Raw genomic sequence first — 101591 nt, 5'->3', positions numbered from 1 at the left:
AAGTTGAGCAGGAAATTGAAGGCATTGTGACAAGGGGTCATGGACACACACCACTTGCACTATATGGAGCACGCATTTTAATGGGTTTATTGGGGAAAACTTTCAAGGGAATTAATGGAGCACATGTGATCTCCTGCTCTCACAGCTGAGACCAATTGTAGGCTGCATGTGTGATGGCCGGCATTCCTGTTGAAAGTTTCTGAATCTGCAACTCTACAAACTTGAAGGGTCAGAGGAATAAAGGCCATGCTGGTGACTCTACAATGGGCAAGAAAATGACATTATTAGGAAAGGGTAACTCTGAAGCCCAGCAACTGGTACTGTCCACATTTTCCAAGCAAATCAACACCTGCTAAGTCAACTTTCTGCTAATTTATTAAAAAGGGAGGAAGTGAGGCTGTGGGCTCATCAAGATCTGATCTTCCTTGAATGGATGAGAGGGAAATTTAAAGGTGCTCAAGAGCATTCAGATAGAGGAAAGAGTGCAGAACTGGAGGGAAACTAGAGATCATGGTGTGAAGAGAATTGTGAATATGTTGTTATGATACTGCGTGAGGTCAGGAGGGATGGGTTCCAAAAATTTCACCTGGCAGAAGCATATGGAGAAGGCTCATGTGCCAATCCAGTCCTACATGAGATCAGTGAGTGAGGGTGCTGTGTGGGAACTGCAGCTCAAGGCTTTCCAGGTCTGCAGGAAGTAGGTGGTATTCTGCTCCATACTGTTGCTATGTGGCAATTTGTGTCCACTGTTACCAAACCTTTTAATTTTTCAAGTGAACTAGAAATGTAGGTTTGTAAACCAAATATTCCTTCTTTAAGTGCTGTCAAAATTCAAATTTACTTAATAAATGTATAGGCCAAACTAAACGTAGGCTGCTTGATCTTTTCCCAACAGGGACCGTGTGAGATCTTGATAGGGTGACTGATGGGATTGGTTTTGCTTTTTGGAAGGATTATTCTAGGAACAATGAGCAAGGTAGATTAAAGGAGTTAGCAAAGGGTGAAGAAAAGTAATTAGGAAGCTAGTGCTGGGTATTGAACCCAAGGCCTCACACATTCTTGCAAGTGTTCTACCATTGAGCCCCATCCCAAGCCCAATTATGAAGCTTCCTGAAATAAAAATTGAGACACTGAAGTAAGGCAAAGGTAGCAGGGTTTAAGCTTAAGTTCATTTAGGAAGAGAGTTGGCAAGATTTGTTGACTAATGAGATATAAAGTTGTACAGGGTAAAGTGATAGGGGTTTAATTTCATTTTGCTACATATGGATTTCCAGTTTTCCCAGCATCATTTTATTGAAGAGGCTATATTTTCTCCAAAGTATGGTCTTTGTCTAGTATGAGATAACTGTATTTATGTGGGTTTATCTCTGTGTCTTCTATTATGTACCATTGGTCTACATGTTTGTTTTGGTGCCAATACCATGCTGTTTTGTAGTATAATTTAAGATCTAGTATTGTGATGCCTTCTGCTTCACTTGAGATATAGATACTGCAGGAAAAAGAAATTAGGATGATTTTCAGATTTCTAATTTGAATGGCCAGTGATCTTTGAAGGGACTGAAATAGGAAATGAGTAGGCAATGCTGGCTTACAAAGCAATATCAAAAGTTCTTTTTGCATACACAAGTTGAACATCCCTAATCTAGAAATCCAAAATCTAAAATATACCAACATGATGCTGAAGAAGTTTTGGTTTTGGATATGGACTTAGAGATGATCGACTAGTAAAGTCTATGCAAATATTTCCAAATTCAGAACACTAAACCTAAAACACTCTGGTCCCAGGTATCTTGGGTAAGGGATACTCAAACTATATTGAGTTGGGACAATTTGATAAATTCTGAAAGAAATTCTGAAAGAAATTAGATTGGGGTTACATAATGGAGCATCATCAGTGAATGGCTTATATTTCTTATTTTGACTGAAACATTTCCCTTCAATATGTCAGGCTTTGAGCTTGTCACTGGGATTTGGAGGGTTAATGACCAGCTGGTCTCAGCTCATGAAACTTGCCTATTAGTGAAGCAGGCAGATAATTAATGAGAAGGCATGTCGCTGCCCGCGGCAACAATTGCGCAGGTATTTATCGGAGGGGCCAGGAAATAAACTATTTTTCCTATATTCACTAATTTATAGAGGAAGAGAGACTTTGAGAGAAAGATAGGCTTTGCTTAGAGGAAGAGAAACTTTTTGCTTATCAGGAAGAGAGACTTTGCTTAGAGAAAGAGAAACTTTGCTTAGAGCAAGAGAATTGCTTAGAGGAAGAGAAATTTTGCTTAGAGAGAAAGTTTTAGAGAAAGAGAGGCTTCTACGCTTATCAGAGATCTATTTCTTCTTAGTTCTGCTGCTTTTTCTTAAAGGTGCGTCCTGCATCCTGTGAACTAAGGGTGCGTCTATCTGAGGTGCTTTCTATTTGCTTACTGCTTCTTTTTCTTCCTTTCTGCTAGTGGCTTCTACTCCGCTTCTTTCTGCTAGCTGCTGCTTTTACTGTCACGCCCCCGCCCACTGCCCGCTTATATTCCCTCCAGGAGGCGGAGGGCGGCCCTGCCAGTTGCGATCAGGCGAGGAGCCAGCTGCCCTATCACGGCAAGGGTCAAAACGAGCAGGCCCAAGCAGGCGCGCTTGGGAACACCTGTGCACGCGTTGTGCACCGTGGACTTAACTGAATTCGGTCAGTGATAAATCACCTGGGTGTGCTTTTGTTAATTAACCTCCTCACTGCCAATGTGATCAGGCGCTGTTCTGGCTGGCACAGCCCCCAACAAAGGCATATGAACAATAAATAAAATTATGTTAAATGCTGTAGAAGAAATATGGTAACTGGGAACAAGATGAAGTGAAAGACAGGATCAATGGCTCTTTGTCCAGAAGAACTGAAACCTTGGGCCTGGGTGAGAGGAGAGTTGGGAAAGAACCTAGGGTCACTGCAGTGTACTGGACTGAAGGAGAAGCAGAACTTCAAACACTGGAGTGTCCCAGAATCCAGTCCTCTGAGCTCTTCTCTACTTATCTTCATTCCCTTTGTGATGATCCAGTTCATAACTTGAAATTCTATGCATCTTATGATTTCTAAATGTATGTTTTTAGCTCAGACTTCTTCCCTTGAATTTCAGAATCAGGGACCCAGCTGCCTCTTAAATAGCTTTACATGAGTGTCTGAGAACATCTCATAGTAAATATGTCCCAAAGCAAGCTTCTGACATTTTTTCATTCTCTCTCCTTAATCCTACTTTGTGTGTGGTTGTTCACATTTCAGCAATGGCAATTCCATTCTTCTAGCTGCTTAGGCTCCAAATTCGGTAAATCCTATGAGCTCTACCTAGAAAACATTCAGTAGATCTCTTTATCACCTTCATTATTACCTTCTTGAAAATACTTCTCATTTGCAATATTGCAATTGCCTCTTATTTGGTTTTCTTGCTTCAACCCATGAAGTCCTTTCTGTTCCAATTGAGTAACTAGACTTATCCTCTTAAAACGTCTTATTATCTCTCTTCTCTACTAAAACCCTAATGGGTCTTACTTTAGTCAAGACCCTTCTGATGACCATACGGTGTCCTATGGGATGTGTCCCTAATAACTTCTCCTTCCTCAATTCCTTGTTCTCTTTACCATGCACATTTGGTTCCAGTCACACCCATCATTTGATGATCTTCTAGTGTGCCTGGGGTGTTCCTGACTCAGGGTCTTTGCACCCACTGTTCTCTCAACCCAGTTGATCTTCCTGCAGAAGCTCACCTGTTTTATCCCTAGGTTTCTTCATGTATTTAATCAGTATCCAATATTACCTTTTCTGACCAACTTACCTAGAATTACAATCCCAAACTTAAACATTTCATCCCACCTCTGTTTCATTTTTGTTCTTCTAGAAGGTATCATTTTTAGTACACTAAATATCTTACTTATTTCTCTCTACCCCCTGTTATAATGTAAATTCCAAGAAATCAAAGAATTTTCTCTGTTTCATCTTCTTGTGTACATGGAGCTGATAAGAGTGCTTGATATACATAGTATGCCCTTAAAAAACTGTTTTCCAAGTGGGCATAGTGGTGCCTATCTGTACTTCCAGCTACCTGGAAAGCTGAGGCAGGAGGATCACAAGTTCAAGGCTAAATGGAGAAACTTAGCAAACTCCTGTCTCAAAATAAAATTTGAAAAAAGGGCTGGGGATGACAAAATGTTCAGCTTCGTGGTTGAGTGCTTGGCTAGCATGCATGAGATTCTGGATTCAACCCCAGTACGGTAAAACAAAAACGAAACAAAACATGCAAATGAATAGAAACGCCATGAAAAAGGACTGAAATCCGGACTTTGGATTTGGCCAGTAAGGGGCTACTGAAATAGCCTTATTGAGAAAGGAGGAGGTAGTGAGACTGGCACGATGAACTGACCCCGCTTGTGAATCAAGCTGAGGAACTTGGGCGATAGAGGGGGAAGAGTAGAACAGAACCTGGAGAGGAGGCTTCAGTGTTTCCTACACATTACTGAGTTGGGTTTTGTCCTCATTCTCATTCTTCCACTTTTAAGGTATGCCGTGTACAGGGCCCATCTCTCTCCATCTCTTGCTGAATATTTCAGAAATATGTTCAAATATCCCAGGCATTTTGAGGATTGTGTTCAATTTAGTATTTTGGTTTTTGATTGTGCTCCAACTTTGTCAGCATGCAAGCATTGCCTTCTGAATAACATTGCCAGTCCTTCGACTCTTCCTCATGCTCCTCTGGTGTTTTCCTTGGTCAAGGATCAAGTGATTTTTTTTCTTTGTTGTGTTGAAGGACTTGCCTTGGATTGATTAAAACACTATTTTGAAAAATCTGTTATTTACTGACAATTGCTCTTTTCAATTGATCATGCCAGAGTATACCTTTTCTTTTCTTTTGCCTTGATTGGTCATTAAATGTCATTGTCTAACCCTGACATATCAAGGTACATACTAAAATGAAATTAGAATGCATTCATGATCTGTAGTATTTTCATTGCAGAGTTTAATTGACTGTTATCTTTCCTGTTTGTTCTTTTTTAAAAACATCTGATATCCCATCTGTGTGTATTGTGCTGTACTGCTTAATAATACGGTTCTAGATAATAGAAATCCATTACATCTCTCAAAGGAAATTTTTAAAAAATGCTCTCTAAGGAGTATAAGGCAACACAAGTAGGAATTCAATCTCTGACTAAGAATCAGCATGTGCTTTTCTTTTTTTCTGAAGAAAGAAGAAAATAAATAAAAGGTAGAACACTAGACCTCAGAATTGTCGCTTCGTGCTGCTGCATAAAAATAAAACCCATATGGTAGAAGAAAGGCTGTCAATAATCCTGTGGAGCAGACGAATTTTGTTCCTTCAAGTGAAGAAGGAGCCTGCATCTTTACTCCTAAAATATCTTGAAGTTGAAGTAAGCACCACCATTTTCTATTTCAGACGAATATTTCTAACAATCACTAGAAATCAGCAGGAAATTCTCCAAAAAAATTAGCATTAAAATAAAAAGCTCTGTATCATCCACCCTGCAGGAAACACCGATATTTTTCAAGTGCATTTATTCTTGATTTGCTCTTTTTATTTCCTCAATTCAATTTCACTGTTTTAAAGATTTAAAAAAATTTTAATTCTTAATTTCTTATATAATGAAAAGCTACAAACTCTCATCTGTCTCTGCCTTTTCTCTACACATATACTTTAGAGATAAACTTTTTATTATACTTATTAATGCATAGTAATTGTCCAAATTAATAGGTTTCACTGTGACTTTTCCATGTGAGCATTTGCTGTGCTTTGACCATATCCCCCTTCCCTCCTACCCCATCCTCATTCCTGTCCCCTTTCCCTACCCTAAACATTCTCTTATAGAGGAAAACTCTTGGTAATTTCTGTGTTCATCTTTTGGTGGTTTCTGCAATGAATCAGAAAACATGATCATATCTTTGTTTTCACATTTATTAATAGCTTACTGTCATATGAGACAAAGGATGAAACAGAGGATATCCACTGGGTTCCTATCATGGAGGGTGAGGCTTTGACTTTACTAACCCCATTTCCTTCTATCTGGCCTCCAGCTTATGTCAGATAGTTATATAAGTTTCTCAATTTGTAACTTTACATAGTAACCTTAACTCCCTATTTCTTGCTCTGTTGTCTTGCAGTAGTGTCTTGACTGCCTACTACATGAGATAAAAAAAAAAAAAACAGCATCCCCCTCCTCTTGTCTGATTTTCTACCTTCTCTGTGACCACCTTATATCAATTAGGATTTTGCTTTTATGCTATGTTTTGCATTCTGTTCAGAAATCACACCACATTATTAAGCAGTACAGCACAATACACACAGATGAGGTGTGATACTTTGTCCATATGTTAAATATAATGCTGAAAATGAATCTGAAAATGATATTCTTTTAAAAATATAGCCAGGTACAGTGGCATACACCTGTAATCCCAGCAGCTCAGGAGGCTGAACCAGAGGGATTGCAAGTTTAAAGCTAGCCTCAGCAAATAATGAGTTCCTAAGTAACTTATCCATGCCTTAAGCAACTTAGCAGGAACTTATTTCAAAATTAAAAAATAAAAAAAAAGGGTTGGAGATGTGGCTCAGTGGTTAAGTGCCCCTGGTACCAGTAAATAAATAAAAACGAATTTATGATTAGGGGATGCTAAGGTTACATTTCTTCTCTTACGTTGCACATATATTGTATTAGAGTTCTCATGAGAAAGAACAAGATGGGAATGTGTATGTGTGTGTAACACAGACACATATGTAACTATAAAGACATAATGAACTGGATTGCATGATTATGAATGCTGACAACACCAAGATCTGCCGTCAGCAAGTGGGAGGCCCAGGGGAAAGAGTGGTTTAGCTTGCAGTTTGAAAATTTAGCTGTCTTGAGACTCAAGAATCATTTTGAGTCTGAAGGCAGGAAAAGACAGATGTCTGGGTCATGCAACCAGGCAGGAGCATTTGCTCTCTTTTATGGGAAGATAAGTCTTCTTATTCTATTCAGGCCTTCAACTGATTGGATGACCACCCACATTAGGGAAGGCAATATGCTTCACTTAGTCTACTTCATTGAGCTAGACAAGTAAGAACAAACCAAACCCAGATTATTTCTCAGTAGACAAAAAGACATAAAAACTAAAAAGACACAAAAGTTAATTAAATGAAGAGTTGGTGTTTTGAAAAGATGAACAAACTTGACAAATATTTTAATATAAATACACCACAAAACAAAACAAAAACCCTGGGAATAAATTTAACTAAGAAAATGAAGTATTCCTACAACAAAAAAATTTTAAAATATTGGTGAAAGAAATTTAAGAGAACATACACAAAAAATGTAAAGACATATTCCATCTTTGTATATAGGAAAAGTTATCTGAATTTTGTGAATCAATCCACAAATTCAATGAAATTCCTATATTGTACATTGATTGCACAATTATGTTCTAAACAGAACCAGAAAAAACACTCCTAAAATGTGTACAGAAGCACAAAAGACCTGAAATGCCAAAGCATTCCTGACAAAAAACAGTGTTGGAGGCACTAAAATACTTGGCTTCAAACCACACTACAAAACTACAGTAATCAAACGAGCGTAGCGCTGGCATAGAAACAGGCACAAGGACCCATGGAACAGAATAGAGAATCCAGAAATAAATCCTTATATTTACAGCCAACTAATTTTTGACACAGACAATAAGAACATACATGGAAAAAGTGAAGTCTCTTCAATAAATGGTGCTGGTAAAACTTATCTATATGGACAGAGAGATTGAAAAAAATAAACTAGCTTCCTGTCTCTTACCATATATAAAAATGAACTCAAAATGGATTAAAGACTTAAACTTAAGACCTGAAACTCTGAAACTACTGGAAGGAAACAAGGGAGAAAGGAATCAGGATGTTGGTCTTGGCAAGAATTTTTTAAAAATATATATGTCAAAAGCACAGGCAACAAAAGCAAAAGCTGACAAATGGAATTATATCAAACCAAGACAGCAAAGGAAACAATCAACAGAGTGAAGAGACAACCTGTAGAACCTGAGAAAGTGTTTTACAAACTATTTGTCTAAGAAGAGATTACTACTCAGAATATATAAGAAAATCAACACAAAAACCATCTGATTTAAAAATGACCAAATTGGGTTAGGGCTATAACTCAGTTGGTAGAGTGCTTGCCTCGCATGCACAATGCCCTGGGTTGAATCCCAGAACGACACACACACACACACACACACACACACACACACACACACAAAGACAAAATTACCTTAATAGATATAGACATTTCTCAAAAGAGGATTTCCAAATGACCAAAAAGTATATGAAAAAATAGTCAATATCATGAATCATCAGGGAAATGAAAATCGAAACAATGAGATATTATCTTACTCTAGTTAAGAATGGTTATTATCAAAAAGACAAAAAAAAAATGCTGAAGAGGATGTGGAGAAATAGAAATGTAAATTAGTACATTCACTATGGAAATAAGTACAGAAATTCCATAAAAACTAGAACTGGAGTCACCATATTACCCAGGAATCCCAGGGGTATATCCATAGGAATTGATATCAGTATTTCAAAGAGACATCTGCCTTTGCATGTTTATTATAATATGATTCACAATAACCAAGATATGGAATCAACCTAAGGGCTTGTTGACAGATAAATGGATAAAGAAAATGGTATATATAAAAATGGAATATATCCAGCCATAAAAAATGAAATTCTGTCATTTGTAGTAACATAAATGGAACTGAAGGATATTATGTTAAGTAATGTAAGTCAGACCCAGAAAGACAAATACTGCACTTTCTCACTTATATGTGGAAGCTAAAAGACTGATCTCACACAAGTAGAGAATAGAGTAGGGGTTACCAGAGTCTGGAAAGTGGAGAGGGATGGTTAGTAGAAACTGGTAAATGGGTACGGAGGTGCATTTGGATAGGAGGAATAACTTCTCATGTTACATGTTACATGATAACTATGGTTGACATCAATTAATTGAACATTCTAAAATAGCTCTTAGAGAGTATTTTGAATGTTCTCAGCACAAAGAAATGATAAATATTTGAAATGGAGACAAGTATTGAATCCAGGCAGTCTGTCACCAACTGCTGTTATGGTACTTGTACTATTTAATGGCTCTAAGGCTATCTATTCCTATTCATAATCTGATCTAATATAAAATATGTATATTTTTATAAAACAGTATTTATATTTTTCTTTTTCTTTTTAAAATTTTAAAAATTCGTTCTAATTACTTATACATGACAGTAGAATGCACTTTGAAACATCATATATAACAGAGTATAATTTCTCATTCTTCTGGTTGTACTGGTCCTATAGTTATATATGTACATGGGATAATAATGTCTGATTCATTCTACTGTCCTTCCTATCCCCATACCCCCTCCCTCCCTTCACTCCCCTCTACCTAATCTAAAGTAACTCTATTCTTTCCAACGCCACCCCCCCCATTGTGAATTAGCATCCACATAAAAGAGAAAACATTCAGCTTTTGGTTTTTGAAGATTGGCTTATTTTGCTTATTATGATATTCTCCAGCTCCATCCATTTACTGTCAAATGCCATAATTTCATTCTTCTTTAAGGCTGAATAATATTCCATCATATATATATATATATATATATATATACACCACATTTTTTAATCCATTCATCTGTTGAAGGGCACCTAGGTTAGTTCCATAGTTTACCTATTGTGAATTGAGCTGCTATAAACATTGATGTGGCTGCATCACTGTAATATGCTGATTTTTAAGTCCTTTAGGTATAAACAGAGGAGTGGGATAACTGGCTTAAATGGTGGTTCCATTCCAAGTTTTCTGCGGAATCTCCATACTGCTTTCCAAAGTGGTTGCACCAGTCTGCAGTCCCACCAACAATGTATAAGTGTACCTTTTTTCTCACATCCTTGCCAACATTTATTGTTGCTTGAATTCTTGATAATTGCCATTCTGACTGGAGTGAGATGAAATCTTAGAATAGGTTTGATTTGCATTTCTCTAATTGCTATAGATGTTGAACTTTTTAAATATATTTGTTGATTGATTATATTTCTTCCTCTGTGAAGTGTCTGTTCAGTTCCTTAGCCCATTTGTTGATTGGGTTATTTGTTTTTTTGGTGACTTAGTTTTTTGAGTTCTTTATGTATCCTGGAGATTAGTGCTGTATCCGAGGTGCATGTGGTAAAGATTTCCTCCCATTACGTAGGCTCTCTCTTCATGTGATCGATAGTTTCCTTTGCTGACAAGAAGCTTTTGAGATTGAATCCATCCCATTTATTGATTCTTGACTTTACTTCTTGTACTTTAGGAGTCTTGTTAAGGTAGTCAGATCCTAGGCCACCATGATGAAGGTTTGGGCCTATTTTTCTTCTATTAGGTGCAGGGTTCTAGGGCCTGTCTTTGATACACTTTGAGTTGATTTTTGTGCGGGGTGAGAGAGAGGGGTTTAAATTTCATTTTGTTACATATGAATTTCCAGTTTTCCCAGAACTATTTGTCAAATAGGTTATCTTTTACCCAGTGAATGTTTTTGGCACCTTTTTCTAGTATGAGATAACTGTATTTATGTGGATTTCTCTCTCTGTCTTCTATTTTGAACCATTGGTCTACGTATCTATTTTGGTGCCAATACCATGCTGTTTTTGTTACTGTGGCTCTGTACTATAGTCAAGGTCTGGTATTGTGATACTTCCTGTTTCACTCTTTTTCTTCTAAGGATTGCTTTGGCTATTCTAGGTTTTTAATTTTTCCAAATGAATTTCATAATTGCTTTTTCTAGTTCTATGAAGAATGTCATTGGGATTATAATTGGAATTGCATTAAATCCATATAACTCTTTTGGTAGTATGGCCATTTTGATAATATTAATTCATGGGAGATCTTTCCATTGTCTAAGGTTTTCTTCAATTTCTTTCTTTAGTCTTCTGTAGTTTTCATTGTAGAGGACTTTCACCTCTTTTCTTAGATTGATTCCCACATATTTTATTTTATTAAAAGAACATTGTAAATGGGGTAGTTTTCTAATTTCTGTTTCAGTAGATTCATCTCTGATTGGAATGTATTTAATTTATGGGTGTTGATTTTATAACCTGTTACTTTGCTGAATTCAGTTATAAGTTTTAGAAACTTTCTGGTGGAATTTTTTTGGCTCTTCTAAATATACAATTATGTCATCAACAAATAATGATAGTTTGAGTTCTTCTTTTTCTATTTGTATCCCTTTAATTTCTTTCTCCTGTCTAATAGCTCTGGTTAGAGTTTCAAAGACTCAAATGTTGAATAGAAGTGGTGAAAGAGGGACATCCTTGTCTTTTTCCAGTTTTTATAGGGAAAGTTTTCCATTTTTCTCCATTTAGAATGATGTTGGGCTCGGGTTTAGCATATATAGCTTTTATGAGATGTTGAGGTATGTTCCTACTATCCCTAGTTTTTCTAATGTTTTAAACATGAAGGGGTGCTATATTTTGTCAAATACCTTTTCTGCATCTATTGAGATGGTTATATGATTCTTGTCTTTAAGTCTATTGATGTGATTAATTATGTTTATTGATTTCCATATGTTGAACCAAGCTTACATCCCTGGGAAGAACCACACTTGATCATAGTGTACTATCTTTTTAATATGTTTTGTATGCAATTTGCCAGAATTTCATTGAGAATTTTTTACATCTATGTTCATCAGGGATATTGGTCTTGAAGTTTTCTTTTTGATGGGTCATTTTCTGGTTTGGTATCAGGGTTATACTGATCTCATAGAATGAGTTTGGAAGCACTCCTTCTTTTTCTATTTCATGGAAAAATTTGAGGAGTATTGGTGTTAATTCTTCTTTGAAGATTTTGTAGAATTCAGCTAAGAATCTGTCTGATCCTGGGCTTTTCTTGATTGGTAGGCTTTTGATGACGTTTTTTATTTCATAACTTGTAATTGATCTATTTAAATTGTTATGTCTTCCTGATTCAGTTTGGGTAGGTCATATGTCTCTAGAAATTTGTTGATGTCTTCAAGGTTTTCTATTTTATTAGTATAAATTTTCAAAATAGTTTCTAATTATCTTCTGTATTTCACTAATGTCTGTTGTGGTATTTCTTTTTCATCACATATTTTAGTAATTTGAGTTTTCTTTCTTTTTCTCTTCATCAGAGTGGCTCAGAGTTTATCAATTTTATTTATTTTTTTCAAAGAACCAACTTTTGCTTTGTCAATTTTTTTCAATTGTTTCTTTTATTTCAATTTCATTGATTTCAGCTCTGATTTTAATTATTTCATTCTTCTACTTTTTTGTGTTTATTTGTTCTTTTTGTAGGGCTTTGAGTTGTAGTGTTAGCTCATTTATCGGTTGACTTGTTATTCTTCTAGTGAATTAATTCAATGCAATGAACTTGCCTCTTAGCATTTCCTTCATTGTGACCCAGAGATTTTGATATGTTGTATCACTATTCTCATTTACTTCAAGTAGTTTTTTTCTTTCATCTCTGATTTCTTCTGTTATCCATTCAGCATTTAATAGCATATTATTTAGTCTCCAAGTGTTACATTTGCTTCTGTTTTTTATTCTATCTTTGATTTCTAATTTTATTCCATTGTGCTCTGATACTGATAGGATGCAGGGTATTATCTCTGTTTTTTTTTTTTTTTTTTTTTTTTTCTAAGAGTTGCTTTATGGTTTAAGATATAGTCTATTTTAGAGAAGGACCCATGTGCTTTTGAGAAGAAACTGTGTATTAGCTCATTTATGGATGAATTATTCTAAATATGTCTGTTAAGTCTAAATTATTTATTATAATAGTTAGATCTAGAGTCTTTGTTTAGTTTTTGTTTGAAAGATCTATCCAGTAGTGAGAGAGGTGTGTTAAAGTCACCCAGTATTATTGTGTTGTGGTCTATTTGATTCTTGAAGTTGAGATGTTTTTTTTTTGATGTATATAGATGCTCCATTTTGGGGGGCATAAATATTTATGATTGTTATGTCTTGTTGATGTATAATTCCTTTAAGCAGTATGAAACGTCTTTCTTTGTCCCTTCTGAGTGCTTTGGCTTGAAGTCCACTTTATCTGATATGAGGATGGAAACCCCAGCTTGTTTAGGCAATCCCTGTGAGTGGTATGTTTTTTCCCATCCTTTCACCTTCAGTCTGTGGATATCTTTGCCTATGAGGTGAGTCTCTTTGAGACAGCATATTGTTAGGTCTTGTGATTTAATTCAATTTGCCAATCTGTCTTTTGACTGATGAGTTTAGGCTGTTAACATTCAAGATTTTTATTGAGATATGATTTGTGTTCCCAGTCATTTTGGTTTATTTCTGTTATTAATTTGACTTAGTTTCTCTTTTGATTGACTATCCTTTAGTGTTGTTCCTCTCCTTGCTGGTTTTCTCTTTTGATTCTCATTTCATCCTCATGGAATATTTTGTTGAGAATATTCTGTAGTGCAGTTTTTGTAGTTGTGAATTCTTTTAACTTTTGTTTATCATGAAAGGTTTTTATTTCATCTTCATATCCGAAACTTAATTTTTCTGGATATGAAATTCTTGGTTGGCATCCATTTTCCTTCAGAGCTTGAAATATATTATTCCAGGATCTCCTAGCCTTAAGGGTCTGGGTTGAGAAATCAGTTGAGATTCGAATTGGTTTCCCCTTATACATAATTTGTTTTTTTTTTTCTCATGCTCTTTAAGATTTTATCTTTATTCTGTTATTCCTACTCATAATGTGATCTAATATAAAATATATGTTTAAAATAACTATAAAATATACTTTATAATTGTGATACAATACCACCTTATTTCACAAGGGATATTTTTTTCAAGATTTTATATTTAACTGCAAGCAAATTAAAAAGAACAGCAAAGCTGAATGCCTTCTATTTGTTACTTTCTGTAACTGTGGTATCTAGGAAGTATAGTCAGAAGAATTATAAAGAGAATGGAGGACTTGAGACCATACTTTCATCTTCCTCCTTTCACAACCAAGCTGTTAAATCTTTCCTCAACCAAGATGCCATTTGAGAGGGATATACTCTGAGACAGAAGAAAATTTTGAGAGAAAATTTGATCTTTGATATTTTTGACTACTTATTCAGCAGAGGAAGTACTTCTCCCAAAAGAGGTTCTTTAAAGCCAGAGGAAACAGAAATGACTTTGTTAAATTCAAATACAAAAATAAATTCAGCAAGTTGAACTCAGGTTTAGAAACAAAACTACCTGACTCTGCAAATTCAAGATTTAGTAAACTTTGACACCAGTGATAATGAGCTTAAATTATTTTATGAATTTTTAAAATTTAAGATGAGAGTAAGACTCTCTGGGGATGAGCCCCAACATCAGTGATTTATTTATAAAGCTCCCAAATGATTGCAGTGTGCAGCCTCCATTGAGTGAGTTAGAATTATGATACATGAGGGATCTATAATGTTAGTAGTGAAGTATTAACTAGATATAGTTTTGTTTTTTAGAGCTCTTAAAACATTTTTGTAGGCCAGAAAATATACTTTGATCTTAAAAAGCTTTTCCAGACTCCCCACTGAATTTTTATTGGTAGTCTAGTGAGTTAGATCTGTGATGGTAAGCATTTGTAACAAGTTGGTTGAAGAGCAGTCAGGTTAATAATGGGGGAAAGTGGAATAAAGGTCTGCTAAATATTTCCTGGAGGTTCTATGAAACAAGACTTTATATCTTTGCTTTGGAAAGTAAAGTTGCAGAAAATTTAATGTGACAGCAGCATGAAGTAGCAGCAAATAGTATTTAGAAACAATGTATTCAAAATGACATCAATGAGTCAGGCAAAGAGTTGAAATAAAGGAAGTTTAGTATTTATAGGGCAGGGATTATGGAAGCCAGCTCTTGGTGCCAATATATAACTAATGAGCATTTTTTTTCTATCTTTCTATCACCTGTCTACTGAGCATCTTAATGTATATTGACCAGTAGGGTCTAAATAACCTTATCTTTGATTGTGAAAAAATATGCACAAAACACTTTAGGAATTAAGAACTATGCCACATTAAAATAGGTATTTTAAAAGTGATACTGAGATATCCTGCATCTATCCCACCTAGCTTTATTTTTTATTACAAAAGTAGCATATACTCACCATAACAAGAAAACAGCCAAGGACATATGAGACCACACTCCCTCATCTTTAGTCTCCAGTCTCACATTTCTTTATGTTCTTTGTATATTATGGATAATTATACACTGTTATTTTTTTTTTATTCTAGTTTTTAGCTTTCAAGATCCTGGAATGTATACCTCTAAAATGTTTGTTTTATGTAATCAGATATGTTCATGTTTTTCCTATGGTTTTCCTTATGGTCTGCAAAAAGATTTTATTGATAATTTTTAATGGTCAAGAATTTACTTGACCAAAAAAAGAAAGAAAATTAATTAACCAAAAGAGTATTGTCGGTTACTTTCTGAAGTTGTCTGCAATACTCCAAATTGATTATTCTTCCTATATTAATTTTAACAGCAAAGTAGCATAAGGGATATTGTTTTTAAATAGTGAAGTGATCCTTAACAACTTGACCATACCAACACCCCAGTCTTGGACGTTCAGCCTCTAGAACTGTGAGAAATTGATTTCTATTATTTAAGTCACTCAATCTATGGCAGTTTATTATAGCAACTTGAACTAAGACAAAAATCAGTTGATATTATTGGTGGTTTGAACTTTTTATTATTTGTCAGTGACTGGAAAACACAGGGAACAACCCCAGCTGCCAGTTTCAGTATGCATACTTTACATTCATTTCCAACCTCAGTTCAGGGTTTGAGCAGGTGATTTAGGCTCTTAGAGCATCCCATTTCCCTGGCCAACTTGGCCATTTTTCACTATCTGTTGAATTAGGGACATGGCGCAATAGAGTTCATGAAATAATAAAGATTAACAAGAGTTCACAAGGCTTGACATTTTCCAAACTGGTAAGCTCTGTATAGTACAAAATTGAGAGGTACCACAGCTAATCGAGAATGGATACAATGAACGTTTATATTCATCTCTTTCTCTACTGTTCTATACTGTTTCTCTGAATTTAATAAACAGAAACTTTAAAAAACCACACAAATGAGGTCAGAAAATTTATGTTCTTATATACTATAGTAACATATATGCATAGGTTATTTCCCTTTACTGAATATAATTGTATTAACTGAGCTGGTAAGAAGAACTAAGAACAAATATTTTCAGAATCCTGAGAATATGGCTGCAGCTCACCACCAGATCCTGTTGTTCAAGACATTGCCTCTGAGCTGTCAGTATCCAACTTAGGGAGACTACCTTCCTCTGCAGTCTTGTGTTCTTATAGAATTAATTTAAAAATGTTTTAATTTAAAAACATTGTCAATAAAAATAATAAAGGATTCATTAAATTAATTCAGTTGGGTACATTTGTGGCAAATATGTTTGTTCACTCAACTCTTGTTTTTCTGTAAACATAGGCTTCCTGCCCCCTGTCCTTCAAATTGCTGGGTCCCCACTGTTGGCAATGGGAACCTCATTTTCACCTGCTTCTACAGGGGTCAACAGTAAGGAAACTAATTTATGCCAACCACTGTCTATAAATGCTACTTTTTTTTTTAAGTCCAGATATGAGTTACTAGGTTTCTGATTCTGTGAGAAAATATTTTTAGGGGTACGGAAAGGTATCTACATTTGTCCATTAATAAATGTGTTATTTCTCTGGAAGCCTTCAGACCATATACCATAACTATCCATTTCAAATTAACTTTTCCACAGTCAACAAACAAAATAGGCACTTCCAATTTCTCTGTCCCATCCTTTGTTAGATTGATGGTATACATTTTACTTTTACATATAATTGAAACATATAGTGTATCACTACTTGTTTGCTTTACATTATATTATAGAGTGTTATAGCACAAAGAATTTTATATTTAGCTCATCTATGCCTTTCAGCACTCCATATTTTATTGTATAAATCCAATATTTCTTTCTGGTATTATAGTCCTTTTTTATGTAAGAACATTCTTCAATAGTTTTTGAAGTGCAGCTCAGCTGGTAATAAATACACGTAATTTTTGTATAAAAAGTCTTTGTTTTCCTCTGGACATAAAATTCTGAGTTGATGCTTTTCTTTCTGTCCTTTTAATATGTGCCATCATTGCTTTCTAATTTTCATTGTTTTATCTTAGAGATCTGCTATATTTCTTATCTCTGTTCCTCTACATGTAATATGTCTTTATTTTTTTTCTGGCTGCTTCAAGATTTTCTTTTTGTCTGCTTTTTTTTTTAAGCAGTTTAAATATAACATGTCTAGATTTTTTCTTGTATTTTTTAAAATTAGAACTGTTTGAGCATGTAGCGCCTGAACAAAAATACCTTTTTTCTTGCTAATTGCATACCCTGTGAATTAACAATATAAAACTGTATCAAGATGTTTAGTATACAATTCAGAAGAGTGTCCTCTCTAAAAGCAGAAATAGCTTTGTCTTTTGGAAATAGCTGATAGAAGAAGATGCCGAGGACCTGGGGTGAGGGCAGATGTTAGACATTGAATTATACAGAAAAAAGGATAGATGATTAAATTTGCCAAGTTTCTACTTGGAAAGACATGAAGATAACATCAATATTATATAGAAAAATGAAGGCGATCCAAGATGGCAGCCTAGAGGGAGACTGCACCCCTGTCGCTCCAGAACCCAGCAGTTAAGAAGGGGAGGCATTGAGAGACTCGGACTGAAATAGAGCCACGGGTGAGTCTGCCCACTGGGTAAAGCGCGGCCCGGGTGGCAGGCCCAGATAGAGGTGGCTTATCAGAGCCGGGCAGGGCAGCTAGAGTCTTCCACAGGCAGCCCTGCGCACTCCGGCGGTGGGCCCCGCCCACACAGCCAGCTTCTCCAGGTTCTCGGAACGGAACTGGCCCGCTAGTGAGAGCCTTTCTGACCAGAACAAGCTCCGAGTCCCGGAGCCAGCGCATCGCAGCGTACTCCGCCGGCACGCAAGCAGATTCAGGGACCAGATAGGGCAGCCAGAGACTTCCCCAAGTAGTCTGGACCCCTGCGGTGGGAGGTGCCATTCAAGGCTAGTTTCTCGGAGCTGACTGCCCAGTGAGAGACTTTCTACATAGAACCAGCCACAAGCCCCCGAACCAACGGAGAGCCTCGATCCGCAAGCAGCCTCTGGGATCAGGACAGGGCAGTCAGAGACCTCTTCAGGCGGCTCTGCCCACTCCAGCTGTAGGCTCTCTTCACAGGGCGATCCAAGATGGCGGCCTAGAGGGAGACTGCACCCCCAGTCGCTCCAGAACCCAGGAGTTAAGAAGGGGAGGCATTGAGAGACTCGGACTGAAATAGAGCCACGGGTGAGTCTGCCCACTGGGTAAAGCTCGGCCCGGGTGGCAGGCCCAGATAGAGGTGGCTTATCGGAGCCGGGCAGGGCAGCTAGAGTCTTCCCAAGGTAGCCTTCCACACTCCGGCAGTGGGCTCCTCCCACACGGCCAGCTGCACAGTGCAGGACCACAGTGAGAGCATTTCAGCACAGAGCCAGTTCCAAATCGTGGAACCAGTAGGGGGCTAGGGGCAGTTTTCTTCGGATGCACTGCTTTATCAGATTCCTCCAAGACATCAGGCTACTGAAGGCTGGGAGGTGATACACTGGAAATCTACCGGGACACTATAAGCCAATAGCGGAAAACTGCAATATAATATCTCAGGGTCCCACTGACAACTGACCAATATGAGAAAACAAGGGAAGAAAATGTCCCAAACAAACCTAGATACTACATCAATAAAACCCAATGACAGCACAGCAGAAGAAACGTCAGAAAGGGAGTTCAGAATGTACGTAATTAAAACGATCAGGGAAGCTAATGAGGAGATGAAAGAGCAAATGCAGGCATTGAAGGAGGAGATGAAAGAGCAAATGCAGGCATTACATGATCGCACCAATCAACAGTTAAAAGACCAAATACGGGACGCAAGAGATCATTTCAATAAAGAGTTAGAGATACTGAAAAAAAAACAAACTGAAATACTTGAAATGAAGGAAACAATAAACCAAGTTAAAAACTCCATAGAAAGCATAACCAATAGGATAGAACACCTGGAAGAGAGAACCTCAGACATTGAAGACAAATTATTTAATCTTGAAAGCAAAGTTGGCCAAACAGAAAACATGGTAAGAAATCATGAACAGAATCTACAAGAATTATGGGATATCATGAAAAGGCCAAATTTAAGAATTATTGGGATTGAGGAAGGCTTAGAGAAAAAAAACAAAGGAATGAACAATCTATTCAATGAAATAATAACAGAAAATTTCCCAAATCTGAAGAATGAAATGGAAAACCAAGTACAAGAGGCTTATAGAACTCCAAACATACAAAATTACAACAGACTCACACCAAGGCACATTATTATGAAAATACCTAACATACAAAATAAAGACAGAATTTTAAAGGCTGCGAGAGAAAAGAATCAAATTACATTCAGAGGGAAACCAATAAGAATATCAGCAGATTTTTCAATCCAGACCCTAAAAGCCAGAAGGGCCTGGAACAACATATACCAAGCCCTGAAAGAAAACGGATGCCAACCAAGAATCTTATACCCAGCAAAACTTACCTTCAAATTTGACGATGAAATAAGATCCTTCCATGATAAACAAAAGCTAAAGGAATTTACAAAAAGAAAGCCAGCATTACAGAACATTCTCAGCAAAATATTCCATGAGGAAGAGATGAAAAACAACGATGCAAATCAGCAACAGGAGGCGCTAGCCTAAAGGAATAGCCAAATAAAGGAGAAACAAAATCATGTCAAAAACAAATATGAGTCAATATTACATAGAAAAATGAAGATAGGAAAAAGGAATAAAAGTCATTTTGTTCTTCTGAGAATTTAGAATTCTCCTGGTTGACACAAATTCTCAAGTCAATTTTCTTCAATTCAAATATAGAATGAACAAAGAATACAACCGAATTAGCTTGTATTATTTGACTTAATTTTTTCTTTATTTAGGACTTAAAATTGATGTAAATTTTCTTGTGCTTTATTCAGGGACCATTCAAATGCATTAAAAGTAAATTACTATCTTCTGTAAAAAGGATTAGAGAGAATAAGCAGTAGAATTGAATGTGAAATAAGAGATACCTAAATTAAATTAGAATCATACTGTAATAGTTAGGGTCCTCCAGATAAACTGACCCAATAGAATGAATTATATACATAGAAGGATATATTATGGGAGGAAGCTCAAATGAGGATAAAGTCTGTCAAGTCTAAAGTGCTCTGGGTGGACTGGCAGGTTGGAAACCCAGGTAAAAGCATTAATGCTGCAGCTCAAATCTAAGGACTACCTGCTGACAGAATTACTTCTTGCTTGGGGAAGTCCTTTATCAACTGATTGATGAGGCTTACTCACCTTATGAAGTGCAATGTGCTTTACTCAAAGTCTACTGATTTCAATATTACTCTCATCCAAACACATTGTTAGTTTCAATATTAGGTATGCCTCAAAAGCTCATGTATGAGGCAATGCAAGAGGGTTTAGGGGTCAAATGATTGGGTTATGAAAACTTTAACCTAATCAGTGCATTCATACTTAATAGTTAATAAGGATTAACTAGGTGGTAATTGTAGGCCAATAGGGTGTGACTGAAGGAGGTGGGTCATTGGGGGCATACCTTCCGGGTATATATTTTGTCCTGGTTGAGCAGAGTTCTTTCTGCTTCCTGGTGCCATGTTCCCAGCTGCTTTCCTCTCCCACACATTTCTGCCATGATGCTTTGTTTGGCCTCAGGTCGTAAAGAATGGAGTTGGCTGTATGGACTGAGACCTCTGAAATTCTGAGCCCCCAAATAAACTTTTCTACTTCTAATTGTTCTTGTCAGGTATTTTGGTCATAGGAAAAACTGACTAAAACATACATACTCATGGAACATTATGTTAAGTGAAACAAGCCCAAATCAGAAAGTCAAGGGTCATGTTTCCTGTCATATATGGAATCTAGAGAGAAACATGCAAAGAAGAGTGTGTGGGGTGGGTGGTACCTCATGAAAACTGAAGGGAGATCAGTAGAATAGTGGAAAGGGAACAGAGGAGGGAAGGGTGAAGGAAGGGGGAAATACTGGAGAATGATATTTGTCAAATTTTACTGTTACATTTTTCACATGTTTGAATATGTAACAATAAATCCCACAATTATGTACAATTATAATGCACCAATAAAAAATATGGAACAAAAACTAAACACTCACAGAAATATCCAAAATAATGTTTGACTAAAATCTAGATGCTATAGTTCAGCTGAATTCGCACATAAAATTAACTATCACAAGACTACCTCTTGTCAACATGGCACTAATACCTCCCTCCTCGAGCCATACTTAATCTCCACTTACATACAACAACAAGATCATACTTCTACATAACATGATAGAACTGTTTTTCATACAACACAAACAACTCTACGCCTTTCCGCAGAAGAGAATGCAAAATACCTGGGTGACATTTACTGTGACTAAAATATTTACATTCTGTGACTAAAATACTATGATATTAAGTTAATACACATAAATGATATGACATTAAAAAAGAAAGTAAATATATCTTATGTTACATAAAAAGAGGTTGAAAGAAGGCAGGAAACAAAGATATTTGCTATACACAGAAAAATAACAAAATGAGGATAATATTTTCATGATAATTACAGTCCTTATTTCTGTTACTGGTCACATGGTGACAGCTGGTATTTTTGAATACCTTTTTCTATTCCCATTCTGTGTTGCCTTTGCTGTCAGCAAGTATCTCAGCTACTTGTGGTTCTTTACCTAGTGTATGACCCAGACCTTCATTCCTGAAGGGTCTGGGCCATTAGAACTCTTATCTGGATTGTGTTGTTGTAGTTTTCCATCAATGTCAATCACAAGGCTAGGTAATAATAATAATAGATGTTCTTAGAAGTCCCTTGTGTTCTAGACATACTTTTTCTTACCTCCATTGTGGAGTAGTTGTCTAATTGTTTCTTGGTAGTCAGAATTAATCATTTCATCTAGCATAGCAACATCCATTCTTTGGACTACTCATGTCTCTAAAACAAAGACAAAGAACTTGCAGTTCAGTGAAATTATTGTTGTGTCTCCTGGTAGAAGCACTCCTCCCTTTGGAACTAAGACCTCTGGGCCAGCAAACCAAAAAGATGTGGGAACAGGAAGAAAAAGTTTTACTAACTCACCACAAGGTATAATAGTGAGTGGGGCCAATCCCATTATTTTTTTTCCCAATCCCATTTTTACCCATTGCTTCCTGGACCTACCCATGAATCCTGGATAGCATAACATATTAAGTGCTGATTTGGAGATTAAATGGTATTCTGGAGAACCTTGTTCCAGTTCTACAAGGTATTATCACTAAATTAAAACTGTAACTGTGTCTTCGAAAGGTCATTCCATTGTTCCACCAACCAGCTACTGCAGGATGGTTTAGAATATGGTAAGACCAATGAATTTCAGGAGCGTGGTCCTATTGCTGTACTTCATTTGCTATGTAGTGAGTTCCTTGATCAGAAGTAATGCTTTCTGGAATATCATGATAATGGATAAGGCATTCAGTCAAGGTCGTTTTGGCAAAAACCATTGCATAATGGGAAGGCAAAACTATACCCAGATTAAGCATCTGTTCCAGTAAAAATGCTGCCACTTGCATGATGGATACAATCTAGTGTACTTGAACTTGTCACTAGTTAGTGCATTGATCAGCCTCATGAGTGGCATCATACTAGAGACTCAGTGTTGGTCTCTGACGCTGTTTGATTGGCATTCAGCAGTAACTGCAGCCAGGTCAGCCTTCATGACTGGAGTCCATATCATTAGGTTCATGTATAATGTCTTTTCTTGCCACAATGAGTCCATTAGGTGCTGACAGGGGTGGCTGGGGAAAGGGGCACACTGATGTCCACAGAACAGATCATTCTATCCATTTGATTATTAAAATCCTCCTCTGCTGAGGTCACCATTTGGTGAGCATTCACATAAGACAGATATGTTCACATTTTTTGCCCATTCAGAGAGGTATATCCATATACCTTTTCCCCAGACTATCTTGTTATTAATTTTCCAGTCAAGTAGCTTTGAAATCTCTGACCATCCAGCTAGAATGCTGGTCACAGCCCATGAATTGGTATGTAATAGCATGTCTTGTCTTGCCAAGCAAAGTGAACAATCAGGTGTACTACTTGAAGTTCTGCCCACTGGGAGGACTTCCTTTTGCCACTGTCCTTGAGGAATGTCCTAGAAAGGGACTATAATGCCACAGGTGCTTTTGGGTAGTACCTGTCTATCATGCAGAACCATCTGTAAGCAAAACCTGATCTTCCTGTGTCAGCTGATCATAGGAAATTCCCGATGTAGTCATAGGTGCAGGCTTGGAGAGAGAAGGCAGTGTAGCCAGAGGGGACTATGGGCATTTGGGCCACATCTTCTTATAACTGACTTGTGCCTCCAGGGCCTTCTTTGGACTAATATCCTATACTCCACTTCAATTTGATGACAAAGCACTACTGTACATACTGTACATACTCAATTTTATGTTCTTGTGGGTCTTATAACACTCAATCAAGGTAGAACACTTGGGTCTCATGGTAACTTGGTAACACTTGTTTAAATATTCAGTCTCTTTTCTGAGGCCCAGGGGTAGGCCCAGTGGTAGACCAAAAGCTGTTTGTCCAAAGAAGAGTGGCTCTCTGCAAAAGACATCAGGGATTTATTCTAAAAATTTAAGGATCAATTAATTCTGTGAGTGACATTGATGTAGCATCAAAGGACTCCCACCTGTCTTCCCCAGTGATTCAGGATTCCTTCTGTAATTGTCCCCTTTTTACTTTGCTTGACTATTACAGATAATTGGAAAGATAGATTTAAGCATTCTTAGACTCTACAGCTCCCAGAGGGGCAGATTAGTGTCAACTTTATGGACTTTGTCTTCCTTTCTTCACCACTGAATTTATAAAATAATTTTTTAAAGAAAAACATTCTTCTCAACAGGGATGAACAGTTGCTGATTTGGTCTTTGTGTCCTTTGGTCTCTTGGCAGCCAGGGCTCCGATGTAAAACCCATGGTTATCAAAACTGTCATTTATAGCAGAAGCATTTTAAAACTGAAGAACTAGAATCTTTTCCAAAATAACTCAATATTTCAGTAGAATCATGACTTTAAAATAGAGCTATGAAGTTATCTAACTACAATACAGATATAAATTATAAGTAGTATTACTTTTTTTCTCCACATAGTGTTGAATTTCAAGATTATTCTTTTTGTAGAACATTCTAGAATTGGAGAATGAGACAAAAGCTCTCTTACCTACCATTTGGTAACTTGATGTCAGAATTACAGGACACACTAAAGTTAGAAGTCTGTGTTGTTTAGCTATACATGTCAGAGCTTTAAAATTATAAAGAACTGGGGGGAGATCCAGGATGGTGGACTAGAGGGAGGCTGTGTTCCTTGAGGCTCTGTAACTCTGGTTCAAGCAGAGGATATCTGTTTCTTGGTGAGGCAGTTTTTGCTGCTTATCGATCCCCTGCTGTTTACCCCATTTGTCTGCTGTGATCACCTGCAGTCTGCCAGCATATTGACGCCTTTTTTGAGTGCAGATTGCTCACTGTCAGGTGTCTATCATCCGCCATTTGCCTCCCTCTCTCCTGTCCATCACCTGCCTTACACCTATCCATCACCCAACGCACGAGGTTCACCTCCTGATCGCCGACAACAGTCAGCAAACTGACCGCAGACAGCCAGTGGAGCACCAGCTGCCTGCTGTTGCCTGAAAGTTCACTGTCACAGTACCTGCAGGTTTGATTACATGTGGCTGCCGCCATTTTGAGACAACCCCCAGGCCCTGTAGGACCCCTGACCAGACTGACTGAGCCCTGTCTCCAGGATCCCTCAGCCCGACCGATCACTCCCTGTCTCTGGGGCTGTCACATCAACTGATTGCTCCCTGACACCAGGACCCCCAGACCAACTGACTGGACCCTATCGTCGGGACCCCAGACTGACTGATTGTACCAAGCCTCCAGGATCCCACAACCACACCAAACACACCCAACCTCCAGGACCCCTACCTGACCAACCGCATCCCGCCTCCAGGACCTTCTGCTGACCACAGCCACACCCTGAGCTTCAGCTCCCCATTTGCCAACACATTTCGAAGCCATTGCGGCCATCTTGGATAATCCTGGAAGTCATAGCTCTGATCTTTAGGTGGGGTAAATCCCATCCTGAGATGCCTGCTGGACACCTGAAGCTCATTGTCAGGTACCTCTCATGCATCAGGTTACTGAACACTGGGAGTTTTCATTACTATATGACTGTTATACTATAGATTTTCTTTTTTCTCCTTATTAAAAAAAATTAAGTTTTTATTTCTTACTTTTCTTGTTCAGTTTTCCTTTTGTTTACCTGTTCCCTCAGAGTCTCTTTCTCCATTTTTTGCATGCTAACATCCAATTCCTTTTGATTACACTCTCACACTTTCTATTATCTAGAACTTCTGTATATTCTTTTCTTATCCCATTAACAGCCACATTCTACATCCCTCTGCATCCTCTTTGTCCTCCATTTGAAACTGCAGACCTTCTTGCAAATCTGTTTGTTTTACTGAAGATAATATTTGAACTCATTCTGTTTATTATGACAATTTTGTTATTGTCCTCATTGGGGCTATTTGGTCTAGGATTGGAAAGTGTCTGAACTGGGCACTGCTAATATTGATCTTCCCTTAAAGAAAGGGTTTTGGAAACCTATAGGACCACTATAAGCCTATAGGGTGAAATCTGCAATACCCCAGATCTGCACTGCTAGAGGGGAAGATACATGAACAACATGAAAACGAGGGAAGAAAATGATCCAAACAAATCTAGATTCTATATTAATAGAATCCAATAAGAGTATGGTAGAAGAAATGTCAGAAAAGGACCTCAGATTATACATGATTAAGATGATTCACAAAGCAAAGGATGAGATAAGAGAGCAAATGCAGGCAATGAATGATAATACCAATAAGCTGAAAGAGCAACTGCAGGAAGCAAAAAATCATTTCAAAAAACAGATAGAGATTCTCAAAAAAACAAAAACAAAACAAAAAAAAAAACGGAAATCCTCTAAATGAAGGAAACAATAAACCAAATAAAAACTCAATGGAAAGCATCACCAAAAGACTAGACCACTTGGAAGACAGAACCTCAGGCAATGAAGACAAAATTTTTAATCTTGAAAATAAAGTTGCCCAAACAGAGAAGATGGTAAGAAATCATGAACAGAATCTCCAAGAACTATGGGACATCATGAAAAGACCAAATTTAAGAATTATTGGGATTGAGGAAGGCACAGAGATACAAACCAAAGGAATGAACAACCTAGTCAATGAAATAATATCAGAAAATTTCCAAAACCTAAAGAATGAAATGGAAAATCAACTATAAGAGGCTTACAGAACACCAAATGCACAAAATCACAACAGATCCACACCAAGGCACATTATAATGAAAATGCCTAATACTCAAAATAAAGATAGGATTTTGAAGTCTGCGAGAGAAAAGGATCAGATTACATATAGGGTGAGATCAATACGGATAGCAGCCGACTTCTCAACACAGAATCTAAAAGCTAGAAGGGCCTGGAATGACATATTTCAAGCTCTGAAAGAACATGGTTGCCAACCAAGAATCCTATACCCAGCAAAACTAACCTTCAGATTTGAAGATGAAATAAAATCCTTCCATGATAAACAAAAGTTAAAGGAATTTACAAATAGAAAGCCTGCACTACAGAATGTTCTCAACAAAATATTCTATGAGGAGGAAATGAAAAACAACAATGTAGGTCAGCAAAGGGAGGAACTACCTTAGAGAAAAACCACTCAAAGGAGAAACCAAGCCAACTAAAAACCAAAAATAAGCCAAATGACTAGGAATACAAATCATATCTCAATAATAACCCTGAACGTTAATGGCCTAAACTCATCAATCAAAAGACATAGACGGGCAGAATGGATAAAAAGAAAGACCCAACAATATGTTGCATGCAAGACTCATCTCATGGAAAAAGACATTCACAGAATAAAGGTGAAACGATGGGAAAAAATCTACCATGCACATGGACTCAGTAAAAAGTGGGGTTTCCATCCTTATATCAGATAAAGTGGACTTCAAGCCAAAGTTAGTCAGAAGGGATAAAGAAGGACATTTCATACTGCTTAAGGGAACCATAAATCAGGAAGACATAGCGATAGTAAATATTTATGCCCCAAACAATGGTGCATCCCTGTACATCAAATGAATCCTTCTCAATTTCAGGAATCACATAGACCACAACACAATAATTCTGGGTTACTTTAATGCACCACTGTCACCACTAGATAGATCTTCCAAACAAAAACCAACCAAAGAAGCCACAGAACTCAATAACACAATCAATAACCTAGACTTAATAGACATATATAGAATATTCCATCCATCAATGAGCGGATTCACTTTTATCTCAGTAGCACATGGAACCTTCTCGAAAATGGACCATATGTTATGCCACAAAGCAGCCCTTAGGAAATGCAAAAAAATAGAGATACTGCCTTGTGTTCTGTCAGATCATAATGGAATGAGAGTAGAAATCAATGACAAAATAAAAAACAGAAATTACTCCAACACCTGGAGACTAAATAATATGCTATTGAATGAAACATGGATAACAGAAAACATCAGGGAGGAGATAAAAAATTCTGAGAGGTCAATGAGAATGACGATACAACATATCAAAATCTCTAGGACACTGTGAAAGTGATACTAAGAGGAAAATTCATTACATGGAGTGCATTCCAGAAAAGAATGAAAAGTCAACAACTAATGACCTAACATTACAGCTCAAAGCCCTAGAAAAAGAAGAACAGAATAACAGCAAAAGTAGTAGAAGACAGGAAATAATTAAAATTAGAGCTGAAATCAATGAAATTGAAACAAAAGAAACAATTCAAAAAATTGACAAAACAAAGAGTTGGTTCTTTGAGAAAGTAAACAAAATAGACAAACCCTTAGCCACACTAACAAAGAGAAGAAGAGAGAAAACTCAAATTACTAAAATTCATGATGAAAAAGGAAATATCACAGAAGACACCACTGAGACACAGAACATAAAGAGAAGCACTTTGAAAATCTGTATTCCAACAAATAGAAACTACCGAAGACATTGACAAATTTCTAGAGACATATGCATCTCCCAAACTGAACCAGGAGGACATACACAATTTAAACAGATAAATATCAAGCAATGAAATAGAAGAAGCCATTAAAAACCTACCATCCAAGAAAAGCCCAGTACCAGATGGATTCTCAGCTGAATTCTACAAGACCTTCAAAGAAGAACTCATTCCAATACTTCTCAAAGTATTCCAGGAAATAGAAAAGGAGGGTACCCTACCGAACTCATTCTATGAAGCTAATATCACCCTCATACTCAAACCAGGCAAAGACACATCAAAGAAAGAAAATTTTAGACCAATATCCTTGATGAATATAGATGCAAAGATGCTTAACAAAATATTGGCAAACTGTATCCAAAAACATATTAAGAAAATCGTGCACCACAATGAAGTGGGGTTCATCCCTGGAATGCAAGGATGGTTTAACATCTGTAAAGCAGTAAACGTAATCCATCATGTCAATAGACTTAAGGTTAAGAATCATATGGTTATTTCAATTGATGCAGAAAAAGCATTCGACAAAATACATCACCCCTTCATGCTCAAAAAACTAGAAAAAATAGGGATAGTAGGAATATACCTGAACATTTTAAAGGCTATTTATGCTAAGTCCATGGCCAAAATCATTCTTTTTTTTTTTTATTGTAAACAAATGGGATACATGTTGTTTCTCTGTTTGTACATGGCGTAAAGGCATACCATTTGTGTAATCATAAATTTACATAGGGTAATGTTGTTTGATACATTCTGTTATTTTTTCCCTTCCCCCCCACCTCTCCCACCCCTCCCACCCCTCTTTTCCCTCTATACAGTCCTTCGTTGCTCCATTCTTATCCCCGTCCCTAACCCTAACTCTAACCCTAGCACTAACCCCTCCCACCCCCTATTATGTGTCATCATCCACTTATTAGCGATATCATTCGTCCTTTGGTTTTTTGAGATTGGCTTATCTCACTTAGCATGATATGCTCCAATTTCATCCATTTGCCTGCAAGTGCCATAATTTTATCATTCTTTATGGCTGTGTAATATTCCATTGTATATATATACCACAGTTTCTTTATCCATTCATCAATTGAAGGACATCTAGGTTGGTTCCAAAATCTGGCTATTGTGAATTGAGCAGCTATGAACATTGATGTGGCTGTATCTCTGTAATATGCTGATTTTAAGTCCTTTGGGTATAGGCCGAGGAGTGGGATAACTGGGTCAAATGGTGGTTCCATTCCAAGTTTTCTAAGGAATGCTTTCCAGAGTGGCTGCACTAATTTGCAGCCCCACCAGCAATGTATGAATGTACCTTTCTCCCACATCCTCGCCAACACCTGTTGTTGCTTATATTCTTGATAATCGCCATTCTAATTGGGGTGAGATGGAATCTTAGGGTGGTTTTGATTTGCATTTCTCTTATTACTAGAGATGTTGAACATTTTTCCATATGTTTGTTGATTGTTTGTAGATCTTCTTCTGTGAAGTATCTATTCATTTCCTTAGCCCATTTGTCAATTGGATTATTTGCATTCTTGGTGTAGAGTTTTTTGAGTTCTTTATAGGTTCTGGAGATTAGTGCTCTATCTGAAGTATGATTGGCAAAGATTTTCTCCCACTCTGTAGGCTCTTTCTTCGCATTGCTGATAGTTTCCTTTGCTGAGAGAAAGCTTTTTACTTTGAATCTATCCCAGTTATTGATACTCGTTTTTATTTCTTGTGCTATGGGAGTCCTGTTGAGGAAGTCTGGTCCTAAGCTGACATGTTGAAGCTTTGGACCTACTTTTTCTTCTATAAGATGCAAGGTCTCTGGTCTGATTCTGAGGTCCTTAATCCATTTTGAGTTGAGTTTCATGCATGGTGAGAGATATGGGTTTAGTTTCATTCTGTTGCATATGGATTTCCAATTCTTGCAGCACGATTTGTTGAAGAGGCTATCTTTTCTCCATTGTATATTTTGTCCCCTTTGTCTAGTATGAGAAAATTGTATTTATTTGGGTTTGTGTCCGTGTCCTCTATTCTGTTCCATTGATCCACCTTTCTATTTTGGTACCAATACCATGCCATTTTTGTTACTATTGCTTTGTAGTAGAGTTGAAGATCTGGTATTGTGATACCCCCTGCTTCACTCTTTCTCCCAAGAATTGCTTTGGCTATTCTGAGTTTATTATTCTTCCAGATGAATTTCATGATTGCTTGCTCTATTTCTGTAAGGTACATCATTGGGATTTTAATTGGAATTGCATTGAATCTGTATAGCACTTTTGGTAGTATAGCCATTTTGCTTTCAGTTTTTCACCATTTAGAATGATATTAGCCATGGGCTTAGCATAGATGGCCTTTACAATGTTAAGGAATGTTCCCACTATCCCTATTTTTTCTAGTGTTTTGAGCATGAAGGGGTGCTGTATTTTATCAAATGCTTTTTCTGCATCTATCGAAATAATCATGTGATTCTTGGCTTTAAGTCTATTGATATGGTGAATTACATTTATTGATTTCCTGATGTTGAACCAACCTTGAATCCCTGGGATGAAACCCACTTGATCATGGTGCACTATCTTTTTAATATGTTTTTGTTTGCAATTTGCTAAAATTTGGTTTAGAATTTTTGCATCGATGTTCATTAAGGATATTGGTCTGAAATTTTCTTTCCTCGATGTGTCTCTGTCTGGTTTAGGTATCAGGGTAATATTGGCTTCATAGAATGAGTTTGGGAGGGTTCCCTCCTCTTCTATTTTATGGAATACTTTGGGAAGTACTGGAATGAGCTCTTCTTTAAAGGTTTTGTAGAACTCGGCGGAGAACCCATCTGGTCCTGGACTTTTCTTTGTTGGTAGGCTTTTGATGACTTCTTCTATTTCATTACTTGAAATTGGTCTATTTGAATTGTGTATGTCCTCCTCATTCAGTTTAGGCAATTCATATGTCTCTAGAAACCTGTTGATGTCTTCGAAATTTTCTATTTTGTTGGAGTATAGATTTTCAAAATAGCTTCTAATTATGTTTTGTATTTCAGTCGTGTCTGCTGTGATATTTCCTTGTTCATTCCGAATTTTGATGATTTGGGTTTTCTCTCATCTTCTCTTTGTTAGTGTGGCTAAAGGTTTATCAATTTTGTTTATTTTTTCGAAGAACCAACTATTTATTTTGTCCATTTTTTGTATTGTTTCTTTTGTTTCAATTTCATTGATTTCAGTTCTGAGTTAAACTATTTACTGTCTTCTACTACTTTTGATGTTGGTCTGTTCTTCTTTTTCTAGGGCTTTGAGCTGTAGTGTTAGGTCGTTTATTTGTTGCGTTTTACTTCTTTTATTCAATGTGCTCCATGAAATAAATTTTCCTCTGAGAACTGCTTTCATAGGGTCCCAGAGATTTTGATATGATGTTTCTTTGTTCTCACTGACCTCTAAGAATTTTTTAATTTCCTTCCTAATATCTTCTGTTATCCATTCATCATATAATAGCATATTGTTTAATCTCCAGGTGTTGGAGTAGTTTCTGTTTTTTACTCTTTCATTTATTTCTAACTTCAATCCATTATGATCTGATAGAATACAAGGTAGTGTCTCTATCTTCTTGTATTTGCTATCATTAGCTTTGTGGCATAATATATGGTCTATTTTAGAGAATGATCCATGTGCTGCTGAGAGAAAGTGTATTCGCTCTTGGTTGGATGGTATATTCTGTAAATGTCTGTTAAGTCTAAATTATTGATTGTGTTATTGAGATCTATGGTTTCTTTGTTCAATTTTTGTTTGGAAGATCTGTCCAGTGGTGAGAGAGGCATGTTAAAATCACCTAGTATTACTGTGTTATGGTCTATTTGGTTTCTAAAACTGAGAAGGATTTGTTTGACATACATGGATGAGCCACTGTTTGGGGCATAAATATTTATGATTGTTATATCTTGCTGATTTATGCTTCCCTTAAGCAGTATGAAATGTCCTTCTTTATCCCTTCTGAGTAACTTTGGTTTGAAGTCCACATTATCTGAAATGAGGATGGATACTCCAGCTTTTTTGCTGAGTCCATGTGAATGGTATGTTTTTCCCCCATCCTTTCACCTTTAGTCTATGGGTATCTCTTTCTATGAGATGAGTCTCTTGCAGGCAACATATTGTTGGATCTTTCTTTTTAATCCAATCTGCCAGTCTATGTCTTTTGATTGATGAATTCAGGCCATTAACATTCAGGGTTATTATTGAGATATGATTTGTATTCCTGGTGATTTGGTTCATATTTAAAATTTTATTTATTTATTATTTCTCTTTTGACACATCTTGGTTCCTCCTTTATTTGACAGTTCCTTTAGGATAATTCCTCCCTTTGCTGATTTGCTTCTTTGCTTTTTATCTCTTCCTCATGAAATATTTTGCTCAGAATGTTCTGTAATGCTGGCTTTCTTTTTGTAAATTCTTTTAGCTTTTGTTTATCATGGAATGATTTTATTTCATCATCAAATTTGAAGGTAAGTTTTGCTGGGTATAAGATTCTTGGTTGGCATCCATTTTCTTTCAGAGCTTGAAAAATGTTGTTCCAGGCTCTTCTAGCTTTTAGGCTCTGGATTGAAAAATCTGCTGATATCCGTATTGGTTTCCCCCTGAATGTAATTTGGTTCTTTTCTCTCACAGCCTTTAAAATTCTGTCTTTATTTGTATGTTAGGTATTTTCATTATAATGTGCCTTGGTGTGGGTCTGTTGTATTTTGTGTATTTGGAGTCCTATAAGCCTCTTGGACTTGATTTTCCATTTCATTCTTCAGATTTGGGAAATTTTCTGATATTATTTCATTGAATAGATTGTTCATTCCTTTGGTTTGTTTCTCTAAGCCTTCCTCAATCCCAATAATTCTCAAATTTGGCCTTTTCATGATATCCCATAGTTCTTGGAGATTCTGTTCATGATTTCTTACCATCTTCTCTGTTTGTTCGACTTTGTTTTCAAGGTTAAATATTTTGTCTTCAGTATCTGAGGTTCTGTCTTCCAGGTGTTCTATCCTATTGGTTATGCTTTCTATGGAGTTCTTAATTTGGTTTATTGTTTCCTTCATTTTAAGGATTTCTGTTTGGTTTTTTTTTCAATATCTCTAACTCTTTATTGAAATGATCTTTTGCTTCCTGTATTTGCTCTTTTAACTGTCAATTGGTGCGATCATTCAATGCCTGCATTTGCTCTTTCATCTCATCATTCAATGCCTGCATTTGCTCTTTCATCTCATCGTTTGATTCTCTGATCATTTTAATTATGTACATTCTGAACTCCCTTTCTGTCATTTCTTCTGCCATGCTGTCATTGGATTTTATTGATGTAACATCTAGATTTGTTTGGGGCATTTTCTTCCCTTGTTTTCTCATATTGTTCAGAAATCAGTGGATCATTAAGATATTGCGAATTTCCTCTATTGACTTATAATGTCCCTGAAGATTGCTAGTATATCCCCTCTTATCCTTCAGTAGCCTGAAGTCTTGGAGGAAGTTGATAATGTGGTGCTCCACAAGGAAGTTCCCTCTCTAGGGGTGGTGACCCTCAGGTGTGTATATTCCCTGCTAGTGGGCAGAGGTGCCTCCACTTGTTGACCAATGGTCATCCAAAGGGGAACTAGGCTGCGGGCTGAGGCAAGGCCTGTTTGTGCCTGTGTCTCTGGTTTTACCGACCTTGTGGGAAAACCTCACCCAGCGGGGAGGACTTACCCGGAGGGGAGGTCTCGCTGGTCAGTTCCCCTCCTAGAGGTTCCCCTCAATCTACAACTACTGCCTTGGCTGGGCTCCCTTCCTCTGCAAAGTCCCAGGGGCCCAGACCTGCCTCCTGGTCCAGGGAGCCTCACCCTTCACAGACGAGTCTTCTTAGGCTGCCTCTCCTCAGAGAATCTGCCCCGCAGTCCTGGAAACTTCGCTCAGCCCCTAGGCGTGTCTCTGTGCAGCTCTTCCACCAAGAAGTCGCCTAGGTCCTGGGACTTGCTCTGCACCTAATCACCTGGCTATGCGGCCCCTCCTCTGAGCCGCCACCTGGAGTTCCATACAATAGCTCCGAGACCCAGAGACCCGCCACACACCTCTTCCTCCGGACAGCCGCCCGGTGTTCCGACGCAGTCACTAGGAGTCCAAACAACTCACTCCGCGTCTCCTCTTCCCGCCAACCACCCGTAGCCCTAGGCAGTCAATCAGAGTACAAGTGACCCGCCCTGTTCCTCCTCCTCCTCAGGTTAGCCCCCCGGGTGTTCAGGAGCTGTTGCTCGGAGACCAAGCGACCCACTGCGCTCCTCCTCCAGGCAGGCCACCAGTGTTCAGGAGCGGTTGCTTTGAGTCCAAACAACTCACCACTCGCCTCCTCCTCTGGCAACCGCCTGTAGCTCTGATGCAGTCACTCCTAGACTAAGTGACCCGCCGCATTCCTCCTCTTCCTTCGGGCAGCCCCCCGGTGTTCAGAAGCGGTCGCTCTGAGTCCAAACAGCTCGCCATGCAGCTCCTCCTCAGGCAGCTACCCGGAGCCCCAGTGGTTGCTCCGAGTCCAAGCGCTGTGCTGAGCCGCCTCCTCTACGATGATCCCAGTTGTCCATGTTACTGCTCCAGTGGGGGGAGGGGCGTCTTGCCAGGCAACTCTACTTCACAAAGTTCCCTGCTTTCCGGGGCTACTGCCCCATCTGGGACGCCTCCCCAATGGGAGAGACTCACCCGGAGGCTTTAAGTTGGTCCCAAGTCTCTCACTATCTCCTCTTTTGAATCCTGCATCCTGGAGCAACATGAAATGCAGTTGCCCTCTAGTCCACCATCTTGAAACCTCCCAAAATCATTCTTAATGGAGAAAAACTGAAACCATTTCCTTTAAAATCAGGAACAAGACAGGGATGTCCTCTTTCACCTCTTCTATTCAACATTGTCCTTGAAACTCTAGCCAGAGTAATTTGGCAGACTAAAGAAATTAAAGGGATAGGAATAGGAAAAGAGGAACTTAAGCTGTCCCTATTTGCTGATGACATGATTCTATATTTAGAGGATCCAAAAAACACCTCCAGAAAACTTCTAAACCTCATCAATGAATTCAGCAAAATAGCAGGCTATAAAATCAACACGCATATATCTAAAGCATTTTTATACGCAAGCGACAAAACATCTGAAAATTAAATGAGGAAAACAACTCTATTTGTAATAGCCTCAAAAAAAAAAATACTTGGAAATCAATCTAACCAAAGAGGTAAAAGATCTCTACAATGAAAACTTCGAAGGATTAAAGAAAGAAATTGAGGAAGACCTTAGAAGATGGAAAGATCTCCCATGTTCTTGGATAGGCAGAATTAATATTGTCAAAATGGCCATACTACCAAAAGTGTTATGCAGAGTAAATGCAATTCCAATTAAAATCCCAATGATGTACCTTACAGAAATAGAGCAAGCAATCATGAAATTCATCTGGAAGAATAAAAAACCCAGAATAGCTAAAACAATCCTTAGCAGGAAGAGTGAAACAGGGAGTATCGCAATACCAGAACTTCAACTATACTACAAAGCAATGGTAACAAAAATGGCATGGTACTGGCACAAAAATAGACAGGAAGATCAATGGTACAGAATAGAGGACACAGACACAAACCCAAATAAATACAATTTTCTCATACTAGACAAAGGTGCCAAAAATATGCAATGGAGAAAGGATAGCGTCTTCAACAAATGGTGCTGGGAGAATTGGAAATCCATATGCAACAGGATGATACTAAACCCCTATCTCTCACCCTGCACAAAAATCAACTCACAATGGATCAATGACCTTGAAATCAGACCAGAGACCCTGCATCTTATAGAAGAAAAAGTAGGTCCAAATCTTCAACTTGTTGGCTTAGGATCAGACTTCCTTAACAGTACTCCCATAGCACAAGAAATAAAAGCAAGAATCAATAAGCAGGATAGATTTAAACTAAATAGCTTTCTCTCAGCAAAGGAAACTATCAGCAATGCAAAGAGAGAGCCTACAGAGTGGGAGAATATTTTTGTCACTCATTCTTCAGATAGAGCATTAATCTCCAGAATCTATAAAGAATTCAAAAAACTCTACACCAAGAATACAAATAATCCAATCAACAGATGGGCTAAGGATATGAACAGACACTTCACCGAAGAATATCTACAAGCAATCAGCAAACATATGAAGAAATGTTCACCATCTATAGTAATAAGAGAAATGCAAATCAAAACTACACAAAGATTCCATCTCACCCCAATTAGAATGACGATTATCAAGAATACAATCAACAACAGGTGTTGGTGAGGATGTGGGGAGAAAGGTACACTCATACATTGCTGGTGGGACTGCAAATTAGTGCAGCCACTCTGGAAAGCAGTGTGGAGATTCCTTAGAAAACTTGGAATGGACCCACCATTTGACCCAGTTATCCCACTCCTCGGCCTATACCCAAAGGACTTAAAATCAGCATATTACAGAGATACAGCCACATCAATGTTCATAGCTGCTCAATTCACAATAGCCAGATTTTGGAACCAACCTAGATGTCCTTCAGTTGATGAATGGATAAAGAAACTGTGGTATATATATATATATATATATATACAATGGAATATTACTCAGCTATAAAGAATAATAAAATTATGGCATTTGCAGGCAAATGGATGATATTGGAGAATATCATGATGAGTGAGATAAGCCAATCTCAAAAAACCAAAGGATGAATGATCTCTCTGTTAAGTGGATGATGACACATAATGGGTGGTGGAGGGGGACAAGAATGGAGGAAGGAAGGACTGTGTAGAGGGAAAAGAGGGGTGGGGGGGAAGGAAAAAATAACAGAATAAATCAAACATCATTTCCCTATGTAAACATATGATTACGCAAATGGTATGCTGTTACTCCATGTACAAACAGAAACAAAATGCATCCCATTTGTTTACAATAAAAATAAATTAAAAATAAATAAATAAAGTTAAAAAAAATTGTAAAGAACTGGGGCTGGAGAATTTCCCATTAAGGTGATATCTTGTAGCCATGTCAGTTTACAGACATAAAGAACAAGCCTCAGAAGTTCTGAGAGACTTTGTATAATCAGTGCTTGGTTGAAATAAAACTAGGATTTAAGCCTCCTCACTTCCAATATTGGAAGAATTGGAACTTTGGTCTAAGTTGCTATATGACCTTATAGAGAGCATCTGAACTGAGCATGTGTGTTTTTTTTTTTAGCCACGGGTTCTATTCAGCTTCCTTTGGTTAAGGGAAGTCTGAGTCTTGTTTGGTTTGGGTTCATTGTTCACGCACCATCAGGTTCAGGAGCATATGTCAGTGACATTTTGTAATGCAATTCCCTTCCAAAAGATAAAACTTTGGAGGCATCCTCATATATTTATGGATATCCACTTTACAAAATCATGGAGGAAAATGTGGTACTTCTGATATATTTCCTGTAGATTTATCCTCATTAAAGTTATCTCATTAGTATGTTTTGCAGCTATGTTTTCATCCAGGGATAGACAATAATTAGAATCCATGACATGCACTGAGTGCCTACTATGAAGAACAAGTCTGGAAGGCTACAATACCTGCTTTCAAAAGTCCTAACTCTCATGTGCGGTAGAATTAAGAGAGTTATCGGTAGAGGATGTATAATGTTCTTTGGTGGTTAAATGACATGTTTTAGTTAACTATCAAAAAGTGACAAGTTTGAGCTTTGAAAATCTGAAACAGAAAAGTCACAAGAATCTAACAGAGGGGAAAAGAACAAGTCTTGACAACTACTTACATTAAAGAAGTTAAAAATCCAAGGTGGGGGAGAATATCAATAAGATAAAACCCTTGCAAAATCACCTGTCTCCGAGTTTAAACATTTTTCAACTGGGATTTGAGGGAAAGCTTCAGTGTGGGAAGTAAGTAGAATCGTATATGCTAGTAGTACTTAGCATGGACACTTTGCCTATAGAAGAGGCTTCCTCTGACACAGCTCCCTTGGGGCTATGCTGGAATACAGGTCTTTTTCTATCCTAAGACATATCTCTGTTTGATTCCGAAGAAGGCTGAGACCTCTGAGAATGAAGGCACTTTTTCTTATTCATGGAGGCATGCTTAGTTAATGTTAAAGGATAGAAAGATGAATAAATAGTTTTAGAGAATTTATTCACCCTACTAAGAGAAAGTTATTAATCCACATAGCTTGACTTGCATTCCATGTTCAATCTTCCTAGATACAACTTTGACTCAGTGTAAAATAGTTCTTTTAAATGGGTAAAGTTCTATAGCATGTACACTAGGACTGTGGCTTCTCCCAAGTTAGAAGGTTGGGCTTTGTAAAGTAACAGAAGCTATGGTAGCAGTGGCAACTCAGTACTTACAGCTAATAGGCAGCTGTCTTCACTCCCATCACTTTGGATTTTTCTTTTAAGTAATCTTATAAAACCATGGGTCTCAAAGTGTGGTTCTGGGACCAATAGCAATAGCTTCATCTGAGATTATCCAAAATGAAAATTCTTAGGCTTTGAGTTGGACCCACTGAATTAAAAACTCTGGAGATAGGGCTCAGCAATTTCTGTTTTAACAAGCAGGTGATTATGATGCACACTAAGGTTGATCTACTTTACATCATGGTGCCATGGACTAAAATGAATACCATGAATAAGTCAGTTTGAGTAATGCTACAAATGTGTACATTCCATTGAAAAAAATTACAAGATTTATTGTCAAATTAAAGGCCAAGTATTCTGTAGCAGGAAGCTTGAGAAACTAAGCATTGCTATTTCTTAACATTGTTTGATCATGGAAACTTTGAGAGAATCAATATCTCCTATCCTGATCCTGGTAAGAGGTATGCTCATTTAGTTAAGTGTTGGTGGGAGTGTTATGTACTGTTCATATCTCTGGGAAGTCTAATACCCTGGAAAATTTTGGAAGTCACAGATTGAAGATAATATAGTCTCTGTCAGTCTGAGTTCCTGAACAACATTGTGCCACCATCCAATTGCCTCATTGGAAATCACCTTGGATGGTTTGACAAATGAACTGCCATTGTGTTATAAAAGGAAAAATTTCCACCTGTAACAGGACATGCTTAAGGTACAAAAAACTAACTGCTGTGTGTCAAGCAAAGTGATAAAAGATCAAGAACTTGTCTGGTGGCCTGAGAGCAGTCAAAAGTTGCAAGGGTGGGAGATGTGGGAGAAAAGGCATTTAGAAAGTTTCTCTAGTTCTTTGACCAAGTGTGGGTTGGAAGAAGTGCAGCCTTAACTGTAATCAAAGGCAGCATTATGCTTCCACAAGAATCCCAAGAAAAGTATAATTATGTGAGAATAGAAACTGTGGGATCAATCTCAAAAGGAAATGGTGGAGAGATTCAACCAGTTAGAGTAAAATTTGCAGGTAAAATTCTCTCTGAATGTGGAGACACCAAAGTAGCTCTGGATGACAAGATGGCAAGGATTATTTCTTATTTAGAGATGATGACATTCTTGGAAAGCATGCAGACTGAAATAAATCACCATGGAAATGGTATCATATAAAGCTGCCCATTCTCCTAAAGTTCTGAACTCTTTCATTGTATAAGTAATTTCCATGTTTCTCTTTCACAGTAAACTAATATCTAAGCTAATGGCATCTATTGGTTATAAAATTTAGTTTCACTTTATTGGTATAAACATTTCCAAGTAAAATATTTAAATGAGGAAGACAAATTATGAGAGAACATGAATTCTTGAAGGAAAACACACTTTACTGGACATGATGGAAGACTCTCTTGACCCATTAACATGGACCTTGTTTTAAAGAACCGTATGCAGCCAGTAGGAATCATCCCCTCATGTAGGGTGCTGGATTTCCTGCTTCATGACCACTGCTACCATGAAAGCCCCTTTCTAGGATTCAAAACCCTTTGACTTCTCTCCCTGAATAGACCAAATTTATTCACTGGTGTGTGACTGCTTGACTGGTAAGTGAACAGACACAGCTTCAAGTATTTATAAGTGAGTTAGTTGATCTATTTATTGGTAGTTCTAGTGATCTTTTATTCTCAGACAGAACCCATCATGCAGTTTTGGGTTAGTTTGTTACAAAAATCTGTTTTCATCTCACCAAGATATTTGGGGAAACACTGGTCTAGTTATTGTTACTTTTACAAATGCAATGGGGTAAGTGGGGGTCGCCAGAATCCTAGGTTTGAATCTTCTTTTTTTTTTTTTTTCTTGGTACCAGCAATTGAATCTAGGGGTTGCTTAACTACATCCCCAGCCTTTATTTTTTTTATTTTGAGATAGGGTCTTGTTAAGTTGTGAAAACTGACTTTGAACTTGTGATCCTCCTGCCTCAGCCTTCTGAGTTGCTAGAATTACAGGTGTGCATCCAACCTGGTTTGAATCTTTCCTTCAATATTATTAACAATCTTGAACTGGTTACTTCATGTTTATAAACCTTAGTTTTTTTTGGTTTTTTGTTTTTTTTTTTTGTAAAGACATAATATTTCATTGGTTTACGGTTGGGTTTCGAATAGTAAAACAGATTAACGAGAACTAGTGGTGTTCAAAAAGATTTTTTGTGAGCCCAATCTGGTCTTTTTAAAGGTTAAGATTCATGTAGATACTTTATTGCTCTGGAGTTTGTGGATTAAAGAAAATTCATTTCTGAGAGTCACATTATCAGTTTTTTGTTGACTTAGGACACAGTGCATTCACTAGATCGGCTTTTTTTTAAAGGCATCCTTTACAAATGGTGAATCTTGTACCATTTAGCCCATATCATTGATTTGAAGAACATGAACAATCATCATTTAAGCAAGTCATAGATTTTATTAGATGTAGGATTTTTTAGAGCTCAGTTGCCAGTGGTCATGCATTCAGTAGGAGGATTTCTGATGGAACTCTCCTTTTTAGATTTTGTTCCCAGTAAGAAACATGCACTGCAGGTTACCCACCCAGCGGTTTTCTCCTTCCTTCCTTGTGAAGATACCCTCACTTTGTTTGAGGGCAGTGTGTCAATCTCAGGTCTTTATGTCAATGACCATTTGAGGGGAGGGCATGTGACACCGTTTTGGGCAGTGCTCTGTAAGAGGAAGCCCTCTAAGTGCTACTGAGAAAAAAATTTCTTCCTTCAAAAAGGGCATCAACTGTGTAAGGAAAAGTCCTTCTGCCCTTTCCTAGTCCTTCCTGCCTGAGATGCTGTTATCTCAGGATGTTTTATATGTAAATTCAGTAGCCATTATGACATCAAAGGACAACATATTTGACAATATGAAAGGCAGGAGAGTAGAAAGATGGAAAGAGTCAGAGTTCTTTGAGCCACAGAATCACCTCCAGAACTGACAATCTCCATATTTCTTATGAAGTAGATAATAAAAGGTGCTTGTAATTCCTGCCATCTTTAGTCAATTTTCTCTCTCTTGATACTCATAGAACACAAACTATCTGATACAGCATGAATGATAAAAATGTGTTTAAAGAAGTTTCCAGAAATTTAATGCCAGTGTATTGGTATGAATTAAATGTATTGGTATCTAATCAGCCAAGGTAAAAAGTTTGAAAAGCCTGCTAAAATTTTCCACTAGTTTGCCATTTACCCTAGCTAAACACTTATGTTCACATTCTACTGATACTGATTCAAATAGACACTTTTTAGTTTTTTGGAAATGCTATTGGACATTATCTGAAAGATTGTTTAAAAGAGAATAAACCCTCATATAATATCTTACATAGCTGTTGCAAACATTTGGTAAGTCTCCTATTTTATATGTGCATGAGATATTTTCATACCTGTGTCATTCTCTTGAATGGCAACACTGAATGATATGATTATCTTGCAAAAATGTTAAGAAAGCAAATTTATATGTTAATTTTGCCTTTTCCCATCTATAATTTGTATTAATTAGAACAAATAAATTGATAATTATTTAAGAGTTCATATTTCATTTTGAAAAGAAGACCTTTTCAGTAAAACATCTGAGTGAAAGTGACGATAAAATTTTAAAAGTTAATATTTTTTCTTTAAAAGTTACATGTAAGTGACTTGAGAGACTGAGGCAGAAGACTTGCAAGTTCAAGGTCAGTCTCTGTAGCTTAGGGAGACCACTCTGTCTCAAAATAAGAAAAAACTAAAAATGACTGGGGTTGTAGTTCAGTGTTATGCCTGTGGGTTAAATCTCCAGTACAAAAAAAAAAAAAAAAAAAAAGTCACATATAAACCTCTAGCCAGGCAAATCAAGAAAAAAGAAGGGCACAAATAATAATATCAGAAATGGAAGAGGCTCATAACTACAGATTCACCTGACATTAAAAATATAGTAAAAATTTATGAAAAACTTTATGCCTGAAAATTTGATAACTTTGATAAAATGGACGAATTCCTTAAAAATAACACAAGATTAGTGAAAATGGAAGTCACTTGAATATGCATAACTCTTTTGAAGCACATGGAACTGCTATAGTTTGTTTTTACTTTGATATTCCATGCCTAGCCAGCAAAGGTTGCCACGGTGACATGTTTGTGTCAAAAGTGCCTTTTAGTTTTTAAAGTGAATTGAACAGTCTTCATGTAATTTATTTACTTTTGTAGCTTTTCTCACCTGTGCTTGACAGTATTTTGCATGTTTAGGCATATGTCATTGTATAAACGCATAAGATGATTATAATTTTATAGGCTATTTACAGGTGACTCAGTGAATCCTTTAGGGGAAACATTGTCAAGCTGACACACAGACTCAGTTGAAGACAACTGTAAAGAAATTTCAGTAATTATCTCTTAACCGTTTTTCACTAACTTGAGTTCAATCTCTAGCCATATTATAAGATAATTGAATTTGTTATACACTGAGACTGTTTTAGTCATATTACACAGGAAAATATTTACTTAAAATTAATGTTTTTATAGATATGTATACAATATTAACATTCTGAATTATTTCAAATGAGGTCATTGGCATTTTCTACTGTTATTTCTGTCAGTGCTTCTCAATTCATTTTATGAGTCACCTGGAGATATTTAAATGAAGTTCCTGAATTTCTAATAAATTTTCATGTGATCCTGAAGTTGCTAGGTTATGGACTACACTTGGAATAGAAAATCTTCAGATAAAATATACTGATTAAATGGAGATACATTAATTTCACAGAATGTTTTGAAGTCTTCAAAAAGAATGAAGGCAAAGATGGTAGAATGAATGGGACATTATGACCCTAAGTGCATATATGATTACAAAACCAGTGTAACTCTACATCATATACAACCAGAAGAATGAGAAGTTATACTCCATTTATGTATGATGTATCAAAATGCATTCTACTATCATGTATAACTAATTAGAACAAATTAAAAAATTATTAAAAAAATTTAAATGAGGGCTAAAATGAAAAACCTATAAGATGTGCTGTTTAAATATTTAAAAAAGCAGAATGAAAAACTATATATATATATATTATGACTGTTAGTATGTTTTCATATAATTTCTAACAGCTCAGTTATAAAATCTTTTAATATGTATTTCTTTGTCCTCATTTTACAATTGTCTAAGACCCTGACCTCTCATTAAGATTCTAGGAAACCAACCCTGAACGTAACATTCTTGCCACTTGCATGTTGTGTTGGTATCAAGTTCAGTAGATATTGGCTGAAGATCTATCTCTAAGTTGATTTCTGTCAGGTGATAATCAGTGTGTTAGTTACTGTCACCAAAATACCTAACAAGAACAACATAGAGAAGGGAAAGTTTATTTTGTCTCATGATTTTGGAGGTTAAGATCATGGTTGACCTACTCCATTGCTCTGGGCCCAAGATGAAGCAGAATATCATGGCAGAAGGCCATGGCAGAGGAAAGCTCCTCAGATCATGTTGGCTGGGAAGCAGAGAGAGAGAGGGGGAAGGCAGAAGGGGCCACAGTGAAGATGAACCTTCCAGGGTATACCTGCAATGACCCATCTCCTCCAGCCATGCCCCAACTGCCTATAGATGCCACCTAGTTAGTCTGTGCAAACTAAGATGAACTGATTAGGTGACAGCACTCATCATCATTTTACCTCTGAATGTTCCTGCATTAAAACTGGTGATTTGGGAGGGATACCACATGTCCAAACCATAACACTTCCATCCCTATCCCCCAAACACTTATGTCTGTCTCACAATGCACAATTCATTAGTTCATTTCCAAGAGACTCATAGTCTTAACAGGTCCATAATTGCCCCAAAGTACAAATCATCTCACATGAGACTCATGGCAAACTCTTGACCATGAGACCCTATAAAGATCAAAAGCAAGTTACACATATTCAATATATAGTGGCACAGAGTAAAAATTCTCATTCCAAAGGGGAGGAATGGGGGCATAGAAAGAAGGGCTGAGACCAAAACAAGATGAAAACTGAGCTGGGTGAACAGGTCATGTAGTTCCGTGGAGAGTGTCTAGGACACATGACGGTGGTATGTTCTCTCCAAAGGGCTTGGGTAGTGCTGCCCCTTTCTCATTGCTGGTTGTGGTGCACACCAGCTGTCTTTACCCTGGCTCTCTCTGCAGTTAACAGCTCTTCTCCATGGGCAGTCCACACTACTGGCATCTCTTAATTCCTCAGGTTGCCATTCTACTTTTGATTTCACCTTCACATATCACACTCTCAGGGGCTGCCCACAGGGCTTTCCACCCAGCTAAACTTTTACTGGCCTCCTAGGCCTTCCTTTGAAGCCTAGATGGAAGGCTCCCTGATGTCCTAACTCCAGCATCCTGCATTCCTGCAGAACCAGCACCAGGTGAATGATGCCAAGTTTGTCACCAGCTTGTGCAGTAGCAAAGTCCCCTGGAAACATGGCTGCAGTTGCCTTTGAGTGCCTGCTGAATACAAGGGAAAGACTTCTTAGGTCCCCCTATACGCAAGTTGCAACCAAGATCTCTTCTCAAAGAAATTTCCGCTTCTGTACCCTACAGTCTGCAATGGGTGTGGTCTTGCAAATTTCTAAGATGCCCACACACCATCTCCCCCTTGGCCTTTGTGCAAAATATTAGCTTCTCTTTAATGGCTATACTGTCTTCAACAACCACATGTTATTTGGTCCCAGTTTTACATGCACTGCACTGGGCAAATTATAAATTTAAATTCCTGCAATTCTGCTTTCCACTCCTGATTCTCACAGTAAATCTAGCTAAAAGTTGCCAACAAAATCCATGCCACTGACTGAATGCTGTGCTGACTTGAAATTTCCTCCACCAGATTAATTAGTTCATCACTTTTAAATTGAGTCTTCATACAAAGTCTCAGGACATGGACAAAATGTAGACAACTTCTTTGTCAGAATGCAACGTGAATGTCCTCTAGTCCTTATTCCCCTGTGCAATCCCATGAGCACACTGTGCATTCTGGTCTTTTGAACACCTACCAGAATCACCCATTTAAGTTCTGTTAACAACATTCTAAAGCTTCCCCAGCCTGCATTTCTAACCGTTTCCAAATTCTTCCCACAAACCAGTTCCAAAGACTTCTGAACCCTATGGTCTTTAAGTCCAGCAATGACCCCACTTCCTGGTTCCAATTTCTATGTTAGTCAGCTTGTTGTCCTTGTGACCAATATGACCAGCAAGGATAACTTAGAGAAGGCAAAGTTTATTTTGGATCATCATATCAGAGGTTTAGCCTATGGCAGGCTGAAAATCATTACTTTGGGCCCAAGGTGAGGCATGACCTCATGGCAGAAGGGTATGGTAGAAGAGTACTTCTCATTTTGTGGTGGCCAGGAAGTAGAGTGAGAGAAGAGGAGGGAGGGGGAGGAGATGATTCCTTTTAGGGCACACCCCCAGTAACCCACTCCTCCAGCCACACCTCACCTGCCTATAATTACCACCTAGTTAGTTCATTGAAGCCAGGAAGAACTGATTCAATTGCAGTTCTCACAATCCACTCATTTTACTTGGTAACATTCCTGCACTAACACAGGAGCTTTTGGGAGACATCTGATATCCAAGCCATAACAGATAGCAAGGAAGAAAGGGGTCAAATGACAGTGACAATGTACGTGACAACAGTGCATGGACCACATCTTCTAGTTTATACTCTTGTATTTACTACTCATGGATGTAGGGTTTTTTTTTTTTTTTTTCTTTTAAATTTTTCAGATTGAGCTGTGACAGATTTCAGTAGTGGTGATGGGTACTTTGGTTTCACTTACTTTCACTCACTTTAATGTCATCACTGTCACCTTAAGCATTTCCTTGGCTTAAATATGTTGAGGGTGGGAGAATACAGAGATGCATCTTCTCCCACCATCAACATATTTAAGATAGATGCATCATCTCTATCTTTCTCTGATTGAGGAAGCCTGATGCAGGCCTTGGTTGGAAAGGAGAGAAGAGAGAGTAAAGTCTTAGCTCTGACTTTCCCCTTATTGTCAACATTCATTTCAAAGGGGGAAAACTGAGAAATGTACAAAGGCAAGATTATGAAATCAGTAATGGAGTTTAATGTTTTTTTTGGAGGGAAGCTTGAGATTTTTGGAAAGGATCGATGGAATTATTACTTTATAAAGTGCAGATCTTTTAGTAGTTGTATAGAATATCAGCTACAAAAGAGAGGGTATTTTATAATGTTTTTGCCAGGAAGAATCATGCATATTTTGGCTTCCATTCAAAATGAGTGAGACTTACATGCCCTTCATTTTATTAGGTGAAAGATGTAATAATAGTACCCGCTTTCATAGCTACAAGTCTATAAAAATCGGTCAACTTCCTTGAAACATAAATGTCAATTTAATGATGCCAGTCACTTTTCCTTCTCTTGCTTTGATAGAAAGGAAATAAAATAATTGAATTCATAATTTATTGCTGTGAAACCCAATTACCTACAAACTTAGCTGCTTAAAAAAAAAACAAACATGCTATTTCTGAAAATGAGGAATTTGGGAGATGTATGTGGGTGGTTTGTCTCCACACTTCTCGCATAGTTAGAAGACTGCTGCAGTCATCTCAGACTTAACTGGGACAGGAAGGTTCTTTTCCCAGATGGCACACTCGTGGACCTACTAGCAGAGAGCATCAGTTGCTTGGTCACTGTTAACAAGAGGACTCAGTTCCTCACCAAATGGATCTTTCTGAAGGACTGCTGAAATGCTTTCATGAGATGGCAGCAGGTTTCCCAGAGCAAGGGAGAGAGAGGGCAAGGAGGATGCCACAGTGCCTTTTGTGATTTAGTCCTACATATCCCTAATTGTCACTTCTGCCCTCTATCCATAAAAAACAGTCAATAATAAAGCCAACACTCACAGGAAGAGAATTAGCTTTGCCTTTTGGAAGCAGAACTATCAAAGAACTTACAGACACATTTTAAAATTATCATAATAGTGAAATTAATTGAAGAAATCTCAGGATTAATATAAATTACAAAATTGCAAAAGGCATAACTTTATTAAGTCCTTCAATTTATATTATTTTCCAAAGAAAATCACTAATAACTAATAGTGGTTTAGTACTACATGTATCAGGTTTCACTTCATCTATTTTATCCTTATTACAATTCTGGGAGGTAAATCCTCTTATGACCATGTTTCATCAAAATTAAAATACCATGAATTGCAACATGCATCCTGATTTTATGTACAATTAAGAAATAAAAATGGCAAATGCTCCATTTCTCAATGGCTCCTCATTTATTTGAATTTGTACTTTTTACTTATTTAAAGTATAATTCCTAGGCTTATTTAGCTCTTCTTTTTGGGTTCACATAAAGAGAAAAATATAAATGAAATAGATTGGTATTCCTAAAACATTTTTTATATTCAGAGTCCAATTCTTCTGAATCATTAGCAATTCAAAATTATAATGTCCTCTTTTTTCACACAGTATTGCCAAAAGCATTGAAGAGTGTCCTGTTGTTTCCTTCAGGAACTTTTCCTAAGTTAAAAATTAGCTAGGTAGGCAACTAAAATACTGCTTCACAGGATGTATAATGAGAAGACATTTTTAAATTCTAATAATTTCTTATTTACCCTTTATATTGTTTTCTCCCATGTTCTGAACTAAAATGTGGTACAGAAAAGATACTTTGTTTCTGCAAGTTATTTTGCTTTCTTTTTATAGTTACAGTGTTTCTTCATCTCCTTGCACCTGGGGAAAGATTCTAAAAGAGAGTAGGTTGGTTTGGGGAATATTTGACATATTTTCCCCTTTATGGATACTGAAATACCATTAAATTTTATTTCCCACCTTAGAGGAAACCTTTATTTTGTATTTTGAAGTTCAGACATGGGAGGGATGCCAAACAAACTTTGAAATACCTGAAAATAAAATTAAAAGAACCCTTCTTCGTTGGAGTGTTTAGATTGTCATCAAATGTTATTGATGTTTTTATGAAATGAAGAGGAAAAAGTTGAATGCATATAATCTGAAGATATTTATTTTGTCTTTGTTCTTTACTTATATTATGAGTTATGTTTCTATTTCAGGAGTCTCAGGATTTCAGTGAACTCACATCTGTTAAGATTTAATCTTAAAATAGAATTTAAGTGAAACGAGATATAAAAAAAGCATTATGGTGCTTAAACATTTTAACATGTCTTATATCTCTCTGGTCCATATTCTAAAATCTTCCCAACTCATATATTAGGAGTTTAATCTCCCTTTGTTTTGTTGCCAAAATAAGTAAAATATGTAGGGATTTTTCTGATGATGGAGTTATTTTGTAGGAAAAGTTTACCTGCTTTTGAGTCAGAGACCTTGGTTCCCCTTCTGGCTCCATTGTCTGCTAGGTACATGTCTTTGATCCTCATTTATAAGTCAGTAATGGTGTGAGTTCTGGAGAAGGCAACCAACCACCTACTCTGGGTGTCTATGCATTCTTGGTGGGTATGCCATTAGTACAGGGCCCTGCCTGCCCTTTAGCTAGGCCATTGTGCAGGTTGGTTTTTCAGTAAACAACCTTGAGAGGTGAGGTGACTCTCCACTCAGGCAAAAGGCAAGCTTACTCATCACTCACTGGCATGCTGGATTTCCCATGTTCAGAGTTCCTCTCCATTTAGACCCACCTGTGTGTATCACCCCCAAGGAACTTGAGGAACCATCAGTAATTGACACAAAATGATATTCATGCTGTTTTATCTGCTCTGAGTAGTTAAGTGTTTGACACGTAGTCAGCTCTTGATAAATGTTTGTTGCATCAATAAAGGGATACCTCAACCTATGCAAGCCAATGTGTCAGGGTATGCTCAATGCTGTAACATATACCACCCCCCCAATCTTAAGGGCTTAGCATCATAACTGCTTATTTATTACTCGGATTGAGGTCTAACATGTGTTTTGGGGTATACTTTCCTCCATATGTCATTGAGGAATCTACTCTTTTCTGTGGAGTGGTTATTCCATCCTCTAGAGCCAATAGCTTTGTGTAGCTATTTAAAATTAAAAATTTAAAAATTAAGCTCTAGTTTCTTGGTCCTCATGGTCACATTTCCAATTTCATATGGCTGGCTACTGTGGGGGCAAAGCAGGTGTAGAGCATTTCCATCATCACAGGAAGTTTTACAGGGCAGCAGTACCGTGGTTGCCCTGTAGCCTTGGGCCTCCACCAGAGCCTCTGGATTTAGAGGCAAAAGAGGAGAGCCAGATGTGTGGAGGAATGTTTAAGAAACTCCTCTTAAAATCCTCAGCCTGGGGAAGCACACATATCTTCTGCACCCATTTCATTGGCTAGATCCACCTAAAGGAAAGGGAAGCTGGAAATGCTATGCTAGTCAGGAAGACAAGAACTGAGGTTTGTAGAGCAGTAGCAATGCCAACCCACAAGTCTTAGCCCTTAACTATGATCCAAATATTATACATTATTCTTGAATTTTAACATTATCTTTCAGTCAGTAAGGTGATGCTATTAACGAGGACTCCATAGTTTTATAAATCATGGCTCTCAAAATAATATTGCCATTAATATAATTTTACTTCAGTTGACACCCATAATTCCTTGATCCAATTTTAAAGTTGTCCCACCTTTTATTCTACACTCAAGGAGTGGTTTCAAATGATACTTTCTTTTATTATTTATTTCAATCTATGGGCTACCTTTTGCTGCTACTGAAATTGCACTGTTGAAGTCATCTGTAACTGACTGCACTCACACAGAGCCAAGTCTCCTCCCACAGGTATTCTCAAAGTATGTGGTTGGGCATTTTCCATGATTTCAGTTAATTTATAGTGTTATTTAGACTCCACCACAGGGCCCCCAATTATTTAACCCAATGCTATCCTGGGTGTTTCTGTGGGGCAATGTTTTGGATGAAATTGACATAAGAGTTGGTAGACTGAGTCAAGTATCTTGCCCCTGTTCATGTGAGTTGCTCATCAAACAAGTCAAAAAGCCTGAACAGAACCAAAGAAGTTGATCCTTCCCAAAAGAATTTTTTTTCTGCACTTCTGTCTTCATACTGTATAATAACTTTTTCCTTGTTTTCAAACTCATACTGAAATATTGGTTTTCTCTGGACCTTGTGTCTCCTCATTTTTGGAATGGAATGTACTATTGGCTTTCCTGATTCTCAGGCCTTTGGACTCAAATTGGAACTACACCATCAGTTTTCTTGGGTGTCTAGCTTTTTGACTTACCTGTAGAATTTGGGATTTTTACTCTTCATAACTGTGTGAAAATTCTTTATAATAAGTCTCTCTCTCTCTCTCTCTCTCTCTCTCTCTCTCTCTCTCTCTCTGTGTGTGTGTGTGTGTGTGTGAGAGAGAGAGAGAGAGAGAGAGAGAGAGAGAGAGAGAGAGAGAGAGGATATACATCCTATTACATTCTCTTGGTTTTATTTCTTGGACAAACCCTGAATAGTACATCATATATGTCCAAACCTGGCATAAATGGAGATGTACATATCTTTCTCTTAGATACTTGCACCAAAGGGAGGAGATAAATTTTGAATTTATTGCTTCCCACAGAGGATCCAGGCTTCATTTCAGATACCACACATGCAGGTAGTTAGTATAATTTAGAAGTGCTCACAACTCCAGCCTTGAACCGTTGATAGCCATCCTTTGTGGTTGTGGGATTTGGGGAATTATGCTGGAAAAAGAAAACATTAACTAAAGAAAATTTTATTTCAAATAAGTTCAGGGTCTTAAATTGTATTTCACATGTCCCATTCATATTTATATTCAGTTTTCCCAGTCTCTCAACTATGTCTGTCTTGAGTTTTAGGTCCTATGTAATTACTCCAAACATTGCTCCACATTGGATAAGCAATGTTTTATTTAATCTATTCTGATATATTCAGTGGATTGTCATCAAGTCATTCCCTAAAATTTTATCAATAAATGTATAAGAAAATTTTATTTTCATATTATATGCTTGTTTTTCTAATACATGGATTTTTTCCCCCTCTTAATCAGTGAGATTTTCTTTGCTCCAAATAACAAATAGCAACATAGTTTCACTTCCACTTCAGCTAATTTTACTTTAACAAGGGAAAGTTCTAAAGACCTTGTTTGTATTTAATTTGGCATTTTCATGATAAGCATCCTTCAATACATCCCTCTTGACTAAAAAATTACATTATTTTCAGAGAAGAGGATAGAGCAGGAAACTAACATTTCCAAAGGTTATACTGCAGATGACTCTTCAATGACTAAGACTATCTGGAGGCCATTAGGCCTGATAAGTTATTTTATTTCTCCAATTTTTTTCATTTTTCACAACTAGTCAAATTCAGTGATAGTTAATTGTTCATATGATATAAAAAGTTGAGGTCATTACAGATATCAAAATTCTCATTCAAATAGAGAGGTTTCTCCTCATAAAATTGGTTTTCACCATTTAGTTTGAGTGATTATAGCTCTTTATTTACATTTCCTAAGCAATTACAGCCATTTGCATGTGCAGTGATTCAGTTCCCACTGAATCATGATGAAAGGGGAAGCAAAAACTAAACTAAACTAAAATTCTAAAAATGGTAGGCTGCCATGTTCCTATCAGACTTCTGAAGGTCCAGGGATGCTCATCTCTTCTCACTAGATGCACACCGTGCAGCAGGAAATGGGGTGAAAGCCGCTTGTGCCTTTCCAAAGGATGGAGGCTTACACACAGCAGGTGAGGGCCAGTAGAGATGCAAAGTCAATTCAGATGGATAAAGCAAGGTTCTCAAAGCACCTGGGAACCAATGGAGACTTACCAGGTACGCAGGCACACTTCTAAGAAGCTCATCCTGGGAGGCAGGCATGCTGACATCATCAAGTTGTTTCTTTAAGCAGTTTGGCCCCAGGGATGTGGGGGGTGGGGAGCACAGGTTTTGGAGACAGACATGCCTGGGTTTGGTTTTGTCTTAGTCAATTACAAGGTGTTTAAGTAGCATAGCCTTCTCAGAATTAAAAGGCATCACCTGGGGTTCTTGTTAAACTGTGGGTGCTAGCTCAATAGTTTTGTGGTGGGTCCCAAGATTAGTTTTTTATGAAATCTTATTCCCAAAAAGCTCCTAAAAATACCAATGCTGCTAATATGTAAGACACCTGTTGAGAAACAAGCGCTGGAGTGAGCACTTGACCTCTGAGTTTCAGTTCTGTTCTCTGAAATATAGGGAAATAGTATCTAATCACAGATTGTGGCTTCAGTTATAAGATAAAATGTCTACTACTGTGACACACAGTAGGCATTCACGTAATGGAACCATTGTTGAACTTTTCCACATTTACTCAGCTTCACATATTTTGCCTGTTAAAACCAGCAAACAATTATACCAGGGATGTTCCTATCAGGTGTGAAAACAAGATTTGGCCAGCTAAGGAAGCTTGCATTTTTTTATATACATAATTTTTTAAATGAAGATAATATTTTAATGTAATATTTTTAAAATTTATTTTTATTGTAAACAAATGGGGTACATCTTGTTTCTCTGTACATGAAGTAGAGGCATACCATTTGTGTAATCATACATTTGTAAGGGGAAAAATGCAGCTCAGGTTGGGATCTGAAGCGGCGATTGTGGCTGCCGCTGAGCGCTCCCAAGATGTAAGGCAGCCGCCACTGCGCGATCCTGCTGAACTGCCGCTTGCTCGCTTGGCTCAGTTGTGGCTCACCAATAGCTCCCAGAAAAAAATGCTCTGCAGACACGAGATCTCACGCAAGAGACTTTATTTATGCGGACGATTAACATGACTGCTCAGGGCAAAAAGAAGGGGCAAAAGAGAGAGATGGCGTGTGGCTTCTCCCAGACATTGGAATCTCACGGGCTGGAAGGAACCAATAGTGGAGGAGAATTCTTGCAAGCTGACTGATGAACCAATAGCATGTTAGGACGTAAGGTGGGAAGCAGGAAAATGGCAACTGAGTAAGCCGGAAATTCCTATAATGGAAGAGGCCCTTGGAGCGCAGATTGACAAGTGGTTGGGAGGCCAGAAATTCCTGTAACTGTGAGAGGCAGGCAGAGCGCAGATTGACAAGTGGTTGGGAGGCGGGCAAAATGGCTGTACCTGAGGGGAGGGGGGCAGATTTATACATTACACATTTACATAGGGAAATGGTGTTTGATTCATTCTGTTGTTTTTTCCTCCCTCCCACCCCTCCCACCCCTCTCTTCCCTCTACACAGTCCCTCCTTCCCCAATTCTTGCCTCCCTCCCACCCCCCATTATGTATTATCATCTGGTTATCAGCAAGATCATTTGTCCTTTGGTTTTTTGAGATTGGCTTATCTCACTTAACATGATATTCTCCAATTTCAAAGTTCATTTTTAAATGAATGACTTGAGATAGAATGAAGATTTATGGTTTTCTTTTTTATTTTCCTTGACTAATACAGTACGAAGTAGAATGGGAGAAAAAGAAAGTACCAAATAAAAGGTAGAATTGTAACAATACTACCTTCAGGAAATTTTTAAAGGAAGAAATAAGACTGGTTAAGATTTTAGATATATTCATCAAATAAATTGAACTACAACAAAGCTGACCTACAGCCAGCTGAATGGTGCCACATGCTGAGAAGCACCAGCAGAGTCTCTAGATCTTCTATCTTTCCGTGTTACAAAAATTCTGTGCAAGTCTTTCACATCTCAATAGTTTAAGGTTTTACCACATTGTGTAATTTCTTGGGTAACTCTTTCTGCTTTTATAAATTTGGGCTTTTGAGATAATTAGGAGGTTAATTCCGGTTGATATATAGGAGTCCTGTAATTACCCACTGCTTCCTACAGTACTTTTTATACTGGTGCAGTTTTTCCTGTGGCCAAGCAGGACTGCCTTATTATGATGTGGGGCGCACTTCAAAACATACCCTGGGGAGGAAATGACTGATACCGCCTGCTCCCTTTCTCTGCCTGGGGTAACAAGATTAATACAAAATGTCCAGATCACTCTGCCATTGTTTCCCCTTCTTGCGTACTTCTTGCAAGTGGCTTTAATTTGAGTAGAAGGTTTTGTGAGCAGATGAAAATTTTAGTCATAAAAGATGCCCATGGCAAAGGAATAAGATATTTCTTTTTTAATTTATTTATTTTTTAATTTTTTACAGACTGCATTTTGATTCATTGTACACAAATGGGGTACATCATTTCATTTCTATGGTTGTGTACAATGTAGATTCATACCATTCATGTAATCATACATGTACATAGGTTAATGATGTCTATCTCGTTCCAACATTTTTCATACCCCCCCATTTCACTCTACATAATCTAAAGTTCCTCCATTCTTCTCTCACCCCACCCCACCCCCATTGTATATCATCATCCACTTATCAAGGAAAACATTTGGCCTTTTTTGGGGGGGATTGGCTTATTTCACTTAGCATGACATTCTCCAATTCCATCCATTTATCTGCATATACCATAATACTATTCTTCTTTATGGCTGAATAATATTCCATTGTGTATATATCCCTCACAGAAATAGAGAAAGCAATCCTGAATTTCATCTGGAAGAATAAGAGACCTCAAATAACCAAACCAATCCTGAGCAGGAAAATAAAGCAGAAGATATCACAATACCAGACCTTAAACTATACTACAGAGCAATAGTAACAAAAACTGCATGATATTGGCACCAAAATAGACAGGCAGACTAACGGTACAGAATAGAAGAAATAGACAAACCCACATAAATACAGTTACCTCATACTAGATAAAGGAGTCAAAAACATATAATGGAGAAAAGATGTGTCATACATAAAAAAATTAGAGTCATATTTCATTTTGTTTCCTTGAGAGGATAGTTTTGAAAACAAAAGGAAAATTGGTTAAACTTAAGTTTTTCAGGAACAACCTCTCAAAAATCTAGTTAGAGCAGCTTGTTTTTTTCCTGTTGCAGATAATCTTAAAGAACAATCAATAACATTTTTAATTAATATGACCCAGCATTACTCTGTCAACAAATTCAACGTGGTTTTGTATAAATGGGATGATTTACCTTCAAATATATTTGGAATACAACTATTATATAAGTTTTTGATATGTTGAAGAGTGAGATGAAGTTCTCTCTGGCAGATTCCAGGAATAAATGCAGGAGATCAGATGCATTTGTACCCTGAATTGCTATACTTGCTTTATTGTGTTGTCAATGAAGAATGCTAGTACTGCTAAAAATGATTTCTAAAGAAATTAACTCCCTCAATCCTACAAGGCAGTCCCCCAATTAGTTAACCAACAAATATTTAATAAACATCTATGTACCAGATGTTGTGTTTGGGAGTTGGAATAAAATGGGCAAGCAACAAATCAACACAATTCTCATCCTCGTAGAAAGTGTGCTCTAGCAGGGTGATAAAGAAGCCAAGTAATCACAGATTTCTTGAAGGTGGAATTTGTAATTTTGGCAGTTTTCTTTAAGCGTTAGGAGGATGAGTTAGTGTCACAGGTTCCCAACATCAGCACTTGTTATGGTTGTGAAGTTAGCACTAGGCACTTGTGAACTTTGATTAGTGTCAAGATAGCCCCAGAAAGACACTGCTATACTTGAAAGCTCCTGCCCTTTCTTCTACAACAAGAAGATGTCTGGATCTGGACCTGTTGATCATAACACCTTTCACCTGGTGTGCTTCCTCCTTCTTTATATTTCAGATTTTATACCTACCCAAAAAGATCTTAGTAGTGTATAAAATTTCAGGATTAATAACTGTCGTTACCTATGAGCAAAATCCACAGCAGGACAAAATTTGTGTCTGCATTTAAAGAACTCCAAGTTCAACTCAATAAGTGTCTTCTATTCTGTTTACCACTGTAATCAATTTAGGAAGTGGAGAGAGAAAGGAGGGAAAGACTGTCTTCCATTCTCAAAAATCTTGCAGCACTGATTAGATACCACAGAAGTGCTGCCTGTCACAGAACAGTGTTAGCAGTTATAACGTGTGTGAAGGGGCATTTTCTCTGTGCTGTGGACATAGCTCAACTCAGAAAGGCAGAGATGGCATGTTTCCTTTTTCTTTTGGGCATAATGGAAGATGCAAGGCCTCCTCTCATCTCATCTGCTTTTATGGTTTGGATTTATGGAGTCCCCCAAAAGCTCATTTGTGAGACAATGTAAGAAAGTTCAGATGTAAAATGATCAGATTATGAGAGCTTTAACCTAATTGGTGGATTAATTTGCTGATATGGATTAACTGGGTGGTAACTATAGGAGGTAGGGTATGACTGGAGATGATTGGGGGAGTGCCTTAGGGGTTGATACTTTGTCCCTGGGGAGCAGAGTTCTCTCTCTGCTTCCTGATTTCCATGTCCTGAGTTGCTTTCCTTCTCCATGCCCTTCTACCATGATGCTCTGCTTCACCTTGGGCCCAGAGCCGTGGAGTCAGCTGACCATGGATTAAACCTCTAAAACTATGCACCAAAATAAACTTTTCTTCCTCTTCGTTGTTCTTGTCAGGCCCTTTGGCCATGGTGATGCAAAGCTGACTAAAACATCTGCCTTCCTTTCCTCCTCTGTGGACCTGCTTTGCTTAATCTGATAACGAAGGGAAATCCGAATATTGCCTTCTACATGCCATCATTTTGATGAAGCTTCTCTTCAAACCCTTCCTTCCAAGACAGAATGATTTTCTTACTTGGGATTCCTCTTCCCTGAAGTCCCAGACTTCATGTAAATCCATCTAGAATTTACTCATTCTTTTAAGTTGACCTTTCTCCTTTGACCTTTCTCATTTTGAGATGTGAGTTCTCACACTCTGTTATCAGCAAAGTGAAGGCAGGGCCAGATCCCTAGTAGATGAGTAGAGCTGGCGTCCATAGTGCGTCTTGGCCAACAGAGTCTGGTTAAAGTTGTATTCCTTCATCCCCACTTTACTAGGCACAAAGCTAAGTGCTTTATATACATTGTATCATCAAATTCTCCCATCATCACTATGAACAAATTTTCAAGTTTTAAAAAACATATATACCACTTTAAACATAAGCAAAATAAAGATCACAAAGCCAACTTCCCATAATATAAAGGAAAAATGACAGGAGTCTGATGTTGAAATTGGGTATGGGAAACAGTATCTGTGACTGGGATTTGTTGCAAAATTCAGTAGAGGTGGGCAGGTAACTCTATACAATTAAAGCATGTCTAATTTCTACTTATAAATTTTCTTTCTTTTCCCTTTATACATTGAGAGATATTATATAATATTTATATTATATTAATTATATTTTATATTTTTGGCACTGGGGATTGAACCAAGGGCATTTAACCACTGAGTCATATCCCCAGTCCTTTTCAGAAATATTTTATTTCAAGACAGGGTCTCGCTGAGTTGCTTAGGGCCTCTCTAAATTGTGCAGGCTGGCTTTGAATTCCCAGTCCTCCTGCCTCAGCCTCCTTAGCTGCTGAGATTACAGTGCGCCACTGCACCCAGCTGAGAGCTTTTCTTTCTTTCCTTTTTTTAAAAATATTTTTTTAGTTGTTGATGGACCTTTATTTTATTTATTTACATATGGTGCTGAGAATTGAACCCAATGCCTCACACATGCTAGGAAGTTCTCTACTACTGAGCTACAACTCCAGCCCCTGAGAGTTTCTTTTTAATATTAACATTTCACCCAAATATTGCAGTAGAAAAGCAGGACAAATACATACATCCCAATCACATAGCACTTGGTAAACATGGTATTTTGGGCTTTGTAGCTTAAAGCACAGAAAAAGGGTGAGTAAAAATGACACTTGTCTCTAAATTTAAATAAAGAATGATAAAGGGATTTTCCTAAATCTATGATTACTTTGAAGACCTCATTCTTAGGAAGTTTGCCTTTGCAATAATCACTCTATATTTTCTCTCTCTTCAAATTTTGAACATTTCTGTTAAAATTTTTGCTTGTAAAACTTACTTCAAACCCTAAACTAAATATAAATATATTCTCTGGTGATAGCTAGAATACACTGTTATCAAGAAATACATCTACTTGTGTTGCAAAAGTGCTGGGGAAAATTTGGTATGTGTGATATAAACAAATGATTTTTGTCCTATCCACCTTCATAGCTCTGTCCCCAGTTAGTGAGATATGTATTGAACCATATGAAAATGTCCTTTAGAATATATTGTATCCTTATATGGCATTCTATCCTCAAGAGGTTCACAGTTAGTTTATTACATTGTGTCTATATCTAATGTAATTTCTTACCTGTATATTATACATCAGCATTCAATGCTTGCTTGGACATCCTAAAGGTTTATTATGGGGAAATGCATAAAATAAACAGTCATTGGTTATTTTTCTCTGGTGTGATCCAGTTGTAAACCATTATAGCTTATTGATTCTTTTAGACCATTGCACTGTGTTTTCTAACATTCAGGAACTCCCCGAAGATTTTTATTTTATTGACAAACCACAGAAGCACCTATATATTGCTTTTATCTATTATATGAGTTGGAATTCTAGAGTAAGATTTTATTTGACAAAAACAAAACAAAACAAAACCAAATAGTAAGCAAATGGGAATGGCTGGTATTTGTCCTCAGTCTGCAGATAGTCAATTCTTATTCTACAGGGTCAATGTTAATGAATACATATAGGGAAGAACAGAAACAGGGTCTATATTTAATAACAGCATTTCCCCCCCAAAATACTAGAAGATAGACATGCTAGAAGATTTCGATGATTTTGCCCAGAATTTTAAATAGCTTAATGTTACATTTGGTTATTTTGTGATTTAGCTTATTTGCCTTTAATATTCAATGATTTTTTTCCATGTCTGTTATGGTTTGGATGTGAGGTGTCCCCCAAATGCTAGAAGTTTCAGAGATGAAATGGGGTTGTGAGAGTCTTATCCTAATTAGTGAATTAAGTCCTGATGGGATTAACTGAGTTACTGGAGGCAGGTGGGGTGTGGCTGGAGGAAGTGGTTAATTGGGGGCGTGGCTATGGGGTATATATTTTGTATCTGGAACGTGGAGTCCCTCTGCTCCCTGATCACCACATAAGCAGCTTCTCTCTGACACACTCCTCTGTCATGTTGTTGCTGTATCACCTGGAGCCCTGAGGAATGGAGCCGGCTGTCTTTGGATTGAGGCCTCTGAAACCGTGAGTCCTCAAACTTTTCCTCCTCTTTGGTTGTTCTGGTCAGATCCTTTAGTCACAGCATCAAAAAAACTGACTAAAAGAATGTCTATATGATACTTTGCATATTAATTATACCTTTTGAGATTTAAAAATTATTTTTAGAGTGGGTATGCACTTTCATTTCATCATTAACTCTCACTGGTAATTATCTGTCTGCACTAACATCATGTCTGGGGCTTACTTGGTAGATTCTGTATTTTTTTTCTTGTCTTACACAAAACTTTCTAGAAAGTAGGCCATATAGTTTGACTTAAGTATACTTTCTTTAATCTCTCTAATTCACTTAAGATGATGAACAAAGAAGTGGTCATTTATTGCTTTTACATAAGTTACAGTTTCCCCATTTTTATGAGGTCAAGGGAAAAATGTTTTTACTCTCAAATGTTTTATTTTCTGTTATTATATGTATAGCCTGTTTTCAAGTATTTTCAACAACTTGTTGCAACATCTCAAAAATACATTACCATGACATTAGTAGAGGACTTACATACAAGTTTATTGATGATTACAAAAGCCAAAATATTGTTTTCCAGTAAATGTCAGAATTGTAAGGAAAAATTATATCAAGAAGCAAAGCTAACAGTGAACTCTTAATTTATTAAGTCATTAAATAGTGCTTAGAATAATTAAGAATGTATGCATTCATGACATTTTAAAAATTATCCTATGTCTCTTTCTTTAATACCATAAACTTTAAATACAACTATTTTCTTGCACCAATGAATAGCACATGTATAACCCTTCTAATTGGATAGTATGACAAAGGCATGATGATTTTTTTTTATTAAGTGGCATAAATAGCAAGACTGTGGATATAATCTCATCTTGAGAAATGTTAACATTCTAAGACCCTGTTACCTGGAAAACTGTGGGCTACATATAGATGAAAGATGGACTTCTTTTGGCTTATATAATGTTTTGTGCAATTTGTTAGGATTTAAATTTAGATAATTTGAAAATCAGGTGATATAGAAAATAGGCAAATCTGGTACAAAAGGCTTGTGTGTATTTCTGCATGCTACATGGGACACAGCTGAGAGAATTTCAGTTCCTTTTAGCTGTCCATATATTTTGTGGTCCCTGTCATTCACCCATGGTATGCCCTCATTCTAACATCCCTCCCTCTTAACTGATACAGGCTTTCAACTTCTCATTCACATCCCAGAGATAACCTGGTTAAGTCTGCATCAGTCACTTACTCAGCTCTAGTAGCCTTCATTGATCCATTTGTTGTTTTCTTTCCTATCTGCCAGCACTTTATAGAAATCTTCACACCAACCCCATACAATAAGGATTGCCATTGACCTCATCGACAGAAGTAAATTGAGACTCAGAAGTGAAGCAATTTTCCCAAGGTCATCCAGAGAATGTGTGGGTTGCCAGTTCAGGCCTAAGGCCACTGTAGTAATAGTCTTAGCCACAGTGGAAAATGGTGTTTGTTTTTCAGTCATTTGCCTCCAGGGCACCATCTCTACAAGATCTAACTACCTAAAACTATGCGATTTTACTTTCTGTTAACACTGATTTCATGTAACATGTTTTTATAGATTTCATGTAACATGTTTTTATTTTAATCAAAGTATTGTAAATGTTTCATTTAAAAATAAAATTCCCAGTCATACTATTCTGGGTAAGTTGCCTCTGCCATTTACCTGTGAATTTCTCAATAATATCTTTCTATTTCTTTATGAATTTTGATCACTGATTTTCCTTTCTGGTAGTTGAGAATTTAACTTCTCACCACACGTCATCCTCATTTCCTTCTTTCCAATTTCTTAATATAATTAGATCATATTTTAAATGATAAAATTTATGTTTTATGGCAACAAGCATCACTAAAAACTTAGTACTGTACTGTGTTCACATATTCATTCCCTTACCATCTTTTCTATACCCCACTTGCCCCTCCCACCACATCCCCAGAGGTAATAGTACCTGTTGTTAATTTCCTTTCTATTTAATTTTCCATATGTTTGTTCCATTTTTCAAGCTCTGCCAAATCTTTAATCATTTGTGAACTTTTTCTCAAATACTTACTTGGAGCAGCCTCTCATTCCCACTCCCTCTTTTCTGTAGCCCTCTGTTGGCTGCTCAGATCTTGTCTGGTTGCCCTGCAGCCCAGGGCAGAGTTTGCAAACTCAGCACTTCACATGCTCCTGTTTTGAATCTTTGAGCTGATCCTGTTACCGTGTCTTTCCTAGTTTATTCTCTCATTTTCCAAAGCATTTATCTTTGTAGCTAGTTAGACAAGTGTCCATGGTATTTTTTTGTTGTTGTTGTTTTAGTTCTTTCCTGTTTTGAAAACACATTGATTGTATCATCATTTTTATTTTTTAGTCTTGGTGGAGTTTTGTGTTGGAAAGTGTGCTCTTCGGATTTTAAAATTATTATCCCCACTGTCTTCTTGTATTCACTGTTGCTGCTAGATATCTAATGCCATTATAATTTCTGCTTCTTTGTCCATAATTCCCACTTCTTCCATCCCCACTTAATAACCTTTTAAGTACTTTTTTAAATGTGTGCTGAAATTTTGCAGTGTGTGTCCTATGGGTTTTCTATCAATTCAAGAGGTGGACACTCAGTGGGATTTTCAATAGGAGGCCTTGTAGCTTTAATACTACAAATTTTCCCATTTTTTGATCATTTTTTTCTCCTTTATTTTCCTATTCTGAAACTCTTATTTAGTTTTTTTTCCTTCTCCATATAATATTCTAGTTCTCAAGACTATTCTTTATTGTTTTTCACAGTTTATTTTGGTACTGGGGATTGAACTCAGGGTTACTCAAACACTGAGCCACATCCCCAGCTCTATTTTGTATTTTATTTAGAAACAGGGTCTCACTAAACTGCTTAGCACCTTGCTTTTGCTGAGACTGGCTTTGAACTTGCTCAGCCTCCCGAGCCACTGGGATTACAGGCATGTGCTACCGCACCCAGTTTTAGTAGTTATTTTGATCATATATTTCAAGACTATTAAAATACTTTTACCATCTTTTAAAAATCACTATTGCATAGCTTGCTTATTTCCATTCACTCTTGCTTCTCCAAGGATAGAATTCCAGATTTTTCTCTATTTGAATTTTCTTCTCCTCTATTCATTTTCATTATGTCCCTCCGGTCCCCCAGCCCCACTTTTTTTTCTTTTTCTCTTTGGTCTTTGTTTTGGTTCTTCTCCCTCAAATATGGAGTCTCTCCAAAAATGTCTTGTGTCTCCTTAGCCGTCCACTCACATTTAATAGTGAAGTACTAAAAAGCATGTTGGAATATCTGCAGCTGGAGGTGGGGCTGTTGCCTGGTGGGCTTCACTACAGAGGGATCAAGTACCTTGCCAAGTTTGGGGGCCACCTTATAGCTAAAGTAGTTCAGTTATTCCAGAAAAGAAAAATCTAGTCTCCTGCAAGCAGTCACAGTTCTTCTGAAAGCAGGTCTGGGGAAGGAGGCTGGGATACCCACTCTTCTATGAATAAGCTATCTCTAGTTTCACACTTTTGTGGAAATATTCTCACTTGTCTTATTTTTAGCTTGCTACCTCTTTCCAGTCCTGACCTACCTGAAGACTCTGGGAACAAGGAATGAACTTCTGATCTCCTGGGAGACAGTGGGGATCAGATGAGGAAGCGGGGAGCTTTTCTCAGACCAGTTGCATTAACATGGCTGAATATGTACCAATAGATTCAGATATTTATATTTTCTTAGGCGTGAACCTCAAGTACTGATTGTGGTGCTATATTAGTGAATTATGGTAATTAAGATAGAGCTGATTTTTGAGCATTCAAATTAGAATTCATTGTTATTTAATCATGACTTTCGTATAAGAACTGTTCAACTAGAACTGTGTGTCTGAAGAACTTAAATTCATCATTTATAATCAACACAAAAGTGAAGTACAGCTGACGATCATGGAAATGGATTGCCATACTTACTACTAAATTCCTGAATAGCTTTACATTTTCCTGTGTTTCATTTATTTGACTTTGAATTACCTGAAGATGGAATGATTATAAACTGACTAAACACTAACCTGAATAGAAAAAACAAACAAAAAATGCTCCATATTGAAATCGACCTGTCAACTGTATTTTGGTGTGGAAAATGGTTTTATGTTTGAAAGATTCACCCCATAGAAATAAATCAACATTTTACGCTACTCACATAAAGCACAAAAAAAGTTATCTCCCATATTTATTTCAAGTTTTTTTTTTGCTTTTTGTTTTTCCTGTTAAGCAGCCATGTCTAGTTTCATAATAAGAATGTAAGAATTCCATTCCTAGTTCCTACTTGGCACTGGAAGTCTTGCTCTAGAAAACACCACCCACATTGATGCTCCCCCAGAACTCGATAGTTGAGCCTGAATTGTGTTGCCAGGTGGAGTTCTTAAATGAGAATAAAAGTTCCTTTGCATATGTATTTTCTCAAAGAGTGATAATCCTAAGTCTTTTCACAACTTAGGGTAAGAATAACATTACTTTCAAAATGAATTAAAATTAATGAAATTAAAGCTATGAAAGTTGCTAACCAGAAAGCATTAAATGTTGCCTTCTGTACAAGTGTTAGCATGATCCACCTTCACAAGGCAAAAAAGTGTTTTGTGAGTGCATTAATTTGCCAGGGGCATCATCACAAAGCATCAGAGTCTGGATGGCTTAAGCAACAGAAATTTATTTTCTCATAATTCTGGAGGCTGGAAGTCCCCAAGAACAAGATGTTGTCAGGGTTGTGACTTTCTTTGATTTTCAGGTGGCTAGCTCCTCCATGTATCTTCATAGCATTTTTTCTCTATATGTGTTTGTGTCCAAATTTTTTTTCTCTTTTTTCAAGGTCACCAGTCAGATTGGGGTCTACTCTAATGCTTTATCTAAATTTAATTTCCTTCTAAATTTATGTACAAATTAGGTTATAATCTGAAGTACCTCCTGCTGGGGGTTAGGTCCTCAACATATGAGTGTTTTTTGGGAGGGTCGGGGAGACATAATTCAGTCCATAATACTGAGATTATAAATAGAATTATTGACCTTCAGTTTAATATACTTGTCAATTTTTTTTCCTCAAAGGTAAACAGATATTTGTATTTTATCAACCAGTTCAACAACAGGTCCATAAATGGTGTGTAATAATAATATCGTTAGGTTTAGATAAAGGCTACATAGCAAGGTTTAAACTGGATGGAACCAACAGCATTTGCTCACACAACATTAGAGTGAATGGGAAGGACAGGGGTTAGGTGGGTTTCCACTGCATGCTAAATGCAGCACTTCCACAAATACACACATTATCTCTCTGATTACTCAGTAATCCTATGATGAGCACTTCACAGAAGAGTGAACTAGGAGTTGGGATGCTAAGTGATGTTCCCAAATTAGCACCACTAGTAGATAGTGGACTTGGATTTGCATCTCTTATCTGTTTGATTCTAAATGTCATATTCTTTCTATTATTTTGTGATGCTACTTTTGACTCATTTCCTTTGATAATCATTCTGATCACATGGAGGAACTTTATACTGACTTTAATTTTTATAAAAGCAAGACATATAGGAGAAAGTTGTGTGGCAGTAGTTTCTTTCCTTCCTTTATTTCTTCTCCCTTTTTGTCTTTTTCTCTTTTCTGACTTTCTCTCCCTTCCCTTCCCGTTCGTTTTTCCTCACACTATGTTGCCCAGCCTGGAGTTGAACTCATGATCCTCTCACCTTAGCCTCCCAAATAGTTGGAATTTCAGATATGCACCACTGAGCCCAGCTCTATAAGGCTATGGTTCTATGGAGGTTATGAAATCTCTAATGACATTCTAAACACTATGCTACAATATTGTAATTTATAAGATAAAGTAAATAAGAAATGTAATTTAAGTGCTTAAATATGGCTTTAAAAACCTTTTTGTAAAATTTGTGCAATAATTTATATTCTCAAGAACTTACCACATAATTATATTGTTAGTTTTGTACTACTTTCTTTAATGTCTTCATTTTCATGAATTAGTGATCATATTTCTGATTTGTTCAATGTCTTAAAATGCATGATCAAAAAGAATTGGGCAAGAATTTTGTGCTTTTACCAAAGCTGTATAAGAGAACTAGCATTTGTTCTGAGTAGTTTTATAACTCTTTGGAGAATGAAATACCCTACCGAGTAGGCCAACTCTACTGTGATGTAGAAGAAATGTATGTGTCAAACACTGGATTTCATGTGTAAGCTTTCTTACAGGTTTCACAATGCATACCACTTTTGGTGCCAATTTTTTATATCAAGAAGACAAATAATAATTTTAATAAGAACACTAGAAGATCTATTATATGTATGGAAATAATGTATTTCATGAAATTCTAGCAAATAGCAATCTTCTTATGATTTCTTTTATTTCTTTAGAAAGGTCTTTGGTCTATAGAGGTCACAAAAGTACTATGCTTATGTTGAAATTCATTAACTCTTTACAATGAAGTGAAACAATTGATCATGGTAAGTTAGGATCTGGAGAAAAGGTGAAACAGATTATTTCCTCTGCCTGCAACTTGCCACAACCTTGAAGCCTTAGAATTTAAGGTGACAGTAATAAAAGAAAGAAAAAGGAAAGAAAAGGACACATTTTGGATGTGGAAGGTAAAATTTAACATTTAGAGTTAGATAGACATTACAGAGTTGAAATCTGATATGTTCTTAGATTCAACTAGAAAAAAATATGTTTGGATTTCTCAATTATCTGATATTAATTATTACCTGAGTTTGCAGAAAATGGTAAAAATACTAAAAATAAGTATTAGAGAAAGATGCTTTTTGTGTGTGGATATGTTTCATGAAATACCTAAATAAGGAGTTAACCTATAAACCCATGATCAAAGTATATGGCAGCAGCAAACTTTATTATATTTAATAATAATCCCTGATCTGTTAAATTCTGAATTTAATTGAGTTGTTAAATTCTGCTAAGAGTCAGTTTAGAATATGACCCAGTTAGAAAATTATCTTTCTCTTGATTGAAGGCAAAGCTAGTTATAATGTGAAAGATCAGTTCATTTAGACTTTGGTACCTAACCCTCTTTGGGAAGGAGACAAAAGTTTGTGGAAATGATCTGTAATCTTGAAATAATCTGAATAATCTTGAATAATGTTTCTGTGTTTCCTAGACACAAATCCTCCATGATGATTCACTTTATGAGCCTTACTTAAATGAGGGGAGTAATTTATAGTCTTGTAGTGTTGCAAAAGAATTGTTAGTAGTTTCATTATTGCCATCTAATAATTTTGCGATGATCCATAATTGTGTCAATATTTAAAATGTATATAGAAAAAATATTCAACAAACATTTATTTCAGGAAAAAAAAAAAACAGGAAAAGAGTTGAAACTTAATCAATTTGCACTGTAGGTAACCAAAATCTTCCTATTCATGTAATTCAGAAATTCTTCCTTTCAGTGGGAACAAGAGTGCTGCATTATGGCATTAAATATTAAAGATTATATACCCATTAATACTTCATCTGACTATTTTTATGATAGTAGAAATCCAAGAACTCATTCATGTCTCAATGAGTATTCTGTCAGTTTGATTCTATTTTTTGTCTTTTTATAAAATATATCTGGATGACCTTGCTTAGTTGTGTAGTCATTTGGGAATGGTGCAGAACCCAATCGATCAGAAGACATTTATTAGTGAAAGTAACTAAATGTAATTCAAAACCAATGAGGACTTATTAAGTAATTATGCTACATCTAACAAATACGGTAAGTGTCTGGAATAGTAGGTCTAAAATAAGCAGAATGAAGGAGTTAAAATTAACTAATATCAAATAATTGGAGAACAATATAGTACAGTGTACTTAAAGCATAAACCATAACAACATAGATTACAAATAGTGCAGAAATTCTCAGAGAAAGATCATTATGGTCTGAAATAGGAAACATTTTATGAAGAAGATCAGGGCTAGAACTGAATTCTAAAGTCCATTTAGAATTCATTTTGGTAGATGTGTCAGTCAACTTTCTGTTACTATAACAAATACCTAAGACAATCAACTTATCAGGAGAAAACGTTTGTTTTGGCTCACAGTTCTGGAGGTTTCAGTCCATGGTTGGTTGGCCTTATTGCTTTTAGGCCTATGGTGGGAGGGTGTGATGGAGCAAAGTGGTTTATCTTATGGCCAGGACAAGAAAAGAGAGCAAAGGGTTCCATAATCCCCCAGTGACCCCCAATGACTAATTTCCTTCAAATAGGCCCTACCTCTTCAAGGTGCCACCACATACCAATAGTGCCACAGTGGAGAGCAAGCCTTTGACTCTTGAATCTTTGGGGGATATTGCAGATTCAAACTCTAGCAGTGGAAGAAAAAAAAAAAAAAAAAAAGACATTTATTCAACCTTGTTTTTTTTAATTATTTATTTATTTTAAATTTTTTACAGACTGCATTTTGATTCATTGTACACAAATGGGGTACATCATTTCATTTCTATGGTTGTATACAATGTAGATTCATACCATTCATATAATCATACATGTACATAGGGTAATGATGTCTGTCTCATTCCACCATTTTTCATACTCCACTTCCCTCTCATTTCCTTCTACATAATCTAAAGTTCCCCCATTCTTCTCTCACTCTCCACCCTACCACCCTATTATATATCATTCTCCACTTATCAGAGAAAACATTTGGACTTTGGTTTTTGGGGATTGACTTATTTCACTTAGCATGATAATCTCCAATTCCATCCATTTATTTGCAAATTCCATAATATTATTCTTCCCTATGTCTGAATAATATTCCATTGTGTATATATACCACAGTTTCTATATCCATTCATCTGTTGAAGGGCATCTAGGTTGGTTCCACAATCTAGCTATTGTGAACTGAGCTACTATAAACATTGATGTGGCTGCATCACTGTAGTATGCTAATTTTAAGTCCTTTGGGTATAAACCGAGGAGTGGGATAACTGGGTCAAAAGGTGGGTCCATTCCAAGTTTTCTGAGGATTCTCCACACTGCTTTCCAGAGTGGCTGCACCAATTTGCAACTCCACCATCAATGTAAAAGTGTGCCTTTTCCCCCACATCCATGCCAACATCTATTATTGTGTTCTTGATAATAGTCATTCTAATTGGAGTAAGATGAAATCTTAGAGTTGTTTTAATTTGCATTTCTCTAATTACTAGAGATGTTGAACACTTTTTCATATATTTATTAATTGCCTGTATGTCTTCTTCTATAAAGTGTCTATCCAGTTCCTTGGCCCATTTACTGATTGGGTTCTTTGTATTTTGGTGTATAGTTTTGTAAGTTCTTTATGAATTTTGGAGATTAATGCTCTAACTGAAGTGCGTGTGGAAAAGATTTTCTCCCACTTTGTAGGCTCTCTCTTCATATTTCAACCTTGTTTTGAACAGACATAAAAATACAAATTTAAATGCTATCAAGGAACTTATATTTATTATAACAGTTTTTATCATATAGGAAGTTACTTATTGCATATGTCCAAATAATGATTTTTTTGGCAACATCATTGCTTGGAAATTGTGTTTTATATTCACACCTTTGTAGAGTTTCTCACTATAGGAACTGTTTCAAATACTTTTGTGAAAAAATAAGTACTGTTGGAGAAAAATACAGTATCCTAAAATAACCTCAACCAGAGTTTATTATCAGAAGTTACTTGATAAAATATGTAGATATAGAAGCGAAAATATTGTCACATAATTAGCAATTATTCCTGAAGGTAAGGGTCAGAAACGTAAATGTTACATGTCTCCAAAAATAGAAGCATTGTAGAAATTATGGGTAGCAACCTATAGGACTAATTTATTTATAAAGTCTCAGTGTTATGCAAAAAATAAAACTACCCTAACTTGAGATAGACTTTCCAACTGATAGAACTATAAACCAATTTCAAAATGGCTTTATCTCTAACAACTTTGGTAGAAATTAAAATATATTATGAGAAACTGTGTTAGATGTCTTATAACAGTTTAATGGGAATGAAAAAAGCACTGATATCAAACATGTTGGTTTGAATAAAATTCTTTCATAACATATCAAGATGGAAAAAAGTGATCAAATATTACATTAAATGTTTAGATTAATAAATTTTAACATTTATTGTTTTCACTTAATTCATTATGGGAAACATGATTTTTTGAAGTGACTCTTCTATTTGGGAAAATTTATACGATCTTATCCTCAGCATAGATTTCTGTTAGGGGTTATCTATCATTCTATAAGTGACCCCAGTAAATGTTACTAGATTACGTCAAGGATAAAATCAATCCCTATGTAATGAGCTCTTATTTTTAATGACTTTTTAAAATTAACAAATAGATCATTATTACTGAAACATTTATTGTACCTAATAAAGTTCCACCTTTTTGTTCACTTGGTCCCAGTCCTTGTTGAATAGCATGAATAATTTGCTCAAGAAGAGCTGATGTATGTATGTTATGTCTATATTTTGCCAAAACCAATGCTTTCTCCTGTTTAAAACTAGATTATTTCAGGTCCTTAGATTTATGGAATAAATAAAATATTCATTTGGGGTACAACAAAAAGCACAAGAACAGAAAAATTCTATAATTTTTTACTGCTATGATATGGCTCTTTTAAAAAAGAGCTGTTAAAACTTATTTTTTAATTATTTTATTTTTATACACTGCATTTTGAGTCATCGTACACAAATGGGGTACAACTTTTCATTTCTATGTTTGTGCATGATGCAGATTCATACCATTCATGTAATCATATATGTACCTAAGGTAATGATGTCTGTCTCATTCCATCATCTTTCATATCCCTGCCTCCTCCTTCCTCTCATTTCCCTCTATGAAATCTGAAGTTCCTCCATTCTTCTCTCAGCCCCCCACCCACCACCCACTTATCAGGCAAAACATTTGGACTTTGGTTTTTGGGGATTGACTTATTTCACTTAGCATGATATTCTCTAATTCCATTCGTTTATCTGCAAATGCCATAATATTATTCTTCTTTATGTCCAAATAACATTCCATTGTATATATATATATATATATATATATATATATATATATATATATGCCACAGTTTCTTTATCCATTCATCTGTTGAAGGGCATCTAGGTTGGTTCAACAAACTAGCTATTGTGAATTGAACTGCTATAAACCTTGATGTGGCTGCATCACTGTAGTATGCTAATTTTAAGTCCTTTGGGTATAAACCGAGGAGTGGGATAACTGGGTCAAAAGGTGGGTCCATTCCAAGTTTTCTGAGAAATCTCCATACTGCTTTCCAGAGTGGCTGCACCAATTTGCAACTCCACCATCAATGTAAAAGTGTGCCTTTTCCCCCACATCCATGTCAACATCTATTATTGTTTGTGTTCTTAATAATAACCATTCTAATTGGAGTAAGATGAAATCTTAGTTGTTTTAATTTGCATTTCTCTAATTACTAGAAATGTTGAACACTTTTTCATATATTTACTAATCACTTGTATATCTTCTATAAAGTGTCCAGTTCCTTGGCCCATTTATTGATTCTGTTCTTTGTATTTTTGGATAAAGTTTGGAAATCTTTATAAATTTTGGAGATTAGTGCTCTAACTAAAGTGCATGCGGAAAAGATTTTCTCCCACTCTGTAGGCTTTCTTCACATTATTGATTGTATCCTTTGCTGAGAAAAAGCTTTGTAGTTTGAACCCATCCCATTTATTGATTCTTGCTTTGATTTCTTGTATTGACCAAATAAATTAAAGGGATACAAATAAGAAAAGAAGTACTCAAGCTATCACTATTTGCCAATGACATGATTCTATATTTAGAGGATCCAGAAAAAAAAATGCACCAGCAAACTTCTAGAATCAATAAATGAATTCAGCAAAGTAACAGGATATAAATCAAAACACATAAATGTAATGCATTTTTATTCATAAGTGATGAATCCTCTGAAAGAGAAATTGGGAAAACCACTCCATTCACAATAACCTCAAAAAAATTTTTTTTTGGGAATCAACCTAACAAAAAAGAGGTGAAAGACCTCTACAATGTGAACTACAGAACACTAAAGAAAGAGATTAACAAAAATCTTGGAACATGGAAATACCTCTCATGTTCTTGGATTGGCAGAATTAATATTGTCAAAATGGCCATTCTATCAAAGGCACTATATAGATTCAATGCAATTCCAATTAAAATCCCAATGATGTACCTCATAGAAATAGAGAAAGCAATCATGAACTTCATCTGGAAGAATAAGAGACCTCGTATAGCCAAAGCAATCCTGAGCAGGAAGAGTGAAACTGGAGGTATCACAATACCAGACCTTAAACTATACTACAGAGCCATAGTAACATAAATGGCATGCCAATGGTACAGATTAGAAGTCACAGAGACAAATCCACAAAAATACAGTTACCTCACACTAGATAAAGGAGCCAAAAGCATACAATGGAGAAAAGATAGCCTGTTCAACAAATGGTGCTGGCAAAACTGGAAATCCCTATGCAGTAAAATGAAACTAAACCCCTATCTCTCACCCTGCACAAAACTCAACTCAAAATGGATCAAGGACTTAGGAATTAGACCAGAAACCCTGCCCCAAATAGAAGAAAAAGTAGGCCCAAATCTTCATCATGTTGGCTTAGGACCAAACTTCCTTAACAAGACACCCAAAGCATAAGAAGTTAAAACTTATTTAAATAAAGTATTAAGTAAGTATTTACAACTAGTCCAGATGTGCCATAACTACATCTGTTTATTTTTTGATACTTACTTTTAAAGAGATCATATTTCTACAATTTAACTCGATTTTTTACTTGTCTAATATGCAGTCATCCTTTGGTGTTCCCTGAAAATTGGTTCTAAGAGTTCCCCACTCCCCTATAACAGATACCAAAATCCACAAATGCTCAAGTCCCTCATATAAAATGATGTAGTATTTGTGTTTAACTTACATAATCCTCTCATAGACTTTAAATCCTTTCTACATTAATTATAATGCTTAATACAATGTAAATGCTGTGTAAATAGTTTTCATGCTATTTTGTTTATGGCAAATAGGACAAGAAAAAGTCTGTATGTGTTCAGTACAGACACAATTTTTTTAAATCCATAGTTGGTTGAATATGAAGATATGAAACCCATGGAAATGGAGGTCTGACTGTATCCAAGCAGGCCCAAAACATTTTTTAAGTTCTAAAATACCACAAAGAGAATTTTAAAGAAATAATCTTTTTGTTTGAAGGAATGAATACCTTAAGCATGCATTGAGAGTATATTATGTAATAAGAATTTTACAGCTCCTGGAGACAGGACAGGAAAGAAAACAGGCAAAATTCTGCTCTTATGGAACTTTCACGTTATTAGATAGAATTGTCTTGCTTGGAGGTTAAAAGATAGTTGAATATCATGTGTTTGAACTTATTAATGACCCTGTAAGCATTTTACTTGCTATGCATAAATTTCTTTATGGTAGAACCTAAAAGGCATTTTAATTACAAAGTAGGCTTATTTTGATGAGATAGATTATAGAAAGACATGTTCAAACTAAGTCAAGGAAGATTTATTAGAAGGAGACATAGAGATTGACAAAGGGGTTCTCAAGAAATCTCTAAATAACAACCTCATAAAAACTAGTGCTAGAAAATGGTTTTGAATTCATAATGGCTACAGGGAAATCAGTAATAATAGTTTATGGATCTTCATCCTAGTAACCTGTAGTAACTTAACTTGGCTTATACATAGTCTGCATTGTTTGAAAAGATAATGATTGAGATTTTTTCAAGATTTATGAAAGTTGCCAAATCCATAGATGAAAGAATGCCAGTCATTCCAGACAGAATAAAGAAAAGAAAAATCCACAAGATCCATACCTAGACACATTATAGTGAATCTGGGGAATGCCAAAAACGTAGAGAAAAATTGCAAAGCAACCAGGGAGAGAGAGAGAGGTTAGGGAGATAATGCTTCAAAATGTAAGACTAGATTTACAACTGGCTTTTCATTGACCACAGTGGGAGTCAGAAAACAGTGAGGTAATCATTACAATGAGTAAGAGAAAAGAACTCTCTAGAATTGTATTCCCACTGAAAATATATTACAAAAGTTAGGCAACAACAAACACTGAGGGCATTTGTCAGAATAATATCTTCAGGCACACAAAAATTCTGTATGTTTATTTCAGGCAGAGGTAAAGTGATGCTACAGGAAAGATTTGAGTAGAGAAGAAATGATAAAAGAAAAATGTGAATAATTCTAAGCAATGTTTGTATAACATAATAGCAATCATGTTCTTTTTAATTAGAAGACATGAGTTAAAACTAAAATTATGACAATATGTTGGAGGGGGACATCAGAATGAAAGATTCTTGTTCCGATGACCCTTGCTGATGAATCACGTTTGCTTATTTAATTTTTTAGAGTAAGCACTGAAAGAAAAGAAGTGGGGTTAAAACCTGACAAGATTGTTCTTTTATTGTCCACTTCAGTACCTTAGGCTGGCAAGATTCTCTTTTTCAGATCTGAATTTCCTAGCACAGAATCTAACATTTACAAAAAAAAATTTTTTTTAGTTGTAGATGGACACAGTGCCTTTAATTTGTTGTTTTATTTTCATGTGGTGCTGAGGATCGAACCCAGAGCCTCACATGTACTAGGTAAGCACTCTGCCATTGAGCCACAACCCCAGCCCAGAATCTAACATTGTAAAAGAAAAAAAATTCTGGGTTAGGTTTTGACTGTCATTGACTAGAGCAGTTGAAGTGGTAGTCATCACTACTGCCTTTCCCACAGGCCGATGTCTGCAGGATCAGTTCCTACAACATTTGATGGGAGATGACGGGAGTAGCATATCCCCTATGAGAGCACACTAGTTTCTGTTACCTCCTTGTGTGAGGAAATGTTGGTGCTTGTTCATATTCTAATAACAAAACCTTGGGTTTACAAGTGCTGGATTTTCTGTAAGGGATTTTTTGAATATTTAAATTTTTTTTTCTCTACATGTTTTATTGATAAAAATAACCATAATCATACATAATGATGTCACATATTCATACAAGCACATAATATAGCAATATAATTTGGGCAATATCATTCCCCAGTATTTCCCCTTGCCCTTCCCTCTTCCCTCTTCCTGGTCCCTTTCCTCTATTCCACTGATCTCCCTGTATCATATGATCACCCCCCCCCAACACACACCTTTCTTTTCATTTTTCCTCTCTGGCTTCCACATAGGACCCTTGACCTTCTGAGTTTAGCTTATTTCACTTAATGTAGTAATCTCTAGTTCTATCCATTCCCTGCAAATGATATTTCATTTTCTTTAGGGCTGAATAAGTCTCTGTTGTGTATATGTACCACATTTACTTTATCCATTTATCTGGGTAGGGGCACATTGGCTGGTTCCATAGTCTGGATGTTGTGAATGGCACTGTTATTAACATGGGTATGCTTGCATTGCTTTAATTCTTCAGGATATATACCGAGAAAGGTATTAGTTGGGTCATGTAGTGGTTCCATGTCTAGTTTCAAGAGGAGCCTGCATGATGAATTCCGTAGTGGTTGGACCAATTTACAATCCCACTAACAATGTAAAAGCGTTTCTTTTTCTCTACATTCTCTTTAGAATCAAATGATTGCTTTAATTGATGCTAAGCAAAGACCAGTGCTAATTATTTCTTCCTTCTATTTATTTTTAAATGATCTCTTATTTGTTGGAAAAGCAAATGTGTAAGTTCTTAGATAAAATAACATTCATAATGCAATTTTCATGACATTTTATTATCAAAGCACTTTGGGAAAAATCATTTAATTTAATTTGCTCCTGATGAGAATTTCAGGAGGTAGAAAGGACAGTATTAAACTTATTTTCATAGACTGTAACTGAAGCTTAGAAAGGTTAAGTGATTTATGCAAGTTCTCAAGACTAGTGATTGACAGGAGTGAAGAACCCTCCTGACTTCCAGCCTGGTGACTTTCCCACCACTCAACACTCTTATAAACAAACAGCATTTGATCATGTAAGAACACTGAAGTTGTATTCAAGTTTGTATTCAAAAAGTTTATATTTGCATTTAAGTACTGCAGATTCAGAATAAGAAAAAAATATTTTATGCATATTGTAGGAAACAAAAATCTTCTTTTAGTTAAATCTTTTAAAAAGAAAAACACTTGTAATTGTTAATTTGAATTGTCAACTTGATTGGATTAAGAAATGCTGATGATTAAGAGGCTTCTGGGTGTGTCAATGAGGGCATGTCTAAGAATGCTTGGAATGTGGGATAGTGAACTGAAATGGAGACCCTCCCTCATTGGGAGGGAGGTAGCACTGGGTAGCACTGTCCCATAGGATGGTGGCTTGGGTGGAGTAAAAGTCGGAAGAACAAAGAAGCAAATGGAAGCTTGACTCTTCTTGAACAGGTTCTTGATTGCTGCTTCAATGGTCTGAGGATATTGGACTCTCACTTCTTTACTCTTCCAAAGCAGACTGTGCCAGTGATTCTCCAGGTGTTTCCAGAAACCTTGGTCATGGACTAGTAGTAGCGCTCTTGATTCCTCTTGTTTTGGGGTTTCTGCCTCTTGGACTGCACACAGAGTGCCTTGTGGACTATCCAGCTTCTAGTTGTGTAAGCCAATCTAATAAATCCCCTTTTTATAATCATACTTCCTTTTGATTCTGTTCCTCTACACCTGCTGCTGCTGCTGACTAATACAACATTTAATGGGAAAGTTTCAGGTTTTCCAAATCTTAATCTAACAAGATTAGGTTGTGTGTACTATGTAATATATACACATAAAAATTTCTATTTTGGAAATATAATTTCTGTGGTAGTACTATAAGTAAAATAAGCATGGTTTTGACATGAAATTTCATTCAAAACTATATACTTACAGGTGGAGTTACTTTCATTCCTTTCTAATCTGTCACAGAAATATTTTAAACCTCAGTCATGAACAAGAATTCACACATACTCAAGCATTCATCTCAATTTGGTATCTTTTTACTTGAATTCTGTTCTTTTTATGACTTTATTAAGATTGACCCAAAGCCCACTCTCCAAGTGGACTGATGCCTCTTAAAACTGATAAGTATAATCATGTCTTAATTTGCAAAACCAGAGTAGAAAAAGCCTACTCCATGCATTTTGTAGCACTCAAAAAAGCAAATTAGATCTTGGACAACGAGAAATCTTTAGAAACCAATCAATGTGGGATCAATTTCCTATTTAAGAAATATCTATATATCATAAAATTCTATCATTACATCAGAATAGTTTTAAAGTTGGGAACTCATCTGTGATTTTAATTCCAGATTCTCTAAATTTAAAAAAAATAAGCATTGTGAAAATGAGTGGTTCAGAGACTATGGTACTAAATTACTATCTCCTGACTATTCTGCCTCCATCTCCATTCCCTTCCCTCCAATCAATATTTTAAAAAAGCTTCTTTTTTTTAAGTTTCTGGTTATTACCTCTATAACTTTAAGTGCCTCTATTGTTGGATTCTAGTGTCCACCTTAGGAAATGTCAATTAATTACCCCACTATAAAAAAATAAAGCTGCAGATCACTTAAATTCCATTCCCAGTCTGTCTTAGCTTCTGCTCAGTGTAGGGGTTAGCTCCTTTTCAGTTCTTATATTGGCTATCTTTGTTCACTTTAAATAGCATACTTTTACTTATTTTTCCATTTAGCTTTATCTTTATTCCCTGCCCAATGAGGCATACAAATTCAGTACACCTGCCTTCTTTTTTCTTTCCTCTTCTCTCCCCTTTGAACAACCTCTTCCTAGCAGCTATAATTCTAGTATTTTGTTGGATAAAGAAAATGATGTGATATAATATATACATATATACACATATTTATACATATATACATATATGTATACAAATACACACACACACACACACACGCACATGCACACACATACATATACCACATGGATTTTTACTCAGCCACAAAGAAGAATAAAATTGTGTCATTTCTGATAAATGGATGGAACTGGAGAGATCATGCTAAGTGAAATAAATCAAACTCAGAAAGTCAAGGGTTGAATGATTTCTTTCATATATGGGAACTAGAGAAAGAGTGAGAAAAAAGGAAAAACTAAAAAACAGAAAATAGGGGATCACAAGAAAGTAGAAGGAAAAGCAATAGAATGGAGGAAGGGGCTTGAGAGAGAGGGAGGAGGGGAAGGCATGAGGCAGTGCTGGGGAACAAAATTGAAACCAACATTATGTTATGTCCATGTACAAATAGACTACAATGAATAAACTTCTATATATAATTATAATGTACTAATTAAAAGAAGAAGGAGAGTAGATGGGAGATCAGTAGAGCAAGAAGCAGATAGGGAAAGGACAGGGAGGGTACAGGAGAATCAGATTGATTGGAGCATGTCATGTGCATGTACAAGAATGGCATCAATGAATCCCACTATTCTGTAAAGTTAGAATGCCTGACATTATAATGTCAACTCATTTATTATGAGTAACCTATCATTCCAGACCAATCTGCAGCAATGACCCAGCTGTACTTACTGCTGCACAGTATTTTAGGATTTAGGGCTATTTTCCTTAACTGAATTTTTATCTTCTTTTAAAATGATCTTTGTTAAGAAAGCTTTTTATTTTTTCTTCTGTCAGAATTGAGTTTTGACTTTTTTGAATTGCTAATTTATCTTGGTTTTATGATAAGATTCTTTTTTTTACTTTTTAAAATTCTCCTTATTTATTTATTTATTTTATTATAAACAAATGGGATACATGTTGTTTCTCTGTCTGTACATGGCGTAAAGGCATATCATTGTGTAATCATACATTTACATAGGGTAATGTTGTTTGATTCATTCTGTTATTTTTTCCCTCTCCCCACCCCTCCCACCCCTCTTTTCCCTCTATCAGTCCTTCCTTCCTCCATTCTTGCCCCACTTCCCTAACCCTAACTCTAACCCTGACACTAACCCCTCCCACCCCCATTATGTGTCATCATCCACTTATTAGCGAGATCATTCGTCCTTTGTTTTTTGAGATTGTTTATCTCACTTAGCACGATATTCTCCAATTTCATCCATTTGCTTGCAAATGCCATAATTTATCATTCTTTATGGCTGAGTAATATTCCATTGTTTATTATATATAGATATATATATCACAGTTTCTTTATCCATTCATCAATTGAAGGACATCTAGGTTGGTTCCACAATCTGGCTATTGTGAATTGAGCAGCTATGAACATTGATGTGGCTGTATCTCTGTAGTATGCTGATTGTAAGTCCTTTGGGTATAGGCCAAGGAGTGGGATAGCTGGGTCAAATGGTGGTTCCATTCCAAGTTTTCTAAGGAATGTCCACACTGCTTTCCAGAGTGGCTGCACTAATTTGCAACACCACCAGCAATGTATGAGTGTACTTTTTCCCCACATCCTCGCCAACACCTGTTGTTGCTTGTATTCTTGATAATCACCATTCTAATTGGAGTCAGATGGAATCTTAGGGTGGTTTTGATTTGCATTTCTCTTATTACTAGAGATGTTGAACATTTTTCCATATGTTTGTTGATTGCTTGTAGATCTTCTGTGAATTGTCTGTTCATTTCCTTGGCCCATTTGTTGATTGGATTATTTATATTTTTGGTGTAGAGTTTTTTGAGTTCTTTATAGATTCTGGAGATTAGTGCTCTATCTGAAGTATGATTGGCAAAGATTTTCTCCCACTCTGTAGGCTCTTTCTTCGCATTGCTGATAGTTTCCTTTGCTGAGAAAAAGCTTTTAGTTTGAATTATGATAAGATTGTTAAAAACAAAAAAGAAAAGGTAAACGTGGTACTAAATACTAAAATACTAGTGAGTAGTGAGGTGTGGTTCTTTGAGTTTTGGAGAAACTGTGGTGGCCTTTGCCACTCATACTCCCTGAGAGTGAGATGTGTCTATTCACTTTTCCTTGATTAGAAAATTCATTGCTTACTTCATTCAGACAATTACAAAATGAACCATCAATTAATAGCTAATAAAACTTTTCAGGAGCTGTCATGAACTACACTTCTGCTTGCAAGGGTTCATTATTTCACTTAAGATCTTTTAATGTATTCTTTTTCTATTCCTGTCTATAACCCTGTAGAGGATGTTCCATCTCTATTTCATACTTGAAGAAATAGACTCAGAAGGTGTATATAAATAACCTAGGTGTTCAGAAAGTGGCCAGGCTGAGATAAAACCATGTCTGACATGCTCTTCCTGGTAGGAAAGACTGCTTCTGTCAGAGTAGCTTTGCTGGAGATTGCCAAAAAAGATAGAAGGTTCTTCTTCGTCTTGTCAAAATGTGTGGAAATATTGAATCATTGAACAATTTTCAACTGTTTTAATTACTCCCCTAATCTAAGTTTTCTTACCCAGTATGGATCACTGAAAAAAAGTCATTTGGAGACCAAATGATGTTGATTTAACTTCTAAAAAGCATAGTGCTGAAATGAGAGGTTGAATCTGATTAAAAACCACAATAGAATATTTAAATATAAATTAGAAGTACAATTGTCATGTCTTAGTTTCAAGCCCAGAATGATAAACACATTTCAGATCCCCCACATGAAGAGATCAAAAAAATATTTTGAGATATTCAATTCTTAAATAATAAGAAGGCGCTGAAAAGGAAAAGTTAGTCTGTGCTCAGAACCAATGTACTACCTGAAATATAACTTTCTCATGGAGTATTTTGGCTGAAAAGGGAAATTATGAGTTTCCTCTAGATCAATAACTATAAATAAGAATAATAAAGATACGTTCTTGGTCAACAAGAAGTGTTGGTAAAGATGTAGGGGAAGGTACACTCATATATTGCTGGTGGGACTGTAAATTTGTGCAACCACTCTGGAAAGCAGTATGGAGATTCCTTAGAAAACTTGAAATGGAACCACCATTTGACCCAGCTATCCCACTCCTTGGTTTATATCCAAAGGACTTAAAATCAGCATACTACAGTGATGCAGCCTCATCAATGTTTATGGCAGCTCAATTTACAATAGCTAAACTATGGAACCAACCTAGATGCCCGTCAATAGATGAATGGATAAAAAAAACTGAACACATAGATATACACAATGGAATATTACTCAGCTTTAAAGAAGATAAAATTATGGCATTTGCAGGTGATGGATGGATTAGAGAATATCATGCTAAGAGAGATAGCCAATCCCATAAAACCAAAGGCCAAATGTTTTCTCTGATTTGTGGATGCCGATCCATAATGGGGAGTGGTGGCAAGGGAAGAATAGAGGAACTTGGATTGGGCAGAAGGGAGTGAGGGGAGAGGAGGAGGCACTGGGGTGGGAAGATGGTGGAATGAGAGCAGACATCATTACCCTATGTACATGTAGAATTGCACGAATGGTGTAACTGTACATTGGGTACAACTAGAGAAATGAAAATTGTGCTCCATTTGTGGTACAATGAATAGAAATTCAGTCTGCTGTCATGTGTAACTAATTAGAACAACAACAAAAATAGATATGTCCCTGTCCAACATTTGGAAGAAAATCTTTAAATATGTTATTGAAAGTGGTAGGAATGTAGTTTCTTATTCATATAACACCTTTGAAAGTGTTATTTTTTGATAAAATTATAGGTAGTAATGTAATGAAGGAAAAGGAATCTGCATTCTGATATGTTGTGTTCTCACTTGGGAAGATTAATCCCAAATAAGTCTACTGTATGGAGTTTCTAGAGACTAAGTATAGCTCCTTGAGTTTTGACAGTGTTTTCCAAGCAGGTATCACTGCAGTCATTATTAAATTATGTCTTTAGGTATCACCAACATCAGTTTCCCATACACCATGACCTTCTCCAAAGTTGCTATGACAACAGCATGGCACTTGTAACAAAGTGGCTAGTTAAAGCTTAGCTTATAACAGTATGGAACACTTGAAGAAATATCATTAGCTATTGAATTTGGAGAGCTTCCAACTGTTAACATAATTCTAATGCAACCTATTGAAATTCAGATTGCTTCTAGGACTGAATGACTTGAACCAAGGGTATATATTTATCCCTTAGATGTGGGTGTTGAGAAAGCTCAATATTCAAGATACTATTTGGAACATAGAATCCCAGTAGTTTTTTGGCACAGGTTATGGCCATGTTTTCATTGTGATGAAAAAGTGAGGAGAGAGAAAAAACAAATGCTGAATTTTTAAAATTCTCAAAAAAGGTGATTAGGTTTTCCAAAGGAGAAATTAAATCTGACATAAACTTTCTGCCTCAACTAATTCTACAATATAAGATTAGAAACCTCTCTCCTTCTATCTGTATGTGTCCATCTCACATGTGAGTATCATGGAGGATGGTTTCCTGGGGCCACCACTGCAAGTACCTTTATCTACTTAGGTAATATAAAAAGTAGTCCTAATATATGAAACTACAATCATATCAAGTTTTGATCCTGTCCTCTGGGAGATGTTAGTTCTATTATTTATTTTCCCCCAGTTAGTAAGAAAGAGAAAGGAGGAGGAGGGGGAAAGAACAAAGGGCAGAGGAGAGGAAAGGAGGGGAGAGGACAAGAGAGGAGAGGAAAAGATTAAGGATTTGTGGCAAAGACCAAGAACCTTATTGTAATTCTTAAAACCCAAATCCCAAGTTTTGGAAATTTATAAATTCCAAAACAGTTAAAATATTCATGAGGTCATGTAATTGTTTCCTTGAATCTTTATAGAACCTCTTTGTGTTGGAGACAGTTTAGAACTGATGTCAAGGAAAGTTTACATATGAGAATGTGTTCTGAATTTCATGGGAGATAGAAAAAAGTAAAACGCCTTTTAATAGTGTTCTTGTTCAATTATAAATCACACAAATAGTTATACCAATCAGGATATAATTAACTAGTGTACAAGTACATTTTACTTTATGATCTTTGAAATTGGGGTCTATAAAAATGTGTAGCCTTTGACAAAAATTCCCGAATAAAAATCTTGCACCAAGTATTCTACACTTAAGGATTGGTACATAGTGCCTTTAAAATGTCTTGTTTCAACTTCCAAGTACTGAGGACAATCACTTCATTTCTTGTCTTCAAAAACCAGCAAAACATGCACGTGGCATAATTTGATGGATGTCATTCTTTGGTTCCTACGTTTTCCCATCCAACTTCCCTCCTCATCAATCTCCTTCCTGTGCTCTTCTGTTATCCCTTCTATTTCATGAGAACCCTTTTTGTTGTTTTAATTGCTTAGTTCTCTCTACCTTCACTTGAGACAAAACATTGACTCTTGACTTTCTGATTCTGGCTTGTTTCACTTAGCAAAGATGTTCTCTAGTTCCATCAATTTACCAGCAAATGACATAATCTTATTCTTATTTATGTCTTAGTAGAACTCCATTGAGTATATATACCATATTTTCTTGTCTATTTATCTGTTGATAGACCCCTAGGCTGGTTCCATACTTGACAATTATGAACTGTGCTACTATAAACATAAGAATGAATAACAATAACATGCTGATTTCATCTCTTTCGGATAAATACCAAGGAGTGAATAGCTGGGTCATATGGTAGTTCCAGTTGATCAAAATGAATTGTACTTTCATGTATAATTATAATGCATTGATTAAAAACAATAAATAAATAGAAGGATGACCAGTAGAGTAGAAGAGGGGCATTATGGAGAGGGGAGAAAGAGAGGGAAAAAGGAAATACTGGAATTAAAATGGAGCAAATTATGTTATATGAATTTATGTAAAATGAACCCCACTGTTATATATAACTATAACATTACTAATAAAATTCTCTTTTTTAATAAAAACATGATCACTTGCCCCATTTGGAAAATACTAATATCATGGGACAGTACTCCATTCTATTAAAATAGAAATGTTTCTTTCTCTGAATATGTACATTATTGTAATAAACTAGTGTTTTTGATAGATATACATTTCTGGAAAGAATGTCCCAAAAGGTAAAAACTTCTGAAATAAAACTTTTGCTCTGTTGAAAAACAGCACTTAATGCAATTGACTCCCAAATTTGGAGTATAAGATAGAAGCATAAAGCCTATTACAATAAGACCTGTGCAGTCAACAATTATTATGAAGAACAATTATTATTTAAGACAGAAAATATGTTATTTAAGCACATTTATTTAAATGATTATTATTTAAAACAGAAGATGTGATAAGGCCCCCATAGGAAAGTTTTGCTTATTTCTAGACTCTCTCTGATAGTCACGTTGACTTGTGAAATGACAGTCACAGTCTTCAAAGCAAATTCCAACTCCACAAATATTATCAAATATGTGAATTTTACTGAGAATATTGTAGATAGGTTAAAGGAAAAACGTCCATTCTGTAATTAGCAATACCTAGTCAAAATCCCCATTAAACATCTCCAAACTCTTTCTGTAGGAATTCTCTTCCAGCCCAAATCCACCTCAACCACATCTTTACCAACAGCCTACCAGCCTCCTTCTCACCAGGTACAGCCATTTCTTAATTCCAGACATAGTCTTGTCAGCTCTCTTTATCTTTCCTCTTTTCCATTCTCTTATCACCTCATTTAGTAGCAAAATATTTGCTATGGCTTAAATGTTCCATCAAAACTCATGTTGAAATGTATCCCAGTTGTGAGGTAATAATAAGAGGGTAGAAATTACCCTGACTTGTGCTTTTGGATGTATGACCTTTGGGAACTAATAAGGTTAAATGAGGCCATAAAGTTGGGACCCAAATACAATAGGTCTGTGACTTTATAAGAAGAAAAGACCTGATCTAGGATGCTCATTTCCACTTGCCTTATGATGGTCCTGTGTTGTTGTGGCCTGCATGACGGTTAATTCAGGAAACCAGCTGAGGGGTGATGGGGGAGTTTGAAAAAACAAATGGACAAATAGAAAAAAGGCTGGGACCTGGTTGGCACTACACCCTGATGGAGTGCAATGACCATGAGTCAGCTCAGTATGTTTATTATATAAGTTTTATCATAGAAAAGGGTATTGTGGGAAAGTTTCTTCAAAGCAAGTAAAGTCAAGATCATGAGTGTGAGCAGTCAGATTATGATTATCAGCTTGCTCCTATAACTTCCGGTCCTATAGCAATTGGCAGCTGAAACTCAAGAACTGTACAGCTCTGTGACTGGCACAGAACCCCCTATTGAACAGGGCATCCCCATAGTAATTGGGCTATCTTGATCTCAACCTTCACACTGAGAGTTCTCCAGAGGGGCACAGCCTCTGTCACAGGAGAGTTTCAAAACCCATATTTTAGTTGCTGCTCCCAACATCTCCCTCCACCCTCACTTTTTTAAGTGCAAGTGATGGGCTATTATTTGAAGTTCCCAGATGTTCCTAGGAAGATACAGCATCCTATTGTTACAACACAAAAGAGAATTAGTAGCAACACTTAATTCCAAAAAGTGTATCATATTGAATATTTTAACTGGAATGGATTCTTTAATCCACACAGCTGGGTGTATTAAAGGTGGATCTGCGAATAAGTCCAGTAAGTTTCCACATGACCACTACTTACCTGACAGCTCCATAAAGCCAACATAGCCACAAAATGGTGACTGGAGACTTAGTGCCTCTCTGCTGTTTGAACATCTGCTGCTGCAGCTTGAAGTGTCAGGTTCTTCTCCCCCACTTTGACAGTCCTGGGATGTTGGGTCCATGGAGTCTTCTTCTCATTCCTAGTCCTCTTTCTCAGTTTCTTGTTCCTGGTGGAGGTCAGGATCAACACCTCTCGTTCGAGCTACAGTCATTTGAATTATGGCTCCAGATCCTCCGTGATGGTGATGAACAGCATGTTCAGGGACCCAGATGAAACTGCACCTCTTGAAAGACACAGCCTGGCCTCTATCTATATTAATTACTGAATCTGGTCCATCCGTTGTCCTGTTTGTAAGTTTCTCCATCAGACCAGGCTTGACAGGCCTACTATGGTGGGAGTCATGTGTTACTTAGAAGCAGCAGTGCAACCTTCAGCATCACAATTTAAAAAAATTTAAAATGATTGTGTGGGATTTTGTGGGGTTTCTGTCTCTCCCTTTTTGTTTTTGTAATTGCAGTTTAGGGGACAAGTGAGCCCCTCTGTATAATGTCCTGGCCTTGGGGACTATAAGGAATACCTGTTTAGTGATCAATATGATATTGATTACAAAACTGTTGAAAAGAAGAACTAGTATAAGCTGGAGCATTATCAGTTTTAATTTGTAGAGGGTTCCCCAGCACTGCAAGAGCAGCTAAGCAGTAAGAAATGACTACATGATATATTTTACTTGACCAGAAAATTAGCAAAAGTTACCTGTCAAACATGTGAGGATTGCCAAAGTCAATGTTGTTTTTGAACTGAAAAAGGAAATGAAGGAAGGTTCAGCTCCCACCATTGTATGACTTGACTTTAGTCTTTAATAATGAGCTGACCAATGAAATTATGTAATGGGGTAAAATATTGGAAGCCAACCTTAAATCTTGTTTGTTCTATAGATGATAATCTTATTATCTCAAATTAACTTAGGTTGTCATATTGAAGTTGTATTTTTGTAAGGCATTAATAGAAAGTAGTTATAAAATTACAATGAAAATATAAAATAAAATTAACAATAGGGCTGGGTTTGTGGCTCAGTGGTAGAGGCACTTGCCTAGCACATGTGAGGCACTTGGTTCAATCCTCAAATAAATAAAGGTATCATGTCCATCTATAACTAAAAAAAAAATTTAAAAATTAACAAGAATAAGAACATATTTAGTTGTGTACTATAATCAAAAAACATAATTTTTTGTAATGTCAATCTTTAGCTATATATTGTACTTCTATATGTTTTAAGATTACAGTAATTTTTATAACAAAACTCTATCTTTTAAAATTAGCTTTAAAAGACTTGAGTGATTATCTTAATATGGAATAGGTGAGAGGCAAAGTCTTACTCAGGTAAGTTGACCTCTTGATAAATCTTAGGTGAAGTATTTTATTTTGAAACTGATCTTAGTCTCTTACTCAAATAGTAGTTTTTATATATGAGTTTTTTAGTCAATAAGAATCAGTTAACATAACATTACAACTGAACATGAATCCAACAAGTTAAGAGAGCTTTTAAAACCCCCTTTTGTGGGAAAGTGGCAAAATGTCTTTACAATCCTATATTGCTAAATTTTAAATAAACCAGACTCGCCTTATTGTCTTTTAAAAAATGTATTTGAGTTTCCATTTTGGTGTAAAGAGTAACACAAAATTTTATAACTTATGACAGATTATTTTTATCTAATTAAAAAATGTTAAATGACATAAATAAATCTTTGACTAAATTTGTTGTTTTTACATAAGTCTATAAGAGACCACTGTTACAGAGTCTGGAGACCACCAACTTGGCAAAATGTTCTTTAAATCTATACTTTAAAAGACTTGTATATGAATACGTTTAGGATAGAAAGAAGCCAATAATAGCACTACAATTACACTAATGTTCTTATATTAACCAAGTCCAACTTTTGAAGAACAATTTGACGTAGTAATGTATTATAATACTCTAAAATAACAGTTGTTCTTTAACCAGGATTGTACAAACCTTATTCCTTTAAGACTTGTTTCTCTAAGTAATAAAACTTAACAGATACAAGAAATTATCTTGTTGGATAGAGCAGATTAATGTGTTAAGGAATCTTTATTACTTTGACACAGAGGGTTAAACTTTGGTTTATATCAGTGCATTAAATTTTTACTTGCATCTGGGGAAAGAGTCAGTTTTCCTTGCCTTTCTAAACCCATTTTTTTTTTTAAAGGAACTTAATTAGCCTCTTGAACTCTAACAGCCACTTTTACTTATCTGTTTCTGTAAGCATGTTCCATGCCAGGTCATCAACCTTGTAGATTACAAACTTTCATTTTAAAAGAGGAAAAAGCCTTAAATAACTTTAACTGATTGTGGTTATTATACATAACCAACTTAATTACACATAACATTTGAAAATTATCCTTCATTAACTTTTTAAATTTACTTAGACATCTTGCAACCTTTTACTTTACCAGATGAACTACTTTTTTTAATCCAAAAACATTTCACTTTACTTTCTATATTAAAATATATTTTCATACCTGAAACCTTCGTGTATCTCTTTCTAGGTGTTGGCCTTGTTTTAAAATTTATATTTTGAAAAAAATTCTTATGTAATTTTTGAATTTAGACAAATTACTCCACTTTAATAAGATGAATTACTTTTGTTTTAAAATACTCTAATTGAAATCGAACTGAAACTTCTTACACTTTTGTATAATTTATATACCTAAGAGAATCTTAACTCCCAGTATAGCTATGTTTTTAGTGAAGACACAGAAACAAAGCAAACTAAAACTTTTTCCACTTACCAATTTATGAAACATAGATAATGTTTGAATATATTGCCTTATGAAAATTAAAAAAGTTAAAAGTGCTTGATTTATATTTAGTAGTTATTTAGGCACTTTTAACTTTGTAAATCAGTTAGATGTCTCCTTTAACAAGCACATTTTTGAAAATTAATTTATGTTAATCTAATTTACCTTATTTTTAATTGTCAAAGCCAAGATATCAAACAAATATAGTTAACAGTATTAACCATCTCTTTCCTATTGAAGAAAATCCTAAAAGCAATGAATATTACATTTTAGACATTTATAGAAACTAACATTTTACTACTTATTTGACCAGTTAGAGAAATTTGTGAATTAGTTATTTTAAAGATATCTTTACTTTTATCTGTTTATCCAATTTAAACTGAACTTCTTTTAAACCATGTCAGTTAAAAGATATTTGGATTCATTTCTTATTTTAATTTTGATTTGAGTGCTCATTTGAATATATGCTAATTTAGTACCATGTACATGATACATGAACACAACACATATGTAGACACAATACAATACACTAGTGTGCACACATCACAAAACAGACAAGAAGCAAATATTTATAACTTTTTGTAAGTGGGGTTCCACAGGTAGAGGCAGGGTTATAGATGTTTATTAAAGTCACTATTAGATTTAGCTCACTAGAATTAAAAGATAACTCATCAGTCTTTTACGTTATGACTTAAAATATAGGGCAGACCCTAGAGTTGCAAATGCTAAGTGTAAAATCTGACAGCCAGGACAGATGCTGAAAACAAATGTTCAGATAAGCTGGTCATTATTCATCCTTGATGGTTATCAGACCTACTTCCAACATCACCATATCTTTGTTCTTTTTAGGATTTTGTAAGAAGAATTTTTTTTTAAATGTATTTGAGAATCAAACCTTGAAAACTTTGGCATCTGAACAAAGATAGAATGTAAAAACCTTTACAGTTAGATAAATAAGTCTGATTAGGAAAATAAGTTAATGCATTAATTTAGGGCATGCAAGATCAAATGTGAATTCACCATAAAATCATGAGCTCAAAAATACAAAATTAAAAAAAAACAGGAATTCTTTAAAAACTTACATGGCTGTAATACTTTAACAAAAGAGCATGTGAAACATCTTTATCAGATCAAAGTTTACTTTAACTTAGATTGGAATCAGTTCAGATATTTTAAAATGTGGAAGCCTATAAAAAAAGAAAAGAAAGCTTATACATTTAGGATCTTTCCATTTTTCCCTCCCAGTGCTATAGGATTAGGGAAGAATTGTTAAGAAAGTCAGTGTGGCAGAGTGCCAGAAGTAGACAAGATAGCCAGCCAGCTAAGCTCAGAGAGGCTTGAATTAAGTCTAACTTTTCTTCAGGATAAGCATCTTCTACCACAATAAGGTTTGAACTCAATTTCTAAGTACATTTGTGTTGCTATTTGGGACAGAGGTCCTGCTGAGGTGATGACAGCAATGTCTCCCAATAAACAGACATTGGAGACCAGGCTTGGAAGGCTCAGATCTAATTCTACTCAGATTTACAAGACATATATAGGCACATAATCCAATCAGGTTAAGATGCCATAGCAACCTATAGTAAGCCATATGTCATACATGTAAACAAATCAAGTATCCCTAAGTGAATTTCTTCCCAGCAACAAGTCTGAGACAGAGGACTGGGGACGGCAAGCTCCAGCACACAGCATGAGGTGGAGAGCTTGCCCTGATGCCTGTTGAATGAGGCTTTCCCTCAGCTCATAGCTTAGCCTCAGTAACTGCAAAGGCATACAATCCATGGCAAGTCTTTACCATTTCCTCAGTTTCCTCTGTCCAGACTGTTTGGTTTATTTAAATCATGGTGTCAGCGACTGCTGTCAAGTAAGCTTGAGAAGTGTTCCCTACATATTTGATCATCTACATCTGTATTTGTATGGTTTTTATTGATAACTGTCAAATTGACCTCCCTCATAATGTGCAATGTGATTACAGATATGACAGATATTGTTATAGAACAATTCATAAAAAAGACTACATTCACTGGTCCTTCCCAGCAGAGAGGACCCTTTTTCATTCCAAATAGTATTATGTATCAGGGCATAAACCAAAGCCCATGTCTGGTTGAGCTTAGTTGTTCCAAGTATTCTGTGGACATATCAGATACAGGACTAATAAAATGGGTTCCCAGTGGGAGTGATCTTCTAAGATGGACCATCAGCTTCCTATTAGAAGTGTGTGAGCGAAAATTAACACGTCTTATCCCTACAAAATTGCACAATTGGGTGTGTCCTATTCTTGTCTATTCTTGGTGGCAAAGTAGTAAGATGATACAGTTATAAAATGGGCCTTGGCTACTTCTGCTTCCATTTGAAATTATATATATGTATTAATATATACAATTAAATTTATATATAGATATATATATATATATATATATATATACATATATAAAACACCTCTACTTGGATTGAGTACAAGTTCTTTCTCACCATTGTGTTCTGGTGTATTGTCTTTTGGTTTGCTCCATTTGATAACCCAATTTGCATTTTGTGAAGCTTGCTATCCTTTGCCTTGTTCCTGAAGTCAGGCACCCTTGAGACATTGTATTCTTACATGAGGGTCTGAGTGACTGAATTAATTAAAAAAAGAATCTGTATGCTCTAATTTTCCTAGGCCTGATCCCATTTCTTGCAAAACTCTGATTTGGTAAACCAAAACTTTGTTCCTCCTCCTCCTTCCTCTTCTTCTTCCTCTTCCTCCCTTTCCTCTTCTCCTCCTCCTCTCTTCTTTTTCCACCATGTATGCTATTACCACCATGTACTAATAATTGCCTGAGTATAATCATAAAATATTTTGGACCCTAGAACATGGTGTTTCATGGAGAAATTCATACAGATCATGGTTACTCCTAAATATGTCTTTATTTGCCTGTGTCAGAGATGGTCCAACCTCCCAAAGGCAACTTCTCCAGGTTTCAGATGTTTTAGAGTCTAGTATATGAGGCCACATATGATCCATGTATGGACTGATTTCAATAACCTGCATATTCTTTTTGATTTTTCTTTAAAAACTTTCCATCCACAAGGCAAAAAAAAAAGTAAGAAATTGGATTTTTCTTTAAAGCTTTCCATCCACAAAGCAAACAAAAGTAAGAAATTGCTTTGGCCTTTAACACTATGACCTATTGTAATGTGGATAGGTGGGTTCTTTGTCTCATAAATTCAAAGATGAAATCCACAGACACAGAGTGAGAGCAAAATAATAGGATTTTTTAAAGTAATAGAATAAAAGCAGAGTTCTGGAAGGGAAGAGTCCTGAGTGAGGGTAGTCCATTGGTGTCTATTGTCTAGGGGGTTTTAGAGGCTTGATTTGTCCCCACAGGTGTTTGGTGGGATGACATGTCAGTGTAGGATTTAGAAAGGGGCCATTCAACTCTACTTTGTCTTCTTCAGCAAATCCAGAGAAAAGTGATCTCTAAGTTTTTATTAGCCAAAGGGTGGATGGAAGTAAGGGGTTGTTGCACAAAGGAAGTGCTTGGGGTGGAAAGTGGTTGGCCACTGATAGGGGCAGGGGTAACTAAGAAGAGACACTGTAGTTGAAGCTGTCAGGGGCAGCAACATCATGTTCTCCAGGTACACTGTCTCCTTCCAGGATGGCACGGTCTCATGTCCTCCTTCCCTTCTCCTCTGAGGTTCTTGCCCTATCTGCCTGTGACTGCTCTACCTTTCTGCCTTGCTACCTGGCAAGCTACAGATTGCTTTCCACCTTTATAACCTGGTACTTTTCTTAACACCTTAGCATAACATTTTTAGTTATAAAATAATTCTGAGCTCTATTACATAACAGAGTATTCAGAGTTGAATTGGATAACAAAATTTCTAGAGACAATATCCCGAAAGGACTCCTCAATAGTAAGCATAACTTTTAAAAATGAAAGCCAAAATACAGAGCTATCTTAGTGCTGCCTCCCAGGTAACAGCATTTTCTTCTAGAAATGGCACAGGCTTTAGCAAATGGTGTGACACTCTTATGGGAATCTGAGTATTAACTAGGAGAATTATTTGCTATAAGCCTGCCTTGAGGCAACAAAGGTATGTTTGATTTTCTGTTTAGAAGAATTCATTCATATGGCTTCTCAGCCCCAGACATCTCTTCCCTTTCTATTGGTCACTGAGTTCAACCCAAACTTTGCATTCTCTAAATAGGCCACATTGGGTTTTCCCATGGGGCAGGCTTTATTCTGTTATATAAAACACGTCAAGAGTTTTATTTCTGAATTTAACATCAGATCTTAGGAGAAAATATTTTCATAAGAATATTTGATTAAGGGGGGGTTTCAAGATGGCGGACTAGAGGGTGGCTGCATTTCATGTTGCTCTAGGACTCAGGATTCAAGAACAGAAGATATTGAGAGACTTGGGACCAACTCAAAGCCGCCGGGTGAGTCTCTCCCATTGGGGAGGTGGCCCGGAAGGGGCGGTAGTCCTGGAATGCAGGGAACTTTGTGAAGTAGAGTTGCCCAACGAGACACCCATCCCCCCACTGTGAACTCGGACAACTGGGAGCATCGTAGAGGAGGCCGCTCAGCATAGCGCTTGAACTCAGAGCAACCCACCAGAGCTCCGGGCAGCTGCCCGGAGGAGGAGGCATGCGGCGGGTCGCTTGAACTTGGAGTGACCGCACTGGAGCTTGGATGGCTGCCTGAAGAAGGAGGTGTGTGGTGGGTCACTGGGACTCAGAGTGACTGCACGGGGCTCCAGGTGGCTGCTCAGAGGAGGGGCCGCACACCCAGGCAATTAGGTGCAGAGCAAGGTCCCAGGACCTAGGTGGCTTCTTGGTGGAAGAGCCACAAAGTGACAAGCTGAGGGGGCGGAGAGGAGGTTCCAGGACCGCGGGCAGCTTCTCTGAGGAGGGGCAGCCTAAGGAGACTCTTCTGCACAGAGCAATGTTCCCAGGCCCAGGAGGTAGGTCCCGGCCCCTGGGAACATTGCAGAGGAAGGCTGTCCAGCCCAGGGAGTAGTTGTGGATTGAGGGGAACCTCTAGGAGGGGAACTGACCAGCGAGAACTCCCCATTGGGTGAGTCTTCCATGCCAGGTGAGGTTTTCCCACAAGGATGGTAAAACCAGAGACACAGGCCCAAACAGGCCTTGCCTCAGCCCACAGCCTAGTTTCCCCTTTGGATGACCACTGGTCAACAAGTAGAGGCACCTCTGCCCACTAGCAGGGATATACCCCACCCGAAGGCCACCACCCCTAGAGAGACAGCTTCCTTGTGGAGCACTGCATTATCACTTCCTCCAAGACTTCAGGGTACTGAAGACTAAGAGGGGATATATTAGAAATCTTAAGGGACACTATAAGTCAATAGAGGAAATCTGCAATATCTCAGCGATCCACTGATACCTGAACAATATGAGAAAACAAGGGAAGAAAATGCCCCAAACAAATCTAGATGTTACATTAATAAAATCCAATGACAGCATGGCAGAAGAAATGACAGAAAGGGAGTTCAGAATGTACTTAATTAAAATGATCACAAAAGCAAACGATGAGATGAAAGAGCAAATGCAGGCATTGAATGATTGCACGAATTGACAGTTAGAAGACTAAATACAGGAAGCAATAGATCATTTCAATAAAGAGTTGAGATATTGAAAAAAAAAAAAAAAAAAAAAAAACCAAACAGGAATCCTTGAAATGAAGTAAACAATAAACCAAATTAAGAACTCCATAGAAAGCATAACCAATAGGATGGAAATCTGGAAGACAGAAACTCAGACATCGAAGACAAAATATTTAATCTTGAAAACAAAGTTGATCAAACAGAGAAGATGGTAAGAAATCATGAACAGAATCTCCAAGAACTATGGGATATCATGAAAAGGCCAAATTTAAGAATTATTGGGATTGAGGAAGGCTTAGAAAAACAAACCAAAGGAATGAACAATCTATTCAATGAAATAATATCAGAAAATTTCCCAAATCTGAAGATGAAATGGAAAATCAAGTTCAAGAGGCTTATAGGACTCTAAATACACAAAATTACAACAGACCCACACCAAGGCACATTATAATGAAAATACCTTACATACAAAATAAAGACAGAATATTAAAGGCTGTGAGAGAAAAGAACCAAATTACATTCAGGGGAAACCAATACAGATATCAGCAGATTTTTCAATCCAGACCCTAAAAGCTAGAAGGGCCTGGAACAACATTTTTCAAACCCCGAAAGAAAACGGATGCCAACCAAGAATCTTATACCCAGCAAAACTTACCTTCAGATTTGATGATGAAATAAAATCCTTCCATGATAAACAAAAGCTAAAAGAATTTACAAAAAGAAATCCAGCATTACAGAACTTTCTCAGCAAAATATTCCATGAGGAAGAGATGAAAAACAAAGATGCATATCAGCAAAGGGAGGAACTACCCTAAAGGTATTGTCAAATAAAGGAGAAACCAAGTCATGTCAAAAAAAAAAAAAAATGAGCCAAATGACTGGGAATACAAATCATATCTCAATAATAACCCTGAATATTAATGGCCTGAACTCATCAATCAAATGACATAGACTGGAAGATTGGATTAAAAAGAAAGATCCAACAATATGTTGCCTGTAAGAGATTCACCTCATAGAAAGAGATACCCATAGACTAAAGGTGAAAGGATGGGGAAAAACATACCATGCACATGGACTCAGCAAAAAAGCTGGGGTATTCATCCTCATTTCACATATTGTAGACTTCAGGCCAAAGTTAGTCAGAAGGGATAAAGAAGGACATTTCATACTGCTTAAGGGAAGCATAAATCAGCAAGACATAACAATCATAAATATCTATGCCCCAAACATTGGCTCATTCATGTACATCAAACAAATCCTTCTCAATTTTAGAAACCAAATAGACCATAACGCAATAATGCTAGGTGACTTTAACACACCTCTCTCACCACTGGACAGATTGTCCAAACAAAAATTGAACAAAGAAACCATAGATCTCAATAACACAGTAATAATTTAGACTTAACAGACATTTACAGAATATACCATCCAACCAAGAGCGAATACACTTTCTCTCAGCAGCACATGGATCCTTCTCTAAAATAGACCATATATTATGCCACAAAGCTAATGATAGCAAATACAAGAAGATAGAGACACTGCCTTGTATTCTATCAGGTCATAATGGATTAAAATTAGAAATAAATGAAAGAGTAAAAAACAGAAACTACTTCAACACCTGGAGATTAAACAATATGCTATTACATGATGAATGGATAACAGAAGATATCAGGAAGGAAATTTAAAAATTCTTAGAGGTAAATAAGAACAAAGAAACATCATATCAAAATCTCTGGGACACTCTGAAAGCAGTACTTAGAGGAAAATTTATTTCATGGAGCGCATTCAATAAAAGAAGAAAAAATCAACAAATAAATGACCTAACACTACATCTCAAAGTCCTAGAAAAAGAAGAATCAACCAACACCAAAAGTAGTAGAAGACAGGAAATAGTTAAAATCAAAGCTGCAATCAATGAAATTGAAACAAAAGAAACAATTGAAAAAATTGACAAAATTAATAGTTGGTTCTTTGAAAAAATAAACAAAATTGATAAACCCTTAGCCACACTAACAAAGAGAAGAAGAGAGAAAACCAAAATTACTAAAATTCAGAATGAACAAGAAAATATCAAAACAGACATGATTGAAATACAAAACATAATTAGAAACTATTTTGAAAATCTATACTCCAACAAAATAGAAAATTTCAAAGACATCAACAGGTTTCTAGAGACACGTGAATTGCCTAAACAAATGAGGAGGACATACACAATTTAAATAGACCAATTTCAAGTAATGAAATAGAAGAAGCCATCAAAAGCCTACCAACAAAGAAAAGTCCAGGACCAGATGGGTTCTCAGCCGAGTTCTACAAAACTTTTAAAGAAGAGCTCATTCCAATACTTCTCAAAGTATTTCATGAAATAGAAGAGGAGGGAACCCTCCCAAACTCATTCTATGAAGCCAATATTACCCTGATACCTAAACCAGACAGAGACACATCAAGGAAAAAAAAATTTCAGACCAACATCCTTAATGAAAATCGATGCAAAGATTCTCAACAAAATTGTACCAAATTGCATACAAAAACATATTAAAAAGATAGTGCTCCATGATCAAGTGGGTTTCATCCCAGGGATGCAAGGTTGGTTCAACATCAGGAAATCAATAAATGTAATTCACCATATCAACAGACTTAAGGTCAAGGATCACATGATTATTTCAATAGATTCAGAAAAACCATTTGATAAAACACAGTACCCTTTCATGCTCAAAACACTAGAAAAAATAAGGATAATGGGAACATTCCTTAATATTGTAAAGGCTATCTATGCTAAGCCCATGGCTAATATCATTCTAAATGTTGAAAAACTGAAAGCATTCCTCCTAAAAACTGGAACAAGGCAGGGATGCCCTCTTTCACGACTTCTATTCAACATTGTCCTTTAAACTCTAACCAGAGCAATTAGACTGACCAAAGAAATTAAAGGGATACGAATAGGAAAAGAAGAACTCTAACTATCCCTATATGCTGATGATATGATTATCTACTTAGAGGAACCAGGAAATTCCACCAGAAAACTTTAGGACTCATAAGTGAATTCAGTAAAGTAGCAGGTTACAAGATCAATGCTCATAAATCCAATGCATTTTTATACATAATGCATTTTATACATAAGTGATGAATCTTCAGAAGAGAAATTAGGAAAACTACCCCATTCACAATAGCCTTGAAAACAATAAAATACTTGGGAATCAATCTCACAAAAGAGGTGAAAGACCTCTACAATGAGAACTACAGAACACTAAAGAAAGAAATTAAAGAAAACCTTAGAAGATAGAAAGATCTCCCATGTTCTTGGATAGGTAGAATTAATATTGTCAAAATGGCCATACTACCAAAAGTGCTATACAGAGTCAATGCAATTCCAATTAAAACACCAATGACGTACCTTACAGAAATAGAGCAAGCAATTATGAAATTCATCTGGAAGAATAAGAAACCTAGAATAGCTAAAGCAATCCTCAGCAGAAAGAGCGAAGCAAGGGTTATCGCAATACCAGAACTTCAACTATACTACAAAGCAATAGAAACAAAAATGGCATGGTATTGGTACCAAAATAGACAGGTAAATCAATGATACAGAATAGAGGACATTGACACAAACCCAAATAAATACATTTTTCTCATACTAGACAAAGGTGCCAAAAATATGCAATGGAGAAAAGATAGCCTCTTCAACAAATGGTGCTGGGAGAATTGGAAATCCATATGCAACAGAATGAAACTAAACCCCTATCCCTCACTATGCATGAAACTCAACTCAAAATGGGTTAAGGACCTTGGAATCAGACCAGAGACCCTGCAGATTATAGAAGAGAAAATAGGTCCAGATCTTCAACATGTCAGCTTAGGACCAGACTTTCTCAACAGGACTCCCATAGCACAAGAAATAAAAGCAAGAATCAATAACTGGGATAGATTCAAACTAAAAAGCTTTCTCTCAGCAAAGGAAACTCTCAGTAATGCCAAGAAAGAGCCTACAGAATGGGAGAAAATCTTTGCCAATCATACTTCAGATAGAGCACTTATTTCCAGAATCTATAAAGAACTCAAAAAACTCAACACCAAGAATACAAATAACCCAATCAACAAATGGGCTAAGGAAATGAACAGACACTTCACAGAAGAAGATCTACAAACAATCAACAAACATATGAAAAAATGTTCAACATCTCTAGTAATAAGAGAAATGCAAATCCAAACCATCCTAAGATTCCATCTCACCCCAATTAGAATGGCGATTATCAAGAATACAAGCAACAACAGGTGTTGGCGAGGATGTGGGGAAAAAGGTACACTCATACATTGCTGGTGGGACTACAAATTAGTGCAGCCACTCTGGAAAGCATTCCTTAGAAAACTTGGAATGGAACCACCATTTGACCCAGCTATCCCACTCCTTGGCCTATACCCAAAGGACTTAAAATCAGCATACTTCAGAGATAGAGCCACATCAATATTCATAGCTGCTCAATTCACAATAGCCAGATTGTGGAACCAACCTAGATGCCCTTCAATTGATGAATGGAGACTGTGGTATATATATATATATATATATATATATATAATGGAATATTACTCAGCCATAAAGAATGATAAAATTATGGCATTTGCAGGCAAATGGATGAAATTGGAGAATATCATGCTAATTGAGATAAGCCAATCTCAAAAAACCAAAGGACGAATGATCTCTCTGATAAGCGGATGATGACACATAATAGCGGGTGGGAGGGGTTATAGTTAGGGTTAAGGTTAGGGAGGGGGGCAAGAATGGAGAAAGGAAGGACTGTATAGAGGGAAAAGAGGGGTGGGAGGAGTGGGGTGAAGGGAAAAAATAACAGATTGAATCAAACAATATTACCCTATGTAAATTTATGATTACAGAAATGGTATGTCTTGACTCCATGTACAAACAGAGAAACAACATGTATCTCATTTGTTTACCAAAAAAAAAAAAAAAAAAAAGAATATTTGATTAAGTCCAGACACAGGTTCCTAAGAACAATGAAGGACTGGAACTTGTTTACATTGATTATCAGAGCATCAATACATAGCTTTAAAATAAATATGGCATGGTGATGTTATTATAAATGACTTTAGCTCTTTTTGGTGTAGGGAAATTTTCCCTCTACTCTGTCTTCTGGGCTATCTCCCATTTTGTCAGGGAGATCTACAGTCTATGGAATTCCTTAAGAAACACAGACACCTTTTCAAGCTATTCTGTTTTTCCCCTTTTCAAGCTCTCAAAGACCTTTAGAGCTTTTGTCCATCATCACACCACAGCCAACATGCTATACACAAACTTCTAGTTGATGTCCAAACAAGTCTACTAAGCTCTCACCTGGCTGTGCAAAAAATACCCTAACTTCCAGCAGCAAAACAAAAACAGTATTCATACTCTTAAAGGTAATAACTAGAATAGACAACTATGACTTACCTGTTTCTAAATAGTGTTCTGATATTACTTGTAGAATTAGATTTTTCAGCTTTCAGTTTTTGAAAGATAAAGACATCTTAGGTAAATGACTTCATGTAAGTCTGAAAAGGAGTCCAAACTGCTATGCTGCAAAATGAAAATAAAAACTGCCAAGCTCCACAGAGGAGGCATTGCCACTCGGTAATGAGGAACCCAAGGAGACACAAGGACAGCTTTATCATTCTATCCCTTGGTATGGTGGTTGCCTGCCATTCCAGTGGGTTCTCTGAAACAAGCAGATTCCACTGGGTTTCCATAATGACTGAAAATGCAGTTTTAAAAATGTTATGAACAGAATTCTCATACCTAATGAGAGCATTTCAGTTTCATTTAACTTATAATAAAAGAACCAGCCAGTTCAAAAGAGCATAAGAGAAGCCCATGTAAACATGGTCAGTGAAAGAAAAGAGAAAGGGAAATATAAAATTGAGTAAATATCTGCATGACATTCAAGGATAAACATTGGGTTTCTTCTCTATCAGATAAAATGATTTTTATTTCTATCAAATAAAACATTTTTATCAGTTTTCTATAAATTAACATCAGACATTGTAGAATTATTATGTTTCGGTCCTAATCAATAGTATGTAGTAAGTGAAACAAATTGTGTTCCCTTAGAGTCAGATGACAGACTTACTGGTAAATTTCATATTAATAATGATGGCTATACAGTCAACTTTTATAGTTTTGCTTAGCCTGGTCCTTTTCCCTATCACAGAACTGAGGAAGTGTAAACTGATGTCAAGGAATTTGTACAGCTTTGGATGGAATTGTGTACCTCTCATTCTGTGCATACTTATATTGATTTTGATTGTTATTCAAGAGATGACTTCAATATTTCACAGATAAATACTCTTTCATCCCAATTACAGGCTGATTTTTGTTCTCTGAAAATGGTATTTAATTCTTTAATGGTGAGTCCTTAGGTTTATTGTGGGTTGATTCTTCCATTACAAAACAGATTATAAATTTTACTAGCCACTTCTGCTGTTGGGTTTTCCTTTTCTTCCTAGAAAAGAACAGATTTTAGCTCCTGACTTTTAAGTTATCCAAACTATTCTAATAGTTTTAAAATAGAAAAAAAAATAACAGTATCTGTGTAACTTACCTTCTATGTTAAGTTATATTTTGGGGTGACAAAATATTAATGAGCCTTAGAATAATGCAATTATTTTATGATTATCCCCTTATATTTGTAAATGTTAGTAGGCCATGAAAGAAAAAGAAAAGCAAAAGCAACCTTCTTTAAGGAGGTTTAGACAGCATTTTGGCTCTGATCACAGAGGTCTTAGAGTGACTTCTCAGTCACCATCTCACATTAAAGAGGATGAGAGGTTTTTAATTTGCAATTACCATGGAAACACACATTCCTGTAGGGATTTTTAATTATTATTATTCATTAAGTTCAGATCAATCTACCTGTCTTTCTGAATTCTCAGTAAATCAAGAGCCTGATGTCCCTGGAACTTCTGTGACTTGGCATGGAATGCAGTTTTCATATGAGTGTGTTTGTGGTTCACATTTCCATAGAAGGCCAAATTTTACACTTTTCAACATAGAGACAAGCACTTTCATTAAGAAGAAAATGTACTATTAATCATTACTTGACAGCAATTATGTAACGCATAATGACTTCCTGTGTCTTAGAACAATTCAGATTTTTCCCACTAGTAACACAGTCACAGTGCAGACTTCCTCCCCAGGTGAAGGAAGCATGGAGGAGATTCAACCTTTTCTTATAAGACAAAACACTCAAGAGAGTGCTTCCTGGAGTCTAAAGCTCAGTGAGGAGTTAGGTATTAAGACCTTAGGATTGGGGAGTGGGGGATATAGTTCAGTTGATAGAGTGCTTGCATAGCAAGCCTAACACCCTGGGTTCAATCCCCAGGACCACCCCTCCCCCCAAAAAAAGGAAAAGACTTTAGGGTAAGAGATAATCACTATTTTGGGATACCACAACTCTCTCTTGGTTTTTAATTGCCTGTGTTTGTTGTAGATTTCCAATTCTTTAACTTTTGAGCAGAAAGCAACTTAGGAACTTGGGAGGAAACTGATTTTTTTTTTTTTCTTTCAGGCACTGGGGACTGAACCCAGGGTGCTCTTCCACTGATCTACCTCCCCAGTCCTTTTCATTTTTGTATTTTGAGACAAGTTCTCACTAGGTTGCCTAGGTTGGCCTCAAACTTGTGATCTTCGTGCCTCGACCTCCTGAGTCCCTGGGATTACAGGCGTGTACCACTGTGACAAGCTGCGGAGCCTGATTTATCTAAAGTTTAGATTTCCCTAATGCTAATCAACCTGATTTCTTTCAGAGATGAAGGTATCTGTTAATATGTTTATTCATTCATTCATTCAACAAAGAACTAATAGACATTTATGCTTTGGTAGGAGATGCCAAAGTAGTGAAACGAACAGGTATATGAACAAAAACGTGGCCCCTGGTCTCTAGAAGTTCTTAGTTGTCAGGGACCAAGAAGTTCTCATTCTGAGAACATTCTGACCTTTACAATAAGCAGCAGTGCCCCTCCCCCACTCCTGGCTGATAATTCTGACAGGAT

General features: G+C 36.5%; 1 pseudogene; it reads left to right on the top strand.

Annotated features, from left to right (window-relative positions):
• Window positions 1-2049: 2049 nt before the first annotated feature.
• On the top strand, window positions 2050-39676 carry LOC124982853 (10 kDa heat shock protein, mitochondrial-like; annotated as a pseudogene).
• Window positions 39677-101591: the final 61915 nt, after the last annotated feature.

The sequence above is a fragment of the Sciurus carolinensis genome, chromosome 4 (assembly GCF_902686445.1).
Source record: "Sciurus carolinensis chromosome 4, mSciCar1.2, whole genome shotgun sequence".
Classification (NCBI taxonomy): Eukaryota; Metazoa; Chordata; class Mammalia; order Rodentia; family Sciuridae; genus Sciurus; species Sciurus carolinensis.
The sequence above is the reverse complement of the archived record's forward strand: the minus strand, read 5'-3'. Positions and strand labels throughout refer to the sequence as shown.